Source organism: Phodopus roborovskii, unplaced genomic scaffold (assembly GCF_943737965.1).
Source record: "Phodopus roborovskii unplaced genomic scaffold, PHOROB, whole genome shotgun sequence".
Taxonomy (NCBI): domain Eukaryota; kingdom Metazoa; phylum Chordata; class Mammalia; order Rodentia; family Cricetidae; genus Phodopus; species Phodopus roborovskii.
In genome coordinates this window covers 1-144,179 of record NW_026126087.1, presented here as the reverse complement: position 1 = coordinate 144,179, position 144,179 = coordinate 1, and the positions used below count along the sequence as shown (strand labels likewise).

Genomic DNA, 144,179 nt, shown 5'->3' with positions numbered 1-144,179 from the left:
CACACCATATACTATGCGACGTAAGAGTAGAGAAGATCAACATATGAAGAACAAAATTCATATCACAGTGTGGAGAGATGGCAAACCTCAAAAGAAAGAAGTGAGGCAGCACACAGAAGATGGAACGCTGGGGAGCTGGTTCAAGGTCACGGTGAGTGTTTTGGTGGCCACTTCATTAGAGTATTCTGAAACCCAACAGAAAGAAAACCACAGAGAGTAAGACATATCGGTTACCTGGAGGGAAAGAGTGACTATATGTACAGAAGGTGTGTTGAGGAGATCTGTGTTTGGCACAAAATAAGGTACCATGGCAGAGGGCCCCATGGAAGTTCTTTATAGCTAGCTAGAAGGCCAGGAAAGAACATTCAGGATATGACTGCTCTCCTGCGAGATTCCATGTTGTCTCTCTTATGTCCTGTTCCTTGTTTGTAAATTTAGATTCCATGTGGCAGAAAGTCTGACAAGACACAGCTGATGAAATCAGTTCACAGCCTTTGCAGAGTGCCCTTCACCGCAGTGGACGTAAGACAGGATGGTGAAGCCAGCTAGGATGGTTTGGGGGATTGAGCAGGAGGCCAGGCTCAGCGGGGTTTAGCTGCCTCTTAATATTTTCACTTCTTTCCCCTCTCCTAAGTTCCATTGTGACAAACATCGGATCCGGTTCTTTGTCCAGGATGCTAGCATTGCCTGTGCATTGAGGGATGTCAGCTACAAGATTTATGATGCAGAGAGTCAGAAGGTATGTGCTGGAGGCATTCTCTGTACCTAGCCCTGGCACAGGCTCTGGGCTGAGAGGTTCTTTAGGATTAGAGTTCCCCGTGCTCACTCTGTCTTTTCTCCCCACAGATCCCTGTTTTTGTCAATCCTTCAGATGTACCCTACTCTGTGCTGAATAGATTCACAGGAGAACAAATGGAGCAGCTAAAGGTACCGCAGTCTGAAGGCAGCATGTTTGTTCGCTTCCCAGACCCCGCTCTCCTTCCTCTCAGTCCCTGAAGTTCTCCAAACCATGACACACAACAACACCAAGCCACAGAGCAGCAGATCATCCTCTCCATCTGTGTCTCTGCAGCTGGCCCTGAAGAAAAGATACGATGTTTCCCAGCATGCTCTGAATCTCCAAAAGCTGCACTCTGACCCAGGTATTGCTGGCAGCAATAACTGTAGATCATGGGTGTGGCTAGGAAGAAGACATACATGTGGTAGCCTGTAGAGGGGGCTTTGCTGAGGCTGGTTCAGATGGACCCCTCTCCACCCTCTGATTCCTCTCCCTCCTCCTCCTGAAGACTTGCTGCACCGTGGCATACACATGATTCTGAACCGAAGAAGCTGCATGACTGCCACCCTTCAGATCATCCAAGAGGATTTCCCTGAGGTGTTAATGTTTGGCTGGAGGGCCAGAAGGATGGGGTACAGGAAAAATATGTCTCTTAGGCTCTTGACAGTAATGGTCACTCTAACTCTTGCTCCCCAAAGCTGCTGTCCTTGAACTTGAGCAACAACAAACTTTTCCGGTTAGATAGCCTATTTGATGTGGTAGAGAAGGCACCGCAAGTCAAGATCCTGAACCTCTCCACAAACGAAGTGAGCTGATGAGATTGGGGTTGAGGATGGATAGTAGTGCAGACTGTGGTAACATGAGGCAGACAAAGTGATCCATGAGTGGGAGCAGGGAGACATGGCTCCTGAACTGCCAATGGCTGCCTTTACCAGTTCTCCTCATTCTCTCCCAGCTAAGAACAGTGTGCGAGCTGGAGAAGATGAAGGGGCTGAAGCTGAAAGAGCTGTGGCTAGAAGGGAACCCCTTGCGCAGCACCTTCACAGACAGTTCTGCCTACGTAAGGTACATCATGGCAGCTGACACCTTCCCCTTCATAGATCCCCTTGTCTCCTGGTTGCCTGAGAGACTCTGTGGGAGGAGGCAGGCCTGGTCCTCTGGGAGGATCACAGGCCTGCCCTCTCCCCTGTCTCTGTAATGGGCTGTGCCTGCAGGCCTCCTTTGATTCTGTTCTGCATGCCCCACCTCACCTAGTGTGGGTAGGGTTTCCCTTGTGTGAGTTTTCGGCCTCCTCCGGCAGGCCCTGCCTTGCCTCATCTCAAGGGCACCAGGCCTCCTCTCCGGTCCTGAGAGGAACCTCCAGATCTTGTTCCTGAACGGTCCCCTCTTCTGTCCCAGGCTGCCCTAGAGGTTGTCCTGCCCCAGGCTGAGGTGCTGGGTGATGCTGACATGGACATCACTTCCTCTGGACTACAGCTGGGATCTCTGCCCTCCTTGTGGGGAGGGGCTGGTCTCTCTGAATCTGATCCAGGATTGGGCCATGACTGGGGAGCTGAAGGCTTCCTGGAGCAGGAAAGGGAGGCAGAGTGCAGAAGAGGTTGAGGAGACAGAAGGACTGCCTTCCCCAATGGCTCCACCCCTCCTTCTTTCTCTGTCTTTACCTATGCACTAATCTACCTTGCTCATCATCCTGCCTAGCATATAAAAGGAGCCTTGGGTAGCCTGAGGCAAGCAACTTGATTCCTCGGATAGGACCATATCCCCTTCATCAAATATTTCTTCAGCTTCTGGAAAATGGTTCCTCCCTCCAGGGAGGCTCTTATTCCCCATCTCACTGAAAAAAAAATAGTATGGGCCCCCATGCCTGACTCAGTAGTGGGCATTCATTCATTCCTGCTTTGGATCCCTGGGCTAGCCAGGCACAAGTGAAGGAAATGGCAACAGCAGGGTACCCCTTTCTTCCCCACTTCCCAGGCCCCACTATACCAAGCAAGACAGAGCATCTCTCACTCCCTGTGCATTGTTTCCCTTGTCTTCTTTGCCTCTTCTCTCCCATGTCAATCCCATATCTAGAAAAAGAGTTCTCCCCCGACCCCCTTTCTGTCACCATCAACCACCCCCAGCTTCCCCCATCCTGACTCCTGCATCCCTCACCTTCATCTCTCAACATCCCAGAGAATCCTGGACACTTTTCAAAGTGTCCTGCTCCTTTAAAGGCCTTCAGTGGACCTTTCTGAGACAGGGAAGAGAAGCAGGGAGAGGAAGGAAGTCCTGAAGAATGCCCCCCCCCGGTGTGGCTTCGTGTGGCCCTAGAGAAGGGGGCCAGTGCACTGTGGGTGGGTGATACCCAGGGTTTGGGTAACAGGGAATGGGACCAGAACATACCTGCCTGAAGAATTGGTGGCAGGTTGAAGGCAGGGGAGAAATTCTGCCCAAACTTGAACTGTTAATAATTTCTGTGGCCTTTTCTTTGTGAACAGCGCTGTCTTGGACTGTTTCCCAGAATTGTCTCACCTGGTATGTTCCTGTCTTCACCACTGACTCATCTTCCTCACACAATTGACCTCCATGTTTAATCCCTTGCCTAGATGTGTTTGCCTGAGACACTGATCCATTTTCAACAGCATGGATTCCAGAAAAAAATATTCTAAATGCTGCCCCAAATTATACACATGAAGCACCCCACCACACACACAGAAACACTCTGACAAAGCACGTATGATCACAATTTACAGTACCCCAAAACACAGTGCCCTCTATGATCTCACAGCCAAAAGATTTCCTGATGACTTTACACCTGTCTCTTTATCAAAGTCGCCCTTGGGCCTCATAGACCCCATGGACCTCCAGTGCTACTTCAGTGGTGTGCATTCCCAGCCTTCTCCTTCTCTTCTCAGGATGGCAGGAAGTTACCACTTTCAACTGTAATGGACATTGAAGAACCTCAGTTAATGAAGCCCTGCAAGGTGAGGAAGAAGGGCGAAGAGAGATTTATGGTGTTGCCAGTGGCTCTCTTGGTAGACACAGCATCTGAAATGGCTTTGTATTTTAGGAAAGCTTTAAGGCTTCTGAGGCCATAAAGAATCAAGTACACCAATTCCTACAGGAGTAAGTGCACATGGAACCTTGACTATGGGAGGGGAGTTGGCTAGGCTGGGACACCTTAGCACTAGTCTGCTCAGAGGCCTTTTCAGTTCACCTTTGATGCCCAGGTAAAAGAAATAGCCCATTCCAGCCACCTCCACATCCCACAGGTATTACTTTATCTACGACTATGGAGATCGACAGGATCTCCACGGAGTTTACCATGACCAGGCCTGCTTCTCCCTGACAATTCCCTTCAACCCCAGTGATCCAGATCTGTGAGTGTCACAGTTCATGCTTTGTCCTGGAGCAGTGTGACTCTACTTCCCTCTCCCCCACCAAGTAGAAACAACTGACCCTCAAGAAGCATCTGCACTTGTCTCGGCTGCCAACTCTTGTTCCTCTTTTCTCTTAGGAGTGGCATGTGTGGGTACTGCATGGAGAATCCCAAGGAGTTCCGTAAGTGTGTGATGGGGAAGACCTGGTAGAGTGCAGGAACTGACCATGCGAAGGAAGTACTCATAGAGGCCATGGACCAGGTTGTGATAGACAAATCCCTGATGTTTGCTCCTCACTCCTCTATAGACCTTCAGAGGCAGATGCTGAAGTACACGAAACAGGACATTGTAAACTTTCTCAGGACATTACCCAAAACCCTGCATGCTTTGAGCTCTTTCCAGGTGGACATGTGTTTCCAGACGGTGAGCACCAGCTTTTACCTTGGGGCAGGTGCCTACATGAGTAGAAAGTTATGCAGCACCCTGAGCCCATGCCGTCTTCCCTTTCAGGATACGATGCTCTGCTTCTCTGTTAGTGGATTGTTCAAGGAAGGTGAGTGTCTGTAGAATCCCCTCTCCAGACCCTTTCCACTTCCTGCCCTGGGTGTGCACCCCTGAGAACCCCCAGCTCCCCCCATTGCACGCCTTTCCTTCTTGTCCTCCCTTGTGCTCTTCTGCCCACAGCACCCTGCCCACAGACCATTCTGGTCTGAACAAGGGCTGTGCCTGTCTGTCCCACAGCTCCTGGGTGAGGGAGGGCATGGGAGCTGTGGGAATTGTGGCTCTCATTCCAGAGCCTTACACTTTGGGCCAGTTGCTTAACTTCTGCATTTCCACATTTGCCAGTGGCGCTTATTAAATTCCCGCTCACTTATTAATGTGAAACAGACCAAGTGAACATTGGAAGAGATGTTTCACAGGGAACAGCATGTGGTGGGGGTCCCATCAATGGGAGTGGATCATTTCCCTTGTTGCCTGCCCCATCCCCATTCCCAACAAGGAGCCCTGACTCCAACCCAATAGTTGACTGGTCCTGGGCACTTTCATCCTAAGATTCTGACTGGGGAATGTTCTGTGAGGGTGCAAAACATGTGTAATTTTAAGGATACTTTATTGTTTTCTTATCCTCAAAGTGGAAGGCACCTATCAGGGATGCATTCGTGCCTTCATGCGCACCTTCACTGCTACCCTTGACAGGAGGAGTTCAAAGTAAGTACAGTGTTGTGGGTAGAACTCCCACCACAGCGTGGGGCCAGAAGCAATATAGTGAGGTGGCATTCTCTGGGGGTAGTCTTGCAATATTGGAAGGTCAAGAGGTAGATCAAAGGATCAGAATACCCTAGCAGTTAAGAGCAGGGGCTCCAGGGTTTGAATATCAGTTTTCTTTCTGACCCTCAGTCACTATCACCTTGACTCAATTAACTGATCTCTCCAGGAGACCCTGACTCTTCCTCTGAAAGTGGAAACAAGGGGGAACCAGGTTCTTTTTCCATTGTGTAGGCTAACTGTGTGATGGTTAAATCTCCAAATCCAATGTAGCTTGTAGACAATCTTTTGGAGGAGGTGGGAATGGTGTTCTCTGAGCAGCAGCCAAGGGTTAGACTAGGCAGATCAAATGGGCATATGGGAGGAATCCAGTTGCTGAGTAGCATTGGTTAAAGAGGATCGTGTCTGGGGAAGTGGAGGGATTGTCCACCTCTCCAGTCATCTCAGAGACTGCTTTTCCTCCAGCTTGTGCATGGTGAATGACCAACTTCTTGTGAGGAATCCAAGCCCTGATGAGATCCAGGGTGCCTTTGATGCACCCTTGCCCACATCATGCTCTGCCTTCAAGCCCGTCCTCTCTCAAGAGCAGCAAAAGATGGTGTGGGCTTTCTCCACCCAGTCTGGGATGAAACTTGAGTGGTCTCAGAAGTGAGTGCCTGCTATAAATGTGCACAGGATGGAGCTTGGGGCTGGGGTTGGAAACACATAAAAGTGAATAGTGAAATCTCAGACAACATATGAAAAAACAAACTTTGTCTATATTGTAGTAATGCCCCTCAGACAAATAGATAGGAACACACTGAAAAATGTGTCTTCATTTTGTAATAGGGTATGTAAAGAATTTTTAAAGATAGTCTATTTCTCAAGTGGCATCCCACTCCACTTGGAAAATCCAAAGGAATTCATTACATCAAAACCCGTATAACTGTTCAACAGCTGCAGGTTGTAAAATTAATGTACAGAAATCAATTGTATCACTGTATGCTTGCAACAAATATCCAGCGGGAAGCAAATCCATGTAGAACTGCAGCCAAAAGAATAAAACACTTTAGCACAAGTGTAACAAAAGAGGGAGTGGGAGAGATGCTGGTGGGCAAAATGGCCTGCTGTTCAAGTGTCAGCCCCACATTGTCCCATGACCTCCACACATGCACCATTGTGCTCATGCATCTGCATTCATGGGACACGTGTCTATGTGTGCTCATGCCCTCCCTCACAGCACACTCAAATGCAGGCACAACACATGTACAGAGATGAACACAGCTCATACTCTGATGTCTGAATAAGGTGTCTAAAACTATTTAAAAAATGAAAAAAAAAAAAAATGACCGAAATAATAGGAAGGGGATATCCACATTTGTGGGTATGACAATGTCAGTACCATCCAGAGGATTCTTCACTTTCCCTGAAATCCCTCTCAAAGTACCAAATGGTTTCCTTGTAAAAATTGACATAGAAGGGCTGTAGAGTTGGTTTGGCATTTAAGAGCACCAGAGACTTTTCCTGAGGACCCGGGTTCAATCCCTACCACCAACATGGCTTCTCACAAGTGTCTGTCACTCCAGTTGGATCCCGGAATCCAACACACTTTTATGGCTTCAGTGGGTACTTGCAGGCTAGTAGTTCACAGATGTACATGCTGGCAAAATACCCATACACATAAAATAATATCAAATTTAAACCTTTTCAAACTGGCATGGTGATCCCGAAGTAAATGTGGAAATGCAGTGGACCTAAACTATCCCAACTTTGAATGAAAAGAACGAAGTTAAAAGAGGCATGGTTCCCAGTTTAAAAGCCAGCTGCAAGGCTACATGAAGCAAGGTGATGTGGTGCTTACATTAGTGCCACAGATTACATACATACAGAAGAAACTCCCACAATGATGGTCAGTTGATTGTTTATTACCAAGACTATCAAACTATCACATTACCATGGAGACCAATGATATCTTTTCAATATACAATACTGAGAGAACAGCATATTCCATTCAAAACCAGTGAATTTTGACCCCTAGCACATACTCACACACCCTTTGAAAACACTGGTCATGTGTAGAGAGAGGATCCAAAATTAAGTGTTACTGCATCTATAGTGCCCAAGGAACAAAATATAAGTATAAATATCCATGGCCTTGAATTTGATTGCCAAATATTATCTATGACACCAAAAGCCCAAGCAGCCAAAGAAAACCTGGTAAATGGGAGAGTTAGTGACTGAGCTCCAGTAGTTAAGGAGCTTTCTTTTGCAGCAACAGAGCTGTTTGGGAATTAGTTTGGATTGTTGTAGAGTCTTGTGAACATGCTAGAAATGACTGAGAGATATGCAGTTGAAATAAAAAATTCTCTGAGATGTGCCATACATATTAGTTTAAAAATTATGGGGGAGAATTTGTTTCTGAGTTTCCATTGCTTTTCTGGGGATGTGAGGTGTGGGGTGTTTGTATTAAGCTTCATTATTCTTAGAAACCCCCTTGTGTTTCTGCTTTGAATTCTGCTGAGCAGGTCTTTCTCCACTATTACTAGGGTGCTAAAGTTGGCACACATGTGCCAGGAAATGAGTAACATAGGTTAAGTGGTGGCATCTGTGACCAATGCATCTGTCCTGTAGTAGTAATGGAGGTCAACTCTCCTTGTCCCTCCTCAGGTGCCTTGAGGACAATGCCTGGGACTACAGCAGAGCTGCTGAGGTTTTCACCATGCTCCAGGTGAGATCTGGGAATCAAGTGGGTGACAGATGGGTGTCTCTGGAGCCTTTAGTAAGATGGAGTCTAGGTGATTAGGGGATGGAACTCAGGGTACTGGGCACTTCTGATACCCTGACTCCATTGATCCAGATAGAGAGCAAGATCCCAAAGGAATTCTTCAGACAAATGACTTAAAAGGAGCGTCTGAACATCATCTTCCTCTTGTACATACTCTCCATTCCTTGTTTGTTTCTGAATCTTTGCCCATGACTCCAGCTGTAAGCCTGGCTGACCACAAGGCCAAAGTTAACATGTAGGCCAAGAAACATAGCCACCTTGGGGGTCAATTACTCTGTGTATTTTCGCAAAAGATGCCTGTTGGATTTTTTCATAATAAAGAGTTACTTTGCGCATTGTGTCCTGGATTCTTCTTTGACTGTGGCAGCCATGAGCTAGAGGAGCCAGGACTGAAGGGCCCACACCTCCATTTTCACCACATTCATCCCTGGCCATCCAGACTCAGACCCATAGAGCTTGATTCCATGGACACTTTGTAAATAAATCCTCATGGCAAAAGGCACATGGTACTTCCAGTGATTAGCCTTTGGGGACCATGGACTCTGCCAGATAACTCTACTTGGAGGCCTGCAGAAGCATCTGTGCCCTGGTACAGCCATGACTTCCTGGACAGTGGGCCTGTGAAAGAAGGAAAGTGGTGAGAAGTCACACATTTTACCTCTCCTTTGTGGCCATTTGGGGTGCTTTCACAGTTTTGGGCCATGATCTGTTTCATGATTTATACATAGGTAAGTGGCAAGTGGTCCTTTTCACAGTTCCCCCCATGCTTCCATCTATCTTTCTTTCTATTCCCATTCTGGAAGTTGCTGTGCAAGAAGTGGGGAGAGTACTGAAAGGGATGACTGGGAAGGGGGGCATATTTCCAGACAGAGAGAAACCTGGTGCAAGGGAAACTTCCAGGAATCCACAAGGATGCCCCCAGCTAAGACTCCTAGCAATAGTGGAGAGGGTGCCTGAACGATCTATCTCCTGTGATCAGGCAAGACTTCCAGTGGAGAGATTAGGACTTTAACCCAGCCACACAACCTTCAACCTAAAGGCTGCCCTGCTTATGTAATGTGCTGGGGTGAGAGTAAAACAGAAATTGCGGGAGTGGACAACCAATGACTGGTCTAAACTGAGAACCATGCCTTGAGAGTGAGTCAATCCCTGACACTGCCTAGAGCACCAGAACCCAGAGGCTGGATGGTCCAGAGACCTAAAATAGAGCCAAACATGACTGGAGGAAAAATGTCAGTGTATTGATGCCTAATGATTTTCTGCTATACTCACGGATTGTTGACTACCCCAGTTGTCATCAGAGAGGATTCATCCAGTAAGTGATGGAAATAGATACAGAGACCCACAACCAAACATTAGGCTGAGCTCAGGGAATCCTGCTGAAGAGAGGGAGCAAGGGTTGTGCAAGCCAGAGGGGCTCAAGGACATCAAAAGAAAACTCACAGTAACAACTAACCTGGCTCATAGGAGCTCACAGACTCTGGATCAACGGCTAGGGAACCTGCATGGGACCGAGCTAGGACCTCTACATATATGTGACAGTTGTGTAGCTTGGTCTACTCGTGGGACTCCTTACAGTTGGAGCAAGGGGCTGCCCCTAAAGCTTTGGCTGGCTTTTGGGATCTTATTCCTCATATTGGATTACCTTGCTCAGCTATAATACATGGGAAGTTGCTTAGTCTTTCTGCAACTTGGTATGTCATACTTTGTTTCTATCCATAGGTGACCTCCCTCTTTCTGAAAGGAAACAGAGGAGGAATTGATTGGGGGTGGAGGGTAGGTGGGGAAAGGATAGGAGTAGAGAAGTGAAGGGAAACTAAAATAAATAAATTAGTTTAATTTAAAACAAGTGCACACCAATCAGCCCTTGTTGGAGATCAGGAAGGCCAGGCTGTCTGTGGAAGCATTACTCACAGAGAGGCTTACGATACTCCATTGCTCCCTAAGAGGGGAGAAAGGGCTTTAAGACATTGGTTTTCATTACTAGAATGCAAACAAACAAAAAACAACAGACACACACACTCACTTTTTGGGTGATTCTGTGGACATTTCAACAGAAAGTAGCCATTCCATGTTTCAGGTAAGTGTTGAGAAATCTTCAAAATTTCTTTACTAAATGATAAAACTTGTTTAAGGGGTCAGTCTTTTGTGAGGTAACAGTTTAACAGAAATGTAAACACCACATTCTTTTATGAAATTCTCAAAAACTCTGGTGGTTTGAAAGAAAGGGGCCCCCATAGGCATATAGTGTCCATGTTGAAGTGGGTGTGGCTTTGTTGGACAAAATGTGTCACTGGTGGTAGACTTTGTGGCCTCAAAGTCTGGCAAGTGTGTCTAAGTCTCTTACTGCTGCCTGGGGATCCAGGTGTAGAACTATCAGCTTCCTCTCAAATACCATGTCTGCCTCCATGCCAACATGTTTTCCACTTGGTAATAATGGACTAAACCTCTGAAACTGTAAGCCAGCCCTAATTGAATATGTTCCTACATAAGAGTTGCCATGGCATTTGTGTCTTTTTACAGCAAAACCTAACACAAAAATTAATATTAAATTTAAAAACAAAAGAAACAACTATGTTCCAATATATTTAAAACTCCAAAGTTTCTCCTATACCTCAAGCTAAACCCTTAACCACTATAAAACTAAAACAAACAAACAAAAACTTCTTGCAAAGCAACATGCAACATGCGATTACAAGGAGTGTACTTTCCACTGTTAAGGACAATCGTGAAGACAGCAAAATAAAATGGAACAAATCAACATGAGAACCCAAAAGACAAACACACAAATATTGTTGCTCTATTTCTAGCCCTTAAAGTTTATTTTTTAATAGAATAATCTCAGTTAAAAGGGGCTTAGGTAATCCTGATTCTAGAGATCTTAGTGTGATAGCACATGTAACCTCTTTCTCAGATTTACATGTCACCATGTGTGCAGCCTTTTTCAGGTGGCATGGTTTTATCACGGCCTCTCCAAAATGCTCAGATCTTCATTATTGTCATTCATTTTCGTATTCTAACTCCTTGCAATGGCCTCTGAAGGCCTTTCAGGTACTCAACTATGCTGGCTAGTTCTATTTAAACAAGACATAAGCTAAGGTCATCTGGAAGGAAGAAAGTTTAATGGAGAAAATACTTCCAAATGATTGGCATGAAGGCAAGTGTGTAGGTGGTTTTTAGTTTTTTGATGGTTGATGTGGGAGGTCCCAGCTCTGATGGAGGTGTCATCCATGTCGAGAGTGTCTTGGATGGTATAATAAAGGCTGCCCAAGTCACTGGGAAGCCAGCTAGTCAGCAGTGCTTCTTCATGGCCTCCGCATCAGTTCTGGCCTTGTGTCCCTGCACTGAGCTCTCTGAATGATGGACTACAAGTTATCAGAAGAAATACATCCTTTCTTCCACAACTTTCCTCTGGTTGTGACATTTTCTCCCAGCAATAGAAACCCTGCCTGAGACAGAAATGCATACTAGGAGTACATTATTGCTGTGACAGACCTGACCATGTGTTCTGGGAAGGATTATGATAGAATTTTGGAACTTTAAGCCAGAAAAGACATTAGATGCTTGGAGCATGATGAACAGCAGCCACTGGGTAGCTGGGGTAGTCGTGTGACTGCGAGGCTTTTGCCTCATGATGGGTCTGTGTTGTTCTTTTGATGCAACTGACGCCTATAAAACACAAATACGAGACTCAGCGCCCACGTGGAGTTTATTGAGAGAAGGGAGAGAAAGAAGTGGCCAACCAAAAGCAGGAGAAAGAGAGAGAGAGAGAGGCCAGAGAGAGAGAGAGCAAGAGAGAGCAAGATAGAAACCAGAGAGAGAGCAAGAGAGAGCAAGAGAGAGCAAGAGAGAGAGCGGAAAGCCAGAGAGAGAGACCAGAGAGAGAGATCAGGAGCCAGAGAGAGAGAGAGATGCGCTTGGCACACTTGATTTAAAAGGGGAGGGGGCTTGTGCATGCGTAACTGAGTCCTCTGGCAGCCAGGTAAAGCTTGAGCTGCCAGGTAAGGCTGATGTAGCAATGACACGGCCATGAGCGTCCAGCCCATCATCGGGGGCGGGGGGTCAGCTGGCTGCTAGTTCCTAACAGTCTGTGTATAGATATCGGCCACACTAATCTTCTGACCTGGGCTGCTGATACGGTGCCTAACTGGGAGGGCAGAGGCAACAGACTCCAGATGTCATTCACAGAACCAAAAATTGAAAACATAAATAAAAACAAAAGAAAGACTAACAAAAATTTGAGGTACTCATGTTCCCAACAGAGACCATAGGTCTAGGTCGGCCACAGAAGTTTGTTTTCTCCCTGTTGGCACCAATCCTGTGAGCAAGAGCATCCCATAGCATTCTGATGCCTGGGGAGGCTATATCAGATCCATGACCGAATTCTCTAGTTTTGCCCTATTGCCTAGGTAAAAAGCACTTATGAAATTACAGCCAGGAACCTAGGTCTGTGCCAACCCTTCTTCAGAGGATGCAGGGGGTCAGAGGATGGCAATTGGTGCCCCGCTCAGTTACTCTACAACTTCTTGCCTTGATGTAGGGTCACTCACTGAAACTAAAGCCTCCCTTGTATGCAGAAAATCCAAGACATCCTCCAGTATGTCACTCACCTCTGACATGACCAGAGCTAGAATTACAAGCCTGTGTGCAGGCATGCCTGTCTTTCATTATGGTTCCTAGTGGTTCAAACTCATGACCTTATAGCATCAACCATTGTCCCCTGAGCCACAGTCCCAGCCCTGGGGCCTACTCCTGAAGGAGGAGGAAATAGTAGCAGAGTCTCTCACACCCAAGCAGGATGCAGCCTTCAGAGAGCTTCTAAGCACAGACATACTTTGCCTGTTGCAGAGGAACTCAGCAGTAACAGTGAATATATAGAGGATGGTCTGTCCCATGTAGAAAATGTATCTGATAAAGTGACAGCTGTGGGTAATAAATTAGTGGAAGCATAGAAAGTATTATGGATAGACTCCTAAACGATTCCTTAGAAGTTCAGGTGATAAATTTCGGTCTCCACTAATGGCTCTTTGGGATGTATTAGAAGCTTCATAATGGGCCTATTCAAGGAAATAACCCATTGTGCTCTTGACTGTTACATTGGTATCACATTTTTCTCTCTGCTTCTTGGCTCTCATGTAGTCTGTGCCACAGACTTTTACCATGCTGTATCTACCCTCCCCAAGTCCCAAAGTTATGGAGCTAACCAACCACAAAGTGAAACCAGTGCAAGAAGAAACACACTTTGCCCCCTTACAAGTCAATTATCTCAGGTATATTGTGTGTCAGCAGGTTAAAGCATCCCACCATATGGAATGAGCTTTTAAAAGCCAGCTCATGCACTAGGAATAGACCTTGGTCCTGCCTCAAATGAATGTGTCAGGCTTTGTTGACTCCCCATAGGAGGCCTTACCCTTTCTGAAGAGTAGAGAGTGGGTGGAAGGAAGTGGAGGATGGGGAGGAGGGAAGGAATGGAGGGGGAACTGTGGTTACTATGTAAAATGAATAAAGAAATAAAATGAAAAAGCAGATTAATGGACATGAGAGTATAATAAGCTCTTTAAGGAGATTACAATTAAGCCATGAAGTGTTGACTCCAACAATGTGAAGTTTACTTTCTATTGAACAGAGGGTATAACAAAAACAAGGAAAGCAAAATTTGGGGTTCAATGGGTAAAATAACTTTACTAAGTCATCGTCTAAGAAACTGTAGAAGGACAAGTAAAACAAATACACATTTGGATTCTGAATGGTTTCATATAGGAAATTTGTCTCATCTACTTTGTAATTCTTTGTACAAAGAATAATACCCCAAATAGATATTTGATGTATGAAATAAAGAAATACTGTGCCTCTGTAGTCTGAAAACTGGGAAAGGGGTAACAATATAGCTGAATATATCAATATGTTCTGGGTATATAGTATTTTCCTCACTGTTAATTCCAGATGGCTTCTCATAAATAGCCCAAGGGAGTCCTTTCTTAAAAGTTTTATTTAAATTAGAAACAATCTTATTTTACATATCAAATCAATCACAGTTCCCTCTCTCTGCCATCCTCCCATGTCCCCCACAGACCTCCCCCATCCTATCCCCCATCCACTCCCCAGAGAGGGTGAGGCCTTCCACAAGGGATCATCAAAGTCTGTCAAGTGTTTTGGGGCAGGGCCTAGGCCCTCCCCATGAGGGTGTCTTAAATATGAGAAGTCTAAAGTAACTTGGTGGGAGGGAAAAGCTTTGTCTCCATCAACACCTCCCACTCTACACACAAATCCAGGAAAAGTTGCAGTGGCATTAAATTGTAAGTATCTACAAGTGAATGAAATATACAGTATACCATGATGCAGTCATGGCATATCATATACTTAACACTTCAGTCAGTAAGATGAAGTAAGATCAAGAACAACAAAAAAGAAACACACAGGAACTCTCAAAGTTCTCCATTTTCTTCTGAGAGTCATTGCTTTATATCAATCAGTTACATGTCCATATCTCCTAACTATAATTTTCTATAACAAGAATCTTACATATGATTCTGAGAGCTTCAGAAAAGAACACTGAATGTTTAATATATTAGGGCTGAAACTGGGTTGAACTCAGAAATTTACTGAGAATAAGTGATCCAGTTCATGTCACTCCGCTTTGCTGCTTGTAGCATCATCTTCAGCTGTGCTTGAACATCAGCAAGCTTCTGTCGGTCTAAGCTGCCCTGAAAATGCCATTGTTCATAGCAATGCACGGGGATAGGATAAATCACATATTTCAGCTCCATCAAAGGTGTTAAGTAATGAACGATTCTCATAAGCATAGGCATCGTAATGGGATTAGAGACAAAGCTAATCACACGGAGATGGGAACACTTCGTTAGGGCTGGAAGGATAGCAGAGAGTACAGCATCTGTTAAATGGCAATGGTTGATAGCCAAATGCTGCAAAGTATCTGAGAGTTTCTGCAAAAGAATCTGAAATGGCCCACAGTCATCCCAGTACATTGGGTTGTTACTAAGATTCAACAGCTTTAGGTGGGTGGCCTGAGGGCTCTGGGACAGAAATTTGAGGTCTCTGTAAGAAATTTCACAGAATGGCAGATATAAGAAATCCAAATTAGGTGGTAAGGCTCTGTGGAGACAAGATAAAGATAGAATGACTCTCAGATGAGGGAAAATAGTCTGAGGAATCTAAAATAAGCTGTTTTGCATACATGCATTACAGCAACTAACAATTATGGGCTTGAATTCACTCAATAGCTTTGTGACCCTGACATGTTACCTTTCTATTCTCAGATGAATTTGTATACTTGAGAATTTTCACAGTATGTTATTATAGGGATTTGTGCCGAAGATTTAGTGAAAATAGTATCTACTTAGTAATTACAATATAATCAAAGGGGGAGCTAGTTCACCTGCTCAGAAGAGAGGACAGAAGGAGCAACCAACTGGAAGGTCCCTTTGGCCAGTCCATAACTGACAGCCACTACAGTCACGGCCTGAGCCTTGGGGATTCTCCTAATGATCTGACATTACCGTCTGTGAGATAAGGCTATGTGCATCTGTGCCACAACATAAAGTCTTTCTCTCAATTCTTCTTCATCCCTCAATGGCCAGAGGAGGCCTCCATTGTTCTTTTCACCTTTATATTTCTGGGATGAGCACAGTGTCTACACATGCTCATCTGACTACGTTTCTGTAATCCTGTTTTTCTACTTAGACTATGAGAGAGACTTTTTGGCATGGCTACTTTCAAACTCTCAGGAGGGCAGAGATAGAAGGCATAAAGGGTTTTAAGGATCTCAGGAATTCCCAGGAATTATTTCTCCCCTGCCTTAACAGGCAGGCAGTTCAGGAACCCCAGGTACCTATCCCAAGCCCTCACCTGAGTAGGCTGGCCAGATGATCTGTGATGCTGAAGGAAGACAAGTTGAGTTCTTTCAGGCAGTTCATCCGCCCAAGATAGTTGAGAAACACCCGGAAAACTTTCCCATGCAAAGATGTAAAAGTGATTTTAGACAGACTAAGGCTATCCAGATAGATCATGTGAGCTATAAGGGTGGTTACTTCACTCAGTGAAGCCTGATCAACTGCCAGGTTATGAATGCATGTCAAATCTAGAAACTTGAGAGTGTTCCTGGCATAAGAAAATTTATCAATTTGCAAATCTCGGCAGCAAAGGTGCAAGGACCCTGAGCTCTGCTCAACTTTATTCAGAAGCAAAGCAAAAAATTCCCTTTCTCTTAAGGTGCCATCAAGGGATAGATCTACTAGTAATTCCATAGGCTGCCTGGAGGACTGACTTGCAGGATTTGGATCTCCAATGCTGCATTGGCTTTCTAACTTCAGAATAGATCGTACAGAGTGAGTACAGCCATGAAAACAAGTAGGCGATTTGATACCAAATTCAGGGCATGTTGTCCTGCAGTCAACACCCTGCCTTACATCTAGGATCCTCAGTTTAGGGCTCCTGTATAGAAAAGAGGAGATAGAACATCTAAGAGGTATGCACATTTTTATGTAAACCCACAGGGTCAACAATAACAAGTAGAGACATGGTCTGTACTCTTCATGCCCAATACCAATAAGTACTATATTATGAAAATTCAACATCCTTGAATTTGTTTCCCCTTATTTTACTCTCCTTAAATGCTCTGCAGTCTTAAAGTTGGTGTCTTTTTCCTATGTAATTAACACCTGTTTTGTAAATCTATCAATATACCCTCAATAACATAATTTCATGAGGAACATTGAATATGTCAGCCTTTAGTGCTTAAGTGCTCGACCAATAGCATCACACATACATCTTCAGCATTCACTATTAATACCTTTGGGAAAGTAGCAGGATGTAGCATAACATGTGTCTTACCATAGTTCTATTATACAGGGTCTTACCTAGAAGTTGAATTCTGGACAGGTAGAAATTGAAGACTCTCAACCATGGCTTTCAGTAGTTCACGCTGGGGTTCCTGAACACTCAGTGTTCCGATGTGGAGACAGGTAAAGGGCCAAACCTTCACCATTGCTGTCAGTGTCTTCCTATATCCTCCCATAAAGGCAGCAGAGAACAATGGAACAAAAAGCTCCCTTGGGATCTCCCCCAGGGAATGGATTGCAACAGGTTCATTGCTCAGTAGACTCTGTATAGCAAGATCCAACAGTGTGGATGGGTCCCTGTCATCCATCATCATAAACCTGCATCAGGATGAGAGATACTTAGAAGTCCTGAGAAGATCCCCTCAGCCTCTTCTTTAAAAATGAATGTGAGCAATGTAGAAAATATACTGGTTGCAGAACAATTTTTTATGAAACTGATAACTACTTTTAGAGACCACTAATATAGGCATAGATTAGAGACTGATTGTTCTAAGTGTACAAAGGTAGGTGTGTGTGTGTGTGTGTGTGTGTGTGTGTGTGTGCGCGCGCGCACGCATGTGTGCATGAAAGACTGGCATTAGAAATAAGCAGTAGAAGACAATGTTTGTTACCTATGTCCCTGACACCCAGTATTTCTTCTCAAAAGATTCAAAGCATTATAAATGAAATTGTAAATATACATAATATTGATACAATCATTATTATCTTGGAAACAGAAAATAACAAAACATCAAAAAGGACAATTATCAAAGAGAAAAGGCAATTCTACTCCATCACCATACATTGTAAGTAGTGAAGCAGGCACACAAAAACTGCAAGAAATAGAAATGAAGAAACATAATTATGGGCTTCAACTTGACATAAAACCTCAGACAGAAAAATTCGGTTTGGAATAATCCTAAAATACGTCCCAATGTTAAAGGAAATAGCTACTATTACCATTGAGAGAATGGACTCCATTAAAAATTCCAATTTAAATCCTTAAAGTTTTCCCCATATTTCAAAACCAAAAAAGTAGTCAAACTGAAAAATAGAATAGTTCATTGAGTATATTGCCACAGTTGAGTATTGAGGATGAAAATGTATAGTTGTATGGAATGAATGCAAGCTGGAAACAGTTGTGGAAATACCACAGTGACTCCCATTCAGATGTGTAATTAATGTGTTAACAACTAAATGAATAGCATTAAGTAAGGAATATGGATGATCTGAAACTTCAGTGCTTGAACCACAGAGTTTACTGGGAAGAATAAAAGCAGAGTGATGAAAGAAACATTGCCAGGAACTTTGCTAATGATGAGAAAAGAAACTAAAGCAGGAAATAAGTCTCCAAAAATGTAAGAAACAAAATTAGAGTATTCATAACCTTTCTCTCTAACACAAAAAATGATAAATGAACTAGATGACACTAAGTTCCAGAACATAAAATGATAAAAATAGATATTATATAAAACAATGCAGTATCATACAAATAAGTAAAATTCCAAAAGAAAAAAAACATTAAAACCATCAGAAAACCAAAATTCTGTTTCTTGTCACATACCTAGTGTAGGGCACTTTACTATGAGCCTGTACACTCTCAGACACCGTCCTTGGATAGAATAACTTTCCACTCAGTCACTGTCCTTGGATAGAATAACTTGGCAACTGAGATAAAATTCACCCTGGTCAAAGGCAAAGAAGAATTACATCAGCTTGAGACTTCTTAGGATTACAGTCTCAGGAAGCAACATTCAACTGATCCTGAAAACTATATTCCAATGTTCTAAAATGGGCTCCTTTTACAGTGTAAGGAGCGAGAGAGTTTAACTGTACCCACCTTTCAAGAACTGTGATTCTTTTTTCTGAAGTAAAAGTCAAATTGCTTGTAAGAAAGGGATTGGACAGACTTATGAAGCAAGGGTTATAATATCACGAACTGTTATAAACACTAGTGAAATTTGTTTCAAAAGTTGAAGCTCCTGCTACTATCCAAGGTTAAGCCTGTTGCTGGGTGAATATGTGAATATTCAGACAGTGTAGTTCAAACTATTAATTGTAGATGTGCCTGAAGTCTGTTTTAACAAGTGTTCCAAATCCCATTTTAATGGTACTGAAGCAATGCTGCTGTTGGTATTTTATTTTCCCTGACAAGCTCAGTATCAAAATATGTCTGTTCCCCCTGAGCTGATATATACATTTAATTTAATTTCAAAAATATCTGCAAACGTTTTATAGTATTAAATAACTTAATGGTAAAATTCATACATGAAAGAACTTGTGAGAAGAAATAATAAGTGAGAAGAAAAGTACATGATAAAGGACTTACACTAAACAAACAAAAACAAAATAAACTCTAGAAAAACCTCTGCATTGACAGCATCATGTTACTTCTATATGTTACTTCTATAAGAATAAAAAAATAAGAGCTGAGAAGATATTCAGCATTTAAGTCAGAGAACTGGCGACTCTTTCAGACCTAAGTTTGATTCCCAGCATCACAACCATGTATGACCTTACATTTAGGGGATACAACTCCTTTTATAATGTCCATGGAACCAGATGTGCACAGGTGCACAGATATGCATGCAGACAAAATACAAAGAGACATAAAGTGAAATTTTAAAAAACCCTGAAAGAATGGGATTGGAATGTAACAAGTAAATTAATTAAAAAAAATAAAATCGTAAAAGAACAGACAGCCCAATGGAATAGCCTAAACAGCCTAGAAATAAAAGTCAATACCAGTGGAAATTAGTGCATAATAAAGGTGGCATGCAAAACCACTGGAGAGAAGGGGAATATGAGAAAACTAGAACAAAATCTAAAATAGATATATAAAATGTGCAATTAACATACCTAATAACATAGGTTAAATATCTAACAAAAAAGTTAAGTTAAAACAAGGGCTAGAGAGCTGCCTCACCAATGATTAAGAGTATGTATTGGGTTGGAGAGATAGCTTAGCCATTAAAGGCTAGGCTCACAACCAAAAATATAAGAGTATGTGTTGTTCAGTTCCTGGCACCCACATAGAAGCTCACAACTGCCTGTATAATTCAAGTTCCAAGAATTCCAACATCCTCTTCTGGCCTCCAAGGGCACCAGGCAAACATGTGATACACTATACATTTAGGCAAAACACTCATAAACATAAAATAAAAGTAATTCTAAAAGAAGTTAAGCCACACAGATTCTTGAAGATATATGGCAACCCTTCTTTAACCTCACCATAGGAAAGGTCTTTCTAAATATCACTCAGGTTATACAGGGTATAGAAAGAAAGAAAGAAAGGAAGGAAGGAAGGAAGAAAGAAAGAAAGGAAGGAAGGAAGGAAGGAAGGAAGGAAGGAAGGAAGGAAGGAAGGAAAGAAGAAAGAAAAGACAGGAAGGCAGGCAGGAAGGAAGGAAGGAGGGGGGAGGGAGGGAGTAAGGAAGGAGAGAAGAGAAAGAAAGGCAGAAAAGCAACATAGTCACATAAAAATGAAAGTATTCAAAAGAAAATTGAAAAATTTTAGAGATCAGTACACAAATCAGACAACTTGAAAATATGCTAATTATCTAAAAATATCTAAATCTGGAAGTCAGCAGGCCAGAAATTTGGTATAAAAATCAGAAAAAGATGTGAATTAGTAATTCAATACAATAATGTAAAAGTACAGTCCACAAATGATAAAAAGCTTATTTTTTAATGTCAATTAGGCATGTGTATATAAAGTCAATTGTGTGCTTATTGTTTAGTGTCAGGTCACCCAATGCAAAAATGTTTACGGAGAAGCAAAATATTCTGTTAATGAGGCTGAGAGAAAACAGTGATTCCCACGCATTGCTAATAAAAGGGAAAACTAGGAAAATGCTCCCAAGAAAAAAAAAATTTAGCTGCCCTGTAATACCCAGAACCTGGAAGCAACATAGATACCCCTCAACTGAAGAATGGATACAGAAAATGTGGTGCATCACTTCTCAGCCTTTTGTCTAAGATCGGGTGTATTATCTATTCTTACAAGTTTAATATCTGATACATCCTCTATCTGAGGACGCATGGACTTGGTATTGCAGTACCTCTAGGAACAATGCACCCCCTTGGGCGATAGGAAGAAAGAAAGAAAGAAAGAAAGAAAGAAAGGAAGGAAGGAAGGAAGGAAGGAAGGAAGGAAGGAAGGAAGGAAGGAAGAAAGAAAATGCATACATTTACACAATGGAGTACTACTCAGTGGGGGGGAAAACAACAGAATCTTGAAATTCACAATGGATTGGACTAGAAGAAACCATCTTGAGTGAGGTAACCCAGTCACAAAAGGACAAACATTGTATGTACCCACTCATATATGAATATTAGACATAGAACAAAGGATTACCAGCCTATAATACACATCACCAGAGAAGCTAGGAAACAAGGAGGACTCTAGGAGAGACAAATATGGACCCCCAGAGAAGGGGAAAGGGACAAGATCTCTTTAAGACAAAGAAAAGGGAAGAAGAGGAGGGGAGAGGAGGACACGAGGAAGCAGAAAGATTGGGTGCATGGGGGGGATACAGGAGAGCAAGAAAAGAGATACCATAATAGAGGGAACCATTATAGGTTTAAAGAGAAATCTGGCACTAGGGAAATGTCCAGAGATCTACAAGGATGACCTAAGAATCTAAGCAATAGTGGAAAGGCTACCTTAAATGTCCTTCCCCTATAATGAGATTGATGACTACCTTATATGTCATCCTAGAGCCTTCATCCAGTAGCTGATGGAAGCAGAAGCAGAAACAGAAGCAGACACCCACAGCTAAACACTGAGCAGAACTCCTGGAATCCAGTTGTAGAGAAGGAGGAGTGATGAGCAAAGGGGTCAAGACCAGGCCGGAGAAACCCACAGAAACTTCTGACCTGAACAAGTGGGAGCTCATGCACCCCAGTCTGACAGCTGAGAAACAAGCATAGGACCGAACCAGACCACCTGAACGTGGGTGTCAGTTAGGAGGACTGAGCAGTCTATGGGGCCTCTGGTAATGGATAAGTATTTATCCCTAGTATGTGAATGGACTTTGGGATACTCTTTCAGCCTAGATACACAGGAGAGGGCCTAGACCCTGCTCCAAATGATGTGTCAGACTTTGATGATGCCCCATGGAAGTTCTCACTCTTTCTATGGAGCAGAAGAGTGATAGGATGGGGATTGTGGGGGACATGGGATGATGGGGGGGAGAGGAAAGTGAGATTGATATGTAAAACAAGATTGTTTTTAATTTAAATTCAAAAATTGTATAAAAAATCTTGAACTGCCTAAGAAAAAACATATACTCTTAAATTTGACCCAGTAATCCTACTGCGGGGCCTATGAAGATCTATTTGCATAAATACAAAAACACATGGGCCTAAAGATATTCATAGGAGGATGACTTATAATTTCAAAATATTAAACACAATTAAAACATACACTGGTGAATGTTTAAATAAAAGCAGTATGTTCATACAAATATGTCTGATACAAACATGAAAAATAATAATGAAAATCTCTATGAAATAGCTGGGTGTCATTCTTACAAATGCTGCTAAATGAAAAATAGAAAAAAGGATGATTATATTTTGTTACCTTTAATGGAAGAAGGCGATATAACAAATCAGTTTCTCCGTTTTACAAAGTACAGGTGAGAAGAGTTCAAAACAGAATGCACTGGTTATTTCTACAGGGGGAGGACAGGAAGGCAAAGGGAAATAAGGACAGGGTAGAAGGGAGGACGGAAGAGTGGCACTTCCCTCAATACAGAATTTTACATAACTCAGGCTTTTGAAATAAAATTAACCTTCACATAGCCAAAACACAAACACAGTTGCCCGTTTGTACTTTTAGTTCTATATTAACAGATTCAACCCACTACTAGAAAATATTCTGAAAAACCTGTCTGTAGTAAATATGTGCAGTAAAGATGTCTTCTTGTCTCTATTTCCTAGATAATATAGCACAATATTCCACATAGCATTTACATTGAATTAAAACATAAGTAATTTACTGATGAATTAATGTATAATGAAGAACACAGTACCTTATATGCCAATACTATACCATATGATACAAAGATCACACACTTCTGCAGAATTTCAGTGAAAACTCACTGATAGATTCCTGGAACCAGTACACTGTTGATATCAAGGGACAAGTAAAACAATTTTTAAAAACAGGATATGGAGGTGGCTGAAGCATTAACAAATTAAAGTAACTATATTTGGGGGAACATGCACGTGTATGCATGTGTGTGTGTGGAAGACAGCCATTGGCATCAGTTGTCCTCATCTCTCATTCCTCTCTAAAGTTTGGGAGTAAGGTTTCTCACTGAGACTGGAGCTCATTGATTTGGCAGGATGGGTGACCAATGAGCACGGGGAATCCACTTGTCTCTGTCTTCCTCTCATTCCCCCCAGCACAGGGATTATGGATGTTTGCAGACATGCCTAAATTCTACATTAGTGCTGGAGATAAACTTAGCTTGTGTGGCAAGCACTTCACCAAGTGAGCCATCTTCCCAGTCCCTAAACTAGCTGTATAGACCATAAATATACACACAATAGAGGAATGACTAAGAGAAAGGCTTGTGAGGAAACTTTGAAAATCACTGAACTAACTTTATTCTTCAAAATAAAGATCGAAAGAACCATACAAAGACGTGATAATAAGTCATTTCTAACAGGGTGATTAGTTAGTAATTGTGAAACTATATATACTGATTAAGAATGAAAAAGTAAGTAAATATATCACAGATGATACACAGTAGATCAGAAAAAGTAACTTACAGATAAGGATAAAATAAGTTGGAATTTATGTGCATTGGAGTCCTAAATTTTAATATCAACACATCCAGATAAATGCAGAAATATATAAACATGTTAATATAAACATGGGTAGTAAACACAACATTCATTCCACTTCTGTCTATGAACAGTACCTAACAGAAGTGAAACCCAATTAAAACTGAACATACACAAAGGCATTAGTTTCTAAATTAATGGGGGGGAAAAGAGTCTTTGACATAGTGGGCTTAATCTAAGACAATGGTGGGAAATTTTATCGTGACAGAAAATGAGTGTAAGAAAGAGACGTGTGCATAAAACTAAATGACCAAAGCTAGAACAATTTAAGGAACAGAATAAATTTTAATATGATTATAATGTAAGGTGTATTACTTACAATAATATATTAATATAAGAAAATTGAATACATAAATGAAGGGGTGAAGAAAAGATAGCTCCTCCTTTAAAGGAATTTCAATTGATATATATCATAAGAATGAGGAAAGGTGAAGACCACTGTTAGGTAACATTTGTTTCAGGCTAGGTCCCCATAAAAGTTCTAAATGCAGTGAGTCAGAGTCCAAGAAAATAAAGGATATTTTATATCCTAAACTGTGTCCATGACCAGGTTATTTTAAGGAGGTAACAGTAGCTTTGTACCAGAACAACATAAGTATTCCATTCATTGGTAGGATTAAAGCAAACATCACCAGTAATGCAAAATATGTATGCAATGTTACTATCCTGATAGGAAGCAAGACGGGGAAAAAGATCACTTTTGTGGTAATGTGCTATGATATTTAATATGAAATACCAAAAACATCCGTGCTTTGCCATCAGGAGAAAAAAAATGGAGTTCTGTAGAATGATGACTTGTCCTCCTTATTGTTTTATCATGGAAAAAATTATCCCAAGCTAAAGTAGCCTCTTTCCTTATCATGTGGACTGCAGCACTGTTTGTGCCTGAATCTGTAGCAGATTTCAATTCCCAACAAATGCACAGTATTGTTCATGCAAGCAAATCATCTTTGTATTAACCAGGTTATTCCTTGTATTAACCAGGTTATTCCATTGCCTGATTATTATTAAGATTATCCACACAGCAATAGTGTGCTTGCTTACTTCCACTTTGTGTGTTTTCTTACCATGTAATACCCACCAGTCTTAGGCTGTTCAAATTCAGGTATCATTACACTCACACACCCAAAATATTATGGAAGTCATCCCTCTTGCATAAGTAGGATGAATGAGAACACAGAAAAACAGGATCCCCTGGAACTAGAGTTACTGAGAATTATAAGCTACCATGTAGTACTGGACTTGAACCCAGGTCCTCTTGAAGAGCACATTTTAACCACTGAACCATCAATTTAATCCTTGAGATTTCTATGGAAATGACATGCCTGCTATTTTCACAGTTCTTAAATTGAGTTGGTAAATCTGGGATGACACTGATTCCACATGTGTGACAAATGACCATGAAGAAAAAAAAATCTGAGTTTTTTACTCCTAATGTCCCAGAGGTCTGTCCATACAGGTGCAATTTTTATAGAGGTCAACTATTTAAGACAAAGCTACTCTGGTAAGTGAGAAGGACTAGAGGGAGGCTGCCAGACCAGCTTTTTGGAAGGCACCTGTAGAAGACAGTGATGGGTGAATGACAGACAAGGACATGCTGAAAAATGCAGGCATCAGATCCCCAGGTAATGAATGACCCACCACTCTAGGATCATATCACTTGTGTGTTAAAGAGCAATCTCTGCCACATGGTGATGACTGAGGAAATTCATGATCCCATGTTTGAGGTTGGGGAGCAGTTCTACATCCGGAGCCACTTACCTTCTGTGTGGTTCAGTGCTGGTCAATTTAGAATCCCGAGTTCCAGGTCCCCGGAGGTCTTAGGTTGCAGCAGCCTCCTCCCTCTCACAGATGGTCTACTGTTGGGTAAGAAATGAATGCACTAAGACCAAAATTCCAACACAAATCTCACAGCTCTAGTTCCTTCCTGTAGTCTTAAAAGACACATGTAACATACACCCTGACAGGGACATTATCACACTCAGGATTTATGAACTGGAGAGTCTCTGGGGAGAGAGAGAACCTACTCTTCTCAGAGATATCAAAACAATGTGTGTCCCAGGGCCTCCTGTAACACAAAGGGAAGCTCCTAAAATAAAGACAGCAATATCAGACATCTGAAGCCTGAAGGGCAGGGGATTCAGCACCAGCCTGAAGGTTACCAAGGGTAAGGTAATCCAAATGTTGAGCTGTAGAGATGGCTTAGCAGTTACGAAACTAGTTCCCTCACAAAAAAACCTGGCCAGGTTTGGTTCACAGAAGCTACTTGGAAGCTCACAACCATTTGTAACTCCAGTCCTAACCTCCATGGGCTCTAGAACACATGTGTTTCATATAAACTCAGACACAGTAAAAATAAATAATTTTAAAAAAAGATAATCCAATTTTAGTTTCCCACCAAGTCCAACTGGCAAGCTCCAATATTAGTGGGCCTAGAAATAAACATCTCTAAGACTTGGACACTTAAAAAAGTTTTGGTTTTGCCCGTTGTCTTTCTTCCTTTTCTTTCTGCTATGCTTTTATATCATTTATATTTGACAACATTTTGAAACCTTCTAGATTTTATTCCTTTCCTCACATTCACCTAGTTTTGCTCATACACTTGTAGTTATCACGTCCTGTTTCCTCTCCACTTCCTAACATTTCCCCCTTTTCCTTCTCCACCTTCCTTACTTTTATTCAGCATTGCTTCTTCCTATGTTCCTCCCATAGTACTCAATTCATTTACTTCATTTACTATAACCACTTTGATCCACATTCAGTTATAACTTCACAATTCACTGCACACTATGTTTGATTCCTGTCCTATTCTCATTTGCACTATGATAGATGATTTAATCAATTTTATGTCTCTTTACAGACATGGTCTATATTGGTGTTACAGCTGTTACAGTGGTTATTTTTGTCTTCTCTGAAGAAGGCTGTTCACTAGCATCTCCAAATAAAACTGGAAGAGAACCCAATAGTAAGTGATGTAGAAATCACAGCACAGAAACACAAGTAAGTTGAGAAGCAGTGAAAATGACCATGAACTCTCAAATGATGAAACTAAAGGCATTGAAATGGTTGAAAGGCTGGGCCAAGAGTCCAAACTCTGTTTGAAAAAAATTCCGTAATTTCAAAAAAGATACAAAGTAGGTGAAGGATCCACCTAAGGACATGGAGCTGCAATCCAAAAACATACATGAGAACATCAGCAAGACATTGTGAGTATGAAACAAACAAAAAATAGAAATATTAGAACTACAGTTTAAAAAAATTCAAACAAAAAAACACTGTAGAAAGGTTCACCAGCAAACTATCTATAGCAGTTAGCCAAAAGAACAATAGGACTGGAAGAAAGATTCAAGTAAATTCTACATTTAAACATCAATAACATAACAATAAGTGATGAAGGTGAAACTCTGAGAAGAGCTAACTCAGGTCGTGTAGCTTGCTCACCCACCCACATAAAAAACATCATGATCAAGTTGGTGTCCTATCAGGAACACAAATCAGTAAAGACAATAGAGCACATGAATACATTCCCAGGATGATCTAAAATATGCAGGAAGGTGTGCTTGCTTAAGCAGGGCAATGTTAAAACTGGAAAAACATGCAGAAGACCTTGAAAAAAGCTAAAGACCTATAGATGACAAAGATTCTGAAGATATTAAGAGCACATCTCAACATAAAGTGGTTCCGTGAAACAAACCTAAAGCTAACATTATAATAAATTCTGAAGATTAGAAACCATTTTATATAAAGTGAAGGAACAAGACATTGGGATATGCTCTCTAAAACCCTTTTCAATATGCTGTTTGAAGGAGTTGCCCAAATCATTAATACAAAGGGAGGAAACAAATGGCATAAAACAAAAAAGAAGAGGTTAATTCCAGGTCTGAATAGGTGGAGAAAACAGATGGTACCCTTCCAGAGGTCTAGGTAAGAATCAACAAACAGCCCAACCAGCAAATCAATCAAGTGCCATCATAGAAAGTGACACCCGAGGTTTTTAGGCCTGTGCACGGGACTAGGACAGGCAGTACTCAACCCAGTGCCCCAACCAAGAGCCCTGGTGTTGGTTTGGTGGTAGGGCAGCATGTGGTGAGAGAGTACAGGGTGGGGAGGTGGAGGTCAGGGAGAGGTGGGATGGTTCCTGGGCTTGGGTCTGGAGAGGTGAGGGTTGTGAAGAATGGGCCCATATAAATTGTCAGTTGGCCATCTGAGTCCAGGCCTGGGCTATACCCAAGGGCCAGGTCTTGGTCTGGGACCCTGGAGCAGCTGAGGGAACCTATGCTGATGTCTGTAGCTCCTGTTGCTACTAGAGACTGGACAGGATCCTATGGTCTAGGCCTCCACCTGAGATCATGCTGGTGTCCAAGGATCACGTTGCCAAAGGGTACATCCTAGTCCAAGTATGTTGCACTGCCACCTAGGACCATGGAGACTTCTGGGAATCAGCTGCTGCCTAGGAACATGTCTGGATCTATGGTCCTACCACAGCCAGGTGACTATATTCATGTCCATGGCCCATGTTGTCACCAAAGATCACATAGAAACCAGGGGTCTCGGCCACAACCTGTGGCCATGAGGGTGGCTGAGGGCCATGCCTCCAGGGACATGTTGATCTCAGTGGCCTGTGCTGGCACCCAGGGCCATGGCTTCTTCCAGATGATAGCTGCTGCCAAGGGCTGTTTCTGCATCCCTGTCTATCTAACAGCCAGGGTCTAGGTTGATGTCTGGGGCTCCTATTACCACCCAGGGTCAAGCATATTGCTGGGGTCTGGTCAGCCACCTCAGGATAACAATAGGAAATATAAGAGGATTCCTGGTGAGAGCCCAATATCAGTAGAGTAGCAGAGGCCAGAAGCCTCAAACCAGAGAAATGAACACATAAATATAAAAATGAATGGATTAAAGGTCTAACTGTGTGGCTCAATAGGCCACACTACAGCTTCCAGGGCAAGATTCTTCTCCCTTGCATTTATTTATATTTTCATTTGTTTCTTTGCCCTGTTTGGTTTTGGTTTTTATTTTAAATTTGGTTTTGCTTTCCGGGGGGGGGGGCAGTTGGAAGGGCAGAAGGCAGATGCAAGGGGAATGGGAGATGAGTGGGATTGGAATGCATGTGAAAGTCACAAAGTATCAATAAAGTTAAAAAAAATATAGAAAAGAAGAGGTTAAATAATCTCCATGGCCAAATGATGTACTCATAGGATTAAAAGAGTACAAACACTCACACACAAACACTAATATGCACTTAACACTTTTGCCAAGTAAGCCGGGTGCACAGCAACATTAAAAACTGTCCAGTCCATAGTGACAGCACTTGCTGATCTTGCAGAAGACCCAGGTTCTGCTTCTTCCATCCATGTGGCAGCTCACAACAGTCCATCTCTCCAATTCTAGGAGATCTATCATACTTTTCTAGCCTTTGCAGAACCAATAACATAAGTACACAGTGCATTTATATACATAAAGACAAAACACTCATCCACATAAAAAATAAATAGTGCTCTGAAAAATGTTTCTGTAGAGGAAACAAGTAACAGTGAAGAAAGAAATGCCCAAACAGAAAAAATTACTTCCATCTATGTCCCTGACAGGAATAATAACTACAGTCTGTAAAGAAATAAAAATATTAATAACAAGTAAAGGAACCAACAAATAGTGAATGAAGTGGAGAATTCTCCAAGGAATATGACCAATAAATGCATTTAGAGATGTTAACTACCCATAACCATCAGATGAATATTCACAAAAAGCATACTGAAATTGTACATTCCCCAGTCCCAGTGGTTCCCATCAAAAGAACAAATAACAAATGCTGGGCAGAATGTAGGAAAAAAGAACAGTCACACATGCTATTGGAGAGTTTAGAAAGACAAATATTACAGTGCCTTTTTTTTTTACAAGTCTCCTTACTCTACTCAAGCATTTTTGCCTTTGCATGCAAACACATATAAGTGTGTGATTATATACTTATGTGTACATATATACATATATATATACATATATATATACACACACACAATTATATATGTGTGGTGTTTTGTGTAAATGTCATTTGAAAACACTGCACTGGTTACATTATGTTAAAAAAAACTAATAAGTCTAAATAAAATTGTCAGAATTTTGAGGAAAAGAAATGACTGACCAGGAATCTTCAAATGTGTCAGACTTGTGAATCCAGAGGAGATTCAATCTTCAGACCTGTCTATCTAGATGGAGAAATACTTGTCAAATTCAATGAAGTATCTGGAATAATAACCTGGAATACAAAAAAAAAAAAACATCACTAAAATAACTCACCAAATACAAATGAAATCTGTAGTTAATTTAGCACATCAGCCATTTTAATCTCCTAGTTTAGGTAATCTTACACTTTTATAAGATGTCTCCACTACAGAAATCTTTGTGTAGACTCTCTTGCAAGTCTAAAATAATTTCATAAAGTCAGGATTAATATGTTAGGTATGGAAGCATACATCTATACTCCCAATACCAAGAAGCAGAAAAAGGAGGAACGCTACATTTTGAGCCAGTGAGCAGATACACAGCGACACTGAAAACAACCATCTGCCCTAATGAGTCCATTGTAAGAAATGAAATCATACTTATTTACCACAAGTAAGTGCATGTAATTGCTCTTCAGGTATGAAAAACAATTTTAATCAAAATGGAAACAAACACCTATACAATTCAGTCCTTGCTACTTTTAAAGACTAGCCCATAAAAACGAATGGCATATGAAACTGAGATGTAAATATGGAATATGATTGTTTTGAGATTAGGTCTCACCACGTTCACTATCCCAGTTGACGCAGACCTCAAAATCCTTTTACAGCCGGGGAAATGCCACCATGCCTGGCTCAGGAATATAAATCTTGGAAAGGATGTATGGAGAACTTTAAAGAGAAAGCAGGAAATGGTAAGTCACATGCTTGAAGCAACCTCCACCTCGAAAGAAACTGACTAGGAATCCATCCAGATCACAGATTAATCACTCTGCCCTAGCCATTAGCCCCAAACAAGTTTCATTAATTGAAAAAGACTATTACAATTTACCTAAGTGGGCGGATCCAGAAAGTTGTCTTGACTTTTCCCTCAGCAGTGGCAGAGGCTCATTTCTGGAGAGGAGTTGTCAGTGTTGGGCACGCCATAGTCTTTGGTGGCGGCTGGCCCTCAACGGCTCCTTCTCTGATTTAAAGCAGCCGTCGAGTATTCTGATTGGCTTTACAGGGTCAGCTGACTTGTCTCGGACCCTTCCACTACATGCTATACCTCGAGACCCCTAACTTCCATGGTACCTCGAGACCCCTAACTTCCATGGTACCTCGAGACCCCTAACTTCCATGGTACCTCGAGACCCCTAACTTCCATGGTACCTCGAGACCAATGAGCGGGCTGAAGTACTAGTAGGTTTAGATTATGTGCCCACCCAAATGCTTTAGGAATAGGGAATTGGGGACTAGGGAATCACGGTTAGGTTTGAGGATAGGGTTAGTTACCAACAAATGAATATATAAATCCTACCAGGTCATGTCTCTACTTCATAGAACTTATTGTCAGACTCAGTGGGCAAAGTCCTAATTATTTGTTGGTGAACGTGTATTGCACAATAATGATTCTTTTTTTTTTTCTTTTTTCTTTCACACTACCATCCAATCAAATGCAATCCTATATACTCATATCCTACTGGGTCTTTTACTGCCCATCTTTCATAAAAGACAAAAGTAAGTTTCAGGTGGGTATAAATCCGTGCCCATCGCACATTAATGCACCCCAATTGTCTACTCCAGTGCTTGCCTGAGTGGGTATTTGGATTTTTTCTCTTGCAGCAATGCCTCCCTTGTCTTCTTCCGTCATTAACTGGATTCTCAATGCATTTGTGTTTTCCTGAAAAGCCTCCCTACAAAGTCACCTTCCTTGATTGACATCTCTAGCTATCTTGTCAGAAATGGCTTACTTTACTTCCTGACATTTCCCAATGTGACCATAGCGTTTTCCTGTTTTGTTTTGCTGTTGTTTTCTTTCACAAACTGTTTTCACTTTTACCTAAACCACTGAGAGTGAAGTTTGTTTTGTACATATGTAAAATGGAAATGCAAATTCCTTCAAATCGAGTAAGACTGTGAACAGGATGCATTCAGGCAATACAGAACCACTTGACAGTGTCATTACTAATTATAAGGATTATCATTGGGTACATGTTACCAAAATATTAAATGAGAAAGTCTGGCTTTTCTGGCAGTGGGGGCCAATACCTTTAGTTCCAGAACTCAGGAGGCAGAAACAGGGAGATTTCTGTGAGTTCAAGGTCAGCCTGGTATAAAGAGCAAGTTCCAAGAAAGACTCCAAAGTTACAGAGAAACCCAGTCTCAGGTGGGAAAAAAAGAAGTCTGGTTTCTTCTTTTCTACTTCTTGAACAGTTTTTTTCTCTTTATTTCCACATAGTCAACTTTAACTTAAACACCAAACTATGACCCATCAATATTAACTATCAGAAGAATTATGAAAAAATATGTAAATGTAATGGTATTACATTTTTATTGGATGAAAGATAGTTGAACTGCTTGCCTTGTCCAGAAAAACATCCCTTTAAAATATTTTTAAAGACAGATGGTGAGCTGGCAAGATGGCTTAGTGGGTTAAGGAATTTGATTCCAAGCCTGATGGTTTGAATTTGATCCCCAGGAGTCACATAGTGGAGAGAGAGAACCTGCTGTCATACATTGTCCTCTGACCTACCCACATGAACACACAAATGCACACATACAAATGAATGAATAAATATTTTAAAAGGTATAATTAGCTTTCTTTTCCTCCATCAAAGGAAAAGACTTCAGATAGATCTAATGTCACTAAATTTCCTGATGGATTCCAAACAGGAAAAAAAAAAAGAAAAGAAAAGAAAAGAAAAAGAAAATGGGAAGATCACAGTAGAGACCCACTTTGCTGAGGTCCGTCAGAGTCAGGGAGATGATAATATGTTTAATGGTGGTTTTAGGTGGACCATTGCTTGGTGCAAACTGAACAAAACAGGAATTTTTGAAAATTTGGTGTTTCCTTCAACAACTAAAAACTCTTAGGCTAATTGTATAAATAGCTATTGTGAATGATTTCACAAGAAACTTATATATACAAGTATTTCTGGAGTATATTAATTTAATGTACTTCAGGTTCATACCTAGGAATGGACACTTATTCAATTATAAAACAGAATGAAGTGGTGTCATTTGTAGAAAAAAATGAATGCACCTGGATAGAACCATTGTAAATAAGTCAGACTCAATAAGACAAATAGCTTGTGTTTCTGCCATTTATGGATCCTAGGCTTTATAGAGATATGCATATACAAATGAGACTGCTATAGAGAAACAAAGGTGGAGGGGGCAAGAGGAAAGGTAGAAATGTGGAGGAATTAATTGATTAAATTACGTGATAAGCTCATATGAAAATGCCTCTATGCAACCAATTGCTAAGTACAATTACTGTATTCCAATAAAAATTACATTTAAAAAGAGAAACAAATCTACCCTTGGAAAATAAAACACAGGAGGTTTTGGTTTTGTTTTTTTTTCTTCCTCACTTGGCTATCAGAATAATTTGTTTAGTTTTATTAAGTTTCTCATTGTGCATGGATCTTCTACTTGCATATATGCCTGTGTACCACATGCATGCAGCACCCAAGGAGTCCAGAAGAGGGCGATAGAGCCCCTGAGATTGGAGATACAGATTCCTGTAAGTCAGCAGGTGGGTGCTAAGAATCCAACCCTGGTCCTTTGGAAGAGCAACCAGTGCGCTTACCTGCTGAGCCATCTCTCTAACCCCTCAAAATAGTTTTGGAAAATAGCCATCTGACATCTCTCTCTCTCTCTCTCTCTCTCTCTCTCTCTCTCTCTCTCTCTCTCTCTCTCTCTCTCTCTCTGTCCCTCTCTTTCTTCTTCCCTCCCTCTCTATCTCTCTCTCCCTCCCTCTCTCTCTCTGTTGTCTTGGGGGATTTTACTTGTTTGTTTTTTGCCAAGGATGATACCATGTGCCTTGTATTGTATTATTATTGCATTATGGTTTTCTTTATACCTTACTGCAATAAATATAGACCAATGGCAAATTGTCAGCAGATTACCTTTTTAGAAAACTAATCCTTGTGAGATAATGTTGAATATGGTTAGACTACCTATTTTTTTGTTTTTCCATTTTTGTGTGTGTATGCAGTATCTGTGGGGGAAAGTCAGTGCCACATGGGGAGGGGAGCTTTATAGAAAGATTAAGGGGTCTCAAAATGTTGGGAAATCCCACGGTGTTTGGGAACACGTGCTTAGGAAATAGAAAAAAGGAAAACTTATATTTTTCTGAATAATTTTAAAAAGTGGCACACAAAGCTGCACAGCTATAGCCTGGAAAGCTACTATGCTAGAGGTGATACTTGGATGGAAAAATCACATTTTCTCATTAAAGAATCAATTATTCCTCCAATCTCTCTAACATGGCTTCAAATGAACCTTTCTTCCTAGGGGTAATCCCTAGAAAAATTGCAAGGTTAGGTCAACATCCAAGGCAGAGGTTCTGTTTCGTTGACCACAAGACTTCCCTTATGAAAAGGTAACTTTTAATGACAATGTGTTTGAATGACAATGACCATCATAGGCTCATATAAATAGTCCCAGGCTGATGAGCCACCAGGAATTAGGCAGTGTGGCCTTGGAGGAAGCTTGCCTTTGGGGCTGGGCTTTAGGGATTCAAAAGTCAAACCAGTATCTCTGTCTCTCCTCCCTCTCCTTCCCTCTCTGCTTGCTACCTGTGGCTCAAGCTCTAAGATTTTCAGTTACCTCCAATTGCATGCCTGCCACATACTGCCATGTTGATAATGGACTAACCTCTGAAACTGTAAACAAGCCCCAATTAAATGCTTTCCTTTATAAGAGTTTCTGTGATCCAAAAAGCCAGTTCATGCACTAGGGATAAATACTGGTTCCACTGCCAGCAGCCCTATAGACTGCCCAAGTCCCCCCAACTGACACCCATGTTCAGGGTGCCTAATTAGTTCTTACGCAGGTTCTCCATCTGTCAGTCTGGAGTCCATGATCTCCCACACACTCTGCTCTTTCAGTGGGTTTCCCCAGCATGGTCTTGACCCCTTTGCTCATCACTCCTCCCTCTCTACAACTGGATTCCAGGAATTTGGCAAAGTGCTTAGCTGTAGGTGTCTGCTACTGCTTCCATTGGATACTGAGTAAAGGCTCTATGATGGCTTTTAAGGTAGTAATCAATCTCATTATATGAAAGTGCATTTAAGGTAGCATCTCCACTATTGCTTATACTCTTAGTTGGGGTTTTCCTTGTGGATCTCTGGTGATTCCCATAGTGCCACTTTTCCCTTTAAGCCAATAATGGCTCCCTCTATTAAGGTATATCTCTCCTTGCTCTCCTTCTCTGTTCTTCCCCCAACTCAACCTTCCTGATCCCTCATGTTCTTCTTCCCACTCTCCTTCTCCCCTCCTCTCTCTCCTACCTCCATGCCTCCATCTCCCCATGTTCCCAATTTGCTCCCATTTCCCTTCTGGGTTTTTTTTTCCCATGTATGTCTCTCTTAGGGTCCTCCTTTTTTCCTAGCTTCTCTGGGGTTGTGGATTATAAGATGGTTATCCTTTGCTCTATGTCTAATATACACTTGGAGCCTATTCCCTATGGAGAAATACTTTGCTCAGCCTAGATACATGGGGAAGAGTCTTGGTCCCTCCTAAAATGATGTGACAGACTTTGAATACTCCCTATGGGAGGACTCATCTTCTCTGAGGAGTGGATGGGAGGTGGGATGGGGAGTGGGGAGAAGGGAGGGAGATGAAACTGGGATTGGTATGTAAAATAAGATTGTCTTGAATTTAATTTTTTAAAGTTGCATTAGTCATGGTGTCTCTTCACAGAAAAAGAACAATAACTAAGATACTCCAAAATCATGTAGGAATCAGATGAAAGCTCAGAGGCCCTAAACATTTCTGGCATCTCTGCCAAGGACAAAGGTGACAAGAGGCCCAGAACATTTCTGGTTTATAGCCCAGGGGAAAAGAAACTGATTACTTCTCTTTTAGGGTTTTTTTGTTTGTTTTTGTTTTACCATAAACTGTCTAATCAGTTTCTGTCATCCATTCTCATTATTCCCTTCTGGAGTGACAACCATAAACTGCTATTATGAAACTGGTTTGATAAACAATCTGACTTCTTCCAGGTGATTTTATTGTATGACTGTCAGATGTATGGAGGAAAGGAACTCCTGCACTGTTGGGGAGAAGTAAAGGAAAGATTTATTAGACGTTTGAGGTATAAGTGCCTGCTGTTACTATCCCAACCAGGGTCACCTGATATGGTTATGAGGAATAAAGCCAGGATTAAGATGGAGGGGCCACTGCAAGACTGGGACTATGACAACTTTATTGAGAGCAATCAGATGTTTTGTAACTTTATCAGACACTGGCAATTGCCAGCATCAATACAATTGTAGTTGTCAGGATACAATGAAGTTTGCAAGCCATACAGGGTACACACGATTAATGTCTAAGATCAATTGTCCTGTCAAGCCTTCATTCTTCCTTGACTACTAAGGGAACATACAGAGAAATACAAAGCAGTCTGAATGCTTCACTGCCTGAGGGAGTGCATTGGTCCCTCGGGAACTGAAAAGCAACTTGTGCCCCTGGAGTTATGGACTCTAACCTGACAAACCTTTGATGCATGCTTCTCAAGGCAGCTAGGCCAAGCCAACTCCATGGTTCCCTACACTGGGGCAGGGAAGCAGAAAAGGGACTTGTCTGATCTTGGGCAGGCAACCACAGTTTCTGTGAACTCATTGAGTACTTCTGTCGTGTCATGCCAAGGAGACACTGTGTCATTCTGGTCCTTCCCAACCTCGACTCTGACATTTCTTTAGTCTGCTGAAAGAGAAAGGTAGCCAACTGTTTTACCCAGTTGTGAACCCTATCAACTATTATTGCCCACAGGTGGAATATTGGCACAAATACTGTTGTGATGACCAACTGCTTTCTGGTTGGGTTTTGGGTCTATACCAGAGGTGAAAAGAGCCTAATATAAGTAAATTCCACTAAGAAACCATGATTCAGCAGCTCATATGCTCCAAGGGGGAACCTACTACTGTTATATTGCTAACTGAACATATGAGTACCTCTATCTTTCCTGTTCATTAGTTCAGCTCTTAGACTTTACAAGAACAGTTTCTTTGAGTTCAGTTTTTTCTTTCCATTCTCTTTTTATTTTGGTAATGTTAAACTGTTATTATTAAAATGATTATTTTAAAATTAAATGTTTTCCAAACAATATGTTTTTTATCATGTTATTCCTCTCCCCAAACTCCTCTGAGATTCTTCCCAATGCCCTAAATCATACTCTTACACTCTATTCTTCCTGTAGCAATTAAATAATTAAACCTTAGCCATTTTATTATGTTTCCACAATTCCCTGACACTGTTTACATCATAGTTCCTATGAGTTATGTACTTTTGGTTGATTCTGCTTATAGGTTCTCAATAGGTCTGCTTATGGGTCCATTGATGATTTTCTATCATACTTAGTGTATTCTTGATCTTATATTCCAAAGCTTGTTGATGTTTGCTTTGAGGTGCAGTATTTATACTTTAATAATTTTCACCTGTTTCTCTTTATTGTGTGTGTATATATGTGTGCATGTAATTTAACACATTAGATGAACAAAGAGACAAAATAATTATCACAAACGACCCAGGTTTTTTTTTTTTAAGTATGTGCTGCTTGGGTGGGCAAAAGACACTGAAGCATCATCACTCCAGTGCTGTAACCTGGGGTTGATGGGTTGGTGCTACTATAATGATCAAATATGTGATGGAGAGGTTGGAGAGATAGAAAAACAGAGCAGTGCATGCACTAGGTAGATAGGTGGAACTGTAGACATAATGGTGGTTGTAGGTGAGAGAGGGCTGAGGTATGCTGTCATTGCCCAGTAGGGTCTGCAGGATGGTGTACAACAGCCTGGAGCTTGTGCAGATACAACAGACTTTGCCCCTGAAATTGCCACCCAGCCATGGGATCTCCCTGGCTCTGGGCAATGGCAGGGATGCCTGATATAAAGAAAGGGTCACTTTCTGGATTGAACCTCTTCAAAGGACTACCAGGTTCCTCAATACCTACCACTGGAGTCCATGTGGTGTTGGTGGTCCATGCTGTTACCCCAAACCATGATGAAGCCTGAAATCCATGTGGACACATACAGTCTGTGCCACTGCCTGATGTCTTATTGATTTCCTCAGGATTTGCTGCCTCAGGGAGCCATACTGATGTGAATGGCATATGCAACCAACTGAGATCATGTTGAGGCTTGAGGTCTATGCAGAGCTTGAGGTCTATGAGGGCCATGAGTGGGTCAGTGGTCCTGATACATGTTGATGTCTACAGCCCATGTTACCACCAAAGGCATGAGACCCTTAATCTCAGGGTGGTGGGTTCATGCCCAATTTTGAGCTCCAAAATGTAAATGGAATTCTTGATTGGTCTAGATAATAAATATCTGAAATCAGATATAGAAGAAAATGCTAAGAGATCAGAGAAAAAAAAGGAGCAAGCAACTGCTACACCTTACCTCCTTAGTGTCTCAGCAGATAAGAGATCTTTTTCCTGTTTCTTTCTGCTTATATCCTGTTTCTACCCAGCTACCTCACTTCCTGTGTATATAGACCTCCATACCTCTATGGTTAGCAAGTGGCAAGCTCTGTTCTCTGACCCCCTCCCCCCAGACAGACTGTATTTGTACAAGCAAGATATCACCACATTGTCCACTGTGGGAAAACGGGCCTGCCACTTGGTGGCAGCTACACAGCTCTCCTCAGCTCATGGCTTCTGGCACAGATGCTGGTGGAGAAGGCTCATAATCCGGTGAGGGACTAGCAACTAGTTTTGCTCATGCACCAGTAAATATATAGAAAACAGAAAATGGACTTTTGTTTTATGGGGAGTCATGTGGTGGGGAAGGGGGTGGACATGGAAAGTCTGAGAGCTGAGTACAATCTGGGAGCAGGATGTGATATACCCAAATAATCAAGTAAATAATATTTTTTTAAAGAGTAAGCATTTAAAAACCAGTCAAGATTAAACACTTTTAGTAGCCACTACTAAGAAATCAAAAAAAAAAAAAAAGAGTTTAACTGTAATGATGAAAAGAAATATTTAGTATGTTGTTGTTGAATGAAGTGTTCTGTAAATATCTGTTCCATTCATTTTTCTATAGTATGGCTCATTATATTTCTTCATTGATTTTGTCTAAATGATCTATCAACTGAAGAAAGTACAATATTGAAGTCCTCAGCTATTATTGTATTCAAATCTTTCTTGCCTTTTACATCTAATATTTGTTTGGTCCCATACTGAGGGCATTCATCTTTATAATTGTTATTCTTTCCTGATGAATTGATCTTTTAATAATTTATAATGACATTTGTTGCTTCTTTTTATATTTTGTTATTATAAATTGGTTTTATCTGATATGAATCCTGTCATTCTCAACAATATGGCCTGAACAAAAAATCATTATGCAAAGTGAAATAAACCAGACAAAGAAAGATAAATACCATATATTATTACCTTTCATTCTCAGTAATTAATAAACCATTCTCGTGGGAAAACAGAATAGAATACTTGTCTCTGAACAGAGACTTGGAATATGAAGTTGGGGGAATAATAATGTTCAATTAGGTGCAATAAAACACATGTAAAATGGAGGGTAGAAATCTGATTCTTTACCATACTCAAGTAACTACTGGTTGAAACAATCTATATCTCTAAATCACTAGAAAATTACGACATTTCCAACACTTAAAATAATTGTTGAAGGCTTGGAAATGCACACTACTTGAATTTTATTATTATACATTATAAGCATATATTGAATTACAATATGCACCATATAATGGTATCTTAATAGTGAATTACAGTATTGTACCATATAATAGTATGTTAATATTTAATCTGAATAAAAAGTCCATCACTCTTTCAATTGGCTATGTCACCCAGTTGGAATCAATGCTTTGGAGAAATCAATTAGGTCATCAAGGCTCTAGGAGAACTCAAATCCCATCTATTTTTCTTGAATAAATCAAATTATATTCAGTCCTCCCACCCTGAGAAACAGTAAGGACATTCTTTCTCAGAATTGGGATATCCTGTAAGTACAATTTTGTTTTCCTTTTTTTCCTTCTAATCGATTCCATGCCAAAAATCTCACCTTTTTCTAATTTTCTATGTAACTGTTTTACTTTGCTTGACTATGACATAATGAATACAATCTTAGAAAATAAACTAAAGTCCTTGTGAACCTGTAATATTTGTAATGCTGGTTTAGCCAATGATCATAACTAGTACTTAAGAGCCCAAGAACAAAAGTGGCAAAAAGCACAGTGACTGTAGTATCTTTGAATACTCACAGTACTCATTCAAAAATAAGATATTCAAAGCCTAGAGATATGGAAACAGACACATCATTATAACAGGAACAAGAGTATACTTAATACAAATTAAGTGTGGGTCACTGTCGGGGACAGCAATCTCAATCTGTAGGATCACTTTAGAGAGAGAATCCCTGTGGTAGTTAAATCTTGTTTTTGTTTGTTGTTTAATGTAAGCAGATAGAAGCAACTTTCATCCTTTTCTAACTTTCATGATGCTACAAACCATATGCCAAAATAGGATGCAGTAATATTATCATGGTATCCTTTAAATTTATAGGAGACTTTAGTAGCAGTGTTGCTGTTTTGTTGTTTTGTATTCCCTTTTATTTTATAATCCAGTAGATTTTTTTTGTACCACTCAAGGAAACTTTTTTAAACTGAAGACAATAATGTTAATACCATTACTTGACACCAGTCCAAGCTACCATACTGAAAACTGGCCTGCCATTGCAGAGAAAATTGAGAGCCCACTGGTTTTTCTGATAGTTGGGGGAAGGTGAGAGAGACATGGTTATAGCTGAATCATAAAAGACACTGAGGTTTTCTTGCAGCTCAGGAATTTATTAATGAAGGGGATTGGGCCATTGGGTGTTTATATGTTTGACCCCTGCAGTATCATCCTGACTGTTACTGAGGAAGAGTGCTGCTTGTAATTGTTGGCTACAAATGATGTCATTCTGGGAGTATGATAAGCCCTCTCCAGATTCCTCATGCCAGGACTCGGAACCAACAGTATCAGATAGGTTTTTCTTCATTTTCTTCTGCTTTCGGTGGAGAGATGATATTTTTTAAGATCTCAGCATAGTATGGACTAAATACATGCTGGTTGTGATGCATCAAATTAACGAATTTCCAGCCTAGTTCTGCCAACTCTGGTTCAATGAAAAGAAGTCCTCCGGGGAAGTCTAGAAGAGATTCCTGCATGCCTCGAATCAAACAGCATTTAAGAAACAAATGTATCCGTTGTTCTGCCATAGGGAAGAAAAGGAAAAGGGAAAAAAGAGGTTTGAGAAGAAACACCATTCACTGTCTGCTCTCAAAAGTTTTGTTTTTTACATTTTTTTTTCAGTGTGGTGGTTTGAATAAGAATGGCTCCCATAGACTCATATATTTGAATACTTAGTTACCAGGAAATGGAAATGTTTGAAAGTATTAGAGGAATTAGGAGCTGTTGCCTTGTTGAAGTGTGTTACTAGGGATGGGCTTTGACGTTTCAAAAGTCCATGCCAATTCCAGTCTCTGTCTCTCACTTGCACATCAGTACTGACTCTAAGCTACTTCTTCAGCACCACTCCTGCTTGCTTCCATGCTCCCTGCCATGGTTATAATGGATTAAGCCTCTGAAACTCTGAGCAAACCTCAATTCATTGCTTTCTTTTATAAGGTTTCCCTTACTTATGGTGTTGCTGCACAGCAATAGAACAGTGACTAAGACAGAAGTTGGTCCTGGGGAATGGGTTATTGCTATGACAGGCCTGACCATGCTGTTGCTTGTGGTATAGACTTGGATTTTGGGTTAAGAAAGCAGTTGAACCCATGCCATGAGAGTGAGTCCCCTTCCACCCCCACCCCCCCACCCCCCGCTGACACTGCCTGAAGCACCAGGACTGGATGGCCCAGAGACCTAGGATAGAACCAAACATGACTGGAAAGAAAAGTCAATGTAATGAATGATGCCTAATGATATTATTTATACTCTTAGATTGGTGCCTAGATTAATTGTCAACAGAGAGGCTTCATCCAACTGATAGAAACAGATGCAGAGACCCACAGAAAAACACTAGGTAGACATTGGAGAATCCTGAAGAAGAGGGAGAGAAAGGATTGTAGGAGTCAGAGAGGTCAAGGATACCCCAAGAAAACCCACAGAATTAACTAACCTGGGTTAATAGGGGCTCACAGATATTGAACTGACAACCATGGAGCCTGCAAAAGACTGACTGATCTAGGCCCTCTGCATACATGTTTACAGTTGTGTAGCTTGATCTTTTTGTGGGACTCCTAACAGTGGAAGCAGGGACTGCCTCTGACTCTTTTGCTGGCTTTTGGGAACCTTTTCCTATTACTAGGTTGATCTGTCCAGCCTTAATATGAGAAGAGATGCTTAGTCTTACTGTAACGTGATATGCCATTGTTGGTACCAATGAGAGGCCTGCAATTTTCTGAATAGAAGTGGAGGAAGAGTGAATGGGGGGACAGAAAGGAGGGAGAGGAGGACTGGGAGGAGAGGAGGGGGGAAATCTAGTCACAATGTAAAAAATAAATAAAAATAAAGCAGTTGAGCATATTAAGCACCACTTAATGGGTCATACTGGTAAGAATGTGGAAGACAGCAGTGCTGAGAGCAATTTTAATTATGATGGCCCAGCTCAAGAAGTTTCATATGGGGAAGAATATTAGTAAGTAACCTAGAGATTATTTTTGTGATATTTTTGACCTTGTCCTAAAAATCTTCTTTAAGCTAAAATGACATTAATGGATTAATGTCATTAGCAGAAGAGATTTTTAAGATGACCTAGTATTGACTCTGTTTACACAACAGAGTTATTAGTGGTCACTTTCATGCAGGTCTGTAAGGAAAAGGAATGAGATAAACAAGGAAAAATACAAACTGTACAGTTTGGGGAGAAAAGGAACACCAAGAATTGTAATGGAGCTAAGCCCAATGCTGAGATAAGATATTTAAAGAAAAGCCTGATGCTAAATGAAATAAAGGGAGCGGTGACCTCAGAGCAAGACTCTACCCAGCTAAGCTTTCAACTTGTGAAAAGAAATAAAAGGAGAGCTTAAGCAGTGAAGGAACCATCAAACCAGAAATCTGATGCACATGTAATTGTAGGAGGGGACCTTGTTCCAGCCCCAGAAAGCCACAGAACTTGGCAACTTGACCCTAGCTCTAGCTTTAGAGTCAAGGAATTCAAGAAAAAAGTTGTACAATCTTCTTCCCCAGCTATGGAAAGCCACTAAGGCCAAGGGTGTAGCAGGAAAAACCCTGAGTGGTAGTCTGGAGAGGCTACTGTGTGAAGCTGCAAAGGTGAAGCTTGTATTATGTTGGAGATGCCAGAGTCTTGTGATACCTACCAAGGAAAGCTGCAGACTGGATGTCTCAAGAGAGAGAAGCAAACTAAAAGGAGTTTGAAATCTGAACAGTACTCTGACATCAGATGCAGAGATGCAGAATTTAGAGTTTTCCATGCTGGGTTTTGGAGTTGCCTTGATCCAATATTTCCACACTATGCTCCTTTGCCCCAGTTTTGGAATAGTTATGTATATTATGTATTATATGTTGGATGTGATCTGCTTTTTTATTTTGAATTTACAAGAGGTTTCAGTAGGGATTGTCACAAGCCTCAGAGTATTTGAACTTTGGGCTTTTTACACAGTGTTGAGAGTGTGATAAGCTATGGGGGCTTTTGAAGTTGGACTGAATGATTTCTTTTTGCATGATGATATGGCTATAAACCTGTCTGGGACAGGGAGTGGGATGTGGTGATATGAATAAGATGGGCCCCATAGCCTCATACATTTAAATGCTTATTCACCAAGGAGTGAAACTCTTTGAAAGGATGAGAAGGATTTGGAAGTGTGGAGAAGAGTTTAACTCTTACCTGGCAGTTATTTCTATTTCTTACCACTTTAGAGACTCTTACCAATGATGGTACGAATGCAGTTCTCTTTCTTGGCAATGTTCCGGAGTTGGCCTACAAGAGATGCCCTATTTTCACTGCTCAAAGCAGTGAGGCCTGTGTTCTGGAGTCCTTGATGGATTTCTTGAGATATCTGGTCACTGACACTGAGCATAGACTCTTCTGGCCTGGATAGTGAGGACAGAAAACAGAGTTTCCCTAACATAGGGACCAAACCCAAAAGGCTCCAGGCTAGAAATTAGGCATACCCAAGAAGAATTGTGATCTTCTCACCATCAATAGACAACATGAATCAATGAGCATGTAAAAGAATTCTGTTATTATCATTAAGGTGCCAAATTATTCATGTGTAGTACTATATGCTAACTTTAAATGGAACAATATATATTGGGCAATGGTTGGTTACATCCTGGACATTAAAATATTGTTGAAAGATTTAGATATTTCATGTAGTATTCCTTCTTACTTTGCCAAAATGCAAATAAACTAATAAAACTAAATTTCTAATTCCTCTTTTGAATTATCAATCAATATTAATGATTAAATGATAAACTTCTGGCTATAAATAACAAATTTCCACTGTCCTTTGATGAAATATATAGTGTCTCACTAGTAGAAAACATAATAATTAATAATTAATATTTGCAGCAAAGTAGCCACCTTATTCTCCTTCTGGTTGGTATATTATTATTCTTCATTATGCCAAACCTAAAATGCCAACAATCTTTTGTGATCTGGTTTACAAAGGGCCTTTGTGTGAAGCATAATGGGATGCCTGTCTATGAACTAAATGTCACTCTAAAAGAAATCTATGAGAAATCTGGGAATCTCATTTGATAAAATGCTTGCCACACAAGAATGAAAACCTGAGCTTGGTTCCACAGTAACCACACAAAAAGTCAAAAGTTATGCAGCATGGCTGTAAGCACTATCGAGGTATAGACAGGTGGCTCCCTGGAACTTACTGCCGAGCCAGCCTAGCTTAATTAGTCAGCTTCAAGTTCAATGAGTGATCATGTTTCAAAAACAATACCTCTGTAGTTGACTTCTGGCTTTGACATGTGTACACACTTCCACGGATAAATGACTGTGTACATACATGTTGATATGCATCCATACACACACAGAGAGAGAGAGAGAGAGAGAGAGAGAGAGAGAGAGAGAGAGAGAGAGAAAGACACACACACACACACACACACACACACACGGAAAGATCAATGAAACATACTTGGAGCTAAATTCTTCTGTTAGAGCCTTAGTTATACACTTCAGTTTATCCACAAATTCTGGTGAGCTGAATAAAACACCACAAGAGAAACTTCTTGCCACAAGTAAAACTGAAGCTAGAATGGTCAAGTGGCGTAATTTGGATTTCATGATCTGCAGCCGTGCTTTATCCATCAGCAGAGTCTAAGACAAGAAAGAATATGCTGTTAGGAGAGTTGTAATGGAGCTTCTAAGTAAAAGATAACAAGGTGATGCCTCAACAACATTCGTACCTCAGGGAATTCTTCATTCCCATAGTCCCTGAGAACAAGGTTTAGATAGCCTTGGTATAACACTGTTGTTAGACTAGGTGGCTCTAGGTTAGTTATTGAATATGGAAATGAACTTATTGTGCCAGAAGAGGAGCTCGGAGACATAGATGTACTTGGCAGTGGTGTAGTAACATCAGTGGCAGCTCTAGTCATCCATTTGGTGGTACAATCAAGGAAATCTATGAGAGAAGGGAACATATATGTTTAACACTGCAAGGCTTCAAGTCGGAGACTTTAAGATAGTCTCTTGGTGAAGAAAGCAGTCATTTTAAAAGCTGGAACAGAACAAGGCATTCCCTTCCAGAATGGCTTTCACAGTTCAAGAAGGTGCTTTGCAGCCATCTGCTAGGAAACTCACCACCAACCTGTAGACCTTGTTTACCACAATACCAACATTCTAGGCAACATCTGCAAACTAGTGCAATGTCAACATGACCAATATAGGGGTAATCAATAGCTTTCTGATAAAACTGGAGAACCACTCCATAGGTGAGAGTTCATGCCTGGCTTTGTGAGCCTGGCAAAGACCCGTGTCTGAGGAGTTCATAGTCCCTAGAGAGGAACCTATTGCTTCATTTGTCTAAATAAAAATATTGTCAAACTAGATCTAAATATGTATATCCATACCCATGTGTTGTTCTCAGCCTTGATCAGACATGCTTCTATTTGAAGCAAATAGAAATTAGTGCAAAGATTTGTGGCTGCTCCAAGTGCTAAGAATAAGTATTGTACACTCAGCTATAAACAGAAAATCTATCATACCCCTTCCAAGGCTCAGGGAATACCATAGAAGACAGAAAGAGTACAGAAGTGTGAAGACAATAAGGAGGGTGGTGAATTGTTATATTCTGGACATGGCACACTTACTGCAGTTGTGATCTCAAAGCAGCTGAGATAGCTAAGCTGTACTAAGTCTGCATAAGATGGGGTCTGTTAAAACCCAGTCACGGGGAGGGGAGGGGCTCATGGGCTTGTGCTGTTCTCCAGGAGCTACCTGGAGGTGGCTGTTGGGAGTGGGAAGGAGTCATTCAATGATGGACCACCAAGTGAGTTGTTCCTACTCCAATGGATGGTTCCATAACCATGATGATGTGAGTAATCTCCAAACTCAGGTGGTCACAAGACAAAAAGAGAGGAAAGTAGGATAGGGGATTCTTTGAAGGGGAAATTGTGGATGTTGGGGGCATAAGGAAGACTGTGGTTAGGGGTGATCAGATTGCACTGTGTACATGTATAACATTGTCAAAGGACAAACTTAATTTTTAAAGGTAATGTGTATGGGTATTTCTGTCTTAGAAAAGTTTGCTTCTCTACTCTTGTTCCAAGAAGTACACCTTCTATTCCAAAAGAGAAAATCACTGTGCAAAACGATCAAAGGCCAATTTCCCCCTCTACTTAAAATTTAAACATACTAGGCTGCTTGTCAAGGAGTTCCTGAAATTTAGCTCGTTCGTATTGGACAGAATGTTCTTGCAAGTATGGCCGAATGTTCTTGATGGTATAGTTCACCATGTCCATTTTCATCAGGCCAAGAACATGGAAGATGCCCCTGTCGCAGACAAAAACAGAATATTTACAGTTTGAAAGGAAATCCAGTGTTCAGGAGTAGAGCTCAAGGAAGGAATAATAAAACCCCAGTAGACCAAGAACAGGCCTGTAAAGTACTTACTTCAATTACAAACAGCTAGTATTTGAACATATACTCCAAAAAAAGTATTTAGTTGCTTTGAGTTGGGAACCTAATAGAGGTGTTTATGTCATTAAGGTTAAGTGGATTCAATTATAAAAGACCATGCAACTAAGAATTTAATGTTGCACTGGGTATTGGTGGTGCACACCTTTAATCCCAGGGCTTGGGAGGCAAAGGCAGATGGATCTCTGTGAGTTTGAGGCCAGCCAGGTCTACAAAGCTAGTTCCAGGACAGGTTCCAAAACAATTCAGAGAAACCCTGTCTCGAAAAACCAACCCCCCCAAAAAAAATTAAAAGAAAGAAAGAAAAGAATTTAATGTTGCTCTATTTGACACGGTAATGGTTTCCATCATGTTAGAATGTATTTAAAATGTCCTCATGCAGTTACACCATATTAAATGCTACCTCCTCCAGAACTCTAAGAAATACATCTGTGCATTTTAGAAGTGACTGAAACTTCAGTATTTTGCTACAGCACAACAAAATAGACTAAGGGAAAAAATTAATACTGAAAATTAGGACTGTTATCTATCAAATACCTGCAAATGTTGGAAATGAGCAGAATCTGAATGAGCTTGGAGAAATGGGCCATAAAATAGGTTGATGTGCCATATAATGAACACCTAATAAATATTTACAGGTAAATGGTCTTTACAAAGCCAAACACTGTCTAGACAAAACGCTACAAAACACCCAAACTGAAAATTAAAACTACTTTGAGATGTCATTTCACCCAAGTAAGAATGGGTATCACAAAAGAAAATAATGTTGGCAAAGATTTAGGGAAAGGACATTCATTCACTGAAAGGGAGTGGATGGAGGTGGGATAGAGGGGGGTCAGTGAGGAACATGAGAGGATGGGAGAGAGAGGAAACTGGGATTTGTAAAATAAAATAAAACATTTTCTTTCAAAAAAAAAGGTTGATGTGAATGGGGTATAGAGGATGACTCAGGTGAGAGAGAATATCTGTAATATGTCTGATATTCTTGGACACTCCTAAAGTATTCATGGTCAAAATGTTGTTTGAAAAAAATAGATACCGAAGGCCACTATAATGAAGTTTCAAAGGAAAATAAAGAGTCTTACTCGAAAACATAAAGGCTTATCTTGTGGGAAAGTAGAATAAAGTCATCCTTGATATGAACTAGCAAATACCTTGAATTTATTTGTGTTCATAATATTCAAAATACTTTATAGAAGTTTTAAGGTCAATAGCCTAAGATATTAGGGGGAAACTTTTCTCAGCATAATGCTGAAGGAGTTACGTGACTACTTTTAATCATGTTCAGAAATACATGAAAGAAAAATGATTTAAAGATGAAGTTCAGACTTGAAACATGAGGAGAGCAGAATAACTTGGAAAATTAAAGCCTGGCAATGTAAGTAGTAAAAAGTCATCAAGAACAAACCAAATGTAACCAAGTAATTCTTTTTCTAAAGTGATTATTAATATGGATAGAAAGAAATAGTGTGCTGTTCATAAAGACACTGGGAAATCTCCCCAATGAATTTCAAAGATCTTCAAGGCAAGTAAGGACCTTTACGTAAGATTATAAAGACACACCCCAAAGATGTCTCCATTTGCTTCCCAAGAAAATTAAAAATTCTGCTCCTTGAATTTCTGCATTAGTGTCCCTCAATCAACACTACTATAGGGCAAACAAGCTGAAGTGTATCTTCAGCTGGACTGTGAATCCAGTGAAAATCTGGAGAAGACAATGGAAGACTTAACAGCACCCTTGTGGGACTAACTATACAAGCATAAGAATACACGAGCTATGAAGCAATAACAGTCTCTGCCTTGATATGAGACATTCTGGGAGCCTACGCAGAAATCTTCCATAGAGGTAGAGAGCTGAGAAAGAGTATCACACATATGGCAATGTCTAGTGGAGCTGCAGGGTAGCCTCCAAGACTCCAGCACTGCAGAATTTTTCAGTGCAAAAAGCTGCAAATGAGAGACTTGAATTCATAACCATTTCTCATACAAAATGGACCCATTAAAACTATGGAGGTTAGGCTGACCAAGACTATTGAAATACCTTTTAAAAAAGCTATTTTATAAACCAGGCTTCCACAAAAATAAATGCACCATCCAAGGACCAAAGGTCAGAGAGTGAATTGATAGTAGAGCTAAAAACAGACATATAGCCTGTCCTTTCAACAACCAGTCTAGAGTTTTTGGCACTGTAGCTATTCTGCTATGTTAATAAAAGGGTGGTCAGTGGAAGGGAAAATCAAAGCGCTAACAAGTATCTATGGGAGGTTACAATGCGAGTGATTAATTTCCAACTCATAAACAAATCATTTTTTTCTTGTCTTCTAGCTGTGAAACACTGAGAGTCTTCACTTCTGTTTCTGCATAGAATTTAGACCTGGAGAACGAGAAGAATATTTGAGAAGGGATGGGTGGAAATCTATAAAACTAGTACTATACTTAAATGTCATAAGAGTATCATGTTAAGTTTTCATGTAATGGATGGAATCCAAATGACCATTTTAGATGGCATCAAAATAAACCAGAGAGAATGTCCTGGAATTAAAAAGATGTTAGTAGTGCTTCTCCGCTTGGGACATAGAAGCAGCTTTGTACACTGCATAACAGCTAATGCAGAGACAAACGGCTGGTCAAATTGCTAAGAATGAGCGGCTGTTTTGTTTCCAGACATGAATAGGACATATATATCACCCTCTCCATGGTCCAGCAGACATCACAGGAGAGAGAGCAGAAAGGTTGGTAGAGCTGAAGGATAAAGAGGAATGCTAGGAAATGCTGACATCTGGATTTGGCAAGTCTATTGTAATCATGAACACACAGCAGTAGCAGCTGCCTTCATACGCCCTGCATAAAATCAGACACAAACATCAGAAGAGGAATAATGGGGAAGAAGGGAATCTGCAGGACTGGAAGAGGGATAATAAAAGATAATAAGCATAAAACAGAAGCTGGAGAGATCCCTCAGCTGTTAAAGGCACTTGTTGCAGAGGAGTGAATTAATTCCTAGTAGTAACATAGGGGATCACAAACACACAAACTCCAATTCAGAGGATCTAACACCCTCCTCTGGCCATCACAAGTACTAGGCATACACATGGTGCACACACATACATTTTAGCAGGCAAAATGTTCATACACATAAAGTGAAATAAATATTAATACATAATTTTTTAAAACAAAAAAGTAGAAAAATGGAGTTAATCAGGTCTTCGGCACAGGAGTAGAACAATTAAGACAGAGGTCTATCATAACATCTGATTCAAAGATTTTTCGTGGCACACAAGGTAGATTTCAAGAACAGTGCATGCTATGGTTTGAAAATAGCTTGCGGTTCCAAAATGAGGAAATTTTAAATCCAACTGCGAGATACTGAGAGGTTGGAAAACTTAATCCAAGTATGGAGTTTATGGATGAAGCCATTAGACCATCACCAGGATTACACAAGAACAGCAGGCTAAAGCTCATATGATTGAAAACTTGTGACTTCACAAAATCATAGGAAAAGCAGGACACACACACAGGCTCTTTCTTTCATCATTGGGTGCTCTGTATCACCTTGAGACTCCATCAACATCAAACCTTTCACTGGGTGAAGCACCTCACCCTTGGACTTCTAGGACCAGAGCAAAACTAAATATTTTTATAATTTATCCATGCTATGATATCACGTTATTGTTTGTGGGAATTTTTTTTGGTGTTTTGTTTTTTAGACATTTTATTTATTTATTTATTATGTAAACAACATTCTGCCTCCATGTATGCCTACATGCCAGAAGAAGGCACCAGATTTCATTATGGATAGCTGTGAGTCACCAAGTGGTTGCTGGGAATTGAACACAGGACCTCTGGAAGAGCAGCCAAAGTTCTTAACCTCTGAGCCATCGCTCCAGCCCTGAGATATCATGTTATTAACAAGAGAAAATAGATTAAAATAACATGACTAGATTCTTGCCTCAGTAATTCTACTGGATCTTTTATGCTCTCTAGCTCCTGTACAGCTTCATCTCTAACCGGTGCACACAGGAGGGCCATCAAGTTGAGAATATAGTTGGAGAGATGAGGAACATCCAGAGCCCCATGCTCTGTTTCTTGTTTTAGAAGATCCATGTCCAGCGCTTCCTCAATCTCATGTTTTAAACGGTTCTGACGTGGTAATAGCAGTGATACCAAAATCTGCCACAAAGGAAAAATCAAAGGAGCCACATTATGTTTAGAGTCCTAAACTTACACCCAATGAGCACTGCTTTCAGGCTAAAGGCATGTCAGACTTTGTCTTCTAGGGGCCAAGAAAGTGGTACTCTAAATTTCATAAACAATTATTTCTTTTTTTTTTTTTTCAGAACACAATTATAATTCTAGGCTTCACCAAAATCATTCATAGCAGTACTGGTGATTTTCAAGGCAGAATGATATAAAAACATGAATTAAAAATAAGAGTATGACAACAATTAAGTGTAGATTATTACAATATATGCACCTGTACAAAATGATGGTGCATTCTCAACAAAAGCTAAGGGTATTTTTAGATTGTTTTACTTCAAAGAACAAGGGTGAAATAAGCAAGGTATTCTTAAATCATCACTTGGAATATATTTTTTACTCAAAATGTAAATTCTTTGTGGGCAAGAGCTCACATTATTTTCTGTGCTTCTAGAGTACTTAAAATGTAGCAGAAGTTGAGTGAAAATGTTTTATTGAATGACACATTATGTTATTAAAGTAATGCCCTAACATTCAAGCTATGTCTCATACAAAAAGAATAGAAGTCAGTCCATCTCATATGTGTTCATAAAGTAAGCTACTTAGAACATTAGTAATATTAATATTAATAATCCAAGGTCTAAGGTCTAGGAACTTTGTATCAACAGAGAGAAGGCTGGCTACTTACCTGTTTTATGTTGTTTATAAGTTCAAGAGCACAAGAAAAGTCTGGAGGAGTACTTGACAGCTGATCTTTCAAATGGTCCCAAAATGCATTGTACATTTTCTCCACAAACTTGCTTTCCAGACTATTAAAAAAAAAGTTAAATGTGCAAAATGGTCTTTACCTAGAGACTTGATACAGGATCACGATCCCTCAAACAGCGTTTAAAATCATGAAGAACCATTAAACTGATAGGCCATAGAGGAGCTACATTTAGATTTGAGAAGTGCTGAATAAACTCCAGTTATTCTCAGATTTAAAAATAATGTCTGTCTCCTACCCCATCCTCACTCCTTCCCTGCTTCCCTCCTTTCTCTCGTTCCCTCCCTTCCTCCCAGTTTCTCCCTGTGTCTCTCTTTCTATCTCCCCTTCTCAACATATCTGACTCTGACCATTTCTTTCTCTCTCTCAGTCTTCCTGCATCTGTCTGTCTGTCCGTTTCTCTCTCTCTCTCCTAAGCCTGCTCTTCTCTACTTCGCTCCCCCATCTCCTCCCTGAGAAGAATCATAAACTAAAATTGGATTTGGACTCTCTGAGCCTAATCCTGCATGTAACATAGAAGTGTGATATCATTTATATTTCTTTTTAAAGATGTATTTATTATGTATACAATGTTCTGCCTGCAGGCATACATATACTTATATTGTGTGCACACGTGCACACACACACACACACACAGAGAGAGAGAGAGAGAGAGATAGAGAGAGAGAGAGAGAGAGAGAGAAAGAAATAAGCATAAAGAGTTAAAAGAAAACAGTAATACAGTATACTTTTTGAGTATTTTTGCCACAATTTTTATAGCTTTTTTATTGCAAGTTATTTTATAGCTTTTAAATTTTTTGAATGCCTCTTTTATTTTGCCACTTTAGGGGTTCTGCTACTAAAGCACCATGCTCTATCTTGGTTCTTGTGATTTTCATATGTCTTGTATTTATTCTGATTGTTGCTAATAGAGACGCATGCTAAGTACACCTTCCATGAATGGAGTTTTCACCAAAATACATGTATTCTAGAACTTTCTTCATTCAGTTCAGAGTCCCTAGAATCCCTAGAGTCTAGAATCCCTAGAGTCCCTAGAGTTATATTTATTCTCCTGGATTTACTTTCCAGTATTTAATGGAAATTCCATTGCCATTCACTCATGTAACAATCATTTATTGAGCACTCATTAGTGCTCAATAACACTAGAATTTGTGTGGAGGTAAGAGGATAAATTGTACAAGTTGGTTCCCTCTTTCCACTAAGTCAGTTCCAGAGATCAAACAGATTGTCAGGCTCAATGGTGAGCACCTTTACCTTCTAAGTCATTTCCCCAGGCCACGTTTAACTGCTAATGATTAATTAAAGGCATTCAATACATACTTACTGAATTTCAATATCAAAGTAATTCAATACATACTTACTGCATTTCAATATGAAAGTAATTGTAAAGAACTCCAATAAGGCTCATACAAATGCTCTGAAATTTCTTGCTTATGACAAACAGCAATATCATTATTAGAAAAGTTGTTTGTGCTGTTAGAGAGATACATGGCTTAGTGGTTAAGAGCACTGGCTTCTCATCTCTAAGGACAGGGTTTGAGTACCAAGAATCACATGGTGGCTCACACTGTAACTGCGTCCCAAGGGTATCCAACACACTTTTCTGGTTTTCTTGGGCACTGCATACACATGGTATACAGAGAAATATGGAGGCAAAACACTCATACACAGAAAATGAAATTAAAATTGAAAAAAGAAAGTTGTTTATCTGCATCCACTTAATTTGCATGGAATTAAGAGAAGCTTCTAGCAGCTATAACCTTCAAGTCTATCTGTAAGAATCTGAAATTTCTTCCTAAAAACCAAGAGTTAACATTCTGACAATAATTACATTGGTTTATTTGGTATTTAGATATAATTTAATATTTTGACCCTGTGTGACTGTGACATATGCGTGTGTATTCTACAATACACATATAGAGGCTGGAGAAGGGTATTGGATGCCTTATTCTGTTGTCACTCTATACCTTACTCTCTTGAGATAGGGCCTCTTACTGAACCTGGGGCCAGAGTGGCAACCAGCAAGGCTTGGAGATTTTTTTGTTTCTGCCCCACATATTGCTTGGGTTATAGGGCATGGGTACACAACACCATGCCAGACATTTTACGTGGGTTCTGGGGATTTGAACTTAGGTTCTTGTGATTGTGCAGTAACTGGTTCTAGCCACTTGGCCATTTCTTTATCTCCACTTGAATACTTTTTATTTCTTTTCCTTCTTTCTTTTTCAAGGCAGGCTTTCCCTGTGTAGCCATGGCTGCCCTGGATCTCACTATTTAAGACAGACTTAATCAAGCACTACATGTTTTAATAGAAAAAAATCAAGCATGACCAAAAAGTCATCTATGCTATGTAACTATTCCAAGATGAGTTAGGAAATAAATAAATAAATAAATAAATAAATAAATAAGAATATGTACCTGTTTTCAGATAAATCCTTCTCCTTTACAACAAAATCTTGGTTTACTATTATTTCATGAGCAATACTCAATTTGGAAACTTCATTAACTGTCTCTATATCTTCAGTAGAAAGAGCTACAGGTTGGCTTGCTGAAAAAAAAAACATAGTAGTCATCAAAAGAGATCCTACACAAATTTGCAATTAGAGAACAAAACTATGCATAGATAAAACCATACTAAGAAAGTGTGTAGTACAAAACTGTATTATTGACAATGATGTTAAACTCATTCTCACTCTCAGCAGGCATCAATCACTTGTAGCTCTTCATCTAGAAGTAGGACCTTTTAAGATATGCATACATGCTACACTAAATGGATTTGAAGGTTGTATTTATAGATGTTCATACATACATATATACATGTACACAACTGCCTGTAATTCCAAGGGATCCAAGGCCCTTCCCTAACCACTACAAGCACTTGCACTCATATGCACATACCCTGTTACAAATGCATGAAAGTATGCAAAATTAAAAATCTGCCAAAGTCTCTAACATGGCCCAGGGACATCAACATGACTTCATGAGGCTGAATAGCCCATGAACATCCAAATGGCCCTCAGTGGTAACATATGTCATGGTCATCAACATGTTGTCTGGCTGCAATAGATCCATGAATCCACATCTGTGCCCTCCACTGCCATCTGAGGCCTTGTTGATGTCCATGGGCTGGGCTGCTACTGAAGTCCATATTGGTGTCCTTTTTAGTGTTGCTCTGGGCAGTGATGGCACATACATTTAATCTCAGCATTCAGGAGGCAGAAACAGGTGGATCTCTGTGAGTTAAAAGCCAGCCTGGTCTATAGAGCAAGTCCCAGGACAGCCAAGGCTACACAGAGAAACCCTGTCTCAAAAAAAGCCCAAAATATATATACATATATATACAAAATATATATACATATATATATGTATACACATCAGAAAGACACCTATATGAATGGAGTTTAAAATTCACTCAAATATTGATTCATATTTCAGTTTTTCTGAAATCTTTGCCTGAAATTTAAACTGATATGAAATCTTCCCATTTGAGATGCCAAAACAGTATTCAGTGGTGAAAAGTGAGATGGGCTGAACTGAAGTGTCCAGCACCAACCTGCTCCCCCACAAGGTGAGACCAAAGCAAGAGGTCTAGAGCTACATATTGATATGACTGACTAAAAAGAACATTGGAATTCAACAGGAGAAGGGGGTTTATAAAATATGGATACAGATGAGGCAGTATGAAAGAACAACCAGGAAACAGTCTAACGTAAGAAAACAGAAAATTCCTAACATCAATATGAGAAAAAGAAACTAGCTGCCAATAATCCAACCAATCAGAACAACCAACAAAATCCTAAGAACTAGCAAACCTTTCTCAATAGTGATAAAAAAAATAAATAAATAGCCTGAACTCACCAATATAAAATCACACAGTGGATTAAAGTAAATCAACTACATGTGCTCTCTAATAACAAACAGTTCAATGGCAAAGACACCCAAACACAGAGTCAATGGATGAAAATCAACCTTCCATGTAATGGCAGCCATGAACAAAATGATGTAGTAATTCTCATATTTGATGAAAGTAAACTTAAAAAAGAAATTAGCCACAAGGGATAAAGAGGGCTAATACTTGTTAATAAATGGAACAAGTCATCAAATAGACCAAATGGTGGAGCTTCATTGTCATGAAAACAAAAACAAAACACTGATATAGGTACTGATACAACGAGAGTGGGAAAAGTCACCATTTCCCTCTCATCTTTAGATGGTCCTTTATAAAACTTCAAAATCCACCAATGGACCTAATAATACACATCAATTGGATTCACATATATCTACATACTATTCCAGGCAACAGACAGAGAATACAACAAATGAAGTCTCTAAAATTGATCGGGCCACAAAGCAAACCTTAAAAACACTATAGTCCAAAGTGATGAACATAGAGATCCATGCTACCTAAGACACTGAAAATAAATGATAGTTGAGGACAGTCTTAAACAAGACATCTATATAACACCTTCTAAGGCTCAGAGAACAATGAGGAAAGGGGGCAAGAAAGTGTATAAGAACTAAGAGATTGGGTGGAGCTTTGAAATCCTATCCTCAAATTTGATATAACCATTGCAAATAGGAACTCATAATAATTTGGTGTCTTATTTCCTTAATTGTTGTGAAGAGAACATAACCACAGTAATTAAAAAATACAGCATTATTTGTGGGGCTTTTTTATATTTTCAGATGGTTATATCAGTTCATGATGTTCATGGTTGAAAGTAGACAAGCATGATGCTGGAGTAGTAGCTGAGAGATTTACATCCTGATAGAGAGAGAGAGAGAGACAGAGACACAGAGCCAGAGAGACAGAGACGGAGTCACCCTAGAGTAAGCTTTTGGAGCCTCAAAGCCCACCTTGAAAAACATCTCCTCCAAAAAGGCCACACTTACTCCAAGGAGGCCATACTTCCTAATCCTTCCCAACCAGTTACAGTTCCTGGTGACTAAGCACTCAGTGACCCTATGATATCCATTCTTATTCAAAATAAAGCTACCAGAACTGAGCTGGAACAAGACTGGTTCTGTAAATAATCTGTTGTGAACATTGTATGAGGATTAGTGGAGCCCTATTCTCTACTGCTGAACTATTTGGCTACTGATAAGATTCTGTGAAAAGGAGAGAGGGAGAGTCATTGTCTTTTTTGATTTTTGTTTTTTAATATTTATTCATTTATTTGTTTGTTTATTTATTTATTTATTTATTGGTTTTTAGAGATAGGGTTTCTCTGTGGTTTTATAAGAGGCTGTCCTGGAACTAGCTCTTGTAGACCAAGCTGGTCTCGAACTCACAGAGATTCACCTGCCTCTGCCTCCCCAGTGCTGGGACTAAGGGCATTAACCACCACCACCTAGGTAAAATACACTTTTGACTGATTAGTAGGTCACTGAAAAAAATCAGGGAGGATTTTTAATGTTTTTTTCATTTTTATGAATAATTTCATAAGTGTGTATAATTCATTGTGATCATATTCATTCCCTCATTACCTTTCCCTCTCCTAATCGTGCTGACACCCCTTTTCTTCCCAACAAGTATCCCAGCATATCACTTCAATGCCACCATGTTAGCTTCTCAATTATTACTTCTACAGAGGCTATCCAACTCCCACTCATGCCTTTTGGGACCTTGTACCTCTGTACTCCACCAGGCAGGTCCCACTTATTTCTCTTCCAGAGGCTGGCCAACTGGAAGCTTCCTCCTTTCTGGTTAATATTAATAGTGCCAGATTGTGCTATACTGGCAGAAAAGGGAAAGTTATCAGTGATCATCCCTGCTGAGGACCCTCTGTAATACAATACCATCTTAGTTACCTTTCCATTGCTGTGATAAAATGCCCTGACTAAAGCAACTTGAAGGATAAAAGGCTTATTTTGGCTTAGAGTTCCAGAGGGATATAATCCATCATGGTGGAGGTAAACATGGCAATAGGCAGGAAAGGCAGTGAACAGAAAACTGGGCTATAGTGGTTCGAAATAAAATGGCTCTCAAAGGGAGTGGTACTATTAGGGGGTGTGGCCTTGCTGGAGTAGGTGTGGTCTTTTTGGAGGAAGTGTGTTACTAAGAGGGCTGACTTTGAGGTCTTTTTCTCAAGCTTTACTCAGTATGAAAGCCAGTTGACTTTCTACTGCCTCTGAGTCAAGATGTAGGACTCTCACCTCCTGCAGCACATTTGCCTGCACGTTGTCATGGTTCCCATTGTGATGATAATGGACTGGACCTTTGAAGCTTTAAGGGAATCGCCCAATTAAATATTTTCTTTATAAGAGTTACCCTGGTCATGGTGTCTCTTCATAGCAATAGTAAACTCTAACTAAGATATATACATCAAGGCCTTCCCTCAGTAATTCACTAAGTTAAGACTCCTACTAAGGCAGCAACAGCTAGAAGTCAAGTACTCAAACATGAGAACCTATAGCCAATATTTTGCAATCAAACCTGACAGTTAAGGTACTTCCAATAGTACAACAATGGCATGACTGCTATGGGGGGAAATCAACTGCTTAGTGACTGGAGTTGGGACCTGTTACATAGGACAGAACTCATGTCTGGGATTATAAACCTGGATGGGGAAGACACAGGCCCAATGGATAATGTATACATTTGTTTTGCTAAATGGATGCTGACATGATGTCTTCTAAATATTTGTGTTTATACCCAACAAAAGAAAAGTGCTGTTGTAACCCTTTGTCAGAGTTTGTTTCTACAGTGAATGGCTGTTGATTCAGAGACCCAACTGCTCCAACGACTGAGAATAAGTGACTGTTCCATGCCCAGCACTACATGGAACATCTTTGTCACCCCCTCCAAGGACCAGAGAAAGGATGTAGAAAGAATTAAGAGTCAGAGATTGGGGAGGAGTACTGTGAAATTCTATCTTCTGTATATGATATGGCCATTGCGATCATGAACCCACAGTACTGACCTGCACAGTATCCACACAATATCAGACCCATCAACTTTCCATGGTGGATGGCAGAGGAGCTCATGAGATTCCAATACACTCTGAAGAGCTTTAGGCAGTTAACTGGCTGCCAGGGGTGGGGTAGTTCTTTTTCACAGTGGGGTAGTCACTAGTAAGATCCAACCAAATACTACTAAATAGTCCCCATCCATCCTCATTCAAGCAATTCTGTTTAAATTTATGTAGTCATAAAAGCAAGCATGAAAGTAGGTGGGGAACAAGCTGGATGGAAGAGATGGTTCATGACAAGGAGGGTGACAAGAAAATATTAGGAAGTGAATCTGAGAAGATACATTGTAGCCATGTATGAAATTGTGCATAAAACCCTATATTGTATACATGTTTGAAATTGTCTTAATTTAAAAAAAACAGCAGCTTTTCTAATTATCAATAATGAATTTAGAGAGAAAGAATTCATGAAAGTAATCCCCCCACCAAAAAAAACTATCAGAAAAATGCTTTAGAATAAACTTGCCTAACTATATGTAAGATCCCTCAATGAGTATTATAAACTGCTGAAAAAAAAAAAAACAATGGAAGACACTGAAAGTTGGAAAGTCTTATGCTCATGAATCAATAGCTAACTAAAACACACTGGGGAGCTATTGATAATTGCGCCTGTAGCCATCCACTAGAGAGTTTGATCTACCAGAGGCCATAGAAAACTGACTCTCCATCTCCCAACAGCTGTCAATTACCAATAGCTTCACAACTAAGGTCGGAACGTTGTGGTTACCTCCCCCACCCATACTGAGAGTTTGTCTGTTTGAGCTTATGCTGATCTTGATCATGCTGTCACAATCACTGTGACTTCATAAGAGCATCTGCCCTCTGTGTCTGCTTTATATTTCCCATGTCTTTAAGTGATCCAAGCACTAATTATACTTTGTCTCTAAAATTTCATTTTAATTTCACTTACCAATCAGGGCCCTAATCCCTGTATGTAAACATAAGGCTGGAAGAAAGACAAGAAGTGGACACAAAAGAAGACAGGCAGAGCGATGAAGAAGAAATAATGACTCATTGAAAAAAGTTCTTTCTCTTCATCCCTTAAAGGTACCCGTGCCACAGGTTTCATGATTTGCTTGCTTGTTTGTTTGTTTGTATTTCGACTGGAGGTCTGCCTGCCTCTGGCGCCTGAGTGTTGAGCTTAAAGGTCTGCGCCACCATGCCCCGTAGTTTCATGTTCTTTTAACCTGCCGTAGTAACTTTCTTTACCGACATACCTGAAGGGGTTTTATCTTGCTGGTTCTTGCTTGATGATTTAGGATTTTGGAGCCCATTTTCTGACTCACTGGAATCAATCTTGGAAGTAGTTTTCTTGGACTTGGGCATGTTGGTGGTCTCTGAAAAGAAAGGGGAAAGATGGAAATGTAACATACGAGTCCCACTCAAGGACAAGGTGGGAGGGGCTCTTCAACTGCTGCCGTGCCTTTGTGACCATATTGCTATTCCGTGTTGACGGCAAAAGTGCTTCTAGGGCCTCTCAGAGAAAGAATTATGGTACTCAAACATACCACAAGAGGAACTTGCCACTAGTAGAACTTCTTTTACTAAAGTAGATTAGAGTAACCGTTAAACAGCAAAAGAGAAACCATGATCCAAAAATGGACTCATCAAAAGGAAGACATGACACCTTAAACTAAGAAACAATTGTTCCTCTTGTCTTTTCGTTCCTGGTCTACCTAGAGGTTTGGTATCCTATACTGGGACAACAAAGCCTACCTGGTTCCTTAACTCTTTCTGGTCCTTGGTGGTTTGACTGCTTTTCCCCTGATGGCTGCTTCTACTACTGAAAACCCTTCTGGCTTCCTAGTCAAAGAAATCCCTGGATCATACCATAGCACCCAGGAAGAGGGGATATCATCACGTAAGGCTTTGACAGAACCATTGAAAAAAATGAGGCTCATGTGTCATACACCCCTACACATGATACTAAGTTAGAGAGTCCAAAATGAGTCACAAAGGATGGCAGAATTCCTGGAGAATAAGCTGCCAGTTATTTTACACCAAGGGTAACCCCAAACATAAGGCATACAAACAGGCAAACATGTTCACATTACTACATGATAGAGCCAGGAGGCTAAAATTTCCTGTGTGGGAACTTAAAGCTGTTACCTTTCTTTTAAGATTAGAATTAATATCTAGGTCTTGGTTTCATGTAAAATCAAGAAACCATCCAAGGCTTTTAGTCCCACTGCCCCAGTCAAGACTCATAGATTACAAATAACTATCTAGTTAGGAAAAAGAACACATCCTTATTTAATTTCATGCTGTTCAAAAGTCTCTTTCTCTTACATTAATTTTAACAGTAGAAAGTTACACTTTTTTTAGAATAGTGTTGGTTTTTTTCTTTTGCAATGGAGAGTGGTGCCCAAGACTTTACTAGGACCATAGACCTTAGCATGGCTAAACCTATGATGGAAGTGCCATCCAGGCTGTAAAATTCAGCACTTATAGAGGAACATTACTTGCCAAAATGAAAACAAAGACCTAGTCCATCAATGTCCATAATTCTGGTAAGATCTCTAAATGTACTAACCTTGGTGTTCTGTTTCTGTGGCTTCCCTTTTGACTGATAGTTCTTGTTAACTGAAGTAAATATATTGAACTTAAAAACACACCCTGACAAATACTCAGGGCTACATTGGGATCCTAAACACCCAGTGTGTAGTCACTGACCAGCTAATAAAGACTTTCTATTAGATTGGACCCCTGTCTGAGATGCCTTCTCAGCAGAGGGATAAACTGTTAGTCATCTTTTACAAACATAGAAACTAAAAGCCATTTAAATTTTCTAGTCATAGAAGGTATGTGGTAAAAGAACCAGACCCTGGAGCAGAGAAGGGGCCCAGGTTTTTGTTCTTACAGCTGAATTAACAGTCCATTTTTCATTACAATTCGATTTTAATACTAGCTCACCAACATTACTACCTAAACATAAGCTGAACGAGGACAACAGTCATGTAAAGTAAACTAGGGGGAAAGCCTGGGAAGCCTCAACCCCACAGGAATAACTTGAGGCAACTAAGAAATGCTGAGAGAGAGAGAGTCTCTACCAGGAAAGGACTTTCAGGCTGGTTATCCAATATCAAATGGCCTTGAATACATACCCATACAAGTAATATTATACTGACACCATGGTACATTTATGTATTTAGAAATTATATATGTCTAACAACAATTAATGAAAAATAGAAGTCACAAATTTGAAAGACGGGGAGGGTTTGAAGGGGAAAGGGAAACCTGAAAAATAAAAAATATTTTTTTTTTTACAAAAAGACTAAATGCTCTTATAGAACAGAAAGATGCTGGAGTGGATGAATCTTGAGGCCCCCACACTGCTTACTTTTAACTCTTAGCCTACTTTGTCACTTCACAAGCTGATTACAAGAGCAAAATTGACCTGCTTCAATTTTTTGAAAAGATGTTCACTCATTACAATAGCTCATCCTTCATTTACCTTGAATTAGATTCTCTTTTAAAAGACTTATTTTTTATCTTCTATGTGCAATTTTCTAGAATGGGATATGTGCACCAGGACCTTCACTTGTTTCTTAACACATTAACTTAAGTTTTTCATAAAATAACACTATACAGTTACCAAATTCTTATCACAATCATCCCTCGCTAGTAATAATAATATAATGTAGTTATCTTCAGCAAGTTAATTTTGAAGAAGTTATAAGTGATTCAAGATTAGTCTGAGGAATGTGAACTCTACACTCTTGGCATAATCATATGCAGGGGGACTTGGCCTGTTTAACTGGAGACTATAACAGAAGAATAGAAATCTGTATCCCTCCTCACCTCCCTGGTGTTTGTTCTCAGTCATATCAACACCTAACTCAGGAAAAATGTTCAAAATATATTTCATATTGTCACAGAATTCGCATAGAAAGACAAAAGACAATGAAGGCTTTTTAATAGGAAGGAGCTTTATTTGTGCAGGCACTAGCCCAGTCAATTCATATCCAAAGGCATAGATCTCTGAATGCAGTAGAGGGCTATCCTTTCTTCCCACTTACATACAAACATATATTGTCATTGAGTATTTATTCTATGGCTATACACCCATGACACTAAGATTACAGGAAGGTGATAGGGTCGTTATCACTGTGCACACAGGAACATAAAGCTGCCCATGTATATACTAACATGGTGTCCTACAAGGTTCCCTACTGCTGAGAGCCAGCCCAGTTCCCAAAGAGGGGGTAAGGAGTAGTTGAGGGGAGGATGAACCAAGCATGATGGTCAATAGAATCTTACAGCCTGACTGACTAGCAGCCAGAGTGCTTCTTTATTTATACAGAATGCAGTAAAGAGGGATAGATTAATGTGTTTCAAAGGTTAGCTCACATCATTCTGGTTTTAGATACATGTTTCACTTCCTCTTCACATTTTTTAGACATCATTGCTAAACATTTATCTTTTAAAATAGATTTCCTCAAGTTTACTCATCACTGATAAACAGTTAACTTTTACAATCATTTTCACTCAACCCCATATCCTAATTTTTAAGAATCTATAGGCATATAATAACCTATTCTCAGGCTGCCAGATTTTGCAGCTCTGAGAATGCTATATAGAAAGAAAATCGCCAAGCCAGCCCAGGCAGAATGCCGTGTCCCATGCAGTGTATCATTAACTCTTAATGGTCAAAGTGCCCAAGAAAAAATGCCCAGGCCAAATCAGTTAGTTATTATTCAAATTCTCATATAATAAAACGTTTACTTTCTATCTTTATGTTCATGTTTACTTTCTATCTTTATAGAACATATTGATATGTCTTGGATTTCTTTTGTTCCTTGGTCATTTTTCTAAGAAAGGGAGGTCCTGACTATAGCTATGGGTGCAGGGGTGGGAGGTGAAATGCCATCATAGAGCCTTCACCCAGTAGCTGATGGAAGCAGAAGCAGACAGGCCCAGCTAAGTTCTGAGCCAAACTCCTGGAATCCAGATGCAGAGAGGGAGTAGTGATGAGCAAAGGGGTCAAGACCATGCTAGGAAAAACCACAGAAACAGTGAGCAGAGTATGTGGGAGCTCATGGACTCCAGACTGACAGCTGTGGAACCAGCATAGGACCAAACCAGAACCACCTGAATATGGGTGTCAGTTGGAGGCCTAGGTAGTCTATGTGGCCTCTGGCAGAGGTACCAGTATTTATCCCTAGTGCACAAATGGGCTTTTTGGAGCTCATTCTCTATAATACAGGGGAAGTTCTTGGTCCTGCCCCTAATGATATGACAGACATTGATGATTCCCCATGGGAGGCCTCACCCTCTCTGAGGAGTGGATGGGGATAGGTTAGGAAGATGGGAGGAGTAGGAGGACAGGAGGGAGATGGAACTGGGATTGCTATGTAAAATAAGATTGTTTTAATTTAAATGAAATTAATAAAAAATGACATAAACAATTTCCTTCCCAGTTTACTTTTGGTCAATGTTTTATCACAGCCAGAAAAAAGCAAACTAAGAGATGAGGCATATTGTTACTGTTTTTATTAGTTCTTTGAGTTTTTTTTATAAATGATGTATGGTAACTCCCTATTGAATGGAGAGCTTACAAAATGTTTTCTTACATTCTGTGGCTTATGTAATGACTCTGGATTCCTATGCTGTGCAGAATGTTTTCTTTGATGTGATAATATTATAATGCTTCCTCTTTTGTTCCATATGTGTTGCAGATCATTTGTTTAAACTGTGAAGATGTATATTTTTCAAGGTGTCTTCTGACTGTTTAATAAAGAGCCGAAGAGCCAATATCATGGCAGGAAGTATACGTGGGACCTCCGGTGAAGAGGAGATAATCAAGACGCAGAGATATTCAAAGAAAACGAAGAAAAAATCAGAAATGCAGAATGAAAGAAAGGTAAAAAGCCACATGGTAAAATGTAGATTAATTTAAGTTAGAAGAGCTAGTTAGTAACAAGCATAAGCTATAGGCCAAGCTTTCATAATTAATAATAAGTGTCCATGGCAGTATTTGTGAGTTTGTGGACCAAAGAAAAATCCAACTACACCATTTTCCTCACCAGTTCGGATATCTACCAAAACACATTTTTAATTGTCTTTCAGCCTTTTATATTTCCTCTATTAAGAGTTCTCTATTCAGTTCTGTACCCAATTTTTTAATAAGATTATTTGGTGTTTTGGTGACTAGTTTCTTGAGTTCTTTGTATATTTTGGAAATCAGCCCTCTGTCAAAAGTAGGATTGCTGAAGACCTTTTCCAAGTTTGCGGGCTGCCATTTGGTTTTGTCAACTATGTCCTTTGCCTTACAGAAGCTTCTTGGTTTGAGGAAGTCCCATTTATTAATTGTTGATATCAGTGACTGTGCTACTGGAGTTGCGTTCAGGGAGCCGTCTACTGTAACAATTTGTTCAAGGGTACCTCCCACTTTCTCTTCTAAGAGGTTCAGTGTGGCTGGATTTATGTTGAGGTCTTTGGTCCATTTGGACTTGAGTTTTGCGCATGGCAATAGACATGGGTCTATCTGCAGTCTTCTACACACCATCATCCAATTGTGCCAGCACCTTTTGTTGAAGATGCTTTCCTCCTCCCATTGTATACTTTTAGCTGTTTTTGTCAAAAATCAGGTGTTCGTAGGAGTGTGGGTTAATATCAGTATTTTCAATTCTCTTCCATTGGTCTACTTTCTATTTTTGTGCCAATACCAGGCTGTTTTCAACTATAGCTCTGTAGTAGAGCTTAAAGTCAGGGATGGTGATGCCTCCTGAAGTTCCTTTATTGTACAGGGTTGTTTTGGCTATACTGGGTCTTTTGTTTTTTCCACATAAACTTGATTATTATCCTTTCAAGTTCAGTGAAGAATTGTGGTGGGATTTTAATGGGGATTGCATTGAATCTGTAGATTGCTTTTGACAAGATTGTCATTTTTCCTATGTTTATTCTACCTATCCAAGAGCATGAGAGAACTTTCCATTTTTTGGTATCTTCTTTAATTTCTTTCTTTAAAAACACAAAGTTCTTATTATATAGGTCTTTTACTTGTTTGGTAAGCATTACCCCAAGATACTTTATATTGTTTGTGGCTATTGTAAAGGGTGATGTTTCTCTGAATTCTTTCTCGGCCCCTTTGTCATCTGAATGAAGTAGGGCTACTGATTATTTTAATTTATCTTGTATCCTGCTAGTTTGCTGAAGGTGTTTATCAGCTGGAGGTGTTCTCTGGTAGAGTTTTTTTTTTGTTTTTTTTTTTTTTTTTTTGGTCACTTATGTAAACTATCATATCATCTGCAAATAGTGAAAGTTTGACTTCTTCCTTTCCAATTTGTATCCCCTTGATCTTCTTTTGTAGTCCAATTGCTTTTGCTAGAACTTCAAGTACAATATTGAAGAGATATGGAGAGAGAGGGCAGCCTTGTCTTGTTCCTGGTTTTAGAGGAATTGCCATAAAAGCCTCTCTCCATTCAGTTTGATGTTGGATGTTGGTTTACTGTATATTGCTTTTATTATGTTTAGGTATATTCCTGTTATCCCTGATCTCTCCAAGACCTTTATCATGAAAGGGTGTTGAATTTTGTCGAAGACCTTTTCAGCATATACTGAGATGATCATGTGTTTTTTCTTTTTCAGTTTGCTTATATGATGGATCATGTTGATAGATTTTCATATGTTAAACTACCCCTGCAACCCAGGGATGAAGCCTACTTGGTCATGGTGGATGATTTCTCTGATGTAGTCTTGGATTCAGTTTGCCAGTATTTTATTGAGTATTTTTGCATCGATGTTCATCAGGGATATTGGACTGTAGTTTTCTTTCTTAGTTGTGACTTTGTGTAGCTTGGGTACCAAGGTGATTGTGGCCTCTTAAAAAGATTTTGGTAATGAACCTTCTGTTTCTATTGTGTGGAACAATTTGAGGAGTGTTGGTATTGGCTCTTCCTTTAATTTCTGGCAGAATTCTGCACTGAAGCTATCTGGCCCTGGGCTTTTTTTGGTTGGAAGGCTTTTGTGGGGTACAGGTTTTCAAAGTATGACCTGAAAATTGTCGCCTAGTATGTGGTTGATTTTAGAGAAGGTTCCATGTGGAGCAGAGAAGAAGGTATATTATTTTGTGTTTGGATGGAATGTTCTATAGATGTCTGTTAAACCCCAATTGAGATATAACTTCTGTTAGTTCTTTTGTTTCTTTGTTAAGTTTTCTGGCTGGTGCTCCTGTCTAGCAGTGAGAGTGGGTTGTTGAAGTCTCCCACTGTAAGTGTGTGAGGTTTCATGTGGGCTTTGAGTTTTAGTAGCCTTTCTTTTATGAATGTGGGTGCCTTTGTATCTGGGGCATAGATGTTCAGAATTGAGACTTTGTGCTGATGGATTTCTCCTGTGATGGATGGATACAAAATGACCGTCTTCATCTCTTTTGGTTAATTTTGCTTTGAAGTCTAACTTGTTAGATATTAGGATAGCCACACCTCCTTCCTTTTTGGGTTCATTTGATTGGAAGATCTTTTCCCAACCCTTTGCTCTGAGGTCTGTCTTTGAAGCTTAGATGTGCTTCTTGTATGCAGCAGAATGATGGAGTCTGGCTTTGTATCCATTTTGTTAGCCTGTGTAGTTTTATAGGCAAGCTAAAACCATTAATGTTGAGGGAAAGAAAGTACCATTGATTGTTAATGCTTCTTTGTTTTAGGTTTGTTGTTGGCAGTGGTATTGTGAATATATTTGCCCTGCTTTACTCTTGCGTTCTGGTGAAGTGGGATTATCTATTGCCTATGTTTTTGTGAGCGTAGTTAATTTCCTTGCGTTGGAATTTTCCTTCCAGAACTTTCTGTAGGGCTGGGTTTGTAGATACGTATTGTGAAAATCTGGCTTCGTCATTAAATATCTTGGTTTTTCAGTCTATAGTGATTGACAGTTTTGCTGGTCATAGTAGCCTGGGCTGGCATCCTTGGACTCTTAGTACTTGTAGAACATCTATCTAGGACCTTCTGGCCTTGAGAGTTTCCATGGAGAAGTCAGGTGTAATTTTGATAGGTCTGCCTTTATATGTTACCTGTCCTTTTTCCTTCGCTGCTCTTAATATTCTTTCTTTATTTTGTATGAGGTGATTTGATTATTATGTGTCGGGAGGGTCTTTTTTCTTTGGTCTAGTCTATTTGGTGTTTTGTACGCTTCTTGTATTTTCATGGGCATGTCCTTCTTAAGATTGGGAAAGTTTTCTTCAATGATTTTGTTGAATATGTTTTCTGCACCTTTTAGCTGGGTGTCGAGTGCTATTGCCTCGCCTGCAAGAACGGCGCTCAACAACAGGATTCTTTTGTAGCATAGCTTTATTGTGGGTCTCTTACCACGAGATGAGGAAGGACCCCGAGGAGGAAAAAGGGCTCTGCTTATATATGCTCAGAGGAGTCGTGTCTGTTACTGATTGGTGCAGCCCACGATACTCATGACAAACACCCCCATGACGTGTATTACGCATGCGCATTGCTATCCTTGGGGTGGAAAACAACTGTGCCTTGCTGGCTCATGGACTGGAAACCAGCGCCATCTTCGGGAATGGTACCGGTGGCTCTCTACAGCTGGGCTTCTTCGCCTTCCTCTATGCCTATTTTTCTTAAGTTTGGCCTTTTCATGATGTCTCACATTTCCTGGATGTTTTGTGTTAAGGATTTGTTGGATTTAAGATTTTCATTCGTTAATTAATCTATTTCCTCTAGTTTATCTTCACCATCTGAGATCTCTTGTATTCTGTTGGTTATGCTTATGTCTATACTTCCTGATCATTTGCCCAGTTTTTCTATTTCCAGCATTCCTTCAGTTTGTGTTTCCATTATTGTCTCTATTTCAGTTTTCAAGTATTGAACTATTTCCTTCACCTGTTTAATTGTTTTTTTTTTTTTTCTTGGCTTTCTGTATTTTCTTTAAAATATTTGTTCATTTTTTTCCGATTTTTTGTTTGCTTTTTCTTCCATTTCTTTAAGGGATTTTCTCACATCATCTTTGAAGGCCTCTATCATTTTTATGAAGAGATTTTTAAGTCGTTCTCTTCTGCTTCATCTACTTTGGTGTGTTCAGGTCTAGTCACTAGATTCTGGTGGTGTCATGCTTGTATTTCTATTGTTGGGTGTTTTCTTGTATTGCTGTCTTCCCATTGCTTCTTCCAGTGGGTGCAGTTGGGGTTTCTCTCTCTCTCTCTCTCTCTCTCTCTCTCTCTCTCTCTCTCTCTCTCTCTCTCTCTCTCTCTCTCTCTCTCTCTCTATGAAGTCTCTCCTAAGGCGGAAGCCCGGCGATGGGTGTCAAAGATCCAGCAGGCTGGTACTCATGATAGTCTCTCAGGGATAGGCTGATCTCTGGGAAGGGCCTGGACCTCCAGCAGAATACTGGCGGTGGGGGGTCAGAGATCCTGCAGGCAGGGATTCAGGGTGGTCCCTTGTGGATAGGCAGGTCTAGTTGTGCTCAGAGCAGCTCCAGTAAGTTCCCCGAAGGTGGCAGGATTGTTGGATCTGTCCTCTGCCCCAGTGTTCAACAAGAGCTGTGGGACAGTGGGCAGGGTAGGGCACAGGGTAGAGGGAGGGCAAGCTCTTGGTGGGGGTGGGTGGGTGTGTATCATAGCACCAGGAGAACTCTCAGTGGGGACAGGACACAGGGGGAAGCGAGATTCAGGGCCAATCCAGGGAGTTCCCAGGGAAGGATGTGGGGAAAATTCAACCTGAAGTAGTCCCAGACTCACCTCTAACAGAGAGAGGCCCAGCAATGGGGGTCAAAGATCCTGCAGGCAGGGACTCAGGGTGGTCCTGCTGTGATAAGCAGATCTCTGGCCAGGGCCCGGAACTGTCCATGACTTTGAGGATCTTATGGGGGATTTCATGGAGATTATCCAATTCTACTAAACCTCATGAAGTGAAATAATTTGAAGTATGACACAGTTCAAATCTCAACTGAACGAAAGCCCCTTTCTAGAAAAAAAGCGATTGGGGAAAACAAAACAAAAACAAAAAGATACACCTTTACATAATTGATTTAGACAGCAAAAATGGTAGAAGCATGCCCTCTCCTGGAGGGCATGGGAAAATGCTTTCCTGAATATTCCTCTAGTTCTGCTTCCTCAGTAATAGGCTTCCTTCCTTTATTTGTTTTGTCTTTGTTTTTGTTATTGTTTTTAAGAGTTGATGAGATTCACAACAAGAAAGTAAGGACTAGGTCCTGGGCCACCAAGGGTTTAAGTAGCAACTCTAGATCAAAATGTGTGAAAATAAATATTACTAATACTCGTCACTACCTCTGCCTCTCTTAATGTCACCAAAATCATATCTTAAGGTTTTGGAAAGATGGCTCAATGACTAAGGGCACTGGCTGCATTTCCAGAGGACTCGGGTTTAATTCCTAGCACAGATATGGTGGCTCACAACCATCTATAACTTCAGCCTCAGGGGATTCCAGGATCCGATGTGCTCTTTTGACTCTTGATTGAACCAAACATGCAAGTGGCACTCAGACACACAGACAAAACAAACCTCCACATAGAATCAAAGTAATTTTAAGCTGGGAAGTGGTGGCACACGCCTTTAATCCTAACACTTGGGAGGCAGAGGCAGGCGTATCTCTGAGTTCACGGTCAGCCTAGTTTACAGAGCAAGTTCCAGGACAACCAAGGCTGTTACACAGAGTAACTCTGTCATGAACACCCCCTTGCCCCCAAAAAAGTAATTTTTAAAATATCAACACTTTAATATTTAACCCAATGAATATCTATGAGAATTTTAACAAGCCCAATTTGTCACTAATTCCTTATTTATAAAATGATAGTAGAATTAGATATTCTTAATATTTTAAGTTCTACCTCTGTTTCTTTAATTATATTTATTGAATTTACAAGACAAATTTTCCTAAGCATGGGTGAACATATGTGTTGCTGAATAGGTGTGTTGCTTGCTACACACACACACACACACACACACACACACACACACACTTGTTAAAGAAGATCTCTAAGTTTACATGAACCAAAGACAGGACACTGACCTCTAGTCAGTTTCAGCCCATTTCAATGGTGAGCACTACTGTTGAATATTTATCTCTAAAAATGGGTATATTGTGCCTTGACTGATATGGTCTAATAGTAGTGAGACTGCAAAGTTGAAAACAACTTTCTTACCAAGTTTCTTTATCTAAATTTAATATTTAATGGGGAAAAAAGGTTTTTCACAACAATATGATTTCATCTTTTATTCCCTGAATTAGTAATTCTTTGTTTGTTTTTTGTTGTTTTTGTTTTTATGGTTTTTCTAGGTAAGGTTTCTGTATTGTTTTGGAGCCTGTCCTGGAACTCACTTTGTAGACCAGGCTGGCCTTGAACTAACAGAGATCCACCTGCCTTTGCCTCCCAAGTGCTGGGATTAAAGGCATGCTCTACCAATGCCCAGATGAATTAGTAATTCTTACTGTTCATTTCCTGAATTTATGAAATGTATCTCCTCCCAGAACCCTCCTTGTATCCTAGTCCCACTTACTGTTGCCTTCCTGTTGGCCAAAAGGGCTTTATGCATTAACCAATAAGATAAATATATATACAGAATGTCATATCTCAATATCTCTTTTCTGTCTAAAATAAAAAGAAGGGTTTTAACTTTAACATAGTAAAATATATAACAAAATAGTTACAAATAAGAACTATAGTTGACAATATTTAGTCCATTCACATTATGAGGAATTAAAGAAAACATTCTATCAGCTATCCTATCTTTGGGAGTCTAAAATTATTTATATATATATCTTATCTTTAATCCTAACTAAGGAAAACTATAACCATAACTATCTGTCTTCAACTCCATCAAAGACCACAAAAGGATAGTATATAAACTCTAGAAATGACAGAGACAACTCACCTGGTAAGTCACCTGAAGTTCTTCTGTAATGTTACTTCTTCAGCCTATAGGCAATAATGTGTCTGGCAGACTCCTCAGCAAAGCAAGAAACTTTAAACTGTCCATCTGTATTGGCAGTTTGTAAGTCACTTTCCTCTGTGTCCTGCAGACTGTCTGGCAGACTCTTCCATGAAGCAGGAACCCTGTAGCAATGTCCATCTTGTTTCAGCAGTCACTTTTCTGTGGGTCCTGCATGTCCAATTTATATAGCATAAAGTCAAAGAGTCCAGACAAGAGCAGTTTCTTGACAAAATGGCTAGTCTTGCCATACTGTCAGTAAACTCCATAATGAGAGTCTTTGATGTCCATTTTCCTTTCTGATGCAGATGGTGTTGCCTGGGAGCATTTATGTCTCACTGTCAAGAAAAACCCTAAACCATTTTAAATGCCATATTCTGAAGGTCTTTGAAAGGTTTGAAGAATGCCTACCCATTTGAAATATATAAATCTATATATCTAGAAACTATAAGGTTTGACTATCATAGGTAACTATCTACAATGTGTACTATATTAACATTATATTTTTAAACTATATAAACACAATACATAAACAAGAGGAAAATACATATCACAAAATTTACCTTAAATTTGTATCAAAAAATAAAATCCATTCCAAAACAAAGTATTCATTTCTATAGTACAATCCCTTTTTTACCTTTAAAAGGAACTGGTTGTGATCATTAACCATTTATAACCAACCTCATTTAGATGAAAACAAACATTTATAAACAATATTTGGGAATTTGGGCATTGTTCTTTCCAAACTGCTTCCTGCTGGGAATCCTAAGAAGATATAGAAATCTTGGCTGTAGTCTGCAAGGCTGCCTTGCCCAAGCATTTTGAATGTTGGATCATCTGGGACACTATTTCAGGGGGCCTTGCTTGATCAAACCATGTTAGTCTGGAAGGAATCCATTGCTTTTCTTTTTCTGTGGAAATAAAAATAGAAATTCTTTCCCCAGTAACCTGTCCTTATACTTAAATTTTGAAGTCAGAGTATTTTTTAAATATATAAATTGAATTAATTTAGCAATGTTGGTAATAAAGTGTATTTTAGCAGTTGTTGCTATCTTCTCAGCAGTCAAACAATTCAAAGACAACACAATAGCATACAGTATCCAGACTCTCTGTGTATTTCCCATCTTTAAGTAGCTTTTTTTTATTACTCTATTTCTTTTACTTTTTTTTTTTGAGACAGGGTTTCTCTGTATAACTTTTGTCTGTCCTGAAATCCACTCTGTACACTAGGTTCACCTTGAAATCACAGAGATCCACTTGCTCCTGAGTGCTGAGATTAAAGGCATGTGCCATCACACCCAGATCCTCTATTTTTAACCAAATATCCTTTTTATTTTCTCTCTCAAGCCTATGTATATTTTAAAACTGTAAACCTTTAGAGGTTTACCTTTATTTAATCTGTGTTTACTGTTTATTTTTTTTAACTTTTATCTGTTAAACACCAACATTGTTAAAAAATTGACTGCTGTTTTAGTCAGCTGTTTGTGTACACCATTCATTTGATAGCAGGGACTTTGGCAAAGGAGATATGCAAGTCTGGCATTCTCAGTAAGCCAAGACCACATGGAAATACTTAGATTAACAGAAAAATGTGCTAATAGTTAAGTCAGAGCTAGTCAATAAGAAACCATAGCCAATGTCCAACAGTTCCATAATTAATATAGCTTCCACATGTTTCTTTGGGGCTGGGAAGGGCTGTGAGACCTGACAAGCCAGAAAGCTAATAGTTACAAAATATCTGCTCTGTCAGAAAAGTGATATATTCAAACTTGATATTTGGAAACAGTTGGAAATTTCATCTGCTTCATTGATCTTATAGGATGTTAGAACATTGCTAACAGCTTGTGGTAGCTCTATCCTTTGTTAATACCAGTGATTTATCTCTTGACAAGTTTAAAGATCAAGGGGGAAAAGAGCTACATGCTATGCTAAGTATTAGGTTAATAGACTAGCAACTCCTGGGCCCTGGAAAGGATATTACAAGGATAATCACCTCATTTGCACACTGAATGTTAATGATATCTAGAAATTACAAAGCATTATAACAAAAAGTATCATATCTCTGCTATCCTTGATTATTCCCCCCACCTTGGTTTTTAAAACTAATATAACAGCAAGCCATTTCAATAGCATATTTTGCCAACTAAGGCTAATGAAAAAAATACCAAACTAACATCGTGATATAATCTCCCTTGGAGTAATATTTGACTACTATTAAGGCTTGAATTACTGAAGGAGTTTCTGGTTTGTATATGGGATATTGGCCTAAAAATTCTAGTGTATCTATCAGTTTTGTTACTGTGGACCAGAGCCATGTGATTGAAGGACCATAAACCCCTGTGGTGGCTTACTATCTTCTGTTCCCATCTGTAGTGAATGTGGACATACTGTTTGGGATTTCTAGAATCTAGGTTTCTGTCTTCTTCTCCTTGTTGAGTTTTCCCCCATTTCTCCTTATTACTAATGGCTCCAACATATAGAAAGTGAAATTATAGGCTAGATAGATGTCTCATCTGTTAAGAGTGGGTATTGCTCTGCAGAGATTAATTTGTATTACCCACATAGAGTGGCACACAACCCCATTTGCAGGGGATCCATACACTATTCCTGCTTCTGTGAGTAACTGCACTCACATACCCATACCCAAACACAGACACAATACATAAACAAATAATTGCACATATAATGAAGTTCGACTGTCAGTTGAAGGAACAATGGTGATTAATGCTACTGTATATGTTCTGTGTACCTATGGTGGCTTTGCATCATGGTCATGGGCACACACACACACACAAACACCTCTTGCGACTTACAGTTTCCACAGTTCATTGTGTCTAGATGAGTTTTTAAATGATTTTTATGTATGTATGTCTGTTGAGTGTTTGCACACATGAATGCAGTAACCCAAAATGCCACAAGATGGGATCAGATTCTTTGGAGAGGCAGTTAAAATTGTTAGGGGTCACTTCATCTGAATATTACTCTTTAGGGCAGGTGTAATGATTCTTTGCGAGTTAAATGACCATTTCACAGGGGTCACCTAAGACCATTGGAAATCACAGATGTTCACACTACAGTTCATAACAATAGAAAAGTTAAAAAAAAAGAATAGAATTGTTACAGTTGTGAAGAAGCAATGGAAATAATTTTATAATTGATGCTCACCACAACATGATGAACTATATTAAAGGGTCACAACATTAGGAATGTTGATAACCACTGATCTAGAAAGTCAGGTTTGATTTTTCTGCTAGTTAAAAAAAAAACAGTAGAGCTGTGCAGTGACAACACACACATTTATTTCCAGCACTCCAGAGGCAGAGGCAGGTGGGTCTCTGAGTTTGAGGCCAGCCTGGTCTACAAAGAGAGTTCCAGGACAGCTAGGACTGTTACACAGAAAAACCATGTCTTGAAAAAAGAAAAAATATTTAAAAGTCAGGAAAAGTGATAACAACAGAAAAAAATCTTAGACACAGAAGTCAGACTCAGCTAGTGAAGAAAGACTATTTTTGGGAGGGGAGATGAGAGAGCAGATACAGCAAGGAACAAGTTAAATTTGTAAAGCAGAGAGGGCACTTGAAAAACTGAAAAAAAAAAAAAACTGAAATACCGCCTCTTCTGAAAGGCTTAAGTTATTAAGGGTCATTGGGGAATGGAAGGGCTGGAGTGTTTGTGTGTCTGAGTGGGTGTGTCCTTCCCCCAATTTATAGTTGATCAGCTTAAACAATGAAAGAGAAGCTGATAGCCCTACATTTTTGTAAAATGTCCTGTCCAGCCTTGAACTTGTCAGACCTGTCAGCCAGCAGGGAGGTGACCCTACTGGAGGGACAAGAAGTCCTCCAGTCCTTTGAGGTCCAGACACTTGCCCTCTTTATTATTATCTATTTGTGGTCCCTGTTCTTATACTCTGTCCTTAGTTCCTCAGGTGCTGGACTCTGAATTCCTGTCTCACTACCACTTTCATGTACTATATAAATAAATGATTTAATGAATCTACATAAATATAATACTGATGAATGATAGAAAAACATGTAATAAATGTGATGGTTTACATTTGTATCAGTTTTTGAAAAAGAAATAATTTATTCTTTTTTCCTTTTATAAAAAATTTCTCTCATACATTACATCCCAATCACAGTTTAGTTTATTCTTTTTTATGGATGCATGAGTGCTGTGGGAGGTTCTTTTCTCACCAGTCCCCACCACCCTTCTCAGCCCCAAATAAACACACGAATGCTATATTAGTTATAAAACTATTTGTCAATGGCTAGGGCTTCTTATTGGATAGCTCTGTTCTTAATTATTAATCCATAACTGCTAATCTGTGTATTTCTACATTGTCTAATTTACCGGAGAATACCTGGTGCATCCCATCCTCCTGGTCTCTCCATGGTCTTCCTCTACCCACCTTTCCCAGAATTCTCCTCATCTCCTCATATTCCTGCCTCATTGGCCAAACAGTCAACCAATAAGAGAAACATATATACAGAAGGACATCCCCCATCACATGAGCCCCTACCATCTAAATGTGTCACACTTATTTTATGCAGCTTTTGGCTGTCATCTAGGCTGGTTCTATAAATTTTGTTTATTATGAATAGTGCTGCACTAAACATAGATGCACAGTGATTTCTGTGATATAATGATTTCTTCAGGTATGCACTTTGGAATTATATAGTTGCACCATATTAGAGTCCTACTTATGTTTTGTTGTTTGAGGAACATTCATGCTGATTGCCATAGTGCCTGGATGGGTTGCATTTCCACCATGTGTGAAGAAGAGTTCACTTTTCCTTGTATTTTCAACAGCAGTTGGTACATGCCTTTTTTTTTTTGGACGGGTTTTTCTGTGTAGCTTTGGAGTCTGTCCTGGAACTAGCTCTATAGATCAGGCTGTTGTCAAACTCACAGAGATCTTCACGTCTCTGCCTCCCAAGTGGTGGGATTAAAGGTGTGCATCAACAGCATCCTGCAGTACATGCTTTCTTAATGATAGTAATTCTAACTGGGGTGAGAAGGAATCTCAATATAGTGATGGCTAAGGATGTTAAATGTTTTATTGGCCAATTTACTGAGAAATGTATTTTGTGGGATCTCTCTTCCCCCTTTGAGGTTTACTTGAGCACAGATAGCACATCTAAAGGTTGTGCCATTAATTGGGCCCTCTAAATTTGGAAAATTGTACCTGGGTCTTAGGAGTTCAACCGTTTTGTTTTTGTGGCCCCTAGGAGGGTGGATTGATGGAGTTACAAAATAAGTTGCTGACTCAGACTTACAGAAAGGATGAGTCTGCCATCTGACAGCACTCACCAACCTTGTTTATCCTGTGTGTCCAGTTCTCATTTCACCCAGGTTATATTCTAGACATCCTAGTAAGCTGGGCACCAACAGAGCTGCCAAGACTTGAAGAGGCTCCACTGCTTCTAGGGCTACTTCCTGGCCAGTCAAGTCAGTCACTCTGTTACGTCTGTGGGGGAATCCCCTTTATGGTATCCTTTGCAATGAACAATGGGTACCTCCTTAGGTAACATGATAGCTTCCAATATTGCACTTACAGCCAAAGTGTCTCACAGTATGCAAAGACATTAAATATTAATTGGAAAGCACATTGTGTGGATAGGCCACAGAGCTCAAGTTAGATAGAAAGGATAATTAGAACTTTTAAGGAGACTCTGACCAAACTGATCCTGGAAACTTACAAAAATTGAACCAACCTCCCCGTCCCCTTTGCATTTCTCAAGGCCCAGTGTGCTCCTTACCTGAATGAGCTTATTGTTTTTGAAGTTATGTTTGGGAGAATACCTCCCATCTTTCCCAAACTACAGGCAGAAATGTCTAATCACTCCCTTCTCAAGTCCTTGTGGGCTATATTTACCATTTAGAAATGGCCATCTCCTTGGTCCCCCCCCCAGACCTATGGCTCCCAACAGAGATCCACTACCCATCCTAAGAGGAAAGCCTCAACACCAACTAATGCTGCCTTCCATGAGATTGGTTCCCAAAAGTGCCAAAAGAATTACTACCCTAGGTCCCACTGACACTGGGGCCAGGAATCCTTCTATATTTTCGACTATTGACAAAGTTAACATTTGTTTAACCATTCCCATCCAGGTTAAGATTGCTAGCTGTGCCTTTATCCTTGACCCCCTTACTACATTGTGGAAGGGACCAACTAGACCATTGGTCCACCAGCAAATAATAACAACTGTAATTGGGAACAGCCTAAAATAACACTGTGGGAACTACATGGAGCTGCGACCTGCTTGCTGTCCAGGACTTTACTCTGATGTCCTAACTTTACTCTGATGTTTGATATTCCACTCTCCAAGTCAATTCCTTTTCTAAGCAATACTGTATGCTGTATGCCCCACCATCAAGACCATTTGGTGGGCAAGAGTAAATGATGTAACTAAATGTGCTTCCTCTGAAGCATTCCAAAACAGTAAGTCCCTCTTATGCAGTGGTTTTCAGACTGTGGGTCATGACCCCATGGGTGGAGGTCACTTATCAGATATCTTTCATACCAAATAGTTACATTACAATTCATAGCAGCAGTAAAATTAGTTATGGAGTAGCAAAAATAATTTTAGGGTGGGGGGTGTCACCACAATGCAAGGAACTCTATTAAAGGGTCACAGCTTTACGAAGGTGGAGAACTATTGCTCTTCTAGTGCACATCCTGCCCCAGATAGACTCATCTAGTGGGGAAGAATGGAGAGCAGGCTGTAAAGGGGAAAATGAGCCACATCAAACTTGTGGTTGGAGATGGTATTACTGAAGCAACGACCACAAGAACATCTGCCTTCATAGTCCATGACAGGAACTTTAAATAATTAAGTAAACACATGGACAAGGACTTAGGAATATTAGAGAACTCTATATCCAGATTAGAGAAGCAAGTAGACTCTTTAGCTGAAGTGGTTTTGCAAAATTAAAGAGGCTTAGTTAGATCTTCTCTTTATGAAACAATGATTATGTGTGGCTTTAGGAGGAACCTGCTGTTTCTATTCTTGCTAATCAGGTATAATTAAGAAAAAACTTACCATGGTCAGGGACAACCTCAAAGAAGGGGTGGAAAGGAGACATAGATAAGTGGTATTAATCTCTGTTTACCTGTTTATCTATGACTGACCCTATGACCTTATTGTCAGCATAATCTGGACCATTGATTCTTGTCTTGGTTGGGCTAATGGTGGGTCCATGCATTCTCAACTGCATGGACAACTACATCAGAGAATAAACCCAGTTAAGCCACCTGTTCTTAGGACCAACTATGCCCCCCTAGAGAAGAATGAGTTAACAATTAGAGTCATGTTCAAAAAAACCAGTGAAGAACATTATGCAGCAAGACAGTGTAAGGGGTTCTTCCATCCTGTATGTATTATTGCTGAGGGTATTCCATGTTTAACTAAAATCTTGTCTTCTTGATGAACAATCCCATGAAAAACTACCCAACTCTATTCTAGAGGTCAGGATGTCCTAGCTAACTTAGCTTCTGTTTAACTGCCTGTTTCTGCAGAACCCCCTCCAACTGAGTGCTTAGCTTCTGTTAAACTTGCTTGCTTCACACTGCTTATTTCTTCAAAGCCCCCCAGCAGCTGCTGAAAAAGATGCCAGGACATGGTTCTGCCTCTAAAAACCCTGTGTTCTGGACACTTAGAGCTATACCCAGGTCCCCAAATACTTGGGTGTGATCCCATCGATATTCAATTGGATGAAAAACAAAAGGACTTTTGGTGCTTGCTGGCTGCCACTTTAACCAAGAGAACATAAGCTCAGGTTCAGGGCATGACTGCCTCAAATGAATTAGGAGAGGAATGGAAGATAGCCAACACAGTCCTCTATCTTCCATGGTATACAGATATAAAACACTACCACCCTTACACATATACATATGCTGTATTACACACATGACGTTTAGCAAAGCCAGCATGGAAATACATGCCTTTAAATCTGAGCATCGAAAGGCTCAGATTTAAAGGCAGTACAGAGCACATATGAAGCTAGCCTGAGTTTCGAAGTTGAGACCTTGTCTCAAAAACCCAAAATATAAATAGTAAAACCTTTAAAAATTAAAAAATAAAAATAAAATAGGACCAACAAAATGCCTCAACAGGTAAAGATGTTTGCAGTCAGTTAATGTTAAAGATCTCAATTTGGTCCCTGCATCCTGATCCCTGTGGTTGAGAGAGAACCAGCTTCTTCATTTTTTTTCTCTGATTTCCATATTATCACTGTGGATCCCACACAGTGTAGAAAAGCTAAGCAAAATACACCATAGGAGTACTAAGATAATCATATATATTTTTATTGCTACATTAGAAATGAAAATGAAGTGTGAGAAGCTGCATAAGCTGACAATTTGAGAATGATGACAAAGCAAAGGAGTCACCCATTATAGGTTAAAACTGGCTTTCATTGTATAAAGGGCACAAGGACTACAAGCACTGCAGGTATTAGTGATGAGATTTCTGCCAGCACCTACTATCTGCAATTTTTTGCATCAATAAGGAAGTTTAAAAAACAAAGGGAATGCCTGGTACTAATTACAGCTTAACTGGGTACTATAAGGTATAGGCAAGAAACCATTCTCTAGAAACATAGGTTTAGAAAAAAACAAACCTAAAACCGAGATTGTTGGTTAATGTTGAAGTTTATTTTCCCAACAAGATCATTTTATGATCTTTTAGTAAACTCCTTCTCTTGCTGGATTGCTAGGAAAGAAAAATAGGAAAAAGTCATTACTTCTTTTTGGTTTTCTTAAAATTAATTTCAGTTTCTTCTAACAGATCGATTCCCTAAGTCACTGAGTTTTATGCTTATACTTATGCTAAATAACTTCAGTTTTATGCTTACACAACTAGGAAGTTAGATCGTTTCAGATGATTTGTTGAATTCCCAATTAAAGCTAACAAGACAAAACGTGTCAGTCAGCTTTGAAAAGTACACTTTCAGTTTGTGCAGCAGGCTGGTGTTCTGAAGACCAAACTGATCCTTAGCATCTGGGAGCCTTGAACACACCGGAGCTCTAAACTTCCCTTCCTCCTTAATTTACATCTGTTTACAGAAGATCATAGATTCAAACTGTTCCATCCCGGAAAAAAAAAATCTAATTAACATTTATATTCAAATTTTAAAACTGGGCAAAACTGAGACTTAATTATATAGTACCACATCAAATACTCCAAAATTAGCTTTAATGTAGCATTAGTGATTTTTGTAAGAAGAAATCACTCTATGATACCATTACTACTGCAACCTAGCATGAAACCACATACATTACCCAAATAAAAAGCAACTATTTGATATTTTAATTGCTCCATTCCTTACATTTTGGCAATAGAACATAGGTGTGTTAACTGACTATGCCAACTTTCACCAGTGTTCCCCTTAACTAGGAACCCCCACTACTTACTTTCCTTCGATGGAAGAGTATTTTTTTCTTCAGTATTGGTTTTCTTCAGCTTTGATCTGTCAAATCTTTCCACTTCCGACAAGTCCGGTTTATCACTCATCTTGGCTGAAAGAACAACAAAAAGTTACCTACAGATTAACAGTTAAAATTGACTGTCTTTACTATCCCTCCTCTCCCTCCCCTCCTCCCTCCCCTCCCTCCCTGCTCTCCTCCCCTCTCCACCCTCCCTTCCCTCCTCCCCTCCCTCCTCCACTCCCCCCTCCCCTCCTCCCTCCCCTCCTCCCCTCTCCACCCTCCCTTCCCTCCTCCCCTCCCTCCTCCACTCCCCCCTCCCCTCCTCCCTCCCCTCCTCCCCTCTCCACCCTCCCTTTCCTCCCTCCCCCTCCCTCCTCCACTCCCCCCTCCCCCTCCTCCCTCCCCCTCCTCCCCTCCCTCCTCCACTCCTCTCCCTGCCCTCCTCCCTCCCCCTCCCTCCTCCACTCCTCTCCCTGCCCTCCTCCCTCCCCCTCCCTCCTTCCCTCCCTCCTCCCACTCCTCTCCCTGCCCTCCTCCCTCCCCTCCCTCCTCCACTCCTCTCCCTGCCCTCCTCCCTCCCCTCCCTCCCTTCCCTCCCTCCCTCCCCTCCCTCCTCCCCTCCTCCCTCCCCTCCCTCCCTGCTCTCCTCCCCCTCCCTCCTCCACTCCTCCCTCCCCTCCTCCCTCCCCTCCCTCCCTGCCCTCCTCCCTACCCTCCCTTCCCTCCTCCACTCCTCCCCCTCCCCTCCTCCCCCTTCCCCTCCTCTCCCTGCCCTCCTCCCCTCTCATCCCTCCCCTCCTCCCTCCCCTCTCCTCCCTCCCCCTCCTCCCCTCTCCTCGCTCCCCCTGCCCTCCTCCCCATCCTCCCTCCCTCCTCCCTCCCCCTCCCTCCCTGCCCTCCTCCCCTCTCCACCCTCCCTGCCCTCCTCCCCTCCCTCCTGCCCTCCCTCCTCCACTCCTCTCCCTCCCCTCCTCCCTCTTCCTCTCCTCTCCCCTCCCTTCCTCCCCTCTCCTCCCTCCCCTCCCTCCCCTCCCCCTCCCTCCTCCCTTACCCCTCCCTCCTCCCTCCCTCCCTCCTCCCCCCTCCCCTCCCTCCTTCCTCTCCTCCATCCCTCCCTCTACACCTCCCTCCTCTCCTCCCTCTTTCACTCCCTCCCTGCTCCCCTCACCCCTCCCTCCTTCCCACCCTCCTTCCTTCCTTCCCTCTACCCTTCCCTCACTCCTTCTCTCCCTCCCACCCTCCCTACCTCCCTTCGTCCTTCCTTCCCTTCCTACCTCCCTCCCTTCTTCCCTCCCAACCTCCTTCCTTCCCTCCCTCCTTCCTTCCCTTCCTCTCTCCCTCCGACCCTCCTATGCCCCCCGATCACCCTCCCATCCCATCCCCCCCACTCCACATATAGGGTGATGCCTTCCAGAAGGGGTCATCTAAATCTGTCAAGTCATTTGGAGTAGGGACTAGGACTTCTCTCCTGTCTCTAGATTAAGGGAGTATCCCTCCATGGGGAATGTGCTCCCAAAATCCTTTTGTGCACCAGGGATACATCCTGGTTCCACTGTCAGAGGTCCCTTAGACTGTCCAGGCCTTCTAACTGAGACCCATGTTCAGGGGGTCTGAGAAGAGGTCCTCAGTACTCTTAACCGCCGAGCTAACTCTCCAGCCCCAATCAACAGTATCTTTTTTATTATTATTACTTAATTTTACATCCCATCTACAGTTCTCCCTCCAACCCCTCGCCTTCTTCCACCCTCCCTCACTGGCCCCTAGCCCACCCCCAGTCCACTCCTCCTCATGGGTAAGGGCTCCAGTGAGGAGTCAACATAGTCTAACACAATGAATGAGATTGCCTAGGTGGGAAGGGATGCAATGAAGATCAATGAAAAAGATATCTTAGTAAGAGAGCCAGTATGGGCTTAGGGAGAAACCTGGTGCTAAGGGGTAGAAGGACAAGGGCCAACCCTAGAAGGCTGCTGCCCCCCACCCCCACTCTGTACGCAGCAACTCTCCTCCTGGTTTTTGCCCTTTCCTCAGAGTTGCCTGTCCTCTTGCCCTTCTAAGGTAGGAACCCCTAGGATCCATGTGTGCTCAACTCCAGAAACAAAGCCACTGTGAAGTGGGCTACCAGATGGGATTCCATCAGCCCCAAAACGCTACCATTTGGGCAACACCTTGCCTGCCACCCTCCTTATTCCCCAAACCCCCTATTTCCTGGTCCACAAGTTCTTACCTGTTCGCTTCAAAGCACACCGCTGGCTAGATCAACAGCTGTGTTTACCACTAGCTTGTGGACCAGACTGGTACAGCCTTGTGCCCCTGCACGATTATAACCCTGCTGCATGCCACGCCCAGGCCACGCCCAGGCCACGCCCATCCCTCTGTGATTGGATAGACGACAATGAGGTCATAACATTGAGTCACCTACAGGCCCTCTTTGGTAGGACAGCAGTCCTGGCTCGTTTAAATTTGTGGGTGCAGGAGTTTGTTCTTTAGGATATCTGTGCTTATAAATATAAGTATTTAGATTGTTTTAATAATAAGAACAAAGTCTATGATAGTCTCTGCCTCCTTGTATAACAGTTAGAAATCATTACACATATTTAGCCAAGCATAGTGACACACTCCTTTAATCCCAGCACACAGGAAGCAGAAGCAGGCAGATATCTGAGAGAGTCCAGCCTAGTCTAAATAGTTCCAAGACAGCCAGAGATACCCTGTCTCATATATATATATATATATATATATATATATATATACATATATATATATATATTAATATTATATGGTGTGGGAATTGAGAAAGGTATCTCTGGGCTATTCATATTTTCTCAATTTACTCAATCAAAATTTATTATTTACATTTTATATTCTTTTTATTAGCTCAATTAGGGAGGACATAATCACCAGAAGTGGGTGATCAAAACTTTGTAATAATAGCATTTTATTAAACAAGCATCATAATTGGCTCTACTAAATCTTGTTTTACAAAAATCAGCTCAAAGCAATCCCTTTCTTATTTCTTTTTTTATTTTACATATCGATCCCAGTTCCCTCACTTTCCCTCCCTCCCTACCTCTTACACTTTCTGCCCCCTCACATGCACCCTGACCACCCTCCCCTCCCACCCCCCCACCCCAATTCCACATGTAGGGCTATGCCATCCAGGTGGGGTCATGTAGATCTGCCAAGTCATTTGAAGTAGGGACTAGGACTTCTCTCCTGTCTCTAGGTTAAGGCAGTATCCCTCCATGGGGGATGTGTTCTCAAGGTCCTTTTGTGCACCAGGAATACATCCTGGTTTCCACTGTCTGAGGTCCCTTAGACTGCTCAGTCCTTCTGGCTGAGACCCATATTTAGGGGGGGCTGAGTCAGTCCCATGCTGCCTTCCCAGCTCTCAGTCTGGGGGCCCGTTAGCTCCTCCTTGTTCAGGTCAGCTGTCTCTATGTGTTTCTGCAGCCTGGTCATGTCATCTCCATCTGCATCTGGATTCTAGTTTGACTCAGTGTTTAGGTATGGGTGTTTGCTCCTGTTTCCAACAGGTACTAGATGAGGGCTCCATGATGGTGGATAAGTTAGTTGTTGATCTCACTATCAGGGAAGGGAATTTATGGTACCCTTTTCCACAGCTGCTAAATTTGTTAGTTGGCAGCAGTCTTGTACCTCTCTAGACCTTTCTTTAGGTTCAGTTTTCTCTTCAAACCAATAATGGCTCCTTCTTTTATGTTCTCTCTCTCTCTCTCTCTCTCTCTCTCTCTCTCTCTCATCTTCTATTCCTACCCTGACTCAATCTACCTAGTCACATGTGCTTCCTCTCCTTCCCTTCTCTTTCTCCTACTTCTCTCTCCATTCACTGCCCCCCCACTTCCCATGTGCTCTGGGGGACTTATCCCTTCCCCTTTCTGGAAGGGACTTTATATGAATCTCTTAGAATACACCTTGTATCCTAGTTCCTCTGGTGGTGTGAATCATAGGCTGGTGATCCTTTGCTCTAGGTCTAAAATCCACATATGAGCAAGTGCATACCATGTTCCTCTTTTTGTGACTGGGTTACCTCATTCAGGATGGTTTCTTCAAGTACCATCAACTTGCTTGCGAATTTCAAGATTCTATTATTTTTTCTCACAGAGTAGTATCCCACTGTGTAGATGTGCCACATCTTCTTTATCCATTTTCAATTGAGGGGCATCTAGGTTGCTTCCAGGTTCTTGCTATTACAAATAATGCTGCTATGAACATAGTTGAGCAGATGTCTTTGTTGCATGGATGTGAATCATTTGGGTATACGCCTAAGAGGGGGATTGCTGGGTCCTGTGGTAATATAATTCCCACTTTCCTCAGGAACTGCCATACTGATCTCCAAAATGGCTGTATGAGTTTGTACTCCCACCAGCAGTGGAGGAGTGTTCCCCTTTCACCAGAATAAGTTGTCATTGGGGTTTCTAATATTAGTCATTCGGGTAGAAGTAAGATGGTATCTCAAAGTTGTTTTGATTTGCATTTCCCTGATAGCTAAGGATGTTGAGCACTTTCTTAAGTGTCTTTCCGCCTTTTTGATTTCCTCTACTGAGAATACTTTCTTCAGTTCTGTACCCCAGTTTTAATAGGGTTATTTGGTGTTTTGTTGACTAGTTTCTTGAGTTCTCTGTATATTTTGGAGATCAGCCCTTTGTCAGATGTGGGATTGGTGAAAATCTTTTCCCAGTCTGTGGGCTGCCATTTGGTCTTGTCCACTGTGTCCTTTGCCTTACAGAAGCTTCTCAGTTTGAAGAGGTACCATTTGTTAATTGTTGATCTCAGTGTCTGTGCTCCTGGAGTTACGTTCAGGAAGCAGTCTCCTATAACAATTTATTCAAGGGTATCTCCTACTTTCTCTTCTAAGAGGTTCAGTGTGGCTGGATTTATTTTGAGATCTTTGATCCATTTGGAGTTGAGTTTTGTGCATGGTGACAGACATGGGTCTCTCTGCAATCTTCTACAGATAATCATCCAATTTTGCTAGCACCGTTTGTTGAAGATGCTTTCCTCCCGCCATTGTATTCTTTTAGCTGTTTTGTGGAAAATCAGGTGTTCATAGGTGTGTGGGTTGATATCAGGATTTTCAGTTTGATTTCATTGGTCTACCTGTCTATTTTTGTGCCAATACCAGGCTGTTTTCAGTAGAGCTTAAAGTCAGGGATGGTGATGTCTTCTGAAGTTCTTTTATTTTACAGGAATGTTTTGGCTATGCTGGGTCTTTTGTTTTTCCATATACAGTTTATGATTATCCTTTCAATGTCAGTGAAGAACTGTGGTGGGATTTTAATGTAGATTGCATTGAATCTGTAGATTGACTTTTAGCAAGATTACCATTTATACTATATTTATCCTACCTATCCAAGAGCATGGGAGATCTTTCCATTTTCTGGTATCTTCTTTAATTTCTTTCTTTAGAGCCACAAAGTTCTTATTATATAGGTCTTTCATTTGTTTGCTAAGTGTTACCCCAAGATAATTTATGTTGTCTGTGGCTATTGTAAAGGGTGATGTTTCTCTGATTTCTTTCTCAGCCTCTTTGTGGTCTGAAAAAAGTAGGGCTACTGATGTTTTTGAGTTTATCTTCTATCCTGCTAGTTTGCTGAAGATGTTTATCAACTGTAGGAGTTCCCTGGTGGAGTTTACTGGGTTGCTTATGTAAATTAGCATATCATCTGCAAATAGAGATAGTTTGACTTCTTCTTTTCCTATTAGATGTGTTTCTTGTATGCAGCAAAAGGATGGATTTTGTCTTTGTATCCATTCTGTTAGCCTGTGTCTTTTTATAGATGAGTTAAGACCATTAATGTTGAGGGTGAGTAAGCACCATTGATTGTTGATGCTTGTTTGTTTTAGATTTGTTGTTGGCAGTGGTATTGTGAATATATTTGTCCTGCTTTATCCTTGGTTTCTGGTGTAATGAGATTATCTGTTGCCTACATCTTTGGGCATAGTTAACTTCCTTGGGTTGGAGTTTTCCTTTCAATAATTTCTGTAGGGCTGTATTTGTAGATATGTATTGGGAAAATCTGGTTTTGTCATTAAATATCTTGTTTTCTCCATCTATAGTGATTGAGTGTTTTTCTGGCTATAGTAGCCTGGGTTGGCATCCATGGACTATTAGTACTTGTAGAATATCTATCCAGGACCTTCTGACCTTGAGGGTTTCCATGGAGAAGTCAGGTGTAATTTTGATAGGTCTGACTTTATATGTTACCTGGCCTTTTTCCTTCACTGCTCTTAATATTTTCTTTATTCTGTATGCTAGGTGTTTTGATTATTATATGTCGAGGGATCTTTTTCTTTGGTCCAGCCTATTTGGTGTTCGGTATGCTTCTTGTACTTTCATGGGCATGTCCTTCTTCAGATTGGGAAAGTTTTCCTCGATGATTTTGTAGAATATGTTTTCGGCACCTGTGAGCTGGGCTTCCTCACATTCCTCTATGCCTATTATTTTTAGGTTTGTCCTTTTCATAGTGTCCCACATTTCCTGGATATTTTGTGTTAAGAATTTGTTGGATTTATGATTTTCTTTGGTCAATGAATCTATTTCTTCTAGTTTATCTTCCGCGCCTGAGATTCTCTCTTCCCTCTCTTGAATTCTGTTTGTTATGCTTGCTTCTGTAGTTCCAGATCTTTTGCCCAGTGTTTCTATTTCCAGCATTCCTTTGGTTTGTGTTGCCTTTATTTTCTCTATTTCAGTCTTGAACCGTTTCCTTCACCTGCTTAATTGTTTTTTCTTGGCTTTCTTTACTTTCCTTAAGAAATTTGTTCATTTCTTCCACTTTTTTGTTTGTTTTTTCCTCCATTTCTTTAAGGGATTTTCTCACATCTTCTTTGAGAGCCTCTATCATTTTTATGACGATATTTTTTAAGTCGTTCCCTTCTGCTTCATCTGCTTTGTTGTTGTGTTCTGGTCTAGTTGGTGTAGAATCCCTAGATTCTGGTGGTGTCATGCTTATCTTTCTGCTGTTAAGTGTTTTCTTGTATTGCTGTCTTCCAGTAGCTTCTTCCAGTAGGTGTTGGTGGGGTCTCTCCCTCTCTCTATGGTACTTACCATGTGGGCTTATGTGGTTCAGAGTTTCGATGTCTGTATCTCTGGGTGGTCCAAGGTCTCTAGGTAGTCTCCCCACAGGCAGAGGCCCAGCGATGGTGGTCAGTGATCAGGCTCCAGCAGAAGACTGGCGATGAGGGTCAAAGATCCTTGTGCCTATAGGCAGATCTAGCCTGGGCCTGGCACTCTCCAGCTAAGGCTTCTTTAGTAGAGTCCCTGTGATGGGGATCAAGGATCCTGCTGGAAGGAACTCAGCAGGATGGAACTCAGTGGTACTGCAGAGATAGGCAGATCTCTGGGAGAGGCCCGGGGCTCCAGTAGAGGACCAATAGTAGGGGTCAGAGACCAGGCAGGTGGAAATTACAGGTGGTCCCGCGTGGATAGGCAGGTCTCCTGTGTTCAGAGCTGTTCCTGGAATTTCCCCGAATCTGTCTGGACTGTTGGCTCCACCCTCTATCCCAGTGCTCAACCAGAGGGATGGGATAGTGGGCAGGGTAGGGCACAGGGTAGGGGGAGGGCAGGCTCTCCTTGGGGGTGGGTGGAGGTGTATCAGAGCTCCAAGACCACTCTCGATGGGAACAGGACACAGGGGCAAGGGGATCTAGGGCCAACCCAGGGACTTCCCTCAGGAGGGTGTAGGAGAGAGTCCACCTGAATTGGTCCCAGACTTACCTCTAGTCAAGGCCTGGGGATAGGGGAGAAAGGCTGGGCTGATATTCAGGATGTTTCTGCATTGATAGGTGGATCTAGCTGGGACCTGGCACTCTCCAGCTGAGGCCTCTTTAGCAGAGACGCTGCAATGGGGGTTAAGGATCCTGAGGGCAGGATCTCAGAGTCCCTTTCTTATTTCTTAATTAACCTATGTTCCAGAAAATTATGTTTGAATTTTTATTTCAGGGCAGAGTATACCAACTAGAGCCACTTGCAGACTATACCACTTCATAAAAGTAAAATAACACATGTGCTCTTGCACACTCCTTTTTTTTGAGCTGTCAATCTCCAATATTTCAATATGGTTTCTGCAATGGAATAGGATCAAGGAATAGGTTAAAGGTAGAACTTTAAACTAGATAACAAGGTGATTGGATATCCAGATTAAATATATTTTATTCCTAGTTGTTTTGTTTCCTGTTTATATTTTAGTTACGAGTAAGGTTTTTCTGCTGGTCTGGTCCCATTGCCACGCTAGCCCCAATTAACACAGAGAGACTCTGTATTTGATATTATGCTTTTGGCCAGTTACTTGCTTCTTATCATCTAGCTCTGTCTTAATTATTAACCCATTTCTATTAATCTAAGTATTTACATGTGGTCTCATCTTACCGGAGAGTGGGCCCAGACCTCTGTTTTCTCAAGTCTCTACATGCTGACTCCTCCCTACTACTTTCTTGCATCCTCCTTGTCTCCTAGTCCCGCCTATCTTGCTTTCCTATTGGCCAACAGTGATTTATTCATTAACCAGTATGAGAAACATATTTACAGAATGATATCTCCCACCAATTAGGCACTTTATATTCTTTTTTAACAGTTTCTTTATCTTGGTTGAACCACTTTGTAAAGACAGTCCCAGCGTTATTCTTTATTTCAGGAACTTTTATTCTGTACTTTACCTACTGAAATTTGTTTGCCTCTGCCTCCTGACTGGTAGGATGAAAGGCTAATAGTCTAGGTACTATTTTTTAAATGATTTATTTTCTTAATGTGAATTGATGTCTAATGTAAATTGATGTCTTGCCTGCATGTTCGTCTGTGAGGGTGTTGGATACCCTGGACCTGGCGTTTCAGTTATGAACTGCAATGTGGGTACTGAGAATTGAACCAGTGTCCTATGGAAGAGCAGTCAGTGCTCTTAACCTCTGAACCATCTCCCCAGCCCCAGTACTATTTTTATTAATGTATATATGATCTTTGCCTGCGTGTGTCTGTGCACTGTGTGCTTGCCTGGTGTCTATGGAGGCCAGGAGAGAACACTGGATCTTCTAGACGTAACTGGAGTTTTAGATGGTTATGCACTATCCTGTGGGTGCCAGGAATCAAATCCACGTCCCCTAGAAGAGCAGCCGGTGCTCTTAGCTATTGAGTCATCTCTCCAGCTCTGATACTATTTTTACTGTTTTTATCTGTATGGGAGTTAACAAAGAAAGTCAGTAGTTCTGTGCTTGAAAAAGATGTGTGCTTATAGTAATAAATTAGACTAAGGAAAACATGAATTTTAAGTAAAACTGCAAAAAAAATCATAAAATACTATATTTTATGCCTTACCCTGAGATAGTGACTATTTTGTGGTCCGGGAGACAATTTCCTGTTCATTTATATACAAACCCAGACGAAGTTGTTCACCAATATTGAGAACATAGATAAGCAAGGTGGGGTTGGCACTTTAATCCCAGCACTTGGGAGGCAGAGGCAGGTGGATCTCTGCGTTTGAGGCCAGCCTAGTTTTCAAAGTTAATTCCAGGACAGCCAGAGCTGTTCCACAAGGAAACCCTATCTTGAAAAACAAAAAACGAAAGAGAAGGACAGAAGAAGGTTTAGGTAACAGGTTTACTCATCTTGCCACAATTCACTTGCTGAGTATTCTTCTGCTCTAAGAGGTAAAAAATCATGGGCAGATTGTCATTAGATCTGAGGTCTGTTCCATAGGAGAGACTATATGCCTGTTAACATGCACTGTAAAGACGCTCAAAAAACTGGAGAGGTCACAGGTCCTGAGAGGGTTACTACTGTTGCTTTGCTAAAGTGAAATACAGTCACACTGCATTCTAAATATTCCATATTTACACATAAAGAATAATGCTGCTCTCACCCTCTGCTAGAAAACTTTTTTATAGTAATCAAAGATTTAATAGAGATCCATCCAACCAAAGTGTTAAGAATAACTGAATCTTGAATCTCAGCTCTAAAAAGACATAACATCATTCACTAAGGTTCAAGGAACACCAAAGAACATGGAGGTGGAAACAAACCCATTTATTCACTAAGTTTCCTTTTGTCTGGGTATTTTATTATAGCAACATAAACAAAATGAGGGGGTGGTAACATTCTTGAGTTGTTGAAATGAAGACACACAGAGTGAGGCAGAAGAATTTTAATTTTGAGACTATCTTGGACTTCATAATACTGTCTTAAAAACAACCACAAATAAACAAAATCCATCCAGGCATAATGACCCATATTAATTCCAGGACTTAGGAAATATAGACAAGTGGATTTGGAAAAGTTAGAGGTCAACTTCATCTACATGGCAAGTTCCAGAACAACAAGAATAACATAGTGAAATACTGCCTCAAAATTTTTTACAGAAAAATAAAAACCAAATATTAGCATGCAGGCAAAAATCTCAAACTCCCTGTCCTCCATATGTGTACACAAGTGTTTGTGTTCTATGTGTATATGGGCGTAGATAGACGTGTGTGGATGCATTGTGCCCTTCAAGAACAGAGACCAGAAGAGGAGGCTAGGTACCCTGCTCTATCACTCTCCCCTGACCCCTTTGAGACAGGAGCTCTCACTGAACCTGGGAAACCTATCTGAAGCCCCAATGGTGTTTGGGTGTCCACTAACGTCAATTGCACAGGACAGGGGTTAAGGAACCTTCATGGCCACACTCAACTTTTTCCATGGATACTAGGATCTAAACTCAAGCTTTTGTAAATGAACAGCAAGGACATACAAACAATGAGTCATCTCTCTAGCCCTCAGTTACAAATTTGTGGGATAAATTTCCAGAAGTGTTTCTGCAAGTTCAGAGGCCTCAAGTCATGTAAAATTGAAATAATGGAATGTTTCTCAAATATAATTGATGTTTTAAAATTAATACAAAATAATCTTTTAATTTTTATGAAGCGAATAAAAATATGAAGGAAACCCACTAATGGTTATTCCCTTATCAACATCAACAGTTTTCTTCTGTGTCTCTCCTCCCATCTTTATGATTGTGCAAGTGTGCTTGTGTGGGGGATGCAAAATCACACAGGGAAAAAAGGTTAGAAGTGTGTATTGCTTTGCAAATTCCAGGCTATGAGAAACTGTCTCAAAAAACAAGTCAGAGAGTGATAGTTAAAGACAACAGGAGAAAGCCTGGTGGTAGCCTTTAATCCCAGTGCTCCGGAAGCAGGGGCAGGCAGATCTCTGTGAGGTCAGTGCCAACCTGCTCTACAGAGAGGGTTCCAGAACAGCTAGGGCTCACACAAAGAAACACTATGTCAAACAACCAAAATGAAAATACAAGCTGAAGCTGGAAAGATATCACTTCAGTTAATAGCACTTAACGCTCTTACAGGAGAACATGGGGTCAGTCCTCCATACCCACATGGTGGTTCATAACAATGTAGAACTCTAGTTCCATGGGGCCCTTCAATCCTCTTCTGACTTCTGAGGGCACCAGGTACTTCTGAATCATCCCAGTTAAACTCCTGCACCTCATTAAACCATCAAAATTTGGGGGAGCAAAAGCAGCAGGTAAAGCTGTAATTAGGCTTCAGTTTCACAGAAGTGTGTAGTCATCTGACACACACAGCCAGGCAGAAGTTACAGACCTCCTGACTGTATGGAATTACCTTTGCAGGCCTCCTGAATATAAAGAATGGCCTTTGCAGGCCTCCATACTATTAAAAACTACCTTTGTGGGCCTCGATGTTATAAAAAAAAAAAAAAAAAACTACCTTTGCTGGGCCGCTGAAAGTAACAAACTACCTTTGCAGGCCCCCTGAATGTAACAAACTGTGTCTTTAGAGCTCATTGGACATTCCATTGCCAGCAAGCACAGGGGGTGTAAGAACAGAAAGTTACGTTTTCAACCCACCCACCCCACCCCCACCTCAAGCTTCGATCTTGGAGAAGGCATTTCCTGTAAGGGTTCTATTTTCCTTGTGCGTCTCCTAGGAAGTGGTTGGAGCCGGCCATTGTTGCTGGCTAACTTCACAGATCTCTAAGGCACCAAATCCTGACTACACAGTTTCTCCCTATGGAACCCTTGTGGTAAAGAGTCCCTGCCCTCAGGAGCTACCCATGGGTGAGTTGCTCAAGCTTGAGGCAGAGAGGATTCTGCTTCCCCCTTCCCACTATGAAGATATCTTAGAAAATGGGAACACAATTGGTAAGGGCACAGGCCTGTTGGTTTTGACTCTTAGAGACCAAGTGAAGCTGGATAGATTATCCTGGGAAAACTTTCCTCCCGTATCTAGGTCACGGTCGTGGCTGAGCTGAGCTATTTATTCCTCTGGCTTAAAGGAAAGGTTTCAGACATTTTGTTTTCTCAGGTCTGCCATTTGAAGCTGAAAATTATTTGCCAGTCCCTGTGTGAGGGGTGGGAGGTGTGGGGAGGTGGTTAGTGGTATACTAAAATTAATGTTCATAGTTGCGGCTGATAGAGGGACGTGGAACCCACAGTCACCTTTGATCTTCGCAACATTTGAAGGTAAACCTTTGGCCCAGATGACCATCTATTATAAAATCTCACTTTGTTCACTTGAGGACATCTGTTTCAAATATTATTCCTGTTTGAATTTCAAAGCTTAACTGCAGCAGGCTTGAGTTTCCTTTTGCTCCTGCCCCACTGTGCCTTTTAATAATTTCTCAAATATTTGATCTTGAAATACGGTTTTTACACCATTCTCCTACCTATTTTAAGGCCTTCAACATGTTTTATTTGCTTACCTCTTTAATTTTACCTCATCTGATTGTGGATCTTTCATTTATATATTCACGTACCTTATTCTGAACTTTTTCTTGAAATTCTTTCCAAATCTTCTTTCATTTTCTGTTTTACTGTGTCTGACCTTAATTTCTGATGTCACAGTTTTCTAGTTCTCAGAATTCTGCCCTTTTAATGTATTTTCCAGTTGTTGGCTGAAGATTTCAACCATTATTGTCAGTTTCACTTTATTGACAGTAATGCCATTAGCTGGATTTTATACTTAGTTTTTAGTTGTTCGTTTATTTGGAGGTGGGTTGATGGGTTCTTTTATTATTTATTTATTTATTTATTTATTTATTTATTATACAGTGTTCTGTCTGCCTGTGTTCCTGCATGCCAGAAGTGGGCACCATATCTCATTATAGATGGCTGTGAGCCACCATGTGGTTGCTGGGAAATGAACTCTGTAACTCTAGAAGAGTAGCCAGTGCTCTTTTACCTCTGAGCCATCTTTACGGCCCTATTTTTTGTTTGTTTGGTTTTGTTTGTTTGTTCATTTTTTTTGTTGTTGTTGTTTCTCTGTGTAGCTTTGGAGCCTGTCCTGGAACTGGTTTTGTAGACAAGGCTGGCCTTGAACTAACAGAGACCTCCTCTGCCTCTGCCTCCTGGTTGCTGAGATTAAAGGTATGTGCCACCACCTCATAGCATTAATTGTAAGCATTTCAATGGTTTGGGTGGGATTGAACAGGGAGGGATTCTGGCACTCAAGAACCACAGACTATTGAGTGTTACAGCTCTGATGGAAAGGTATTCTGGCACTTGGGATCCAAGGAACACCACAGGTCACAGTAAGCATAGCAGCTTACAGTCCTGCTTCAGGGAAAGATTTCTTCAGTGTAACAGCTCTGCTCCTGCAGGAGAGGGCTTCCCTTGTGAAGTTGTTACAGTTCGGCTCCAGTACGCTCTGCTCAGGATTGTCTCTGCACCCAAAACTCATTCAAGAGATGTATTGGGAGGGAAGAATCCAGGAAAGTGCCTGTCCTCTGCCAGGGAAGCCAAACAGCCTATTAGCTGAACAGACACAGGGTTTGTATAGGGATTCTTAGGGGGGTGGAGTTTTTCCATGGAGGGAGGATTGGTCAGTCTGGCTAGATATAGTGCTCAGGATTGATTGGTTTTCTGCACAGGTTTAGGGTCAGATTTGGCTCTGGTTACAGAGCTAATGTCTGTTTCTTTCACTGGTACTCTTTTAGTCTTTTGGCTCTAATTTTAGGACCAGGGTGTATTTCTTTTACTGGCTCTAATTCTGTACTTGTTTGGCACTGATTTCAGGGTCAAGGTGCATTTCTTTGGTTCTGGTTGCAGGGCCAAAGTGTGTTTTCTTTGACTCTGGTTAGGGTTCATTTCTTTGGCTGGCCCTTTTCCTCTACATTAATTCATTTCTTTTTCAGGAAACCACATATAATATTCTATTTTATTTTGGTATTAGGATGAAGTCATCTCTGTACAGGGGAGAATTTTGTCATTTACTAGCAAGCCAACAATCAAGCAAGCAAAAAACCCATGAACTGTCTGCTGCTGCCTCTCACTGTGTCTGTCATGGGAAGCAGAACTAGGCCTAACTGCTGGGATGAGCACTACAGGACCCCTGAGTCGCAAGGTTCCTAAAAGACCAGCCCTTAAAACCATATGCACACAGCTCCACTACCACCAGTATAGCCAGTATGCACTCAGATGTCACAGGAGGAAGTGGGACTGAAAATACTTTTGTTCAAGACTCTACACACAAAGTGAAACGAACCAAAGCCTGCAAATCCCCCAAAATCTCATGGGGGGGATTTAGGATGAAAATTTTGTCTGTCCATCGGAGGACTGATGTATTTCCAGTTACTCACCTGACATAAATGGTTTGGGACTTTAGATTTTGGTACTATTAAAGCTTCTCCCAATGCTAAGGAAACATTTTCCCAGGGAGCTAGCTCCTTCCAAACCTTCAAAGATTAAGAGCTAAATCTGTGTGCTTTGTGCAGTTTGCTTTCCTTGGCAGGCCCAAATTCACTTTTTTTTTTCCTGTTAGCATTATGAATCTGTGGACACTTAGCATACATTCATTCACAGCACTTCAGTGTCTTTCATGCATCCTCAGGAAGTAGACTACTTCTCTTTAAAGTGCGTGTTTGTTTGTGTGTGTGTGTTGCTTGTATGTATATCTGTGAACAGCATACGTAGCTGGTGATCACAAAGGTCAGTAGAAGTAATTGGATAATTGGATCCCCTGGAAATGGAGTTGCAGGCAGTGATAGGCTGCCATGTGGGTGCTGGACATTGAAATTGGGTCTTCTGTAAGAACAAATGCTCTTAACTGCAGCCCCAGAGACTGCTGCCGATTGTTTTAAAGCCACAAGAATTAAGGTCATTTTGGGTTTTCATTTTTCCCCTGTCTTTGGCATGTAGCATCTTATGAATTCTTTGATATCTTGGGATAACTATTTTTAAAACATTTCCAGATTTTTCTCGGAGATGTAAATGGAAGTTTGATACAGTTTAGCTAGTATTTCATTACTGGAAAACTAGTTTACCTTTTCAGATGCTTAAATTGGTATATACTTGTTATCTTCTTCCTTAATGTTTATGAAAAAAATACATGAAATCTGCCTTCCAAGATTTTCACTTAGGCCCGATTAGCAGTAGACATTCAGTACCTCTTGTGTTTCTCTTATTCTATTATATTGACATTGTTCATCCACATCTTATGTCATCATCCTTCACTATTTGCTTCTTATGCATGAGAATCTCATGCCTCTTCCAGCCTTCAATCTTTCTGTCATTTCAGCTACACCCATTCCCCCCCAAAAGATTGTGAGCCCCCTGCTCCCCACCATTCTTCTCACTTACATGAATATATGTATTTATTACAGGCAATGTTTTTTACAAGGGATAATTTTCAAAATTGAATGTTGTTTTTTCAAAAAAATTTTTTATATTTATTCCATGTGCATGAGTCTTTTGCCTGCGCATATATGTGGGCCTGGCAGAGGTCAAAAAAAGGCATTGTATTCCCTGGAACTGGAGTTAAAGGTAGTTGTGAGCTGCCATGTGAGTACTGGTAAGAACAGAGGTCCTCTGGATGAGCAAACAGTACATTTAACTACTGAGCCACCTCTCTAATCCCAATATATTTGAATATGTTGTTAGTGAACTGACTGGTGAAGAAAACTACTCAGCTTATTCCCTTTTACATGTAAACAAGAATAATTTTTATTTTAAATGCCATTTTTTAAAAACTCTTTAAGTGGAAAATTCATGTTTTAACCTAAACCCATTCATGGGATTATTGCATAAACTCAAAAAATGTATGGAGAATTTGTGTATGATCCTGTGCTCAGTAGCATTGTTTATAGAAATTTTTATTTAGACCTTCTGGAATATTTGAAAATAGATTTTTTTGATTAATAATATTCATTCTTTACTAAGCTTCCAGCCCAGTAAAGCTCAACTCTTAGTTCTTCCTGTGGTAAGCAAGTGATGGTAATTTTAATTTTTTTGTGCAATACCTTTAAAAGGAAAGCATGTTAATTTAGTAAATGACAAAGTTCAATTAATTATTATTTCTGAACATATAGTGATATGAAATTGTTAAATGAAAAATTAGGTCAAAGATATTTGCCATATGATTGCTTCTTGAAAACACATTTATCTGCATAATACATTCAATACAATGCAATTAGTATATTCATATAACACTGCCTTCTTTCTCCCTCTCTGTTTTTTTTTTAAAATACTGAGTCATTTATCATGCCTTTGGTTCATTATATCTCCATGATGATTAAGGTAAATACCAAATTGCTGCTAAAGCTTAGTCAAATTAAAGTTTAATGTTTGGGGTACAAATACTTCATAAATGATACCCAAAAATTCATGATATTTGGTTGTTTCTAGTTTGAGGTGTGAATTTTTTTAACCAGGCATTGCTATCCTTTTGTATATCATTTACTTATTAGTTTTTAAATAATTATTATCAGATTCTATTTTAATTTCTTTATGTATTAGAGGAAAGTTTTGTTTGCTTGGTTGGTTTTAAATTTTGGAGACAACCCTGGCTGTCCTGGAATTCTCTCCCTCTCTCTCTCTCCCTCTCTCTCTCTGTCTCTCTCTCTCTCTCTCTCTCTCTCTCTCTCTCTCTCTCTCTCTCTCTCTCTCTCTCTGTAGACCAGAGTAGCCTCACAGAGATCTGCCTGGCTCTTCTTCCCAAGTGCTGGGATCAAAGGCTTGAGAAAATATTGTTATACTGACATGCTCTTACCATTCCTGCTTCCCTGTCTTTACCACCAACAGTTATAGAGCCTGTTTGCTCTCCTTCCACCCCCATCCCCCATCCCTCCTTCTCCACCTTCTGCCTGTCCTCTTCTCTCATCCATACTTTCCTTCTCCATATGCTTTTCTCTCCTTTCTGCCTCTCTTTCTCCCCTTCCCTGTCCCACCATTTTCCTTCACCCCACGCTCTCTCCTCCTTTCCCCCTCCCTCCCCTCTATCCCCACCACTCACTCTCCTCCTTCATCCTCCCCCATTTACTTCTCTCTCTTCCCCCATTCACTTCTTGCTTACTTACTTTTTTTTTTTTTTTTTTTGAGGCTGGGTTTCACTATGTAATTCTGGCTGGCTATCCTGGGACTATGTAGATCAAGCTGCTCTCCTGTTAACTGTTTTTAACCCAAACTCACCTTAGCCTTATACTATTAAGTATGCTGGCCTTGAATTTTAGATCCTTCTTCAATCTTTTGAGTATCTGGGTTTACAGGCCTGTGCCACCAAGCTTGATTTAGTATTATTTGAGTAATGTTGCCTATGTGTCATCGGGATATGGGTCTACATATTTCACTCTCCCTTTTTCTGTTCATCCTTGTATTCTTTTTCTGCTTCCCTCCTTCCAGCCAACCTTCCCTGCTTTCTTTTTCTCTCCTTAACCCTTGCCTCCTTTTTGCACTTCTTTTGATGGGGTCTTGCAGTGTACTATAGTTTAGCCCAAAATCTACTAGTCTCCTGCCTCAACTGTAGTGTTCTTTGGAAAACTATCTTCAGTAGTTAAGCAGGACTCATAGGAGCCCACAGAGATGGAAGCAACAATTAAGGAGTCTGTATGGATCTGATCTAGGTCTTCTGCGTTGAGGTTATGATTGTGTATCTTGGTCTTATTGTGGAAGTGGGGGTGTCTCTGACTCATTTGCCTGATTTGGGGTTGCCTCATTCAGGCTTGATATGAAGGTATGTACTTAGTCTCTCTCTTTTTATTTTTCTTCAAGACAGGGTTTCTCTGTGTAGCAGTCCTGGCTGTCCTGGAACTCACTCTGTAGACCAGGTCTCAAACTCACAGAGATCCGACTGCCTCTGCCTCTCAAGTGGTGGGATTAAAGAAGTACAACACCACCCAGCCACCTAGTCTTATTGTAACTTGTGCCAGGTTTGGTTGATATCCCTGGGAATTCTGCTATTCTTTTTGAAGAGAAATGGAGGAGGAGTGAATCTGAGGAAGGGGGGACATGGAGTTGTGACTGGGAGAAGTAGAGGGAGGGGAAACTTGGATCATATGTAATGAATGATGAAAGAATAAATAATACAAAAAAGAAACCTTCTGATTTAATGTGTACATCTCTAGGTGGCTGTGTATTTGTGCTCTGTGTGCCTAATATGTGGTTCAGTAATTCCACTCTTGCTAACAGTATTTCAGAAAAAGTGATGACTGTCAAATTATGTAAAATTGTACTTGCAACCAACAAATATCTCAAAGCCATGGTTAGCATCATGCATAAGTAAAAACCCTTCAAAGAAAAGAAAATGTCTTTACTGGCTTAGAGCACCTTCTGCTCTTGCAGAGGATCTGGGTTCAGTTCTTGGTACCCACATGGTGGCTCACAACCATCTATAATTCCTGTTCTACGGCATCTGGCCACCAAGGGCACAGGAATGTACATGGTTCACATTCATACATTTCAGCAAAACTCATGCGTGTGCGTGCGCGAGCACACACACACACAAACAAATCATGTTTAACTCTTTCATTTTGTCATAAGGATCACTCTGGCTTTATAAAGGAAATTTGGAAAAGTTCTTTTCATTATAAGTTTTTGGAATGGTTCCAGAAAACTGGAGGCTAGTTCTTCTTTATCTGGTTTGTAGAATTAAGCTGCAACTCATCAGATTCAGAACACTTTTTTACATAGATGTTTTTGATTACTCTAATTATACTTCTCATTTCCTCTTCATTCAAAAATTTTATAGTTTGTGTGTATTCAGAAATCTGTCCTTTTCTTCTTGGTTTTCCAGTTTAGGGTATATAATCATAGCATTTCCTTAAGGCTCATTTGAATTTCATTTCTAATGTCTCCTTTTTCATTTCTCTTTTTATTTAGTTAGTTATTTGTCAGTTCTCATGTCTTTTTTTTCCTCTGATACTCTAGCTAAATATTTACCAGCTATATACTTTCAAAAATCCAACTTGGGGAGGGAGCCTGGAGAAATGGATTGGGAGGTTAAGAGCACTGGCTGCTTTTCCAGAGTTCCAGAGGTTCTGAGTTTGATGCCCAGCAACCACCTGGTGCTTCACAAATATCTATGCGATTTGGTGGTCTTTTCTGGTACGCAGCCAGAACACTGTATGCATAATAAATTAAATCTTTTATTAAAAACTCAGCTCTTTTAAAATTGATATTCTTGTTTTTACCACACATGCCCTCTCCTTTTATTTTTTTATTATTAATTATACTTTGTCATTTATTTTACATGATAGTGGCAGTTTCTCCTCCCTCATCTCCTTCTGTTCCCTCCCCCTGACTCCCCTCTGCCCCCCCATCCACTCCTCCCCTGTTTCTGTTCAAAAAGGGGCAGGCCTTCCATGGGTGCCAATAAAGCGTGGCATATTAAGTTGAGGTATGACTAACCTCCTCCCATTGTATTAAAACTGGGCAAGACAACACAGTATGGGGACTAGGTTCCCAAAAGCCAGCTCAAGCATTAGGGACAGGACCTTCTTCCACCGCTAGGAGTCCCACAAGTAGTTTTAAATTGATCTTCTACATTACTTTTTTTTTTCTTATTTTACATATTGATCCCAGTTCCCTCTCCCTTCCTCCCATGCCCCCGGACCACCCTCCCATCCCATCCCCCCACTCCACAGGGAGGATGATGCCTTCCAGCAGGGGTCAACAAAATCTGTCAAGTCATTTGAAGTAGGGAAGTAGGGTCTGTGCCCTCCCTCCTGCCTCTAGGTTAAGGGAGTATTCCTCCACTCATGGAATCCAGATGCAGAGAGGGAAGGGTGATAAGAAATGGGGACAAGACCAGGCTATAGAAACCCACAAAGACAGCTGATCTGAACATGGAGGAGCTTATGGGCCCCCAGACTAATAGCGGGGAAAACAGCATTGGACCGACTCAGACCCCCTGAACATGGTCTCAGTTAGAAGGCCTGGGCAGTCTAAGGGACTTCTGACAGTGGAACCAGGATGTATTCCTGGTTCACAAAAGGACTTTGGGAGCACATTACCCATGGAGGGATACTTCCTTAATTACATTACTTTTTAAAGTTTTATTTTTATTTGTGCTCCAATCTTTAACGTTTCCTTCCACTGACTTTGAATTTGGTTTGTTGTTGCTTTGTTTATAATTATTGCTTTTTGAAACTGTGTTGAGTGTAGCTAATCAATGTGTGCTTAAACTTGCATCTTTCTTCTCAATTCCAGAGCAAAGTGATGAGAAAATCCCTCTCCAAGAAGACAAGAAAGATGTGAGTTATTCCCAGGGAAGTTCTAGTAAGGAGAGCCTTCTTGATGAATATCATGAGGACAGTCTTCTGCTTCTACAACTCCAGGACAATGATAGAAATATTGAGATAAATTATGCTTCTGATGACTCACAAATACTATAGTAAGTAATACAGACAAGCTGTCTTGCATATAGTATCCCTTGGGATTCTACAACTTTCCTAGTCTGTAATTTTTCTCTTATTTCAAAGAAAAACATGACCAGTGATGAAATTCCCACTTAGAGAGCTTAGAGAGCTGTTTATCAATGAAGTAAGACTGGTCTTTTTGAATAGGCTTGTAAAAATTCTAAGTACTTATTGATAGTTCTTTCTATCATTTCTCCACAACAGCTTGCCTACCTTCCAAATCAAAGAAGATGATGGTACATGTTATGCTGGATGCCAAGATATAATTTTTCCAGAGGATGAATGGAATGATAGTGTAGAGGATGAAGCCTTGGAGGGATGGTTCAAGATCACTGTGAGTGTACTCATAGGTGAATAGTGTGCAAGGGAGGCAGGTCAGGTGGTATTACTTTGATCACATTTATGGGTAGATTCAGAAAAAGGAATAGAAAAGACAACAGGATGGGTACAAGAAAGTGAGGTCACCGGAGAAAGGCAAAGGTAGAGAAAACTCCAAAGAACATGGAGAAGCCCCATACCGGTTATCTCAATGTGGTTCAAACTGAGATTTTGACAGCTCTGAAATCTTTGACAACCAAGTAAGTCTTACATAATTTGGAACCACCTGCATGCTTATAAAATCTTATAAAGGTGAGGTAGGTTTTGAATACCTGGGTTTTGTTGTTTTGAATATAAACATTGAACTATAGAGAAAGGAAAATTTAGGATAGCCACACAGAGAAAGAAAGAAACTTGGGAAGGAGGGAGAGAAAGGGAAGGAAGGAAGAAAAAAAGAATTTGTACTAATTGTCTCCACATTATAAGTTTTTTTTTCAAAGAGTTGAGCAGGATAAAACATTACATTTGATCTGTGTTCTTAGTATCACATTTCTTTTCTCTATTATTCCTTCTTTTTGCCCACAGATTCCAAATGGGAGAAAGTACAACAAGATGTGGATAATAAACTTACTCCAGAGCCATTGCAGTGTGCACTTCACACCAGTTGATGTAAGAGATGACATTGAATCCCAGTGTGTGCACACAGGAGATAAAGAGAGGCCAGGGTCACTGCAAGATGCTTGCCTCCAGCATCATTGTTGTTGTCTTCATCCCTTGTAGTTCCAGTACATCAGAAACCGGATACAGTTCTTTGTTCAAAATGCTCAAAGTGCCTTTGAATTGAAGAATATGAACTGTCAGATAAGTGATGAGGAAAACAGAAAGGTTGGTGTTGATGGAGTTCCTTTTAACTACTTCTTGCATAGATGAAGCCAGGCCAGGGTTGAATAAGTCTGTCTCTAGGACTGGAAGTCCTGATGCTTATCATACCCTCCCTTCACACAGATTTCTATCCATGTTAATTCATCTACTGAGCCTTTATCTGTGCAGTATAAATTAACACCACAACAGATGGAGATCCTAAAAGTAAGTCAGACTTGAGACACATCGCTTTCACTTCCTAGATCTCCTCCCTTTTCCCCACTCAGTGAAGTACTTGTCACCAAGATTCTACTCTCTCCATATCTGTCTTGGCAGCTGAGCATGAAGAAACGATATGATGTGTCCCATAAAGCTCTGTACCTCAGGAAATTTCGCTTTGACCCAGGTAAGACTGGTAGCAGTAATTGTAGGTCACAGGTCTTCAAGAAGTAAGATAATGGTAACCAGAGAAGGGGTCTGCACTGGTGCTGGTCCACACAGAGCTCTCTTTACCTACTAATTACTTTCTTTCTACTTCTGAAGACTTAATGGATTATGGGCTTGACATATTTCTGAACAGAAGAAGCTGCATGTCTGCCACCCTTCAAATCATTCAAGTGGATTTCCCTGAGGTGAGGCCATAGAGCCAGGGATGATATTTGGTGCAGGGCTGGATGGGACAGAGTGTTGGGGGCTTTGTCTTTGAGGAAGTGTATAGTAATGATAATGCTAAATCTTGCTCCCTAAAGCTATTATCCTTGAACTTGAGCAACAACAAAATATACAGGCTTGATGCCCTGTCTGAATTAATAGAGAAGGCCCCCCAGATCAAGATTCTGAACCTTTCAAAAAATGCGGTAAGAGGATGGGGTTTGGGTTGTGGGTGGAAGGTAGTGTGCACTATAATGTGTGACTGCAAGAGGCAAGACAGGTACCCCCGTGTAAAGGTGCTATGTTCTATACATATGTCTTTTCATGGGACGTCTTTACCAATTCTCCTCATTCTCTCCCAGCTAAGAACCGTGTGCGAGCTGGAGAAGATGAAGGGGCTGAAGCTGAAAGAGCTGTGGCTAGAAGGGAACCCTTTGCGCAGCACCTTCACAGACAGTTCTGCCTACGTAAGGTACATCATGGCAGCTGACACCTTCCCCTTCATAGATCCCCTTGTCTCCTGGTTGCCTGAGAGACTCTGTGGGAGGAGGCAGGCCTGGTCCTCTGGGAGGATCACAGGCCTGCCCTCTCCCCTGTCTCTGTAATGGGCTGTGCCTGCAGGCCTCCTTTGATTCTGTTCTGCATGCCTCACCTCACCTAGTGTGGGTAGGGTTTCCCTTGTGTGAGTTTTCGGCCTCCTCCGGCAGGCCCTGCCTTGCCTCATCTCAAGGGCACCAGGCCTCCTCTCCGGTCCTGAGAGGAACCTCCAGATCTTGTTCCTGAACGGTCCCCTCTTCTGTCCCAGGCTGCCCTAGAGGTTGTCCTGCCCCAGGCTGAGGTGCTGGGTGATGCTGACGTGGACATCACTTCCTCTGGACTACAGCTGGGATGTCTGCCCTCCTTGTGGGGGGGGCTGGTCTCTCTGAATCTGATCCAGGATTGGGCCATGACTGGGGAGCTGAAGGCTTCCTGGAGCAGGAAAGGGAGGCAGAGTGCAGAAGAGGTTGAGGAGACAGAAGGACTGCCTTCCCCAATGGCTCCACCCCTCCTTCTTTCTCTGTCTTTACCTATGCACTAATCTACCTTGCTCATCATCCTGCCTAGCATATAAAAGGAGCCTTGGGTAGCCTGAGGCAAGCAACTTGATTCCTTGCATAAGACCCACATTCAAACAGGCACAGGTGCAAAGGAGTCTTCAGGAGAGAATCAAGTCATCATAATTGGAGCCCATAGGGTTTCCATCCCATGCTGAGCTGGGGACTCACCCCTATCTCTTCTGCTTCTCGGGAATGACTATTGCCTCCAGGATGGTCTTTATCTTCCGTTTACTCAGGAAAATTATAGGCTTGTGTGCCCTGACAGGCTCAGTAGTGTGACTGTTTTCATTCCTGCTTTGGATCCCTGGACCAGCCAGGCAGGTATGAAGGAAACCGCAGCAAGAGAGTAGCCTTTTGTCCTAAATTACCGCAAAACTGCTGACCCAGGCTACACGGAGCATCTCCCAATCCCTTTGCATTGTTCCTTCCATCTTCTTTGACTTTACTCCCCTGTTTCCCTCATATCTCCTTCACCTTTCCTCTCTTACCATCCATTTCTGTCACCATCTACTATCCCCTTCCATCTTCCTCTTGCCTCTTGAGTCATGTCTCCCTCAACTCCACTTTCCAGCATTTCAAAGAAACCTGGCCACCTGGCAAGGTGACAGGGCCCTAATCTCCAGTTCTTTGCCCTGCTCCTTTAAAGGCCATCTCTGAAGACTCTGAGGAAGAGGAGGGAGGCAGGGAGTGGAGGAAGCCCTGGACTCTGAGTTCCCAACTTGGCTCCTTGTGACCCTAGAGAAGGGGGCCAGTGCAATGTGGGTGGGAGATACCCAGGCATGGGAGGCAGGCAGGTAAGGAGAGGGAGGAACACAAGAGGGAGAACCCGGGTACAGGTGGGGACGTGGGAGAAATTTTATTATGACTTGAACTGTCAGTCACTCCTTGTGGCTTTTGGTTTTTCAACAGAGCTGTTCTGAACTATTTTCCAGAGTTGTTATGCCTGGTAAGGTCCTAGATTTGTTGTTTGTTTTCTCCTTCTTTAAATACAAAACCTCAATTCTTGTTCAAAAGCCCTTTGCATCTTGCTGGATAACATGTGTATCTATTTTAAGTACTATGGATTCTTGAAAGACATAAAAATAAAGCATAGATCTTTGCCTTGGGGGAAGGGGGATTTCCATAAGCAGAGAAAGATGGAAGGAGGAGAAAGGGGATGATATCTTTCAGACATCCACTGGAATCTTATAGCTCATGCCATTTCTTGGGTCATTTCACCCCTGGCTCTTATCCTTGTTCTGAAGCCTTCAATCTCTTTATCCTTGGGCAGCATCATGTGCCATGTCTCCCATCTGTGCTCCAAACTTCTTTCCTGCAGGATGGCTGGAAATTGTTCCCAACAGTTGATACTGACACCTTGGAAATAATAAAACCATGCAAGGTGAGGAGGGACCATCAAGAGGCAAAGAGTTGCAAGGGATGTGTTTGTCAACCACATACTTTAAAAGTACCTTTCATTTCAGGAAACGTACAGAGGATCTGAAAGTCTCAAGGATCTGGTCGTGCAATTTGTGCTTCAGTGAGTTACCCCAGGAGCCTGAGAAAGCAGAAGTTCATGCTGGGCTGTCTTAGCACAAGCTTGTGTATAAAAGTTTTCAGGTATCATTTGGGACTTGTACTAGAGGTAGCCTAGCCTCTTTGCTGCACTTCCCACAGGTATTACTTGATCTATGATTATGGTGATCGACGCAATCTCCTCACTGCTTACCATGCAGACGCCTGCTTCTCCCTGACCACTACTTCCAATTCCAACAAGCCAAACATGTGAGCATCACAGCCAAAGCTTTATCCTGGAACAGGACTAAAAAAAATAAAATTAAAACAACAACAACAACAAAACACCTCTAACACAGGCAGGGATGAAAACACCCTAAATGACTGGAATATGCTCTTGTTATTTTTTCTACTAGGAGAACGTTAGAAGAATACTACAAGGATAGTAGGAATATGAAGAAAGTCAAGGACTCCTGTAAGGATGTAATGAAGTGGTAAAGAAGGCCATGAAATGGTCCAAGGCCCAATGAGGTATAATGACTACCACCTTTGTTTCTCTATACAGTTTCACGGATGCAGCTGCTGAAGCACAAAAAATGTAACATTGTGACCTGCCTTCATGAACTGCCAAAAACTCAGCATGATTTAAGTTCCTATGTAGTAGACGTTTGTGCCCAGACAGTAAGTACCTGTTTCTTCCCTTAAGCTGAACCAGAAAGGTATAAGTAAGAACTTTTGGAAAAATGGTTAAAGCCTTAGTTTACTATTTTCTTTCTTTTTTTTCTTTTCAGGAAAAAATGATCTGCTTTTCTGTCAATGGGGTGTTCAAAGAAAGTAAGCATACAATCTTCTTAGTAGAGAGTTTGGGGACTTCATTTCCTTGGCAGAGGTTCCTACAAGAACTTTCCCAGCTGCCCCCCATTCCCTTCTCTTCCTTACTGATTCATCATTTCCAGCATGTTGTTTTCCTCCCATATCTGTGTGCACTTCACAGCCCAGGCATTAGGGCTATAGAGTTTGATTGCTTTCATTTCATGTCTTTACTTTATGACCTGCTAACTCATTATTTTCCTCATTTCCCCAAAGTATGTAATAATAGCCACTCCTTAACTACGAATAAAGTGGATTTATTTGTCCAGGAAACCAGTCTATGTTAAGAGGGTCTTGCATGGAAAACTGAGTATTTCTTTTATTACCCTCTATTCCTGAAAATTCCTCCCAACTCTTCATGAAAATTGTTCCAGTCTGGCTTCCTTCTGGGTCACACAGAGTATCTAGTCAGACTCACTGGGGAGTTTTTAAATTATGTACAACCCTAATGGGTTTGTTTCTTTGTTGCCATTGAAGTGGAAGGAAAGTCTAAGGGATGTATTCGTGCCTTTACCCGGACATTCATCTTAACCACCGGCAGACATTTCAGGTGAGCGCTATGTTGTGGATAAATCTAGAAATACCCATTAAACTTTGAGCCAGTGGTGCATTAGTATACTCTTGGGAAATTCTTGGTAGCATAGAGTGCAAACAGCTAGTTCTAAGAAGTTGTCTCAGTAATTGATTGTGAACATGAATTGATTTTTTTCCCCCTGACACTCACTAATTAGCTGTGTGACCTTGGGCAAATTATAAGTGTTCTCTGTGAGTTAGTGTTCTCTGAAAAATGTGTGAGTGACCGCTTGTTTTGAAAAGTGTAAACAAGCAAGAGTTACATCTACAATTTAATGAAGCTGGTAGGCAATCTTTCAAAGGGTATTCCTGTGGCAGGGGAAATGGATATCAGCTAATAAAGCACAGAGATAGAGCAGGGGTTTGCTCTTAACAGCCACGTTTCTTCCAGGCTTTGCATTGTGAATGATGAGATGATTCTCAGGAATGCCACAGCTGAAGAGACCAAAAAGGTCTTTTCTACCACCATGCCCACAACCTTCTATGCCAAGAGTCATCTGCTGATGAAGGATTCCTCCACCCAGACTGATTTGAAGTGAGTTCTGGGAATCGCTGGCAATACCCTGAGTTAAAAGAAGTGGAGATTTAATAGAAATTTACAGCTATTCGGATGTTGTGAAGCCAAGTAATGGACCAAAAATTTTAAAATATGCATTAATATTATAGTGATTTTATAAGCAATTTAAAACAATGTAGTGTTCATATCAGACAGTGTGATATCCTACGTGCCAAACTGTAAGGAAAATATCAGGAGGTGTTATAAATAATTCGATATGTCAGCCTTATTTCAGGGTTCAAAATCTATATACAAAATTCAGTTGTATTACTCTATTCTAGCAATGAACAATTAAAAGTAAGTTTAGAAACCAATTCCATTTGCAATATCATGAAAAAGAAACATACCCAGGGACATGCTTAGCTAAGATTTGGAAAAGTATTGCAGAAATAAATAAGACTTAAACTAATGGGTGTATATTTTATCTTCCTGAACTGGAACACTTACTAATATTATGAGAACAAACTCCCCCAATTTTTGTTCATATCCTATGTCCATGCAATCTATATCAAAATTTCACCCACTACCTTCATAGAGACATGCAGGTCAACTTTAAAATTCAAATGAAAGTAAAGTGAACCCACAATAGAAAAATAATATTGAGAATGAAGACGATACATGGAAAACTCACTGCAAAGTTACTATCAATTTTCACTAAAGTATAAGAAAAAAAATAATGCTAGGTGCTATAGGTACAGGAAAAGATACATAGAATAATTGACAAAGTACAAGTCCAAAAGTATAAAACCGTGTATTTTCACATTGATAGATAATTGATTTTCAAACAGAGTGCCAAAGACACCAAGAGGGAAAATATTTTTTTCAGCAACTGATGCAGGGACAACTGGGTATCCCACTTACAAAAGAATCAAATTTTACCCTATATCACATATAAAAATAAACTTTAAAAAGTCCAGTGCTAAATGTGGTGGTGCATACCTATAATTCCAGCACACAGGAGGTAGATGCAGGAAGACCCCTGAGTTAAAAAAAATGAAAAGAAACTAAGGAAAACTAACAAATAGCTCAGGCTTATGCAGTGAAGAGGAAAAATGAGCTGGTTGTATAGCTCAGTTGGTAGAGAGCTTACCCAAGGAGCACAAATCCCTGGGATCGATTCCCAGCACTGCATAAACTTGGCATAGTTGTGCACACCTGAAGTGCTAGTACACAGAAGTTTAGTCTCAACTTCATAATAAGTTCAACATTTGTCTGGTTAATATGAGACCCTGTATGAGAAATACATACAAACATGTATAAATATTAAAAGCCAGGGGTCAAAAATTATAAAAGTCTTATAAGAAAACAGAAGATATATGTTGTTGAATTAGACAATGGTTTCTGATATATAGCAGCAAAAATACAAAAGAAAATATAAAATCAGATGAAGTAGATTTTATCAACTCTCAAATAATTTTGCTTCAAAAATATTATCAGTGAAATGGAAAATGACCAAGAAGCTATTTCCAAATGGTAACTTCTTGCAAAGGAAAAATGGGTATTCTCCAGTGGAGTCTTATTGGGTATGTAAACTACACTTAAGGGTAACCCAATGGTCAGCAGTAAATGGTCAACACAAAATTAACTCAGTGGTAATTTTGAAGATTTTTTGGTCTCATATTGCTTCGTGTGGGCATTATTTTATCTCATCAGTCTGTTGCTAGTATATAAAAAATTAAGAAATTCTTAAACAATGAAAGGATAATTCAATAAATCAGAAATGTTTGTGTATGTTTGGTAAAGAACTTGTATCCAAAATACATGACAAATTCTTAGAATTTGATATTGAAAAGACAAGTACTATTTTAAAATAATTAACTACATTCATTTATATATGCTATAAGGAGTGTTTGGAGGTTTGAGGACAACTTTCAGAAGTCAGTTGTCTCTTTCTACCAGGGTCTAGGGAAGCAAATTCAATTTGTTAGACTTGGTGGCATTGCCTTTTACCTGCTATCTTTGTTAAATTTTTCATTGATGTGATAAAACACCACGACCAAAAGCAGCTTAGAGAGGAAAGAATTTATTTCAGTTAGCAGTCTCAGGTCACATTCTCATCTGTGAGGGATATCAGGGCAGGAATACAAGGCAGGAACCTGGAGGCAGGGTCTACAGCAGAGGCCATAGAGGAGTGTTCCCATCTGGCTTACACCTCATAGCTTGCTCAGCTTGCTTTCTTAGTGCACCTAGGATCATCACCTCAGAGATGGCTCCATCCACAGTGAGCGTGGACCTTCACATCAGCCATCAGTCAAGAAAATGCAGGCCATGTCCAGGATTTGCTTTTAATCCTAGCACTTGGGAGGCAGAGACTGTTGGATTTGAGTTTGAAGTGAGCCTTGCCTACATACTGAGTTCCAGGCCAGACAGGACTACAGAATGAGACCATGTCTCAAACGACAAAAATAAAATGAATGAATAAATAGGTCAGATAAAGCTGAGCTTTGTAATGTATGTAAATAATTGCAGCACTTGATAGGTAGAAATAGGATGGACAGGAACTTAATACAATAGTTGTAGGTTACATAGTGAGTTCAAGGACAGCCTGAGTTACATGAGACTGTCTAAAAAAAAAAAAAAGAGAGAGAGACCTTTCCATCAAAAGAGATTAGTGGTTACTATAGTATCTAGAAATGAAAACATAGGAGCTACTGGTAAAAGATAAGGAGTTATGTTTGATCTTCATTTGCCATTTCAGATGAGAAAAATGTCTGGAATTGGATAACTAATGACAGTTGTATAATATTTTCAATATTTAGAAAAATCATTGAATTATACATCTTAAAGTAGTAAATTCTAGGCTATGACTAATACCTCAATTTTAAAACAATGGAAAGTTTTGTAATTTTTAATTTCCACTTGTTATTTTCTCTTTTTTTTTTTTTTTTTTTTTTTTTTGGTCCACTATTAGGAATGCCCCTGTGTTTCTACTTCTGGGCATAAGTGTTGACAACATCGTGGGTTCTACCAGGTCTTTGTTCACCACTACAATAGTGTTAAGTCTGGCACATATGTCCCAGTAAATGAGTAGCATAAGTTAAGTGATGGTACTTTGTAGTGACTGCATCTTTCTTGTGATAGTAATGGAGGTTACCTGTCCTCCCCACTCCTAGGTATCTCGAGGATGAGTGGAACTGCTTTTGAGGTGAAGTCCTTTATATGGTCCAGGGTGGGCCTAGGAATCAAGGGTGTAAAAGATAAATGTCCTGGGCTTTCATAAAGATGGAGTCCTAATGCATGGGGACAGAACTCAGGGTACCAGGCTCTTTTAATATTCCAACTCTTTCCCTCCAGACTGAGGACAAAGTCTCAACAGAAGTCTTCCTACCAAAGTCTTAAAAGGAGCCCTTGGAGGTCATCTTCCTCTTTATCCACATTATTGTTTCTAATCCCTTGACCATGACCTGAATTAGAGGCCTGATGGTCCAGAAGCCAAATTAACAGATAGGCCAAGTAGTAGCCATCCCCTGGGCCAATTGTTTTATATACTTCCCTCCTGAAGTGTTCATTTAATTTGCCATAATAAAAAGCATTGTTGCATGTTGTTTCCTGTATTTCACTTCTCCTGTTACAGAGGAGGCGGGACTATATGGCCCTGTGTACCTCCACTTACACCATATTCATCCAGCACGATTGTTTCCATGGAATTGTGTGAATAAATCCTCCTGGCGAAGGACACATGATACTTCCAGCAATGTCTTTGGAGACCAGGAAATCTGTCAAGATGCTCTATCTGGAGGCTTGCAAGAAGCATACATGTGACAACCAGGGCTCGAATGGGCTACCACCAGGCTAGTGAGTATGGAGAGGGGAAAGGGGGTGAGAGGGCAAACAGTTTAATTCCTTCTGATCATTTGAATTCATACCTTGACTTGTTTTATGACTTGCACATGAGTGGGTGGCAAGGAAGCCTTTTCACAACTCCCCACGTTCCCATCTATACTCCTGTCCTTTCCTCTTCTGGAAATTACTATATAAGGAGTGTCACACCAATCAGCTCCTCCTGAGGATCGAGAGAGTCAGGCTGTCTGGGAAGCTTCTCACAGGGAAGATGTAGCGTGTTCCACACCCAAATTCTTGAGGGAGGGCCTTCAGACACCTATCTTCCCAGCAGAGGCACAGTCTCACTTCTTGGCCAGTTCTGTGGGCCTTTCACAACACATTAATTAGTAGTTCTGAATTCCAAGCAGGCATTAAATGGGAAATCTGAAAAAAATTGTTTTCCAAGACATGGATTTCCTTCATTTCTGTAATTAAAGTACTTTAGGTAATAGTCTGGCATACTTTCTGAAATTCAACTAATAATGGCACAATATTTTTAAATTATAGGTGTGTAAATGAAGACACAGGTGATGTACCACCAGTTGACCTGCAATTTTTATTCTTCTTTTAAGGGTTTAAAAATATGTGGTTAATTTAAAATGAAGAAATAAACTTCAGAATGAAATTCTCATATACACTTTGTTGACCCTCTTCTCTCTCCATTCACTGAACCCCTTGTACTGGTGCCTGTCTTCTCTAAAGTACCTCCCTTCTGTTTTCATGTCATGTGTATTCTATTATGTTATCTGCCCCCTTTCCTTCTCCCCTATCCTAAGACCCATTATTACTCTCAGTTGGTCTCCTTTCTCATTTACAGACATATGCTCACAACTGCATAAGTACGTATACAGACATACATATTATGAGCTATGATCCACCTATAAGAGAAAATGCTGTGTTTGACTCTCTGAATCTAACTTGCTTTGCCTAATATAATAAATTTGTTCCCTGTGGTTATGGTGTTTGCTAAATGGCCATGCTTTCAAACTTCCTTCTTAATACTCATATTTAGTTATGTGCCCAAACTTCATCAAAGAAACTTCTTATGGTCATGGCAAAAGATAATGCAGAAATCTAACCAACCAAAGTGATAAGAATAAGTAATGTCAGGAGAGTCAGATGATAGGGAGATGTATAGCAGAAAGAGTCTTCTTGACATGGCATAGTCACTACATTACTGAATTTATTGCAGCTATGATTATAGGCACAAGACTCCTTTAAGGGTAGCCCTCATCAACAGATCAGGGGATAGAGAGGATACCATGAGGTCCCATCACTACCTGGGAGACTGTTAATGGTTGTTGAAAGAGAGGTTGACATTTCATTTGATGAGTAAATTTAGTAGATCTTACACAAAAAGAAAACATGAAAGTAGAATAATTTGTTGGGAACAGTAGTTTCAATGGGAAAGGGGAAGGAATAAGAAGGGGATAAAATGCCTATAATCCACTGAATAAATATATAAAACTGTCAAAGAATAAAATCACTAAAAATTGCTATTCTACCCATTTTTCTAAAAATATGATGGTTTTATTTTTCTTTAGAGCTGAATAAAATTCTGCTGTGTATATGTACTACACCTTCTTTACCCATCAATTTGTTAATGTAAATCTAACCTGGCTCAATTTTTTAGCTATTGTGAATAGTACAGTAATGAACATGATCATGCAAGTGTCTCTGGTAGTGAAGAGTCCTTTGGAGTTTATATTCAGGTATGATATAGCTGGGTCATATGATGGTCCTTTCTTTTATTTTTTGAAGAAACTGCATTCCAAAATGGCTTTACTGTTTGCATCACCACCAGCAGTGTATTCGGGCTTTCCCCTCTATGCTACTCCCATTACCTGTGGCATTTATTTATTTGTTTATTTATTTATTGTTTTTGTTTATTTATTTTTAGAATAGTAACTGATCATGATAGTGTGCCATATACTTTATTCTCAGCCAGAGACAAGCATGGAACAGAATTATATTCTGGCAGAAGACAACAAAACAAGAAAAATGTATCACATCTTAAATGGTGATTGATACCTGTTATGCAGTAAAGGAAGCAGAGAAAGGAGGTTTGCAGAGATGTGAAACTGTCAGCTGTGGCTCGTCTGTAGTCATAATTATTGGCAGTAGGCTAAGGCAGAATAGTAGTTCAAAGCCAGCTTCCACAGCATATACTGAAATCTCAAAACTGACAAATCAGTCATGGTTGTAATCCCAGTACTTGTAATGTGGAGACAGAAGGATCATAAGTTCCAAGCTAGCCTTGGCTGCATATTGAGATTCTAGTTTGTGTTAGGCCCTGGTCTTTATCCAGCACCACAAAAGCAGGGTAAAGTAAAATATGTACAAATATTACTTTGGTGTTAACAGGCTTGAACTTGCATTCCCTAAGGAACAACTATAATCTGAATGGCTACATTAATCACTGACTCAGTCTTTTGGAAGAAGTGTTATAGTCATTGGACTCATTTTGGTTTCAGTGAGGTGTCATATACATTGTGCATTGTGGTATATGCCTGCAATCTCAGCAATAGGAAATTAGAGAAAAGGAGGATCAGGAGGTCAAGGCCAACTCTGGTTATATAGCAAATTTGAGGCCAGCCTAAAAAGATGAGAGGCAGATTGAACATAAAACAGGAAATGCCGTGTAATTAGCCAGGTCTGGTGGTAAATATCTATAATCCTAGCACGCAAGAGGCTGAGATGGGAATTGACTTTTTCATACCAGCCTTTGCTACATGGTGAGACCTTGACTCAAAATTAAGAACAATGCAAAACAAAACAAAACAAAAAAAAAAAGGGCAGATGAGAAATGCCATCTTGTTGTAAATTAGAGGGCCTTGGAAGCTAGCTCACCAGTTAAACACACTGGCTGCTCTTACAGAGGACCCTAAATCAGTTTCCAGCACCCAGTCACCTGTAACTTCTGATGCCTTCTGACATCTGTGGGTACCAGGCATGCACATGGTGCACTTGCACATATAAATATATATGCGGACAAAAAACTCACGCATATAAAATAAATCTAAAAATGTTTAAAATGAGTTATGCATGTCAGATTGTTCTTGTGGAAATATATGACTTGTGGGAAACTAGGTTTATCCATTTATTACATAAAATCTTATATAGGGGCACATATACAAAAATATGAAGATGAGATTTTTTTTTTCCTTTTGGATGGAATTTTTTTTTTTTTGCATAGGCTGTAGTGGAGGTCATGGGTTTCACAAGATAAATTCCTGAGTATTTTGCAGGTGAAGCGGTGAAGACATAACTCACACAGTAATGTAGCTTTACGTAGAGTGTGGGAAACACATAAGCACTGGAGCCCCCCACTTTGGAAATGGTCATGTCTGTAGTCTCTAGTATGTTCTGAATGGCAAAGTTCTTTGTGCACAGCTTATACAGCAAGATGGGTTACTACCTTTCCTTCCTTTTCCTTAGTCTTTATAAATTTTTAAAAATTTATTCTCTCGTAGATTACATCCCAACTACAGTTTCACCTCCCTCCTCCTGTCCCAGCTCCTCCCTCCCACCACTCCTCTCCCCTAGGTTGAGTCTCTCCTCCCTCATTTCCCTTCGGAAAAGAGCAGGCCTTCCAGGAGTATTAGCCAAACATGGCATAACAACTTACAATAAGCCTAGATAACCTCCCCCTCATATTAAGGCTGAACAAGACAACCCAATAGGAGGAAAGAGCAGGCCAACAGTGTCAGGGACAGCTCCCATCCCACTGCTAGTAATCCCACATGAAGACCAAACTACACAACTGTAACATATGTGTAGAGATCAGTCCCATGCAAGCTCTCCGATTGTCAGTTCAATCTCTGTGAGTTCCTATGAGCCAAGGTTAGCTGACTCTGTGGGTTTTCTTGTGATGATCTTGACCCCTCTGACTTCTACAGCCCTTTCCCCACAAACCTCTCCTACAGGATTGCCCACGTTCTGCCTAATGCTTGGCTACGGATCTGCATCTGTTCCCATAAATTGCTAGATGAAGCCTCTCTGATGACAGTTATTGTAGGCTCCTGTCTATGACTATAGCAGAATGTCATTAGCAATCATTGACTATTTTCTGCGGCTTCTATCCTAGGTTTCTGGACTATCCATTCTCGGGTTCTGGGCCCTCCAGGCAGTGTCAGGGGAGCATTTATTTTCTAAACTTTAACCTTTCTGACTGGTGTGAAAAGTAATCTCAAAGTAGTTTTAATTTCCATTTCCCTGATGGCTAAGGTTGGTGAACACATTCTCAAACATTTATACGTCATTTGTGTTTCTTCCTTTGAGAACTATCTGTTCAACGCATCAGCTCTACTTATTAGAATATTAAAGATTTTTTATGTTTAATTTTTGCAGTTTATTATATATTCTGAATATTAGCCTCTACATGACATATCACTGGCAGATTTGTTTTTATTATGAAGGCTATCCTCTCAGTCTGCTTATAGTTTCTTCTGCTGCAAAGCGCATGCTTAATTTCATAGAATCCTATTTGTCACTTCGTGGTGCTTTCTATGATAATAGAGTTCATTTCAGGAACACTCTGCCTATGTTCATATCATTAAGGGCTTCCCTTATGCGTGCCTCTAACATTGTCACACTTTGGGGTCTTACATGAAGAACTTTCAGTCATTTTGAATTGCTTTTTTTGTGCAGGGTATTACGATCTGGTTTTACCCTTTTACGTATGGAAATGCTATTTTTCCACCATTGTTAAAGATGCTGTCTTTTCTTTAGTTGTATGTTTTTGTGTGTCTGTGAAGGTTTATGCCTGTATTTTCTATTCTATTTCAATGGTATCAATGTCTGTTTTTGTATAAGTTCAATGAAGTTTTTTTTTTTTTAATTCTTGAACAAAGTCATGCATATATATAAATATATATGTGTGTATGTAAATATATATATATACATATATATATTATGCATATATATATTATGCATTTGGATTTTTACCTCCTGTTACCTTCTCTCATCCCCACCCCCACTTGTGGTACACCTCTTCTTTCCAACAATTTCTCCATCCTACTTTTAGGTATTTTATTATTGTTATATGGGGGTTTGTGGGGGATTTTTTGTGACCTAGTAAGTACAATTAGTGTTGCTTACATGAGTATAGTTGGGAGGTTATTAACCATACTATGGGCAAGTTAGCAATGGGTATAATACCAATTAAAATGACTCCTCCTCCAGCTAATAGTTACCACTGTAAGATTCTCTGGGAGCTATAATACTTCATAAACCTCTACCTGCTCATCATGAAACGTTTCCTCTTCGGTTTGAAACTTCAGCTGTTGTGAGTTCATAGGTGGAACAGACATATCACATCCAGAAGACAGTGTTTCAGAGGGTTTATCCTACATCCCAGCTTTTATTGTCTTCCTGTCCCATTTTTGCAATGTTCTCTGAACCTTGGGAAGGAAATAGAGATGTTCCATTTAGAGGTGAGTAGCCCACAGTCAGTTATTTTCAGTTCTTTAACCACTACACGTCACTTCATTGTCACCCACTGCAAACACAGGCTTTTTATTTGTAGTTAGTTAGTTAGTTAGTTAGTTAGTTAGTTAGTTAGTTAGTTAGAGACCCGATTTCATTGTGTAGCCCTAGCTGTCCTGGAACCCTCTTTGTAGACCAGGGTGGCCTGAAAGTCAAGAGATCTGCCTTCCTCTGCCTCTCAAAGTGCTTTAAAGGTGTGCACCACCACTGCCTGGATGAACAGAAGGGTAAGAGGAGCACTTACTCTGTGGGTAAAATATGGCAGATATGGTTTGTTTATACCTTTAATCCCAGAACTCCTGAGGCAGAGGCAGGCACAGGAATGTCAGTTTGCTGCCAGTCTGGTCTACATACCAAGTTCCAGGCCAGCCATAGCTACACAGTGAGACTCTGTCTCAAAACCAAACCAAACAAAATCTGTAAATATTTAAAAATCAGCTTGTTAATATTTATTTAGCAAGACAACAGTAGAAGTTCCCTCTCTTGAACCCATGACTTTCCTAACCATGGAATGCTGACCAGTATTATAGTACCAAGCATGGATTCCCTCCTGTGAAACAGCCTCCAAATACAATCCAAGTAGTCCATTACTCAAGTAGCTGTCATTCTGCTATCCCAACATTAGGTAAATATCGGCTAACATGCCAATAATGTAGATCACGGGGTTCACAGCTACATAAGACCATTAATGACTTTTTCTTCTCCAGTAGCCTGGCACTATGAATGGTACCTAACAGGTAAGAAACTTTCAGGTCACTGCCAGCTTGATTCCTTTAGGTTATTTGACCAAAACATTAAAGTATTGGATGTCTTTAACAGCAGGGGCTTAATTTCCAGTGCAAAAACAAGAGAAATAGTAATTAGGTGTATTATTTGGGAAACCACTGGGGCTTCTTTGATCAACAACTCATAGCAAGATACCTAATGTCTGGAACTAAGGTATATGCAGACAGGGTGTTACTTATTTTAAAAGATTTGTTTTTAATTGTGTGTGCGTGCGTGCGCGCGCGCGCGCACACACACACACACACACACACACACACACACACACACACACGCCACAAAAGAGTACAGATACCCACAGAGTCCAGGGGCATCAGATTCCCCTGGAGCTGGAGGTACAGGCATTTGTAGTTTCCCAACACAGCTACTGCGAACTGAACTGAGGTTTTCTGAGAGAACCATGTTCACTCTTAACCACTGAGCCATTTCTCTAGACCCTGGGGTTTTGTCTAATAACCCATGGCTTCTAGAAGTGGCATTATTTGTATATGCAGGGTATCTCTGTTCAAACACTTTCAAATATTTTCGTTTTAATTAGCCTATAAAATAGGTTTCGATATGGCTTTAAAAACAGGATTGATTGTTTTTTCATCCCGACAGCAGTTTCCCTTCCCTCCTCTCCTCCGGGTCTCTCCCCCTGACTCCACTCTCTGTTCCCACCCCACCCCCAGTTCCCTCCTCCTTCCTTTATATTTAGGAAAGGGCAGGTGTCCCATGAAATGAGTATCAACAAAAGATGGCATATCAAGTAGCAGTAACACTAAGAACCTCCCCATGCATTAAGGCCGGGCAAGGCCATCCAGTATGAAGAGTAGGGCTCCATAACCTATAGAAGAGTCGGAGTTCCCACTGTTAGGAGTCCCACAGAGTCGGAGTTCCCACTGTTAGGAGTCCCACAAGAGGACCAAACTACACAACCTGAACATATGTGTAGAATTCCTATGTCAGTCCCATGCAGGTTCCCTGGTTGTCTCTGTGAGCCCCTATGAGCCTAAGTTAGTTGATTCTGTAGGTTTTCTTGTGGTATCCTTAACCCCCCTGGCTCCTACATCCTCTTGCCCCCTCTTCAGCAGGATTCCCAGTAGGCTGCCTAATGTTTGGCTGTGGGTTTTCATCTGTTTCCATCAGTTGCTAGACGAAGCCTCTCTGATGACAATTGGGCCAGGCCCCAATCTGGTCACAGGAGAGGCCAGTTTGAGCTACATATCTACTATTGCTAGGAATCTAAGCTGGGATCTTCCTTGTAGATTTCTGGGAGACTCCCTTGCACCAGGTTATTATGGTACTCAGAAATGCCCCCCACTTTCCAGTGGTCTCTTTCAGTAAGTCATCCCCCAACTACCTCTCCCAAGCTGACTGAGGGCAGGCGAGGGTGGAAACATGAGCAATCTACATGACACTTTCTTTCTTTCTTTCTTTCTTTCTTTCTTTCTTTCTTTCTTTCTTTCTTTCTTTGTTTTTTGAGACAGTGTTTCTCTGTGTAACAGTCCTGGCTGTCCTGGAACTCTTTTGTAGACCATGCTGACTCTGAACTCAGAGATCCACCTGCCTCTGCCTCCAGAGTGCATGTTCCACACCTGTCCTGCTCTACTTGGCTTTTTTTTTCTATAAATGATTTAAATAAATCATTTAATTTTGTGTGTATTGGTGTGAAGATGTCAGATCCCCTGGAAATGGAATTACAGACAGCTGTGAACTGCTGTGTGGGTGCTGGGGATTGAACCTGGGTCCTCTGGAAGAGCACACAGTGATCTTAACCACTGAGCCATCTCTCTGGCCCTGGTTTTTTATTCAACTTTGGTTTTGGCTAAAACTCCCTTACCCCCCTCTCTCTTAACCCCTTCCAAGCCCTGTTTAAATTGTTGGATTCTCATTATTCATCCTCATACTTCATTTAAGGCCTATTATCCCTCCCCCTAAAATGGCCTTTATCTAGCATCCTGGCTTCTAGAGATGCCCAAATTGAAATAAATTCAAATAAATTCAAAGCTAAGGTCTACCTATGAGAGATGACATAAATTTTCTTTCTAGATCTGGGTTATCTTACTCAATATATTTTTTCAAGTGCATCCGTTATCCTGCAAATTACACACGTACTTTAATTTTTCTTTACAGCAGGATAAAACCTCTCTCTCTCTCTCTCTCTCTCTATATATATATATATATATATACCATTTTCATTATCCATCTGTCTATTGATAAACATCTAATCTAGTCTGATTCCATTTAACTACTGTGAAAACAGCTACAGTGAACATGGATGTACAAGTATCTCTGTAGTGGGACATGACATTCCCAGGAATGGTATAGGTGAGTCGTATGGTGTTTCTGGCTTTAGCTTTTTGAGAAACCTCCACACTGATTTCCATAGTGGTTTAACAAGTTTACACTTCCTCCAACAGTAGAAAAGTATTCCTTTTCCCATATCCTCACCAGGATTTCTCAAAAAAAAAAAAAAAAAAAAAAAAAAAAAAACTGACAACAAATGCTGTTGAAGATGCAAACATATGTTTAGGGGTTTAAAGACACCTTAACCTAGGGTTCTTTAAACCCCTAAACATAGGCGCTCGCCTTTAATCCCAGCACTCGGGAGGCAGAGGCAGGCAGATCTCTGTGTGTTTGAGAACAGCCTGGTCTACAAGAGCAAGTTCCAGGACAGGCTCTAAAGTTACACGGAGAAACCTTGTCAAAAAAAAAAAAAAAAAAAAAAAAGTTAAAGGGTTACTACAGGAAAGGTTAATGATACCTTGTATATATTGTAATATTTCCATGACCAATAAATTCCTGAGGTTGGTTTGAGTGGACACATCCAATGTTGACCACTACCACTAATTTTCTTTTTTTTTTTTTTTTTTTTGTTTTCTTTTTGACTGTTTTTAGGGCCCTGAGCTGGCCCATCTAGAGAGACCACTACCACCTATTTTTACAATCATGTTTGTAAATCAAATACATTTGTATTTGTTTTCTGGGTTCTGAGGGTGGTCTGTTTAGACTGACCTTCACCACCTAGTATTGTTCCTTATGGGCTATGTATTCCCTCCAAAAGTTAACCTCCTGCCTAATAACACCATCAGGTCTTCTGGTTTTGGAGTAAGTAGTTAAAGGAATCTCAAAAAAACTGACTTTCAAATATAGAGGGAAAAGCATCTACATTTATTAATGGAATTTCAAAATTATAAACACCCCTAAAATAGGAAACATTCCTCTCACCAAATAGCAGACTATGATCAACAACTAGGCTTAGAGTTAAGTTGTGTAGGACTGATGTGCTGTAACATTTCTAAGAACATATGGTATACACGTTTGAAATACTTTCTGATTCTAATTATTTTAATTAAATTTATTTTCAAATAGCTAATACAAACACGAGGCCCAACATTAAATTTCAAGAGTTTACATAATCACAGATTTGGGGGGAGGCAGAAATATGATAAATCAAGTTTGCAAGGAATCCATAGAGCAGGGACTGGTGTTGATTCATGGATCCAAAGATCTTTTGGTATCCATGTAGTTGTTTTCCCTGTGCCCAGATTAAATCCAGGACATTGCATCTTTATATGAGATCCTGGGGATGGGACTCATCTGTACAGACACTCAGTTACTTGTTTTTGTCCACCTCTGTTTTTCCTATATCCTTCTGTCATGTTATCTAAGACTATTTCAAAACAATAAATATGCCAGGCAATAGGAGCAAAAGGTTCAAGAGATAGCAACAGGACAAATAAAAAGGGAGACTGATAACTATCTGGCAGCAGAGCAATTTCCCCTAGGCTTTGTGTCTATACATTTTTTGTAAACAAGCATTTACAAGTGCGTCACTAGAGGATTTTCCTTGTGAAGGGAACAGTTTAGAATTTATTGGAGGTAATTTAGAATTTCTAATCCAAAATCAGCATTTGATAATTCCGCCCCGCCACCGTTTCTGCTTTGGATCCCTCCCCTATTTAATCAGCCCATCAAGAGTTTAATGACTAACATGTAAACTCTAGAATTCTTAGCTATCATTTCGCGCAGCCAAACCACAGCTTTTCCCATGACGCCACAGCGGGAAAACCGCATGAACTATATGCGCCAGAAAGACATGGTGAGCTTGGTGAGAGGCACTCCTAAGGAGGAAGCTAATACAGATATTGGGCAATACTCTGCTTCCCCATGTTTTGCGCAGTTTTCCCTAGTTTGGTACCAAAACCTTAGTGTCGCAGTGGTGAAATAGAGCAATCTCTGACCGGCAGTAGTATTGTATCATTCCACTTCTCTAAGCCGGATCTTCTTAAACAACGCTAGCCCCTCCCGCTGCGGGCTTCCGTAACGTGACGCAGCCGCGCCTAGTGCGTCCCGGCGGATGTGGGCAGATGTTGTTCTGTCGTTTCTAGAGGGTTCCCGAGGATCCTTGGGAACCCGAGGGTGGGTATAGTGTCGAAAGGTGGTAATAGTTGGCTAATCATGGCTCTTCGTCTGCTAAAGTAAGCATCTTGTCTTGAGTCCCAAGTGCTCGACCAGCTCCTAAATACAGTCAGTCGCCCCCATTGTCTCTGCTTCCTGCCCCTGACTGCGGATTGCGTTTGCCTGCCTCCTTTTCTGCAAGGCGAGGCGCCTCTGGAGAAACAAACGTAAGAAAACAGCCTCTGATTCAAGCAGAACAGGTTAGTAATAAGAAGGGCATTGCTTGGAGGCTGTGAATGCGGGTTCCGAGATTGGTGACCTGGTTTTAGGAGGTGGGTGTTGAAAACCGGGAGACTGGGTGGGGGGGGGGATGGTAAAAAGCTCTCTACAGTTCCTTAAACAGGCCTCACTTCCTACTACATTTGGGAAGGGAGGTGGGATGTAATGGCGGCATCCATTGGGGAGATGGCGTACTTGTCAGAAGAAGCAGGGCTACCGTTGCTGGTGAGGACAATTGTCTGAGGAACCTTGAGCATCCGGGAGGGAGCATATAAAGAGATTCCAAATGTGGGGACATGTAAGTCTTGTAATCTAAGATCGTTTCATGTTCTGGTTGCTTATCTGACCATGAATTAACCACAGCTTGCTCACTGTTTTCGTTTGCCTTGGGGCTATCAAACATTTTTTGTGTAGATAGGCGTGCTGCCGACTTTGCAATTTTCCATGTTTCGGGGCATCAGATCAAAATGGGAAGGGAGAAGATCATCCAGCTGACCTGGTTTCTGTATAATGGGATCTAGAGTAATTTCTAGATTTCTTTGCCAGCCTTTCAGATATGCCCTCCATTACCCCAACTATGTTGCAGAACTCTATAGTTTTTTGAGGAAGAGAAACAATTATAAGATCTTGTAAGAAAATTGAAAATGATACTTTTCGTTATTTTCCCAGCTTCCTGTTATTGTCAGGAGTTTCATCCCTACTGACTCCACTATAACCAAGCATGGATGGTTTAGTTGTCTTCATGGACATTTTCTGGCTTTAGGAACATAGCAGAGGACTATGGATATTTGGGGATGGGTGGCAAAAGAAAGGGATTCAGAAAACTCTATGCTCAACAACTATCATATCCAGAAAGTGTTTATTCCTTAGGTGCTGATTTCTAAAATAGACTCATTGCTGATGTTGTTCTATTTGTGGATTTCTATTGGTAGACATTGATAGATTTGTATAACTGTTGACTGCTATGAAAATTTGTAAAATAACCCAACTTGAAGCTAGGAGATAATGAGGAGAATCTTGCTCAGTTTCTCAGGTTGGTGTAAAGATAGAGACCCAAGTACCACTGACACTAGCAAATTACATCCTTTTGTCAGGTTATCAATAACCCCTATATGGTTTGTGAATTTCCTTAAGAAACTTTGTGTACTTGGGAGATAGATACAGGATGCAAATATCCCCCTTTTGTGTCCTCTTCCTTGTCCTGCTCTAACACTTCGTTATTATCTAATTTTCAATAATGAATTACCAGAACATTCACTGAAGAGGAAAATTATTCGCCATAAGGGAGGAGGAGGAACAGATTTGAGGATGTGTGACAAGAGGAAGATGAGGAAGGGAAAAGCTAGACTATCAGAAAAAGGCAAGAATAGACCTTAGGAACCAAGGTCTGTATCCCAAGAACTTAACCTTCCTACTTTGTCTATCTATAGGTCTGCCAGATCTGTCGCAGGGCTTGTTGCCAGTGGGAGCAAGGAAAGGAGGAGAAAATTACATCCCGTCAGTGCAGGTTAGTATGAATGTGGGGACTCCTTGAGAATTGAATAGTAAAGATTTGGTTGACACCATCCCAGGTCAGGAAACAGCCTAGGGATTCTGCAGCCTTTCATATCCATCCAGCTTTCCAATTTCCCCTGACCTTATTAGTGTCTGTAAAGACAATTGGTAGCACACAGAGGTGTAGACAGTGGGTGAAGTGCAAGCAGGAGTGTACTAGTTGTCTACTTCTCCCCCACAGAGCACTGAATTTCCATACTTACATACCTCTCTGTGCTAATCGGCATGAGGAGAAAAAACCTGGAAGAGACTTAAAGCCCCATTTCCTTCCTCCACCCCTAGGTCCAACTTCAGTGACAGATCTGGTGGCCTTGGAGTGGCTGAAGACCACCACCCTCCACAGGCCTGCGCCCAAGCACAGCTATCCTTCTTTTTCTTGAGTGAGCTTCCTCAGCATGCTGTCTATATCATTGGCAGAAACTGTAGTTGCAAAGGGGGCTGAATGACTCCTGGACTTTATATGAAAACACCAACATTCAGGCAAGGCTGAGATAGGGGCATATTATTTGGTTTTGCCTTTATCTTGAAACATGATTGGCTCTACAACTAAAGCAAAAGGTAGAGAAGAGTCTGGGGCTTCCTTGAAACCTGGAAGCAAAAGCCTTGTCAATGCTAAAGAAAAAGCTAAGAGTCAGACCAAGAAATTGGTTGAGACAGAACCAAAAGAAGAATTGGGGAGCCAGGCTGAGGCTAGGGGTGAAGCAATGGCCAGGACACAAACTGAGCTCGATACTGTGACATGGAAAGTGAAAAAACAGAAAGATAAGACTAATACTAGAGTCAAGGGTCAGACTAAGACAGAGCTTTGGGCAGAGCCTGGGTTAGTGCCTCATACCAAGGCAGATGACTTGCCTATGTCTGTGGTCATTACTGTAACCAAGTCTGAAATCAGGGTTGACACTGGTGTTGAAACATCTGTCAAGTACTCTTCCAAGATTAGTGAAAAGGGCAGTATGAAGCACAGATCTGAGATAAAGAAAGAGACCCTTGTCAGATCTGGGGCTGGGGACCAAGCTAGTATTGTCATCAGTACCATTGATGAGGATGAAGAAAATGTGTGCTCCTGGTTTTGGACTGGTGAAGAGCCTAGTGTAGGGTCCTGGTTCTGGCCTAAAGAAGAAACCCCTCTTCAAGTTTATCAGCCCCCACCTAAGGTTGAGGAAGAACCTGAACCCACAGACAATTTTGACTTTACTTTAAAAAGAAAAGCAGCAGCATGGGCAAGGGGCAGGTTTATTGTCCTAGTCCCAGTTGAGGAATGCAAGCAATCTTTACCTCCAGGTGGGAACTGGACTCTGGTTGCAACCTTAATTGAAACTCCTCTGGGTATTCGACCACTGACCAAGATCCCCCCTTTTGAAGGACCTTACTTCCAGACTTTAGCTGAAATAAAAAGCCAAATCCGGGACAGAGAAAAGTATGGCCCCAATCCAAAGGCCTGCCGCTGTAAATCGCGTACCTTTAGTTTAGAGCCTATAGAGTTTGATAAGCTTGTTGCCCTACTTAAGTTAACTAGGGATCCTTTTATTCATCAGATAGCTACAATGATAATGGGCATCAGTCCTGCTTACCCATTTACTCAAGATATCGTTCATAATGTCGGTATTACTGTTATGATTGAAAATTTTGTCAATAATCCAAATGCTAAAAATTACTCTAGAAGTTTAAATGTGAGTGCCAGCGCTGGCACTTCTGAAGAAGCGAAAGAGAACGAAGCACATGTAAATAAGGTTTGTAGGGACATACTCTCTTGTCCTTTGAACTGCTCTGTACAAGTGGAGGAACTGAAACTGTTAGTGAGCCTGAGTATGAAATTTGAGAATCACCACGTGATTATCAATTATGTTCGCTATTTCATCACACTGTTAAACAAAGGAAGTGTCAAAATCAAGTTTCAGGTTTTAAGAGTTATTTTGTATTTGTCTAAAAACCAAGTCAATACAAGGGAACTGATCAGTGCTGAAGTATTGTCATCACTGATTGCTCTGTTTCACAAGAATGAATCAAAAGCTAATATTCTGCATATCATTGGCATATTTGAGAATATAAATTTCCAATTCAAAAAAAGGGCAAAGCTGTTTACCAAAGACATGTTCACTAAATCTGAACTTATTTCCATATTCCACGAGGCAAAAGAGTTTGACCTGAAACTCCAAGACTTAGCAGATCACAGTGACCCTGATGTGAGAGATAAAGTTATCCGGTTAATACTCAAACTCTAAATAGCTGTGCATTGTCACAAAGCCTTGAGCATTTCTGTCTTTCCAGTATAAATCTAATGCATATTATAATTATAAATTTGATACTTATGCTCTCTGTGTTGAGGGAGGCAATCTTATGGATGCTAGTCATCTTGAAAGATTGGATACTTGCTGTTTTTTTACTGTGCTATATAATATAAATCAAGATATTTTTGGTATTTCTGTAATGTAACCTGGTACTGAGCCTATTCATCCTAAATAAGCTATATTTCTGTACATTATATTGATATGAGTGTATTTTCGTATTCCATTTGCGTGTTTTTAATAAAGTTGCATGCTAAACCTGATGAAAACATTGTCCCAGTTCTTCAGTTGAGATGTAGTCAGAGATGAACAATGTAAAGATAGCCATGATCACTTTCTGTCCAGTTACCGGTGGGGGTGGCAAAAACAAACAAGTTCACAAATTGGCAGATCTTTTGGTTTCAGCATGTTCAGGGAATACAATAAATCAATCTGTGACCAAGAAGACAGGACTGTGCCTCTGATTGTCTAGAGGTTTGAGGTGGCAGGGTTTCATGAGGAATGGTACTCTAACCTAACAGCTCTGGGGAAGTGGTTGATGACTGCCTTAGGAATACGGACACCTTCATGTCCTCTGAGTCCAAGAACTTGTACTTAGTCTTTCATATCTGATGTCTCACCAGGATGCCTTGAAGTTTTTAATGCTCAAGAGAATTTCTCCTTCTCAGCCTGTTCAGTTAAATTATGGACAGTTGTGGGAAATGCAGTTCTAAAGGGACACAGCAACACTGTATCCCTTATTAGCACCTTCCCTATGCAGGAATACCAGATTTACTACTTCCAATGAGGTCTTCTGTCCCTAGGCTTCACAGGAGGTTTTCAGAGCACCTATAGAAACTGATTATTAATATTACCTCTTCTACTTTGGTGGTTGTTGGTTCTCATCCTTGCTTTTGTTTTTCTGGCCAATACTTTTGACTTGGTCATTTTTACCTATTCTGATTCTTGAGGGTCGGGGCATGACTGTATGTATGACACAGCCACAGAATATCAAAATCCTTTAGTAGTATGTAGTTAGTAATAAATTAATTTCCCTATTCTCACCGTCCTGATTATTTTATTCTATGTCAGCCTCCTGTTCAGAGCAGAGGGTTGTGGTATAGAATAACAAGTACAGATTGGGATCTGATCCTGCTTTTGCCTCTCCTACTCCCCAGATCCTTTGCTATTGTTATTCTTAATTTACTGCCCAACTCTTCCAGATTATGATCTCTGGAGGTAGGTGTGTGTGTGTGTGTGTGTGTGTGTGTGTGTGTGTGTGTGTGTGTGTGTGTGTGTATCAACATGGCTGTGATCTTTCTTTTCACCCACCTTTTCCAAACATTTCATGTATTCAGGGAAGGACTAAATAAAAAACGTTAATGTGGCAATGTGCTGGACTATATCCTAAGTATTAATAGCTAATCATGGTTTAATTTCTATTCCTAGGAATAAAAATGAAGGATAATTGTCCATGTTTGTGAATTAGCAGGGGGAAAGCAGTGGGGTTTTTTTTTTTTTTTTCTTGCAATGTTCCACTTTAATTTAGAAGATTTTTGAAGTTCTGTATAACTGTTTTTAATTCACAGATCTCCCCTAGTGTATAATACCAGCTGTGAGAACTTCTCTCAGTGGAGCTCTTCACAGTGCAATCGGATCAAATCCTTTGGAAACACTCCATATCTCAAATGCCCTGTGGAGTACACACTTAATCAGTTGATGGCTTGGAATTTCCCAGTATCAGCTAAGGAGAAGGGTGAGTTTGGGATATGTGTATATATTGGTGCCAAAGAAAACAATCAGTCTTCCTGAGTGGTGATTTTGAGAGTCAAAAAATCTCTAGGTTTCCGACCTGTCATTTATTGATGTACACTTTAGTTGTTACCAGAATTGGGTTATTATGACCAGTGCTGCAATGAACATTAATGTACAAGTACCTTGGCAACCTGATGCTAATTCTGTTTAGCTTTTGAGGAATTGCCAAACTGATTTCCACACTGGATTTTACATTCCTATCATCAATATATGATCATTTGAATGCATCTACATCTTTTACAATACTTCTTATTTTCCTCTACTATTTAAGTATTCCTTTTAAGACATACATAAAAACATGAATTTATATTTTAATGGACTAACAGTGTAGCTTTTGTACTTTTCAAATCAGGTGAAACACATTCATCTCAAGCATTTATCTCTTCTTGCTGCTAAAACTCTAAAACTCTTTTTTCCAGGTTTTTGAAATATATTACTTTACTTAGTTAAGCTACTATATAGGAACATACCAAAACTTCTAGCTCCTAATGATACTTATTAACTATTTGTTAGCTTTCCTCCATACACTCCCTAGCCTTTTATAACAATAATTCTACTCTCAAGTTCTTTGAGAACAACCTTTTCAAATTGCATGATAAGGCATTTGTTTTTCTAAGCTTGGTTTATTTCACTGAACATACTGAGCCCTGTTGTTAGGAATGGCAGAATGGCTTTTGTGACTGAATAGTATTTTATCATGTACATGAACCACAACTTTATCCATCCATCAATTTTTGAATACTTAGGGTTTTTTCTATTTCTTAACTATCGTGAATTATAGCACTGCATTGAATATGTGAGTGCGGACGACTTGTTAGCATGCTAATTTAATTTCCTTTGGAAATACACATAATAGTGGGATTTCATGTGGTAATTCTATTTATATACTTTTAGGATCCTCTATACTGTTTTCCATATTGTTTATATTAACTTGCATTCCCATGAACTGAGTAAAATATTTTTTCCCCAAAGTCTTACTAGCACATCTTATTTTTGATCTTTTTGATAATAGTGATGCTTATTAGTATAAGGGGGCATCTCATTGTGCTTGCAATTATTGCTAAAATGTTAATTTTATGAAGCATTTTTTATGTACCTGTTGTCCACTTGTATGTTTGTCTTCTTTTGGTAAATTTCTATATTGTTCATTTTTGAAATTTATTTTTTGGAGGATTTTCTGAGTATTTTTTTTTTGCAGTTCTACTATAGTCTTCATATCAAACCCTTGTCAGATGTATGAATTGCAAGTATTTCTACCATTTGGTAGGCTGTGTCTGTACTCTGTGGTTTCCTATATTGTCAGAAACACTAGTGTGATGTAAGCCCATTTTAGTTTTACTTTTATTTCTTGTGCTTTTATGATCCTTTCCAAAATTTTCTGTCAGTTCTGATGTCTTAAAGCATTTTTCTACTTTTCTTTTAGTACTTTCCTCATTTTAGGTCTTACATTTAGTCCTTTAGTATATTTAACATATTTTTGGGTTTTTGTAACTGGGAAGAAATAGTGGATTTTTGTAATTTTCAAGGGATTCTTCTGCCTGTGGCTATCAAATTTTCCCAGCATCATTTTTACAAAGCCTGTTCTTTCTCCATTATGTATTCTTAGCAACTTTTTTGAAAAAGGTGATTATAGATGCATAGGCTTTTTTCCAGACTCTATTATTTGCAGTTGGTCTGTGTGAACTTTTTTATGTCATACCATACTATATTTTTGTATTTAAGTTTGAACAAGCTTGTTTTACATATCAATCCCAGTTCCTGCACCCTCCCATCCTTCCTGTTCCCCCAACCAGCCACCATCCCACTGCTATGGAGCCCACTGCTGTGGGGAGTCCTCAAAGTCTGTCATATCATTTGGAGCAGGGCCTAGGCCCTCCCCTATGTGTCACATCCCTCTATGTGAAATGGGCTCCCAAAGTCCATTCATATACTAGGGATAAATACTGATCCATTAACAGAGGCCCCATAGACTGCCTCATCCTCCTAACTAACACCCACATTCAGGGAATCTGGGTCGGTCCTGTGCTGGTTTCCCAGCTGTCAGACTGGAGTCCATGAGCTCCCTCTTGTTCAGGTCAGCTGTTTCTGTGGGTTTCTATAGCCTGGTCTTGACCCTTTTGCTCATCACTCTTCCCTCTCTGCAACTGGATTCCAGCAGTTTGGCTCAGTGTTTAGCTGTGGGTGTCTGCTTCTGCTTCTATCAGTTACTAGATGAAGGCTCTAGAATGTCATATAAGGCAGTCATCAATCTCATTATCTGGGAAGGGCATTTAAGGTAGCCTATCCACTAGTGCTTAGATTGTTAGTTGGGGGTCATCCTTGTAGATCTCTGGACGTTTCCCTACTACCAGATTTCTCTTAAAACCTATAATGGTTCCCTCTATTATGGTATCTCTTTTTTTGCTCTCTATTCTTTCCCTGACTCAGTCTTCCTGCTCCTTCATGCACACCTCTCCCCTCTTTTTCCTCTTAACTCCCTCTCCCCTCCTCCCATGCTCTCAATTTGCTTGGGAGATCTTGTACCTTTCCCCTTCTCCAGGATACTGCCTGAGGGAGAGCCTGTCCAGGCAGACCAGTCTATCCAGACTCTACCTGTGTCCTAGTCCCATGTTTCTGGCCATGCTAATTTTTTTAAATATTTTTAAAATTTTGAAGTCAGGAAGTATAGCTCTTCCTACTTTGTTCTTTCTAGTCAACATATATTTGTTTTCTTGGGGACTTTTGTGGTGCTATGTGGTTTATAACTGCATTTTTCTAATTCTGTATAGAGTATCTAGTATTTTTTATAGGGATTGAATCAGATTGGTAAATTACTTTGGCTAGAACACTTTAACAGGTGATTTTTCCAATTCGTGAACACAGGTATCATCTCATATTTTTAGATCCTTCTCAGTTTCTTTCATCAGTGTTTTATACATCTTGATATAGAGATCTTTTACATAGTTGGTTAAATTAATTTTAATATTTTAATTCTCTAGGTATTCTAAATGGAATTACTTTCTTGTTTTTTTTTTTATTGCAGGAAATTTTTGCATGCTGGTTTTATATTCTTCAACTTTGCAGAATGTACTTGCTCATCCTAAGTTTTTTGTTGTTGTTTTTGTTTTTGATGGAGTTTTTGGTGGTTTCCTGTATATAAGATCATGTTATCTGCAAACAGCAACATTTTGACATCTTTTTCAGCCTGAATGAATATTTGTTTCTCTGTTCTTATTACTCTTGCTAGGATTTCTAGCACTGTATTGAATAAAAGTGGTGAGAGAAAGCATCCCTCTCTTGTTCTTGGTATTAGAAAGAAGATTTTCATCTTGTTTCGTTTGAATTTAATGTTAGCTATCAGCTTATTTATTATAAAGGTCTTATTATGTGGTAGTATATCTATTCCCAATTTTTCAGTTCTGTTATCATGAAATGGTGCTGAAGTTTATCAAGTATATATTCCACACTGATGTAATGATGAAGTTTATAGTCCTTCATTTTGTTGGTGTGGTTTCTCAGTTTAATAATTTGAATACATTGAACCATCTTGCCTCTGTGGAATGAATCCCACTTGGTCATAGTAAATATGCTATAAGTTTAATTTGCTGCTCTGTATTATTTCATTTGTATTGTTCAATTATACATTGGCCTGTAATTTTGTCTGTGTGTTACTGTCTGGATAATGCTGACCTCATGGACCTGGGTTTAAGCCACTAGAAAGAAAGACTTTGTTTGCCAGCTGCCAACTACATTGGGTGTTCAGGATTCCAGTGTAGATCTGAGCCTTTCTCAAGGTGAGCTTATAAGCACAAAAACCATGGCCTGGGTTAACATACTTCTGTTAACAAGAACAGTTAGCCAGATGGAGAATTACAGAAGAAAAAAAAGTAAGATTAGTACATTTAGAGACTATCCCAGAACTGTGGACTTTGATGGATTACATACATCTTTGTTTTGGCTGGTTGTACTGTCTAAATACTGAATTTTTTGGCCTGAATATTACTTCCATCATGGAGGGCCGACTAAGGTCAGAGCCCCGTTACATTCCCCTCTGGTCTTAGTGAATGAGCGAAATCATGACCTTATCCTACACTAAAGAGGTATAGTTGGTCCTAAGGACCATTAATTTTACTGAACTGAAACATTGGCCATGGACTTTAAGATGCAGGGCCCCACAATTAATCCAATCAGTGCTGATAGCAGAGTAGTTAGCCAGGGGGCCCAAGACAGCAGAGACCGGTTCCAATTATTTGATTTATGTCTTTGTCTCTGTCTCTTTTTGAGGCTTTCTCCAACCCATGACCAGATTTTCCCTAATTTCTCCTGACCAAGTAACATTGATACAACAGGTTACTCCCAAAGCTATACATAGTTTCCTTTTTCTCAGCAGAAGTCTAAGCCTCTTCAATTTTGTAGGGCCATTTCTGCAAGGTAATCTAACTGTTGTTTCAATGCAGAAATGGAAAATTTTAATATCTGTAGGTCCTGATAAAGCTGTCTACAGAAATGAATAAAAAAGAGTCTCTTGGTTTAGAAAGTGTCAGAAGAGGCATGATGTAGACTCAGGGGCTTGCTAATATTGTTTTGTCCAGATGAGTTAACCTGAAAGGCAGAATAGCAGGCATCAGATCGAGAAGAAGTGCCTAGGTTAAATGTTTTGAATAGTAGACAAGTTACAGACCCTTGAAAGTCTTCTAATGTTAATTTGGTCTGCCCCCAAGTCACTCTGTAGGTTTTGTCAGTCAATGGGCTAACAGCCTGGTGGGACTGGGAGGTCTAAGCATAACCAGCAACACTGGTTGATTTCTGTCTGGAATTATGCAGTGGACCATGTCAAGAGTGGAAAATTGGGACAGGGATCCCTCAGCTTCCTGGGCAGGAGGTGGGACTCTAGTTCAGGATGTATTTAGTACCCAAAGGTCTGGGGACAGTTTAAATCTATCCTTAGGGTCCCTTCCTATGGCATGAATTCTGATTCTCCAGGTTTTCCAAAGGCCAGAATCTTTCTTCAGAATTTTTGATTTGTAAGTTTATGGACGCTGTATTATGTTTTTCTATTGTGCATTTCTTGGGAGGAGCTTCCTTGTATATACACTCACCTGTGTGTTTTCAGGAAGTATGGTTTACAACCCAATTTTTGCAGTGCAAACTTCCCTATTCTTGGCAGTTAGGGGACCCAGCTGCAGGGCATGTATAGAATTTAAAACTGTATTGCTATCTTAAAGGGTAAACTCCCATATCTCTCTTTTCTCTAATACAACCAAAGAACAAAGGTCAAGAGGAGTATGGGTTGCAGCTCTGGGTTATACTAGCTAATATAATACCTTTCATGTATCTGTTTTCCTTAGTTCCCAGGTCCATGCTTGAGGATGGTGGGCATTGTCCATGACTCTGTGTGTATATCAAACATAAAACTCAGGAGGAAGGGGAGGCCCAAAAAGTGTAAGGGCCTGGGACCAAATGAAACCTTAATTTTAAGGGTTTCATAGTCTGAGAGATAATCTGTTAGGAGGAGGCATCCTTGGCTTCCACTTTGGTGACCTGGGTGTATAGATCCATGTTGTAATGTCAGTTACCCCTACAGTCATAGGAATGGAGAGAATCACCTTGTAGAGTTCTTTCTAGATTGGTTCCAGTGCCCCTTTGGCTATTTGCTTGACCCAGATGTAATTATTGGATTCAAAGAAGGGGAAGTGGTGGTAAACTTGGAGGTCAGCTGGGTTTCTCATATAGTCCAATTTATAGCCTATATGGAGAACTACTGGTCTCTGAACCTGGGAAGCAGTGGGGGAGGTTTTCCAAATATAATTTCAGGGGATAAATCCTTCCCTGTATGGGGTACAGCAGGGCTGAAGCAAAGCAAAGGAAGGAGGCCTATCCATCCTTGGCCAGACTCTAGTGAGAGCTTTGTTATTTACCTGCCCAGAACGCTGTGGTCTGTATTCACAATGAAGTTTCGAATGTATGCCTAAGCTTTAGCTATAAATTGAGAGGTTTTGGCTATGAAAGCTGAGACATTGTCAGATCCCATTGCTATAGTGAGGCCAATGGGGGACCAGTTCGTGGAGGAGCTTCTTAGTTACTATTTGATCAGTTCTAGTTGGTGTGGAGAATGCTTCTGCCCACCTGGAAAAGATATCTATAAAGATTTGTAAGTACTTGTGTCCTCTCCTGGCAGGCTGGATATTGGTGATGTCAGTTTTTGCAGAGTTCACTGGAGTGCTGGTCTCTCTTTTGGATCCCTTTCTGGGTAACAGTTCTTTATTTGGATTTACTTGAATATAAACCTGGCATCTTGACCAAGGCTGTCCAGTCTAAGTATAATATACCTTAGTCTGAGCAACTCAGAAAGTTTTGTGGACCTCAGATGAATAGCCTGGTGCAAGTCAGTTATCCGAGTCCTGCCCTTTGTTTCTAGGGGAATGGTCTTTCCCTCTGGTGTCCTCCAACCTGTGAGTTTGAAATGTCCTCTGTGTGTGTATGTGTGTGTGTGTGTGTGTGTCAGTGTCCTCTGCTTCTTTTTTATACTGTGGAATCTCTGGCAACACCACATCAGGGTATGTCCTCAGAATACTGGTGTTAGGTGTCAGGAAGGCAGGACAGTGGTCAAGTTACCTCATGCCTCACGGTAGTCATTTTTTCCATGTGCTCACAGTGGAGCACTGGAGGGTGGCATTTTATAGGGTGAGCCATTTAGAAGGGCCCATATTTTTTTGTTCTGTTCTTAATGCCCTTTCTCCCAGTGGTGAGAATCTATCAACCACACTGTGGACAGTAAAACATACTGACCATCTGTGTTTATGGTGAACTTTCCTTTTCCCCATCTGAGAGCCTGGGTCAGATCAATCAGTTCTGCTCTCTGAGCTGAGGAACCTGGGTTGGGCCCAGATTGTTTCAGTCAAAGTAACTACTGCAGTTCCCAGGTACCTGTTTTCATCTTTCATCTCATGATGGTCATGGATGAGCACCTACAGGTGTCATTGGCAAGAGGGTAGCAGGGTTGCTGGCGGTGACTTTTTCAAACTGGACTGGAAGGTGAGCCAGGAGTCGGGCCTGATACTGGGTCACACAGGCATGAGACAGCCAGTGTTCTGGTATTCCTATGAGGAGGGCTTCAACCTTGTCTTGGAGTGCTGTGAATATAAAATACAGATCTAGAGTTAACTTATTTGTTTTGATTAAACTAGTAGTAGCCACTGCGACTCTTAGATAGGTGGACCATCCTGTGGCTGCAGGGTTCAGTTGTTTGAACAGGTATGTCACAGTGTGTTTCCATGGCCCCAGAGTTTGAGTTTAAAAAAAAAAAGCATGTATCTCTGGTGCACAACAGGACTCTGGGAGCACATTCCCCATGGAGGGATACTCCCATAACCTAGAGGCAGGAGGGCATAGTCCCTACTCCAAATGACTTGACAGATTTTGTTGATCCTTCCTGGAAGGCATCACCCTCCCTGTGGAGTGGGGGGGGGCAAATGGTATGGGGGGGGACAGGGAGGGAGAGGGAACTGGGATAGATACGTAAAATAAGAAAAAAATAAATAATAATACAAAAGGTGTTATGGTTAAAACAAAAGGATAATCAAATATAAACATACACTCAATGGTAATGTTTTTATAAACAAAACTTTTAAAACCTGTTAAAATATGAAGTTTGAATAAAACTAACTATTAACAACCCATAAATAAATAAATAAATAACCCTTTTGTTGCTGGGCAGTGGTGGCTTACCCCTTTAATCCAAGCACTGGGGAGGCAGAAGCAAGCAGTCTTCTAAGTTCAAGGCCAGCCTGGTCTACAGAGTGAGTTCCAGGACAGCCAGGGCTGCACAGAAAAAATGGTATCTTGAAACGACTGCCCCAAGAAAAATCTTTTCGTAATGTCTTTTGTTTTATGAACAAACAGATGAATTTTTTTAGACATTTGGAAATGCTAGGGCTAGAGCAGAAGTCAGAGCTGTTTTTAAATCCTGAAGTGCATTTTGATTCGTTCCATTCCAGATTAGGGACTCAGTGGCCCCTCTTATGCTGGTGTATACAGGCCTTGCTATTTCTACAAACTCTGGTATTCAGATGCAGCAAAGCCCAGCTGTATCTAGGAACTCTCAAACTTGTCTTTGGAGCTGGGATCTGAAGGATGGCAGCACTCCTACTCTTAAGACGACTCCTTTTGTCTTCCTCAGCTGATTGCCAAGATAGGTAGCCTCTGATGGGCAAAGTTGAGGTTTCTTAGCCAACATTGTATAGTCCAAGGTCTGTCACTCTTGCAGCAGTCCCTCAGTGGCCCTTTTATAATTTACATTTAGAGAGTAGGAGGAGGTTGTTTACATATTGTAAGAGTATGGTCCCAAGAAACCTCTGGAAGGGAAGGAAATCAACTTTTAATGTCTTTAAAGCCTTGGGGCAAGGCAGTTCAAATAGGTACACTGCCCATTGCAACCTCCCTCTGGGTATGTTCATTTAAAAGCAAAGATGGGTTGACTCACCTCTGCCAATGGGAGGCTGAAGAATGTATCTTTCAGGTCCAAGACAGTGCACATCTGTTTCTCTGGAGGAATCACACTCATGAGAATCAGAGGTCCCAGGTTTCTTCATAGTCAGAATTGTATTCTAGAATGCCTGACTCTCTAAGGTAGGCAGTATGGACTGCAGTTTTCCTTTTTTGTTTCCAGGATCACTGGATGGAAGTCTTGGGGGTTGGTTTCTGGCCATACACGAGGGAATCTTTGCTGTATTCTGAGAGACAGTTTAACTGTATCTTTTGCTTGGGCAGAACTTTGCAAAAGCAGGTAAGTCATCAAAATTTTGCCAGGTATATGAAAGTAACTGTGTCTCATTATCACAGAAGGTGATGGTGACTTCCAGTTTATGCAAAAGGTCTTGTTCCAATCACTGTTTTGCTGTTAAACACCCTTTGCACTACTTCTAGCAATTGGGGCCTATTCATACCTTTAAATTTTTATAACATGTAATATCTGGAGCGAACTGGGTGACAAAGGAAATCTTTTTAGTAGCTTACAGACTTTAACCGTTCTAGTAAGACATAGTGAAATTGTATAAAGTTTCCTTGGTCAGTGTTGGTTGGACAGAAGGGAAAATCCATTCTGTCCAGACTGCATTGCCCAGTAGCAATTGCCCCTGCTCAGCCAAGGGACAGTATTTCTTCTTTTTTCAGATAATGATGGGTTTTGAGTTTTATAATTAAACAGGTCATTGTTTAAAAAGAGTACATAACTCATGAAAGAAGAAGGAAGGGGACTTCCTCTTTCCCCCTTCCCTGGGACTGCTTAGGTAGTGGAGTGGAGGGAGTGCTCAGCTCAGGGAACTAGTGCCCCCTACTAGTTAGTATGCTTTCTGCTTAGATAACAGGGGCCCTGGATGAGAGGATCCGCTCTTCCCTGACTTCACACAGGTTCTGGGACTGACCAGGGATGACCCAAGACCACGAGACTCAAACAATGAAATGAGTGAATGCTTGAGGAGTGGGACAGGCAGAGTTGTGGGTTGTTGTTGTTGGTGGTGCTGGTGGTATGTGTGTGTGTGTGTGCCCATGCGCACGTGCGCGCGCGCGCACACACACACACACACACACACACACACACACACAGGGGTGTACCTTGGACAACCTGGCAGAACCAAAATGATTCAGGACCCAAATGAGGGTACAGCCCTTAGGTGGGGAGGGCAGGGGGATCTCATACCAGAGGAGTCCACTGTTCAGTGCAGGGAAACAAAACTGACAAAAATAGAGGGGGGGGGGAAGGGAGGGAGGGAGGGTAAAGATAACCATGGGTGGCCACTACCATTCACACACCTGGACATGGGGGGATCAATCCAGTGACATCTCACACAGATCTTGGACATTAGCTCATTGACCCATCTGACTTCTCCTGTGTGTCCAACAGATGGCCCCCAAAGCAGATTTACTTCCGGAGGTAACAGGCCAGGCAACTTTCTAATTTGGTTCCTTTTGGGGTAGAGGTGTCAGACTCTTCCTAATTGTTAGGTAGTGATTGGTCAAACAGTGTCCTGGGGCTCTGGAGCACCTCAGGTTATGCATATCCTGGGAGCCCTTTGCCTGTCACATTCTTCCTCACTACTGAGAGGCTCAGAGACCCTTAGTGTCTTGAGGTCTGGTCTTTGAGGATCTCAGTGGAACCAACCTCCAGATGTGTTGAGGGGTTTCCATCAGAGAAGACCGGATTTTAAGTCAATAAAAGTCCTTTATTAGCCAGCCAGCAACTACAGTAGGTGTTTAGGATCCCAGTATAACACCAAGCCTTTCTCAGGGTGAGCTTTTGAGCAGAAAAAAAACATGTTCTGGATTGACATACTTCAGTTAACACAAACGGTTACACAAAAGGAACTACAGAAGCCACAAAGCAAGGTCAGTACCTTTAGAGACGTTCCCAGAACTATGGATTAGAACTTGGCTTTTATTTTGGGAGGGAGTACTGTCCATGTGCTGAATTTTATGCGGAATGATACTTCCACATAAACAGAGCATAGCACTTTCTTTTCCATGTGTCCCAGTTCTGAATAATCACTTAAAGTGCTATATTAATTAGTAACTGTTCGACCTATTGCTCAGGCTTATTGCTACCTAGCTCCTACTTTTAAGTTAGCCCATTTCTGTTTATATATGTATTGCATCTGTGGTCTAGTACATTTTGCAGCTCTGGCAGCTAGCTGGCATCTCCCTGATTTTGCCCTTCTCCCTATATCTCCCATCTAGCTATTATCTGCCTTGCTATAGGCCAAAGTGGCTTTTATTATCAACCAATGTGAGCAACACATTCACAACATACAGAAGGGTTATCCCACACCACTTCCACTATAGAGTCAGTTGTGCTAAGGTTTGGAAGCCTACCAAGGTCTGGGGGCCTGTTGGAATAATGTCTATGCCCTACAATGATCCCTTCCTCTTCTACTTTTTGAAATAACAAAGATAATTGATATGAGTTCTTGAATTGTTTCATAGAATGCAACAGTGCAGCCATCTGATTCTGGGGTTTTCTTTGATGGTAGGCTGTTTGCTAGTAATTCACTCTCTACTAATATGTTCTTTTTTATTTTTCATTATTGCAAAGGCATATATGTCTACAAATTGTTCCGTTTATGCTAGGTTATCAAATATGTGGGCACGTATTTGTTCCTAATATTTTTAATGATCCATTGTAATTTTTTTGTGTGTGTGGTGTGAGTTGTAGTGCTTTCCCTTTAGCTTGTGATTGTATTTGAATGTTCGCTTCATTAGTCTACCTAAGGTTTGGTTCATTTTGTTTTCTTTAAATTATGCATGTATGTGTATATACAGTGTTCCTCTTGCATGTATGCCTGCATGCCAGAAGAGGGTGCCAGATCCCATTATAAATGATTGTGAGCCAAAAGGTGATTGGTAGGAATTGAACTCAGAACCTCTGGAAGAGCAGCCAGTGCTCCTAACCTCTGAGCTACCTCACTAGCCCCTTGATTTATTTCCAAGAGCCAACTCTTTTTCACTTTAATCCTTATTCCATGTATTTGTGCTCTGATACTAATTTTTGCTTTCTTGTGCTAATTTGGGGTTTGGTTTATTATTTATCATTTAGTTAAGGTGAATGGTTAGTCATTTATTTGCATTCTTTCTGATGTTTTTATAGATTTTTCTGTATTGGCTTTGGTTACTCCAGCCCTCCTTTTTTTTTAAGTACATATATTTATTAATTTAGAAACACTCTTATTTTACATATCAATCCCAGTTCCCTCTCCCGCCCATCCTCCCATGTCCCTCACTACCCCAACACTCCAACCCCCATCCACTCCCCAGGGAGGGTGAGGCCTTCCATGGGCGATCATCAAAGTCTGTCACATCATTCAGGGGAAGGCCTAGGCTCTCCCCTGTGTATCTGGGCTGACATAGTATCCATCCAGAGTGAATAGGCTCCCAGATTCCATTCTTACAGTAGGGATAAATACTGGTTCCACAGTCAGAGGTCCCATAGATTTCCCAAGCCTCCTAACTGACACCCACATTCAGGAGCCAGCACTCCCTCTTTTTATTTTATTTTATTTATTTTATATAACCAAGTCCACTTAAATGAAAACAAACATTTATAGACAATATTTTGGAATTTGGGCGTCGTTCTTTCCAAACTACTTCCTGCTGGTAAGGGGGGATTCGAAGAAGATTCAGAAATCCTGGCTGTAGTCTGTCAGGCTGCTTTGTCCAACTGTTTTAAATGTAGGATCACCTGGTACTCTGTTTCAGGTGGTCTGGCTTGATCAAACCACATTAGTCTGGAAGGAATCCACATCTTTTCATTTTCTGTGGAAACAAAAATAGAAATCCTTTTCCCCAGTAACTTGTCCTTGAACTTAAATTTTGGAGTCAAAGCACTTTTTTTTAATTTAATTTATTATTTTACATGTCGATCCCAGTTCCCTCTCCCTCCCTCCCTCCCAACCTCCCTCACTCCCTCCCTACCTTCCTCCTTCCCTCCCTTTTACCCTCTCTGCCCTCTAACATGCACTCTAACCACCCTCCCATCCCCCACCCCAATTCCATATGTAGGGGAATGCCATCCAGTTGGGGTCATGTAGGTCTGACAGGTCATGTGAACTAGGGACTAGGGATTCTCTCCTGTCTCTAGGTTAAGGCAGTATCCCTCCATGGGGGATGTGTTCTCAAGGTCCTTTTGTGCTCCAGGGATACATCCTGGCTTCACTGTCTGAGGTCCCTTAGACTGCTCAGTCCTTCTGGCTGAGACCCATAATCAGGGGGGCCTGAGTCAGTCCCATGCTGGCTTCCCAGCTATCAGTCTGGTGGCCCCTTAGCTCCTCCTTGTTTAGGTAAGCTGTCTCTATGTGTTTTTACCACCTGGTCTTGTCCTCTCCCTCTACATCTGACTTCTACTTCGACTCAGTGTTTAGGTATGGGGTGTTTGATTCTGTTTCCAACAGGCTTTAGTTGAGGGCTCCATGCATAAGTTAGTTGTTGATCTCACTCTCCGGGAAGGGCATTTATGATAGCCTTTCCAGGGAAGCTCAAATTGTTAGTTGGCAACAGTCTTGTAGTTCTCTAGACCTTTCTTTGTGTTCAATTTTATCTTCAAACCAATATTGGCTCCCTATTATATGTTCTCTCTCTCTCTCTCTGTCTCTCTGTCTCTCTTTCCTGTCTTCTATTCCTAACCAGGCTAAATCTTCCTGGTTGCACATGTTTTCCTTTCCTCCCCCTCATTTTCTCCTACTTCTCTTTCCATTCGCTGCCCCCCCACTTCCCCTGAGCTCTGGGGGACTTGTCCATTACCAGTTCTGTGAGGGACTTTATATGAATCTCTTAGAATACACCTTGTATCCTAGTTCCTCTGGTGGTGTGAATTATAGGCTGGTGATCCTTTGATCTAGGTCTAAAATCCATATATGAGTGAGTACATACTGTGTTTCTCTTTTTGTGACTGGGTTACCTCATTCAGGATGGTTTCTTCAAGTGCCATCCACTTGCCTGCGAATTTCAAGATACCATTATTTTTTTCTGCAGAGTAGTATTCCATTGTGAGGATGTGCCACATCTTCATTAACCATTCTTCAATTGAAGGGCATCTAGGTTGCTTCCAGGTTCTTGCTATCACAAATAGTGTTGCTATGAACATAGTTGAACAGATGCCTTTGTTGCATGGATGTGAATCTTTTGGGTTTATGCCTAAGAGGGGGATTGCCGGGTCCTGTGGTAAACTAATTCCCATTTTCCTGAGGAACCGCCATACTGATCTCCAAAATGGCTGTAGGAGTTTGCACTCCCACCAGCAGTGGAGGAGTGTTCCCCTTTCTCCACATCCTCTCCAACATTAGTCATCATTGGTGTTTCTAATTTTAGCCATGCTGGCAGGAGTAAGATGGTATCTCAAAGTTGTTTTGATTTGCATTTCCCTGATAGCTAGGGATGTGGAGCATTTTCTTAAGTGTTTTTCAGCCTTTTTGATTTCCTCTATTGATAATTCTTTCTTCAGTTCTGTACCCCATTTTTTAATAGGGTTGTTTGGTGTTTTGTTGACTAGTTTCTTGAGTTCTCTGTATATTTTGGAGATCAGCCATTTGCAAGATATAGGATTGGTGAAAATCTTTTCCCAGTCTGTGGGCTGCTGTTTGGTCTTATCTACTGTGTCCTTTCCTTACAGAAGCTTCTAAGTTTGAAGAGGTCCCATTTATTAATTGTTTCTCTCAGTGTCTGTGTCCCTGGAGTTATGTTCAGGAAACCGTCTCCTATACCAATTTGTTAATTTGCATGTTCTGTCTCTGCTTTTTTTGTTAATTTGGATAAAGGTTTGTCTATCTTGTTGATTTTCTCAAAAAACCAACTCTTTGTTGCATTGATATTTTTGTATTGTTTTCCTGGTTTTTGTTTTGTTGATTTCAGCCCTCAAGTTGATTATTTCCTGGCTTCTACTCCTAAGGGGTGAATTCGCTTCTCTCTGTTCTAAGGTTTTCAGTTGGGCTGTTAATTCTCTTATGTGACTATCCTCTGTTTTCTTCATATGGGCACTTAGTGCAATGAACTTCCTCGTAGCACTGCTTTCAAGGTGTCCCATAAGTTCGGGTATGTTGCATCCTCATTCTCGTTGAATATTAGAAAGTCTTTAATTTCTTTATTTCTTCTTTGACCCAGGAGTGGTGCAATTGCACATTGTTCAGTTTCCATGAGTTTGCAGGTTTTCTGCTATTTGTGTTGTTGTTGAATTCCAATTTTAAAGCATGGTGGTCCGATAAGATACAGGGGACTATTCCTATTCTCTTGTATCTGTTGAGGTTTGTTATGTCACCTAGTATGTGGTCGATTTCAGAGAAGGTTCCATGTGGAGCAGAGAAGAAGGTATATTCTTTTGTCTTTGGATGGAATGTTCTATAGATGTCTGTTAACCCCAGTTGAGGCATAACTTCTGTTAATTCTTTTGTTTCTTTGTTGAGTTTCTGATTTGTGGTCCTGTCTAGTGTTGAGAGTGGTGTATTGAAGTCTCCCACTATAAGTGTGAGGTTTTATATGAGCTTTGAGTTTTAGTAGTGTTTCTTTTACGAATGTGGGTGACTTTGTATTAGGGGCATAGATGTTCAGAAATGAGACTTTGTGTTTATGGATTTCTCCTGAGATGAATATGAAATGACCGTCTTCATCTCTTTTGACTAATTTTGGTTTGAAGTCTCACTTGTTAGATATTAGGATAGCTACGCCTGCTTGCTTCTTATTTCCATTTGATTGGTAAATCTTTTCCCAACCCTTTACCCCTGAGGTAATGTTTATCTTTGAAGCT

At 40.6% G+C, this 144,179-nt stretch overlaps 5 protein-coding genes and 1 pseudogene across 7 annotated transcripts in view; 4 read left to right on the top strand and 2 right to left on the bottom strand.

Annotated features, from left to right (window-relative positions):
- The window catches only part of LOC127218422 (nuclear RNA export factor 2-like), a 17,572-nt gene extending 9,384 nt beyond the window's left edge, over window positions 1-8,188 (top strand). The window contains exons 4-21 of the mRNA XM_051179431.1: window positions 1-151; window positions 439-522; window positions 635-739; window positions 847-927; window positions 1,073-1,142; window positions 1,287-1,375; window positions 1,477-1,584; window positions 1,734-1,843; window positions 3,259-3,295; window positions 3,676-3,744; window positions 3,831-3,886; window positions 4,033-4,140; window positions 4,278-4,321; window positions 4,448-4,563; window positions 4,651-4,693; window positions 5,274-5,349; window positions 5,872-6,054; window positions 8,053-8,188. Coding sequence (XP_051035388.1) covers window positions 1-151; window positions 439-522; window positions 635-739; window positions 847-927; window positions 1,073-1,142; window positions 1,287-1,375; window positions 1,477-1,584; window positions 1,734-1,843; window positions 3,259-3,295; window positions 3,676-3,744; window positions 3,831-3,886; window positions 4,033-4,140; window positions 4,278-4,321; window positions 4,448-4,563; window positions 4,651-4,693; window positions 5,274-5,349; window positions 5,872-6,054; window positions 8,053-8,188 — 1,666 coding nt within the window. The remainder of the gene's footprint in view (window positions 152-438; window positions 523-634; window positions 740-846; window positions 928-1,072; window positions 1,143-1,286; window positions 1,376-1,476; window positions 1,585-1,733; window positions 1,844-3,258; window positions 3,296-3,675; window positions 3,745-3,830; window positions 3,887-4,032; window positions 4,141-4,277; window positions 4,322-4,447; window positions 4,564-4,650; window positions 4,694-5,273; window positions 5,350-5,871; window positions 6,055-8,052) is intronic.
- Window positions 8,189-14,769: 6,581 nt separating this feature from the next.
- On the bottom strand, window positions 14,770-17,339 carry LOC127218417 (melanoma antigen preferentially expressed in tumors). Its single transcript, XM_051179428.1, has 3 exons — window positions 17,047-17,339; window positions 16,037-16,621; window positions 14,770-15,283 (listed from the first exon to the last, which is right to left on the bottom strand). The coding sequence occupies exons 1-3, from the start codon at window positions 17,337-17,339 to the stop codon at window positions 14,770-14,772; spliced, it is 1,392 nt and encodes a 463-aa protein (XP_051035385.1).
- A 3,622-nt stretch (window positions 17,340-20,961) lies between these two features.
- LOC127218423 (uncharacterized) lies at window positions 20,962-21,073 on the top strand (annotated as a pseudogene).
- Window positions 21,074-40,982: 19,909 nt separating this feature from the next.
- Window positions 40,983-52,215, bottom strand: LOC127218416 (T-complex protein 11 X-linked protein 2). Its single transcript, XM_051179427.1, has 7 exons — window positions 52,095-52,215; window positions 51,159-51,379; window positions 46,929-47,065; window positions 45,478-45,695; window positions 45,207-45,388; window positions 43,982-44,145; window positions 40,983-41,299 (listed from the first exon to the last, which is right to left on the bottom strand). Exons 1-7 carry the CDS (start codon window positions 52,188-52,190, stop codon window positions 41,067-41,069), a joined length of 1,251 nt encoding a protein of 416 aa, XP_051035384.1. The 5' UTR covers window positions 52,191-52,215; the 3' UTR covers window positions 40,983-41,066.
- Window positions 52,216-68,571: 16,356 nt separating this feature from the next.
- Window positions 68,572-108,513, top strand: LOC127218415 (nuclear RNA export factor 2-like). The gene is made up of 19 exons (XM_051179426.1): window positions 68,572-68,653; window positions 83,706-83,897; window positions 101,902-102,085; window positions 102,315-102,444; window positions 103,014-103,097; window positions 103,209-103,313; window positions 103,434-103,514; window positions 103,626-103,695; window positions 103,833-103,921; window positions 104,039-104,146; window positions 104,303-104,407; window positions 106,356-106,418; window positions 106,501-106,556; window positions 106,694-106,801; window positions 106,948-107,006; window positions 107,097-107,212; window positions 107,323-107,365; window positions 107,879-107,951; window positions 108,366-108,513. Exons 1-19 carry the CDS (start codon window positions 68,572-68,574, stop codon window positions 108,511-108,513), a joined length of 1,896 nt encoding a protein of 631 aa, XP_051035383.1.
- A 14,482-nt stretch (window positions 108,514-122,995) lies between these two features.
- On the top strand, window positions 122,996-137,657 carry Armcx5 (armadillo repeat containing X-linked 5). Of its 3 annotated transcripts, none has more exons than XR_007834190.1 (4): window positions 123,007-123,265; window positions 124,715-124,791; window positions 128,692-128,858; window positions 137,565-137,657. XR_007834190.1 is itself a non-coding variant. In XM_051179424.1 (3 exons), exon 3 carries the CDS (start codon window positions 125,369-125,371, stop codon window positions 127,058-127,060), a length of 1,692 nt encoding a protein of 563 aa, XP_051035381.1. In that variant the 5' UTR covers window positions 122,996-123,265; window positions 124,715-124,791; window positions 125,121-125,368; the 3' UTR covers window positions 127,061-127,482. The 3 variants fall into 3 exon arrangements, 1 of the variants encoding a protein (XP_051035381.1); XR_007834191.1 differs by lacking the exon at window positions 137,565-137,657 and adding an exon at window positions 131,940-132,185; XM_051179424.1 differs by lacking the exons at window positions 128,692-128,858; window positions 137,565-137,657 and adding an exon at window positions 125,121-127,482 and having other exon boundaries at window positions 122,996-123,265.
- Window positions 137,658-144,179: the final 6,522 nt, after the last annotated feature.

Excerpts from the sequence above, each read along its gene's own strand:
- LOC127218415 (XM_051179426.1), top strand. The coding sequence starts at position 68,572 with ATGCGCATTGCTATCCTTGGGGTGGAAAACAACTGTGCCTTGCTGGCT. Across the intron at positions 102,445-103,013 it reads AGGGATGGTTCAAGATCACT|ATTCCAAATGGGAGAAAGTA; the intron begins GTGAGTGTACTC and ends TTTTGCCCACAG. Across the intron at positions 107,213-107,322 it reads TAGACGTTTGTGCCCAGACA|GAAAAAATGATCTGCTTTTC; the intron begins GTAAGTACCTGT and ends TTTTCTTTTCAG.
- Armcx5 (XM_051179424.1), top strand. The coding sequence starts at position 125,369 with ATGATTGGCTCTACAACTAAAGCAAAAGGTAGAGAAGAGTCTGGGGCT.
- LOC127218417 (XM_051179428.1), bottom strand. The coding sequence starts at position 17,339 with ATGATGGATGACAGGGACCCATCCACACTGTTGGATCTTGCTATACAG. Across the intron at positions 16,622-17,046 it reads GTCCAGAATTCAACTTCTAG|GAGCCCTAAACTGAGGATCC; the intron begins GTAAGACCCTGT and ends TTTTCTATACAG. Across the intron at positions 15,284-16,036 it reads CATCTGGCCAGCCTACTCAG|AGCCTTACCACCTAATTTGG; the intron begins GTGAGGGCTTGG and ends TTGTCTCCACAG.
- LOC127218416 (XM_051179427.1), bottom strand. The coding sequence starts at position 52,190 with ATGTACAATGCATTTTGGGACCATTTGAAAGATCAGCTGTCAAGTACT. Across the intron at positions 45,696-46,928 it reads ACTCCTTGACAAGCAGCCTA|ATTTCCTTGATTGTACCACC; the intron begins GTATGTTTAAAT and ends CTTCTCTCATAG. Across the intron at positions 44,146-45,206 it reads ACAGAAGAATTTAGCTCCAA|GCCAGAAGAGTCTATGCTCA; the intron begins GTATGTTTCATT and ends CTCACTATCCAG.